At 40.5% G+C, this 144179-nt stretch overlaps 6 protein-coding genes across 14 annotated transcripts in view; 4 read left to right on the forward strand and 2 right to left on the reverse strand.

The window, feature by feature from the left end:
- Window positions 1-11735, reverse strand: part of DBNL (drebrin like) — a 33693-nt gene extending 21958 nt beyond the window's left edge. For both annotated transcript variants that reach the window (XM_087706285.1, XM_087706284.1), the window contains exons 1-5: window positions 11580-11735; window positions 9964-10019; window positions 6492-6604; window positions 3406-3480; window positions 1400-1546 (exon numbers count right to left, since the gene is read on the reverse strand). In XM_087706285.1, coding sequence (XP_087562411.1) covers window positions 1400-1546; window positions 3406-3480; window positions 6492-6604; window positions 9964-10019; window positions 11580-11662 — 474 coding nt within the window. In that variant the 5' untranslated portion in view covers window positions 11663-11735. The remainder of the gene's footprint in view (window positions 1-1399; window positions 1547-3405; window positions 3481-6491; window positions 6605-9963; window positions 10020-11579) is intronic.
- Window positions 11736-33190: 21455 nt separating this feature from the next.
- TCF7L1 (transcription factor 7 like 1) lies at window positions 33191-86289 on the forward strand. Of its 2 annotated transcripts, XM_087706289.1 has the most exons (12): window positions 33193-33777; window positions 33957-34023; window positions 36566-36696; window positions 72948-73031; window positions 76465-76597; window positions 76865-76967; window positions 78830-78913; window positions 80486-80629; window positions 81739-81898; window positions 82949-83056; window positions 84391-84451; window positions 85149-86289. In XM_087706289.1, exons 1-12 carry the CDS (start codon window positions 33496-33498, stop codon window positions 85580-85582), a joined length of 1791 nt encoding a protein of 596 aa, XP_087562415.1. In that variant the 5' UTR covers window positions 33193-33495; the 3' UTR covers window positions 85583-86289. The 2 variants fall into 2 exon arrangements, with proteins under 2 accessions (XP_087562416.1, XP_087562415.1); XM_087706290.1 differs by lacking the exon at window positions 78830-78913 and having other exon boundaries at window positions 33191-33777.
- Window positions 86290-100806: 14517 nt separating this feature from the next.
- On the forward strand, window positions 100807-109368 carry TGOLN2 (trans-golgi network protein 2). Its single transcript, XM_014074123.2, has 4 exons — window positions 100807-100993; window positions 102666-104032; window positions 104801-104884; window positions 106719-109368. Exons 1-4 carry the CDS (start codon window positions 100891-100893, stop codon window positions 106722-106724), a joined length of 1560 nt encoding a protein of 519 aa, XP_013929598.2. The 5' UTR covers window positions 100807-100890; the 3' UTR covers window positions 106725-109368.
- A 659-nt stretch (window positions 109369-110027) lies between these two features.
- LOC106555302 (caspase-3) lies at window positions 110028-117311 on the reverse strand. The gene is made up of 4 exons (XM_014074124.2): window positions 117096-117311; window positions 114597-114769; window positions 113497-113626; window positions 110028-112565 (listed from the first exon to the last, which is right to left on the reverse strand). Exons 1-4 carry the CDS (start codon window positions 117289-117291, stop codon window positions 112324-112326), a joined length of 741 nt encoding a protein of 246 aa, XP_013929599.2. The 5' UTR covers window positions 117292-117311; the 3' UTR covers window positions 110028-112323.
- A 3248-nt stretch (window positions 117312-120559) lies between these two features.
- ELMOD3 (ELMO domain containing 3) lies at window positions 120560-138076 on the forward strand. Of its 4 annotated transcripts, none has more exons than XM_087706298.1 (11): window positions 120560-120668; window positions 122070-122147; window positions 123489-123558; window positions 126221-126286; window positions 127612-127703; window positions 129548-129671; window positions 131900-132022; window positions 132825-132955; window positions 133267-133343; window positions 135089-135216; window positions 136775-138076. In XM_087706298.1, exons 1-11 carry the CDS (start codon window positions 120654-120656, stop codon window positions 136993-136995), a joined length of 1125 nt encoding a protein of 374 aa, XP_087562424.1. In that variant the 5' UTR covers window positions 120560-120653; the 3' UTR covers window positions 136996-138076. The 4 variants fall into 4 exon arrangements, with proteins under 4 accessions (XP_087562424.1, XP_087562425.1, XP_087562426.1 ...); XM_087706299.1 differs by having other exon boundaries at window positions 120565-120965; XM_087706300.1 differs by having other exon boundaries at window positions 120565-120801.
- Window positions 138077-141904: 3828 nt separating this feature from the next.
- Window positions 141905-144179, forward strand: part of FEZ1 (fasciculation and elongation protein zeta 1) — a 48113-nt gene continuing 45838 nt past the window's right edge. Inside the window, exon 1 of one of the 4 annotated variants that reach the window (XM_087706291.1) lies at window positions 141905-143284. In XM_087706291.1, the coding sequence (XP_087562417.1) occupies window positions 143277-143284 (8 nt within the window). In that variant the 5' untranslated portion in view covers window positions 141905-143276. Of the gene's footprint in view, window positions 143313-143434; window positions 143539-143736; window positions 143758-144179 lie in introns of those variants that run through there. The other 3 variants (XM_087706294.1, XM_014074125.2, XM_087706295.1) reach the window with 3 other exon arrangements.

Here is a 144179-nt window from a genome sequence, read left to right on the forward strand (position 1 = left end):
ACCGGCTTGGAGAGCATTAAGCCACTTCCACAACCTTACTTCGCCTTGTGGATTAAGAACCTGAATTGCAATGGAACTTCAATGGAAGTTCGGCAAGCCTATTATTTTCACTACTTATGATGCAGCGGCAGAAAACTACTGGGGTTGATAAAATTCAATCTGTGGCCTCGGAAAACGACTGCCACCGGAGGCGGCCGTGTTGGTGACTATTCCCAAAATATCAGCCATGGGAATTTTTAAAGTATCTTTTTACCAGGAAGCAATGTAATCAAGTATAGTCTTCCCCCATCCTCCCCCCGGTAATCAGGCTGCAATGCCACCCCCATTTTCCTAAAATGCCAATGGGGACTTTGGGCAACTCAGGGGCACCCTGAAAAGAAAGCTAAGGTTAGAGGCTGGTGCAATTCAGCATCCCATTTATTGGTTAAAATAATCTAAAACAACAACTCCAACCAGTGGTTGGAGACCACTTGTATCCACAAAATTACTGTAGATGCAGTGTTTTATGCAGGCATCCAAAGAAAACAAGACATATTTTTTTTTGAATGATCAGAATCCCCAAACTGCAATATTACAGGTGTTCTAGCTCAAAATCCCGCATGATGTCATTTCCCCAAATCCCTCGAGATTTCAGATTGGATAATCTCCTAAAACCTCAACCAGGTTATAACATTGAAGTTGTGGTATTTCACCCTTGTTATGGCCTGTGATCCTCTGGGTCACATGTGCCATGGAGTCTGGAGACTCTGAGGCAGAAGTGGGTTCCTAACAGTTCGCACCTCTTCGGTAGAACCAGTTCATCAAATCTACCGAACCGGTTAGAAGAGGTTCCACCAGTGGACCCGGAAAGCAGGCCACACCTACAGAAGAGGTTCCAACATCTTTTGAAACCCACCACTGGTCCTTGGATACGATTATTCTACACTATCATGCTCATATTTATAAAACTCAGTGCCTCTGTGAAAGGTAAGGATGACTACTGCGTTTGTGGTGCAATCAGAACATTGCGTGTGTTGACGTTGTTTTAACGCAAACCAAAGATGCCTTTTAAAAAACAAGTTTACATCATATTCTTATGCATGCCAGTGCTGTGTGTGAGGTAATTAAGTGTCATCGGCATCTTCATATCCGGTCACATGGGCGGCAAGCCACTCCCATCCGGTCACATGGGTGGCAAGCCACTCCCACAAAGGAGGCCACACCCACAGAGTAGGTTCCAAATTTTTTTGAAACCCACCACTGCCCTGAGGTGCTATTCTATCATACAAAAGCCTTTGATGACCTATCAAGACAAGGCTAGACACGGCTGGTCTACAGAAACGGAAGCTGGATGAGGAAGAAGTCTAATTAATTCCAAAGAAGGTCAAAACGGGGATCATTGGGCCATAGAAGTTCTTACCACAGGAGCTTGTGGTCCGGCATCCTGGAACTTGCTTCCTTCTTTATGGAAGTTATAGTTTGCCCCCGAAGCTTTGGCCACCTTCTCTATAATGGTCTCTGGCTCCACATCTTCATCAGCCCGAGCATTTATTGTCACATGAGCACCCTGGAAGAAAGGAAGTGCATGATTTCCTGCTTCTGATTGCCTGATATAATCATGGGGCACACTAGGCCCAAGCCAGACCCTTTTGTTTCTTCATTAAGCAACAGGCAAACAAACTATGTCTTGATATGATGTGCAAGTATAACTATTCCTGGCTTATGACCACAAGGGGCCTCCAAAAATTGATCATTAAGTAATGTGGTCATTAAGTGAGGCATCATAGGACCGTATTTATATTTTACGATTGCAATTGTCGTAAATAATTAAGAGTTCCCAGCACCTGAATCATAACCACCAGACCTCAGGGACATTGAGACAGTCGTAAATGCAGGAATGAGTTTTAAGTCCCTTTTTCCAGCACCATTGCAACTTCAAGCAGACGCTAAACGAATGGAAGTTAAGTTGAGGACTATCTATATAGTTTCATGGGTAGCTAGTCAACATCCGTCTATCTATCTATGTGATGGAAACAGATCTGTCACCTGGAATCTGTCCTGAGGCAGAAATCTTATTTTGCAGAAATATTGGGGAATATTGGCTGAGAAATGCAGGGGAGACATGATGTACAGGTATAATTTCAAAAGTAGTAATGTTTGGTGGACGAAACTTTTCTTCCAAGGATCTTATTTTAAACAAAAGGATAGCATAGAACTAGGAGTCTACAATTACACAACTTTTTGCCCTCCACCCCAAGGTATCAAAAAAAACCCCAAACTTTTAATTAGTTGTCTTAAAACTTTCTGTCTGTCAGGGTACTACAGATCCTCCTTGACTTAGAACAATTCATTTAGTGACTGTTCAAAGTTACAACAGCATTGAACAAAGCAACATGACTATTTTTCAGTTTTTTTATTTTTTAGTTCAGAATGCGGCCGTGCGAGCGATATTGGGTGTACCGAGGTACACCCACGTTACACCTGTCCTCCGTGAGCTGCACTGGCTACCAATTGGTCTCCGGACACAATTCAAGGTGTTGGTTATCATCTTTAAAGCCCTACATGACTTAGGGCCAGAGTACCTTCGAGACCGCCTGCTGCCACATACCTCCCAGTGGCCAGTAAGATTCCACAGATTGGGCCTCCTTCAGATGCCGTCAGCCAGACAGTGTCGGCTGGCGGGCTCTCGGAGGAGAGCCTTCTCTGTGGCTGCTCCGACTCTCAGGAACCAGCTACCCCCGGAGATCCGGACCATACCCACTCTCATGGCCTTCAGGAAAGCTGTAAAAACTTGGCTGTTCCGGCAGGCCTGGGGCTGTTGACCTCTCTGTTGAGGTCCAGCCCCGATTAGAATGAATATAAGAGGTGTTGCTGTTTTTAAACTGTTTCTTTTTTCGTTATGTGTTTTTTCTCTTTATTTTTGTGAGCCGCCCGGAGTCCTTCGGGATTGGGCGGCATATAAATGTGTTTAATAAATAAATAAATAATTTTTCATATTTATGACTTTTGTAGTATCCCCATGATCATGTGATCAAAATTCAGATGCTTGGCAACTGGTTCATATTTATGACGGTTGCAGGGTCCCGGGGTCATGTGATCACCTTTTGCGACCTTCTGACAAGCAATGGGGAAGCCAGATTCACTTAATAACTGTGTTACTAAGTTATCAACTGCAGTTATTCACTTAACAGCCGTGGCAAAAGCCGTAAAATGAGGCAAAACTCGCTGCACAAATATCTCTCTTAACAACAGAAATTTTGGGCTCAAGTGTGGTCATAAGTCAAGGACTACCTATATTATCGAAGGAGTGTTTGGGCGCATGTACTTTCAATGCCGTTTTTTTACTGACAAAAAACCTGCAGAGCTGTGTATATGGGAGGATACTCCACTGCAAAAGGCTAAGAGAGAATAAAACTCAGATAATACCTTCAAAAAGTTGACCACTGAACTGACGTGGTTGGCGCAGGCTCCTTTTCTTACGTCATTCACGCCTTCACCAAACTGCCAAAAGAAAACAGGGGCAGAATTTAAACCAGGAGACTCATATCATCCTTCATACAAGTGGTGACAGAGAAGGAAAGGCCATTCCTGAAGGATTACCATTCCACAACTCTCGTAGTAAAGAGTTTATTCAGCTAAGCACTTGTAAGACACAGCCAAGTTTTGCTTTCTAAATTTAGGTTAGGGAAAAATGGGAGGAAAACAGTATTCCAGATTCTATAAAAAGATTGCTGCTTTTAAAAACAGAACATGAAAGATCATGAAAACGACACTCCCATGAACAAAATACTCCTTTTCCCCCTCCAGAACACACAATTTTTGCTGCGTACTTTGTACATTTTCAAAATCTACTGTTTGAATCAGAAGATGGTGTGTAATATTACAAATATAGCAATAGCAATAGCAGTTAGACTTATATACCGCTGCATAGGGCTTTCAGCCCTCTCTAAGCGGTTTACAGAGTCAGCATATTGCCCCCACAGTCTGGGTCCTCATTTCACCCACCTCGGAAGGATGGAAGGCTGAGTCAACCTTGAGCCGGTGAGATTTGAACAGCCGAACTGCAGTCAGCTGAAGTAGCCTGCATTGCTGCATTTAACCACTGCGCCACCTAGGCCTAGCCCTGGAAGAAAGTACTCCTTGCTCCATATTGCACAAATTGTGAAACGCACAAATCACCCCTGGAATATTTTTAACGCATGTGTTTCTCAACTGTGACATCTTGAAGATCGGGGGGGCGGGGAGAGACACAAACTCCCAGAATTCCCCAGTCAGCCTGACTGGTGGGAGAATTCTGGGAGCTGAAGTCCCCCACATCTTCAAATTGCCAAGATTGAGAAACATAACTTTCATTAATCCATTCCCACGAGCCATGGGACACAGTGGCTAGAATGCAGCATTTGCAGGCCAATTCTGCCAACTGCCAGGAGTTCGATCCTGACCAGCTCAAGGTTGACTCATCCTTCCATCCTTCCGAAGTGGGTAAAATGAGGACTGAGAGTGTTAGGGGCAATATGCTAACTCTGTAAATCACTTAAGGAGGCCTGTAAAGTAGAGTGAAGCAGTATATAAGCCTACTGCCAATCACCTCCACTCGACCAATTAGATCCCACAGATTAGGCCTCCTCCGAGTTCCATCAGCCAGTCAATGTCGACTGGCAACCACGCCTTCTCCGTGGAGATTCATACCCTCACCACCCTCCAGACCTTCCGCATAGCCCTTAAAACCTGGCTGTCAGGCCTGGGGCTAAAGACCTTAACCCTGCCCGAATAGTATGAATGTTGTGCTTTTAATGATGTATTGTCTTATATGTAACTTGGTTTGTCTTCCCCTCCCCCTGAACTGTGAGCCGCCCTGAGTCCCCCCAGGGAAAAGGGCGGCATACAAATAAAGTATCTTATCTTATCTTATCTAAGTGCAATTGCTATTGCTATTCCAGGAGAAAACTAAAATGCCTTCGAGTTGGACATACTGGTTAATGACTGCAATAAAGGCTGGTTTGGTCTGATTCAACTCATATTGCAGAAACCTTTCCCAACTTTTTGCTCTTTGGAAAGGTTGGTTTACAACTCCTCAAATTTCCAGTCAATGGCTAGGAAGGAAGGACAGTTGTCATTCCATACAACTAAAGTATACTCAATATATTGAGAAGTCTGTTCCAAAAGAGGCCTACTCATTTCAGCCTTCAACTAAACACCCACATTGCTTTAACTTTGTCTTCATGTACTGAATCTCTTGCTGCAAAACCAAATCAATGCTTCTGCCATATTACAGAGATCAACTCATTTATTGCAACATTCGCTTTCTCAGGCTTCACTTTGCACACTGGATAACCTATCCTGTGATGTGTGAAGGTTTGTATGACTATTAATGATTCATGTGCCACAGGCTTACAGATTCTGTCATTTAAGGAGGACAAAAGATATCTTAAGTGTAAGTCACCTTTGCTGCAGATAGTCCTTGACTTACAAGCACAATTGAGTTCAAAACGTCTGTTGCTTAGCGAGACAGTTAAGTGAATTTTGCTCCAGTTTACGGCTTTTCTTGCCACAGTTGTTAAGTGAATCACTGCAGTTGTTTTAATTAGTAGCCCGGTTCTTAAGTGAATCTGGCTTTCCCATTGCTTGTCAGAAGGTTGCAAAAGGTGATCACATGACCCCGGGACACTGTAACCGTCATAAATATGAGTCAGTTGCCAAGCATCTGAATTTTGTTCACCTGGCCGTGGGGTTGCCACAATGATCGTAAGTGTGAAAAACGGTCATAATTCACTTTTTTTAGGTCTGTTGGAAGTTCAAATGGTCACTAAACTGTCTGTTGTAAGTCAAGGACTGCCTTAAGTATTTCATTCTTAATTATTGCCTGCTCCGTTTATTTCCTGGGATTTTGATGCTATCCGTCTCCAAGGCAACTTTGAGGTTAATGATGCTGAACATTTCCCCTGCTGAGACTGATCCAGAGTCTGACAACTTCTGCCCTATATTTTAGTAGCACATTTTCTTTTTGGCCAGTTTATCAAATGTTTATTTTTCCCCAAATAATCCAGTCCCGGATTTAGGGAAGCTTTAGAGCTTTTACTTGGCAGTGTGAAATGCATGTTTATCTTTTAAAAGATATTTAGGAATGTGTGCAATGAGTGCAAACATTAAAATACTTGATTTGATGCAGCTTTGCTGAGAGAATTAAGTTCTGAGGGGGGGGGGGTAAATGGCATAAACATTCCAGGCATTATGTTCAGTGCAGCCTAAAATATAATTTGCTTCATCTTAAGCCCAACATTACACTAAGCCATAATGCGATTTCCATGGTTTTGGCTTACCATGATATGTGAACCAAAGTACTGTTTATTAATCATGGCTTATATGTATTTCCAACCTGTTTTTTTTATCCTGAATGTTCAGACACTGTCAGTTTACTTTGAAATTTGTTTACTTTTTATATAACAAGGCGGCCAACATTTTTAGAAATAATTTCTAACTTTTATGATTGAATGGAATTACATTGTACATACCCAGTTAATGAGCACATATTTCGGCAAACCAGAATTGGGGTCTTTCACTCGGCAGAATGCATACATTACTTTTCCACTATTGAGTTCCTCCACCATCTCCTCCAGACCACCATCTATGTATCATTATTTGGGAAGAGAAATGGGAGCTTGTTAAAGCAAATTCACATTAAGAATGACCTATAAACAAAGTACAGAATATGCTGATCTAGAACCAGCAAACTCCAGAAATTCTAGGTGATACTTAAACACCAGTCAGCCAATATCGGAAGGGACAGAGGTTCAATCTTGCTTACAGATAAAAACACTCTGGCCTGGTTCATATGTTATCCTAAGTGACACTATCCTAAAGGAAATCAACCCTGACTGTTCATTGGAAGGACAGATCCTGCAGCTGAAGCTCAAATAACTTTGGCCACCTAATGAGAAGAGAGGACTTATTGGAAAATACCTTGCTGTTGGGAAACCTTGAAGGCAAAAGGAGAAGGGGGCATCAAAGGATGAGATGGCTAGATAGCATCATCGACGCAATGAACAGGAATTTGGGTAAACTCCGGGAGACAGTGGAGGACAGCCATGTCTGGCGTACTGTGGTCCATGGGGTTGGGAAGAGCTGGACCTTCTGAATTGATCCTATGTTACTTTTTTTCAAGTTACAAGTGCTGTCGTAACTTTAATGGCTGTTAAACCAATGGTGATAAGTCGAGGACTACCTCTGGGCTAGACTGTTATAGAGGACAAATACTGTCTGCCTTGAGTTTCCGCTGGGCTGATAAACTCTGATGCTCAATATCCATCTAAAAATTCTACTTAGTAAGGCATAAGACAACATTTACTGTGCCAAAAATACTTTGGAAACCCATTAAGTAATAGAACTTCGTCATTATAGTTCTGAGATCAATAAATTTGAAGATTCAGAATATATATAAGGATGTTTCTACTGAGCCGCAATCTTAAAACAGCAGGCAGTGAATCACTTCCTCATTTGAAGGCTCACTCCCTGCCCACACAGCCTCTTCATCTTTGATGTTCCTTCCCTTAAACCATCCTATTCTGCCTCCGCGTTACAATTACCATTTCTCTTTTTCTTTATTGCCATCATCATTCAGTCACCTATTTTAGTTCTCTCAAAAAGTAGCCATCCCTAATGTGAAACCAAAAAAAAGGCAACTGTGGAGTTTTTAATTCTTCTTCAGTGTTAAATTTTTCCACTGAAAAACCACCAAATACTGAGCTATGTCAGCTACTTCCCTTTTTTTACAAAAAAAAAATTGCTGAAGGAGTTTCTAGATGAGATCTTATTTGCAGGAGTTCTCCTTTCTTATTGCATTTTTACAAATAAAAATCCCGTAAAAAGGACCTTTATGGTACTATGTAGCTTATAGGGTATAATTTCTGTCCTTGTGGCTTCAGACAGTGTCTTCTTTTTTTTAAAAAAAAGGAGACTAAAAGGGATGTTGCGTAGCTGGCTCAAAGGTAACCATTTTAAAAACTGAATTTGAACTTCCTCCAGATTTGACCTTTGGCGATACAAAATGGTGAGTTCTGCAAATTAGAAGGCAATCAAAAAAAAAAACCTCCTAACTTGTAATCTTTCTACCCTGCATTCCACCTGCCACCATGAAACACCTGGAGGTTTCTTTAGCAAGTCATGCATGTTTTTCCCCCCCAGTTCAGACAATCCATCAAATCACTTTGAAGCCCTGAGAGAGCCAGGCCTCAGTTTACATCTGTAATTGAGCTTGCCCAGCATGTCAGTCACAAAACGGGTCGTCCAGGGTACTGATCCGATTTTATTGCTGTTTTTGCAGCAACTGATAAGTGAATGCAGGGTCATTCAACCAATTTCGTTGTATTTAAGTACAATGACAATAAAGATTATACTTATAAGTGAACCAATTGTTTGTTAGGGGATGGTTTTTGCTAAAAACAGGAAATAAATGCAGTTTTTCAACAAAAAAAATGGTGTAAAGCACGGTCACGTGAAGCGGTGATGTTGCAAATATCCATAAATGCAGGCCAGAGGCCGAGCACCTGAAATGCAGTCATGTGCACTGGGTAGGGGGTGGGCAGCCATCAGAACTTAGGAACTATGTTGTAAGTATCTCCAGGAGATCCGGTGTAAACTTCATATTGTTGCTAAGTGACAGGCCATAAATGTGCAAATTCATGGTTTCTGATTCTAGTTCGGTAGCAAATTCAGACATCATAACTAACCTGTTGCACTTCCTTGTGTGCAATTTATGCCAAAGTGTAAGACTCCACACTTATGCTTATTGGCATATATTGAGGAACATTAAAAAAAAAAAACACAATCAGAAAAACGTAGGCTTTGCACATTTTCAGATTTTCCCATTCCTTGCAATTATGGTGACAAGAGCACAATGACTAATCAAAGGCAAGAATGTATTTTTGTAAAGGGAACAGGCTACAGTCATTCCATCCACTAAAAATGTCTTAACGGCGGCATGCCAAAACAAGTACATTTAATAAGCAGTTCAAGTTGCTAAAACTGCCATTTTATAAGCAGCTCTTTAACGTACAAACTTGACATTTGGGCTGCTAATTAACATTTTCCCTTGCAGTTTTTTTTTTTAATATTTTTTTTAAGTAAATCCCATTTAAAAAATGTTCAGGTCACCTATGAACTTCCACACAGATTTGTAGCATGTTTAAAGTATAACATCCAATAGACCGATTAGATCCCACAGATTAGGCCTCCTCTGAATTCCATCCGCCGTCCAATGCCGAATGGCGACTACTCGGAGGAGGGCCTTCTCTGTGGCTGCTCCGACCCTCTGGAACGAGCTCCCCGTGGAGATTCGAACCCTCATCACCCTCCAGGCCTTCCGCAAAGCCCTTAAAACCTGGCTGTTCCGACAGGCCTGGGGCTAAAGAGCTTTTGCCCCCCTCCTCGAATGGTATGGTTGTTGTGTGTTTTTTAAATTTTGTATTGTTATGTTCGTCTTTTTATCCCCCTGTCTGTACCCCCTTCCCTGAGTCCCCTTCGAGGAAAAGGGCAGCATATAAATGTAATAAATCCAAATCCAATAACATATTGCTTCCTTTCCACTGCAGAAATAAATGAATGTGTCTCGAGAGCTGAAGAAGCTTTTTGGATGAGAAGGAAACATCTTCAAAGAAAAAAAACAACAGACAGTCCAGTTGCCTCTGGATGGGACAACCATGACCTGGATGGCTGAGAATCTCCATAGATAAATGAACGTGTGACACCAAAGAACCAGGCTCTCTAGGGAAATGCTACAGAAGTCATGGCCTGCAAAAACCATGGAATCAGTTGCATTTGGATGAAAAAAGCCGTAATCAAGCAGTCTCTGCTTTAGAACCTAAGGACAGACAAAATCTAGAATACAGACTTCTTGAGAGACATTCAACCAAAACCCAGAAGCAAACTTTTCAGGCCACAAAAAAGTTTGCTTCTATTAAAGAATGCTTGCTTGCAAAATTCACTCACCTCCAGTCCCTGCCACCCTGAGGTCATTGCTGTTACCCTCATATGTAAACAGAGCCCTGGAAGCAAGAAAGCAAAATGATTGTTATTTTTTACTCACTGGAGACTGAGGATAACCTTCCAGATTCAGAACATTATTGACCTGATGCTTCATTGATTGTATTCTTACATCACATGAAACCTAGGTTTGATTGTGGTTTATTCAAACTGCTATGTTTTTTCTCTAATTTTTTAAACTTTCTTTCTTTCTAATGCCGGGCTTCTATCTTTAAAACAATGACAAACAGGGGTGTGTTTACAGTCTTACAGAGATTAACAGTTATTCTTAAAATGATCTAATGGGATTACCTCTCTATACATTTAATTACCAATTTCACTACAGTTGTAAGCTCCATCCAGCCTCTTTCCACTGAATACAACTCCTAAATCTTCACTTTTTTTCCAATCAGATTGCTGGGCCTATCCTTTCTATATATATAACTTTATTAAGCATTTTTAAAAGGAAGATAATAACTAGTGTTAAGGTAAGTGGGGGGGGGGGAGAAATAGCAGAGAAAGCTAAAAGCGGAAGCAAGCAAGGAGGAAGCAAAAGGAAAACAGAAAGGAAATAGATACAAAGAAGTGGCTTCCGATTTTTGCAGCTATTACTGTATGTAAGTGCAATTATAATTTTTTTCTCTACAACACATTTCTCGTCTTTTTTACAATTTAACCTGTCTCATCATCAAAACAGTCAAGTCATAAATTGTTGTTGTTGTTGCTTTTTTTGCAAAAGTCAGTAAGGCGTTTCCCAGCCAGCTATGCCAGTGTTTCCATTATCATAATGGCCTGCTGGCTTGATCTTGGTACCTCCAACCAATCTATGGCACTCCTTAAAAGTGCAAGTAATGCCCCCCCCCCACCTTACATAAGGCGACTGAGTTCACATAATAAACTGAACGCAGATTAACATTGTTATTCCTCCCACAAGGTGCTTTGCCTCTCAAGCAAACCATGTAATGATTGAACCAGGATGGCTGGTTTACCCAACGTGCAAGTCAACCGGCCTGGCTCCCGGCCGACTAAATCTCACACGGCTCAGTTCTATTGAAGCGCAGAGAGCGTTTGGGGGCGGGGGGTTTCTTATTGAGAACAGCTGAAAAAGGGGGCAACGTTGGGGCAAACTCCTGTCCAAGTGAGGGGTGCCAAGCGTCATTTCCCAAACGTCGCCTGCCACCACTCCCCCGAGTTGCCCCATGCCCAACCTTCCTGCCCCACCAACTTCTCCCGCTCTCGTTGCGCCACCACGGCTCGGCCGCTTCCTCATTACTCCAACCCCAGTCCATGCTCAGCTTTCGCGGGGGGGAGCCTGGAGACAGGAGGGCGCATCCGACTCCCCCAGGGCGCGCGGGGGGGGGCTTTTTCCCGGGGAGCCTCCCCACTCCCCGGCCGTCGCCCCGCTCTCCCTCCAGGGGAGCTTAAGACCTCGCGGCATCCCCGCGTCTCCCCCTTCCCCAGCCGCCCCTTTCTCTGCCTCGCACTCTCCCCCGCGCCAAGCCCGCCGCCGGACCTTTCCAAGCGAGCCCTGCATGGCCACCCCAAGTTGCGCTCGGAGCCCGCCAGCCCCGCCAGCCCCTCACCAGTCCGTGCGGCTCCCGGAGGCCACCACCCGGCCATAGGCCTCCTGCAGCGCCGGCCCATTCCGGCTCAGGTTGAGCGCCATGAAGGAGCCACACCGCCGTCGCGCCCTCCTTTGCGCACCGCCGCGCAGTGGGGCAGGCTCGGCCGGCGGCTTCCGGCTCCGCCCGGCCTGGCGCTCCTGCTGCTGCTGCTGCGACTACGCTGCAGCGAGGAGGGCGGGGGGCGCGCCCGAGACGCCGCGGACCCTCGTGGCTGCGCCTTCGCCGGGGAGGGCTCGCGCGCAGCCACCCGGGCCCGGCCACGAGAGCGCGCGTGGCTGCCCGGGGCCGAAGCTTGGGAGGGAAGGGGAGCGCGCCGGTTGCTCTCGCGGGCAGGTAAGGTTGGGTTCATTCATAGACGGCGGCGGAATGCGATCTCGCTAATGCTCGGCTTGCCACGATTCATTTAGCGATCGTCCAAAGTTGCAACTGCGGTGAAAAACAAAACAAAACAGGGTGACATGACCGTTTTTCACCGGCCATTGCAGCAGCGTCCCCATGGCCACGGGATCCAAATTCACCTACTTGGCAACTGGCTCATATTCATGATGTCGGTTGCGGGGTCCCAGGGCCGTGTGATTTACCCTTTGTCCCTTTCTGACCAGCAAAGTCAACTGGGAAGTCAGATTCACTTAACAACCGTGTTACTAATTTAATAATTGCAGTGATTCACTTAACAACCGTGGAAAGGCCATAGAATGAGACAAAAGTCACTTAGCTGTCTCAGAAATGTTGGGCTCCAGGACTACTTTCTCTGATTGCGCTCTTTGCCTGCACATAAACCAAAACATTGCAGTGGGTAAACATGGGTTTATTTCCCATATCTGGGCATCAGATAAACTGAGCACCGAGTGATGGCAGCAAAGGGACAGTAAACATCTTTGCTTTCAATTCGTGGATCCTCCGATTATTTGCAGTACAAAGATTTTATTTTACGCCTGTGAATATTGAGGTTGCTTAATAAATCTTGGTCAAGTGAGTCAAGACTTAAGCCACAGTGCAAGCTGGTAAATAATATTTATCTAATAACCTTGGATGGGCTGATTTAAGTGCAAAACCACATTCATGCCATTTTTTTTTGTGCTTTTCAAATACTTTATTTTTAAAATACTCCTTCAAAAATAATATTTCAAAGCTTGCAAGGCAAGGTAGAACTGGATCCAGCATTTTCTCTCCAGCAGGATAAAGTCTTGAGACATTTTAGGTAAACAATTTGTTAATGCCATAATAGACTGTCAAAACTGCTGCTGGTTTTTGTTCACTGTACTAACTGAATGATTATATGTGCTGCTCAGATAATAAATAAATAAATGGGGAAAAGTCATTTGTGCTTTGTGGAATAATTGTAATGATTTTTTTTTTAAAAGTACATTTTCTTGTTTGCTGCTTTAACTTGAGTCTATGGCTATACAGTAGCTTCCAGGCCTCAAAACTATGTTTAGATGGGAGCAAAGAGATGTTAAGGCACTCAACTTGGGAGTTTCTGGTGCCCAACTATACTAAATCCTCAATTTACAACCTTTCATTTAATGACCACTCTAAGGCACTGAAAAAAGTTACTTACAACTAGTCCTCACATTTACAACTGTTGCAGCACACACACACCCAAGTCACATGATCAAAATTCAGGCACTTGGCAACTGACATGTATTTACAACAGTGGCTACATCCCATGGTCGCTATTTGTGACCCCCATCTGGTTTCCAACAAGCAAAGTCAATTCACTTAACACTGGATTCACTTAACTGCAGTAAGTCACTTGATTGCTATGATAAAGAAGGTTGTAAACACAGAGGCAACTCACTTAACAGCTGTCCTATTTCTCAATGGAAATTCTGGCCCCATTTGTGGTTGCAAGTTGAGGACTATCTGTAGCAACATTTTGTCAAATTACCCTGTATATTGTGGCCTGCATTGTGTTGTGTGGCTAAATCACATATATTATGCCTGAAAATCCCAAATGCCTTTCCTAGGTAAAAAGAGTAAGGGATCCAAATGCATATTGGCCTGGAAATTCTGGGAGTTGAAATCCATGCAAGTTGCTGCAGTGGAGAAACACTCCCCCAATGGGCAAATCTAGCATTAGGGTTATAAGCATTAATTATCGTCACCCAATCAAGCAGGACATGCTTTTGTTTCTATTCCAGTGGCCTATCTCCCATCTTCCTACATAGATGAGAAAACAGCACACGCAAACTCTTAAGAATTAACAGAGCTTTTCTAACTATTTTTGGTTAAACAGAATGTTGTTTCCTTATTTAGGAGACATTATTATTAGTACTAAAATGGCTCTGGTTGTGCCTCTAATATAGTGGCCCTCAACGTTTTGGGCACCAGGGACCCGATAGATTTTTCCACGGTCTGGAGGGGATGCCTGCATTTTGTGGATGGGGCTTCTCTTGTTTGCCTGGCCCAATTGCTGGCATGCTGTGGCCCGGTGCCGGTCCATGGACCGGGATTTGGGGATGCCTGTTGAAGTAGATAACAGGGGAGATGCTCTATGCTCCTCTCTGCATTCCCTAGCAACTTCAGGTGTCTGAGTCTCCACAAGGTGGCACAATTGCTCCTCTTGCTTTTCCCCCACCAAAGTGAAAATAGCACAGATTTAAGAGTAGCAAGACAGTATTTACTTTAGTCATTGTGGTGAAGCCAAGAACCTTGGAGTGACCACTGTCAGAATTGAGGTTACCTACCATGTTTTCTAGTTTAAAAAAAGATTCTTTCAGCCAGCAAATTATAAGTGGGAGGAAAAAGGACAAAGTCCAACTCAGACAGAGAGGGGCCAGCCAAATTGTTTGGACCAGGGTCACAGAAGGCAGAATCCTCTGACTTCGACACGATTTCCATCATAGTGATGGGCTGAGCCAGATGCACTGGCCTCCCATAAGCCACAGCTGCAAAGATGCAACCCTCTTGCAAGAAATCAACACACAAACACACACACACACACACTCCCCCTCCAGAGCCTATTCTAAGTAAAAGGATGGCCTCTTAAGGAAAGAATGGAGCATGGGAAGAATGATTTGGGACCATAGTTTACATTGTGTTAAGCCACTGAGTGGTGCTTAGGTTAAGACACTTGCTGTTTGTAAAGGCTGATTTATGTGTTGGAGCAATGCATGAACCTCACCAACTGGATTTCAAATTTGTGGCTTAACGTGATGTTCTTACCTTTGGTGAGTGCTATGTTAGTGGTGTGAAATATTTTGTTGTGTTGCCTTGCTGATGCATTCGTCCTGTTCTTTCCTTCTCAACTACAGGAAAAATTGCGCTCTTGGTAACATGCTAAGCAGTCACGTGCTTGGCTTGGCTTGGGGTTAGGACTTGTGAACCCAGCCATTGTGGTCTGCAAACCACAATTTGTTCCTCAGTGGATCCCACTGTGGTTTATTTAATAAACTGCTGTTAAGCAAATCATAGTGCAAAGTGTAAAATGGACTGCAGCCTGACCCGCTTTCTACTGCCACTGCAAAATGATAAACAGTAGTAAATTTCTAGTTCCAGAAATTAGCATGATCTGAAAACACAGCTGGTTGAAGAATTAAATTTTGAACTGCACATTACTTTGCTACTTCAGATCCTGACAACAGCACATCCTGGGGTCTCCATTTAAAAGGTTTGCATTTTGAGATGGTATTCTCTGGCACCAGGAACCGAAGGTGGGTATTAGTGCTAAAAACTTTCAAATATCAGCAGGCCAACAATACCTTATCCTTGTAATTTCACCTTTGCATTCAATTTTGAACCAAAACACATGCATTTCCATAGGCTAGAGGGAATAACCTTGACTGTAAACATTCATTTAATCCTCTCATTCTTAACACTACCAGCTTCTGCCTTTCGGAAAATCTGCCTAACTTTTCCTGGATTAACTGCAATGCTATAATTCCCACAACAGTGTTTTAGCTTTACCAATAGTGGGCAAAACAATACTTAATTCATTAAAAAAGGTGTTGCGTTGATACAATTAAAGGCAGATAAAAATAATTCCCATACAAATAATTCTACTGCTTTACACATAAGTTAATGAAACATAAATCTGAGAACGGTCATTCAATGTGGGTGGATGGTATGTTTCCCTCTAAATCTTTAAATTTAAATCTCTCTAAATCATTTCACAATCTCCTTATTATTGATTTGATCAATCGCTTTTCAATAAAAGGGAGATAATAAAATGACTACCTCCTCCTACAGAATCATCCCTGGAGTTCTTCAGTGGGGGAAGAAATATTTGATAAACTTGTAGGTTTCCAGTACTGTGTGAATATGTCTTAAACGGAGAAAACAAGAGAAGATAATGTGGAGTATAGGAGTCAAAATGTGACTGGTCACTTAGTGTCCATTTGAAGTGAAAACAGATCTCCCCGAGGACAGGATGCAGATTCAAAGTTCCAACAACTGACAAACTGCCCCCCCCCCCCCCCGTTTGCAGCATCCTGTGGCCATGTGGCCACATTTTATAATGTTTTTGCTGAAGGCTGGCATTTCCTTCCGGTTTTCGGCAAAACCGGCCCAGAGCCAACCATTAGTTCATTTAACGACCACAGCATTCATTCAACAAGCACTGCAAAAAGTCATATAATCAGGCCAGTCATATGGAGGGTGCGTCTTATGACCATCATGAGTTACGACCACGAGGGGCAGGCTCTATTATGGTAGACACTCGAGGACTACCTTCTCTGTGGCAGCTCCGGCCCTCTGGAACGAACTCCCCGCAGGGATTCGGACCCTCACCTCTCTCCAGGCCTTCCGAAAAGCCGTCAAAACCTGGCTTTGCCGGCAGGCCTGGGGTTGATGAGTTCCCCTCCCCTCTCGACTTGTGTGGTTGTGTGATTCTTGGCTATTTTAACTTCTTGTATTGTGTTCTATGTTTCCCTTTTCCCCTTGAGTTGTTCGCCGCCCTGAGTCCCTCCCGGAGAAGGGCGGCATACAAATAAAATAAATCTAAATCTAAATCTACCTCTATTAGAAATGGGTCTGTGGTACAAATTAAACTGGGCGTTTTCTTACAGACCCTTCAGTACGTAGCTATCTCTAAATGACTCTATTTTGAGTAGTCATGGGCTTTGAAAAAATTCTTGCATATTCAACTGGGGAACATGCATGACAATGTTGTTATTCCTAAGCAACAAATAAAGTTCTCCAGGGCTAGCAGAGGCCTTGCAAGCTTCCTAATAGGTTGTCCAGCTGTGAGAATCCTCTCTGCAGAAAGATAAATTCCCCTTTGAGAAATACCCACTAAGGAAAATAGATCAAGAGTATTTCTAGCCCAAAGCGGTTCCACTTGATTTAGAAATGCAATTAGTTGGTCCCTGGACAGAGTTCACAAAACAGGAGTCAGATCCAAAGCCACCAGTTCACTAGCATAAAAGAGCAAAGAGAGAGAGTAGAAGACAAAAAAAGATTGAGAATGTGAACTGCAGTTTTCATTGTATTGGTATAAATGGTACATGTTTATACTGATTACAAGGGCCAAGTGCTCAGGATTGGAAGGACTAGATAGGAACTTTCAAATGTATGAAATGAGCAAGAAAGCAGGAGATATTTAGCTAGGCTCATATATCACGTTAAAACTATGTTTTGGTTAACTATGATGTAGTGAATAAATCACCATTGGCAGGGTTCATGAACAAACCATATTACATCATACAGTATGTGATATGTGACTTTATTTTATTACGGAAAAATATCCATTAACAATGATTGTCTGGAATCTTTCCAAACCATGCCTGAAGCTGTTAAGCTGAAGATTGAACCTGGATTTTCTGTATGTCAAATATGTACTTTGCTCTAACACTTATCCTTTTCTGTTAATAATGGGAAAGAGAAACCTAAGAGATCTATATCAGAGGTTGGAGAATTGTTGCTGGTAATTGAGGCCAGTATTTGAATGGTACACTGAGGTATGTACTCCTCCAAAATAGGCATGATCAGATTCAAGAAGAAGATGGAATCAGGAAAAAATAAGTAAAATTACTTTAATTTAAATCAAATTAAAATTGTATCAGCTGAACATAGTTACCGTATATTTATTCTCCTGGCATTCCATCTGTTGCATTACATATTACAATACAGAGGCAGGTTTTAGAAGTTTCCTTGGGAATTCCATCCAAGGAATTGGGATTATATTCTGGTTTGTAATGTCCCAGGTTAAAAGAATGGTCTTGGTAGTATTAGGCAGCTTCCTAGGCATGCTGGAAAAGTTGTGGAAATAAGGAACTTTAAAAAAAAAACAATTCTGTTAGTTCTCAATGATTTTTAAAATTACATAATGTGGATCTTTCTCCAACTATAGATGCCAGATCTGAAATAACCCTACAGTTATATTTGTAAGAAGCATTCTGAGAAGACAGGTTGCATTCTACACCCAACATCCTTGATTAGATATTAGAATTTATATGCCCAGAATGCAAAGCCCACCTGCAAAGGGGATGGCAAATTCAAGATTCTGTAATTCCATCAGTTCATTGAACCCACTCTTGGAAAGAATGGAAATATGGATGTAATTTTCAAGAACTCTTAAGATACTTGCTTCTATCCCACCCACCCCCACTTCTTATCTGGGTAATTATAGACCTCCTGACCAACACAATGCCTGCCATACAAGGCATCATTTACACCTTGCTCACTTGAGATGCTAAGATGGTGTGATAGTGAGAGAGCCCATCTGGTCTTAAGTTTGCAAATGGCCAAGGTTTTTTTGGTTGTTGTTTGGGAAAGTCTCCAGCTTCTCATAAATGGCAGACAAATTTGCTCCAAAGGCTGTTAAAACACATTCTTCTAGCTGACAAAAGAGTTTTGAAAAGATTCACATTCCTAATGCTTTGCCTTTTTATAGGACTGGGGAACAATTAAAACTCTCCCATAAGAGTGGTTAGCTGATGCTTTTTGTATCACCAGCTTTTGTAAGAACATTTGCTAATTTATATTACTTACGACGCATTAATCAGGTCTTCAAGGGTACAATTTACATGTGCTAAGCCATGGTTTGCTTAACTGTGGTTTGCCTGTTTACATTAGGTCTTAAAAATAATTTACAAGCCACAATGGCTGGATTCATTCACGTTAAGCCAAAACCACAATAAAATTTATTTTCCCCTTCTCAGTTACCAGTCCATTTTTAGAATTCTCTTGGCTTTCCTGATAAAATCAAAGTACAAACAAGATATAGTTTATTATTCATATTATTCTATAGCCTGTTTTATATTTCAAATCAAGTCAGACTACTATTGTGACTACATGAATAGTTTCTGCTGCTTTATAAACTAAAAAATAAACACAGTTTTGTTCCAGAAAAGAATATGGATATTTTAAGAAATAAAGTAAACATCTGTAACCATGTATATGTCCAGCCCAGGGCATTTTTGCATCTGCTTTCTGCTGCCTCATAATGTGGAATTCCTGAGAAGTTACTTGCAGGAAGGCTGACCAAGGGGGCCCTTGAAATTTACTTTAAGTCAAGTCCTTCGAGCTATACCACATGTGACTATGGTGTGATATGGCTTCAGAAGGTGGACCACTATGTATCTCAGTTGTGTTGTCTGCACAACAAGCCAAGCTATGGTGGCTATGTTTGCACAATAGTCTGAACCACAAAGTAGCCAACCGAACTTTAATTTAACATGCTCACCCTAACCTAAATTGTTATTTAATGGTTCAATCTATGTGCAAGATCAGAAAATTGGATCAACTGAACCAAGTAATAAATATCAGTGGGCTCACAGCTCATCTTCCCCATTATCAAAAACTGTCATCATATTAATATACTTCACTCTATACATTTTCTCTTTGTTTCTTGCTTTGCCTTTAGGCATATACATTAGCTTGTGTAGTTTATTCAAATGTCTTGTTTTGGTATCACATGTCCACCCTATTCTAGAAGGCATTATAGTTTTAGCAACTTTGCAAACAGTTGCATCTATAAAACATCTATGAAAAGATGCCTCAGAGGTTGTGTTATACCAAACAATGATTTGTTAGGTTTTGGCTTTGGCTTTATTAAAAGTGTAGCTTAGTACAATGTCTGAATACAACCTGTATGGTGCTATATATGCTAGAGCTTGGCACCAGGGAAAGGAGAAGAGCAAGGTGTTAAGTCATCTGGGGCGGTCTTTTGATAGAAAGGCAAGATCCAGATGGAAATAACAAAAACAGGAGAGCCTCATCACTACACTATAACCCAGTTAACTTTATTAAGGACTTGTGTCTTTTGATTTGAGATACTTGTTAGCAATTCAATACTTTCTTAATAGGTAGTGCTTCAAGAGCCTCATATGCTATCAGACAGATCATGCCAGCCATATTATTTGGGATGCCTTAAACAGAGATGTCAAATATTGACTTTGATACCTTTGAAAGATATGCAATTTGCTACTGGCTTCCTCATTAGGGCATGGTGGAAAACAGCAGTACATATTGAGTTCATTTTATATCCCTGGAATCTTTAGGATATTACAGGTTCCTGCAACCTGATGCCGTCCAGATATTTTGAGCCAACAATTCCTGGAATTCTGAGAGCTGTAATCCCATCAGGGAATAAGATAGGGAGAAACGGACATAACCAAAGGCTTTTTTGTAATGTGCCTATGTTATATAGTTCATCGGAACTTAGATAATATAATTCTACTTACCATAGTTATATAAAGCAAGGAAAATGTATGGCCCTACAAACCTTAAATGACTATTCTGATGATTCCTCATTAGTGGCCACTGACATGACAGATGAGCTTCAACAAATTCTGATGGTGTGTTGATCTCCTTGACACATCAAGGCATTATGGGACTTACAGTGTTTGTAGCTTTGCATGTGGCATTAACCCAATCTTTATGTGTAAATAAATATTAAATAGTTATTGCTCAGCATGATATGTAAACTACTTGTGATTTATGCTACAACCATGGCCACCCATCATATTCTTAGTGCAGACTCTGAACCCACTTTGTGTTTGTATATATGTAACATTGAAGAGAAGGGTTTAGGAATTCTGTTAAGAATTGTGCCTGAATAACTTTACCAACTATTAAATGTTTGAGCAACTGATATCAGACCATCCCTTTAGAGTTGTCCAGACAATGATATTTGAAATTATGTTGAAATCATACTTGATTTTTTTTTCTTGCTCATTTTCAAGATCACACAATTCTAGATGAATGAACGAAAGTATAAGAAATATAAAGTATAAAAATAGTATTCGCAGACAAACAAATTTTCATCTCTAGTTACCACTGGATTCTGCAGTCCTCTCTTAACAGGAATTGCTCCTTACCTTTCCTGATGACCTCCTGCTAAAGTTCATTAGTAAAATATCTGTGACTCCAAACTGAATCATTACCGCCTGAAAAAGAGAAGAAAAGCACATTCAGTTGATCAATGGAGGAATCAAAAGTATTTTAACAGCATGAGAACAAGGCTCTAATATTCCTATTTTCCAAAACAGGCCCAAGGTCAGATTTAATGAATTCCATTGAGCCCCCAATTTGTCAATCAGGAATAGCTCCTGATATTCACTTCCAACAACTTTTATTGTTTCTTCCTTTCATGGATTCAGCTTTTGGAGATGAAAAAAACGGGGAGATAAAAAGGTGCTAAAATGTTCTTCTCTCCCCACAGTTCTTAAATTAGAAAAACAAAAAGAGTTTGTGGTCTGATATGAAACAGCTTCTTTTTTAGCTAGTCAGATACACTGGGAGTGGGATTCTGAGGCTGTTTTCTCTGAGGAATTCTTCCAGGCCCAAAGGAAACTCCCATGTCTGTCGCAATCGTGGAATTATTAGACCTATAATCCTTGCTCTGTACAGTTAGGATTTAGCATTCTTGTCTGCCTCATTCTCCTGAGTTCAAGGACAGTGCAGGAATCGGCACTTGTTGGAAGAGGAGAACACATAAATCTTAACAACAAGAAAGGAGACTCTTCCCATATGAACTCTATCAAGCAACTGGAAGGGATTCTCTTTTCCACATGAAGTTTATCAAGTAGGAAGGCGACATGTTCTGCTTTACAGGGGACAGTCCTTCTATTTGAAGACATCTGTCAAGGTTCTGACTGACAAACTCAACCAAGCCAGACAGATTAACAGATGAGTTGGAAGGGAACTTGTAAGTCATCTAGTCCAACCCACCACCCAAGCAGGATACCCCACACTCATGTTGGCGAACTGAAGAGCAGCTGGCCGAAGCACATGCGCGCACCAGAAACCAGAAGCTCAGCTTCCCGGTGCGCGCCTGCACGCCAGGGAACTGCTTTGTTTCTGGCGCTCCCGTGCACGCAAAGACCACATTTGCGCCGGAGGAGTAATACATGCCATAGGTCCTTCACCATTTCTAACAGATGGCAGCCCAGTCTCTTCTTGAAAGCTTCCAGTGATGAAGCTCCCACAACTTCTGAAGGCAACTTCTGTTCCATGGGTTGATTGCTCTGTCAGAAAATTTCTCCTTAGTTCTCAATTTCTCTCCATTATTCCTTTTCTGGCCTTCAGGGGCTTTTGGAAAATAGCTTAATCCCCTCCTCTCTGTGTAGCCCCCCAAATATTGGGACACTGCTATCATGTTTCCCCTGGTCCTTCTTTTCACTAGACTAGTGATGCCCAGTTCCTGCAATTGTTCATTGTATGTTTTAGCCTCCAGTCCCCTCATCATCCTGGTTTCTCCTCTCTGCACTTTTTCTATTAGGTTAGATCTCTTTAAGAATAGTTTTATTGAGTACATCATTTTGGCAGTTATGAAAGCAAAACCAACTCTAAATAATTCCTGTGGTTTTCGTATAATTAAAGAATAGATATTCCCCTCCCTCCTTGTCCCAGGTCACACTGTCCAATTAGGGGTTCTGGCATCTCTTGGATAACTCCTTCCAGTCTTTGGCCAGCACCAACTGGGATGACCTTGGTTCCCACGGGATGATCTGTTATTTGTCTGGTGTGACATCCCAAGCCTCTTCCCCAGGGAAATATAAAGATGGCTGCGGCAACAGGGGTCACTTTCAAAGTTGACAGTCGGATCCCCCTGAAAGAGAAAAGCACTTGGAAGACATTAAGCATATTAATGGAACTCGGGTCCCCTAGGGAGAGCCTTTCGGTTTCCTGGGGGTATTTCTCGTGAAATTTCTTTATCAATCTGTTTGCCTTCATATTCTGTGTTTTTACCAGTGGTGGGATTCACTTACCTTTGCTACTGCTTTGCAAATGTGTGTTGAGCATGCACACCGCGTAGAAGGTCGCACATTACATTGGGGCGGATGGGCAGAGCCTCCTGCAGCCGCCGCTAACAGTTCTTCTGAACCGGTAACAATTGCCAGAATACAACCTCTGGCTTTACCCATCTAGCTTCTGACATCAGGTATCCCTTCCACTGGACTAGTGCTGGAGCAGTGGTGGGTTTCAAAATTTTGTCGAACCTACTCTGTGGGTGTGGCCTCCTTTGTGGGAGTGGCTTGCCGGCCATGTGTTCTCTCTCTCTCTCTCCTTCCTTTTGTCTCTCTGTCCCTTTTTCCTTTTTTTCTTTCATCTCTCTCACTTTTTCTTTCCTTTTTTCTTTTTTATTTCTTTCCTTCTTCCTTTCTTTCTCTTTCTCTTTCTCTCTCTCTCTCTCTCTCTCTCTCTCTCTCTCTGTGTGTGTGTGTCAGTGGTGGGTTTCAAAAATTATTGGAACCTCTTCTGTAGGTATGGCCTGCTTTCCGGGTCCACTGGTGGAACCTCTTCTAACCGGTTCGGTAAATTTGACGAACCGGTTCTACCGAACTGGTGCAAACTGGGAGGAACCCACCTCTGTGCTGAAGTTTCCCCTTGTACAGCCTAGAATCCAGAACCCTCTTAACCTTGTAGTGTTTCCCCCTCTTCGTTACAATTGGACTTGTAGCTATCCTTGCTACTGGCCTCAGCTCTGGCCTGGCTTAAGCAGACGACAGTGAAACACCAAATGCACTTTCCCCAGGAGACGTGGCAGTTTTAATTCTACTGTGGCTGGATTTATAATTTTCATTTCTATGGGGAAAGGACCCATAAACTTTGGACCCAGCTTTCAGCTGGGCAGCTTTAATTTCAGATACTTCGTAGACATATACACTTCCTCTCCGATGTGGAGCGGTTTCTGAGGCGCTCGCCTCTTGTCTGCCTGTATTTTCTGAGTCTCTGTCGCTTTAGCCAATGCTCTCTTTACATTCCCCCATATGTTTTGCCAAGAACCCATCCACAACGTTAAAGCTTACTGAGGAGGGAGGCAAATTCATATAATTAAAGAATAGATATGCCCCTCCCACCTTGTCACAGGTCACATTGTCCAATTAGGTTTTCTGGGACCTCCCGGGTAACTCCTCCCAGTCTCTGGCCAGCATCTGTTGGGATGACCTTGGTTCCCACAGGACAATCTGCTGTTATTGTCGGATGTGACATTCCAAGCCTCCACCCACCCCCACACACACTACGTGGCAAGCTGAGAAATATAAAGATGGCTGGGTCTGTTTTGAAGTGGAGATCATCCTGTTTGAAGGATGTTGAGCCTAAATCAGGTTCAAACTTAAATGACCCTTAAGGAGGACAACTAAATTTGGTGTTGGAGACAACGCCTGAGAATTCGATGGCTGGCTTTCCAGGAAAATAAGCAAATGGATCACTAAACAAATGAACTGAAGTTCTCATTCAACATACCAATGACTAGACTCAACCTATCCTATTTTGGGCACATTATGCAATGACCTAGCTCTCTGGAGAAGGATCTAATGCTGGGAAAGTTGGAAGGAAAGAGAAGAAGACAACCGAAATCAAGGTGAATGGATGCAGTAGTGATGGGTACACTGCTGGAAAGCCAGGTTAGGGACAGGTTGTTGTTTTTTTATTAAAAGTTTTTTAAAAGTTTAATCCCCCCCGAACCCACCTCCCCCCCCAACCTCCCAGAGCAAATACAGGGTATAAACATTTAACAAGCATGTTCTAAAATAAACTTTAGCATCATCCCTCACTTGTATTCATTCACTCGTAAGCTAGCTGGAGTTTCTGAGTCCCATATTTATTTTGAATATAATCAATCCATCTTCTCCATTCCAGCTTATATTTCTCATCTGAATGATCCTTGAGATAGGGACAGGTTGTTATGGAGAAAAATATAACTATTGGGGGGAGGGGGGGTGTTCCCAACCATGTACAGGTAGTCCTCAAGTTACGACCACAATTTAGACCAAAAATTTTGTTGCTAATTGAAACATTTGTTAAGTGAATTTTGCCCCATTTTACAACTTTTCTTGCCGCAGTGGTTAAGTGAATCACTGCATTTGTTAACATGGTTATTAAGTGAATAAAGATGATTAGGGGACTGGAGATTAAACCATATGAAGAACAGTTGCAGGAACTGGGTATGTCTAGTTTAATAGAAAGAAGGACCACGGAAGACATGATAGCAGTGTTCCAATAGGGGTTGCCCCAAAGAAGAGGGAGTCAAACTATTCTCCAAGGCACCTGAGGGTAGAACAAGAAGCAATGGGTGGAAACTAATCAAGGAGATATGCAACTTAGAACTGAGGAGAAATTTCCTGAAAGTTAGAACAATTAATCAGTGGAACAGCTTGCCTCCAGAAGTTGTGAATGCCCCAACACTGGAAGTCTTTAAGAAGATGTTGGATAGCCATTTCTCTGGAATGGTATAGGGTTTCCTGCCTAGGCAGGGGTTGGACTAGAAGACCTCCAAGGTCCCTTCCAACTCTGCTATTGTATTGTATTGTATTATATTGTATTGAATCTGACTTCCCCATTGACTTTGCTTGTCAGAAGGTCGCAAAAGGGGATCACATAACTCCAGGACACTGCAACCGTCATATATATGAACCAGTTGCCAACCATCTGAATCTCTGACCATGGGATGTTGTAATGGTCGTAAGTGTGAAAAACAGTCAGGTCACTTTTTTAGTGCCATTGTAACTTTGAACGGTCACTGAATAAACTTGTAAATTGAGGAGTATTTATATGTATGTTATGATATAATGCTTTGGGTTGAAACCTGTTATGTGGAGGACTGTCCAGTTGCCCAGTATTCATCAGGCTGGGCCCAAATCATGCGCACTGTAAATAGAACACAAAAATCATTGTACCGCAGCCTCTGTGCAGCTTCTCCAGAATTTTGTCAAAGGGTGAAAGTGCAGGAGGGAGGGGCATGAGGGGAGAATTAATTCCAAACCAATGTAATCAATGGAACTAAAAATAACCATTATGAAATTAATTGAGTCGTTTAACTGAATTTCCTTTCCCCACCAAATATGCTATCCCATGACCTGGGTAAGCAGTTAAATGTGTTCTGTGACATTGTTTTATGTATGTATGTATGTATGTGTGTGTGTGTGTGTGTGTGTGTGTATGTATGTATGTACCGTATTTTTCGGCGTATAAGACGTACCTTTTCACTTCCAAAATGAGGCTGAAAATCTGGTGCGTCTTATACACTGAATACAGCATTTTTTTGGCTCCCGAACCCCCGCCCCCTTCACCAAAATGGCTGTGGAGAACCTGTAGAAGGCTTATAGAGTACTCTTGGGGGCTGGGGAGGGCAGAAATGAGCAAAAAACAGCTCATTTTATGCTCAATTTTACCCCCCCCAACCCCCAGGAACACTCTATAAACTTCCTAAGGGCTATCCATTCCATTTTTTAAGCGACAAACGGGCCGTTTTTTGCTCATTTTTGGTCCCCCCACCCCCCAGGAGCACTCTGCAAGCTCCCTAAAGGCTATTCATGCCTTTTGGGGGGGGGGAAATGGGTCCGTTTTCCCGGAAAATGGGCCATTTTGGGGAGGTTTGCAGAATGCAAAAACTCCCCCCCCCTTCAAAACCTTGCTGCGTCTTATACTCAGGTGCGTCTTATACTCCGAAAAATACGTTATATATATTTTCTGCAGAGGTGTAATGTTGGTAGAGGTAAATGCAGATCCTATTCATGATTCTGAATTGCATTTAGTTCAAGGTTTTTAAAAAACATATGTGGCTAAAAAAATCTACAGATCAGTTTTACATTTTTCAAACATGTGAGGCCATTGACCACACTGGGTACAAGTGTTGGAAGGTTACTCTAGGGTGTTCAATATTCATTTCTCCTTTGATTTCCTATTTTCAAGCTTTAAAAAAACAACAACCCCAGGCCATATATACGGTATGTAATTGCAGCACAGCTTAATTAAATGTGGCCCATGTTTTCTGTAACTGCTATGTATCAAATAAAAAGGGTCATAGTTCCAAAACTATTATCTAAACCTCATTCAAGTCAGTAAGTTGTTGAGAACTAATTTATGTCACTGTAATTTGTCTAGAATCCTAATACAAGTATATTTGGATCTGAACCCTCCTTTTTGTATTGCACTTTGTTACATGCAGTGCACTTCACCTTGCTACGGCCCTTTCTCTTGGATATCCTCTTCCGCTCTGGCAATTATACTCCCAGAATTCCCTGGAGTTAGGAATGCCAATCCATTTGGAAAGTGCCAAGTTGGAAACGGTGCTCTAGCCTGAGGTGCAGCAAGGATAACTGGGAGGGGGGAAAAATGGAATGAATATTGAGCTCTTCTCTCCATGTCCAAAGAACTGGTATCACAGCTTGCCCACCACATCTCTTTCCATAAATAAACGGGGCACAAAAATCTAAATCACCAGATGGCAGCAAAGAGATACAGAAAACTCTTTAACCCTTTTCCACCATCCAATGGTGGTTCCTATTTTGTAGCCCAGATCTAGTAGCCTAACTAGTTTAAGGAGATGTAGAAACCCATCAAAAGTGATTGATTGAATAAACTATGTTTAAGCAAAGAGTGAGTTGGAATGATACAACTCACTTCTTTAAATATGGGTAGCGTATACCCATTCCGAAACAGTTGAATAAGTAGGAACGAGCTCAATACAGGAGTGATAGATTAAGAAATTATGCCTTTGCAATTTGCCCAATATGCAAATGAAGCTCATGGAAAAGATCACAGAGAAATTCATGCATGCTGATAATGTTCATAAACAGAACCGAGATAGCTGCAAGGCCAGTAAAGAAAAGAGAGTAATTACATCAAGTTCCTCTAATGAAGGTCTGCACAATCACAGCACCATTTGTTTGCAAGAAGCAAGTGTCAGGGGGAAGTTAATCCCACACCAATATTCCAGATGTGGTTAACTCTTTTGCTCCTAGCCTGATCCAGGGATAGCTGCTTACAGCTAGAGTAAATATTTGCCTTACTATCCATGCTGAGCTCTTAGCAACTGAATGACTAGGTAGTCATTGTAGGCATGGATGGACAGACAGACAGACAGACATGGCAAGCTTACTCAATCAAGTCCCCTCTCTATACCTTGGACTTCAACTTCCAGAGTCTGCTGCCTACAAATTCTTCAAATTCCCATCCAGCTCTTCTAGAGTGCCTCAGAAGGATGACATTCCATTTACAAGGCTTTGCTTGATTGATGGCATAGAAAGACAAGAATTTAGCCAGGCTGGCTGGGAATTGTGCAGTAGCATTCACATATCCCACCCAGGTTTTGTTCCGTTTGAATTTTAGGGCACAAACCCAGTCAATATGCTTTATAACTCTCATAGTCTGCAATTCCTTTACAGTTAAGCAAAATATGGCTTTGTGGGTTGTATGAACATCTGTAAGCTAAAAGGGCATCACGCAAGAGCAGAATCTTTCCATTAGGGTGTTGTGGTGATTGAATGAACATAGGTGTAGCCTATGTGGCTCAAATGAGATGGGGGGGGGGGGGAGAAGCAGGTCTTTTGAAATACTCTTATTATTACTGATGGAAAATTACACTCCTATTTATTCAATAATGATGTTAAAATCTATAAAGCACTAAAATTGCCTGGGTTAGAATAGCGTTTCCAATGTCATATAAAAAACAGTAAAAATATTCATGAAAAACCATCTCATCTTCATACACTGCTAAACCAAACATACATAATTCCATATATAATTATTTAGAAGTAACATTCACTGATCTCTCAGTTATCGAATTGTAGCAAAGCCTGAGTTTACGTATTATGTTACATCACCGAAGAGCTCATTCAGGATTGGCTAACTAATCCTGAACTGAACCCTGTTCATAGTTTGCAAACAATGATGTATGGCTTAGTGTGCCCTTGAACCTAGATATCTGTGGTTTATTCAATGAGATTGAGTTAAGATCAATCTGAGCTTAACTCAGTGTGAATGAAGCTAACCATTGCAGCACAAATTCTAAAATGAGAATAAAAATTCTTCTCATTTGCCCTGCCTTAATTTTTCTCAATTTTCTTCCCTATTGTCTCTCATAGGCTGAACAGTACAAAATAAGTACTGATATTTAACTTATATCTTACAAAGTATAAACCATAGTAATGGCAATTAATTTTTCTTCATATTTCTCAACTGCCCCTCTCTCTTTGATTGTATCAGTAGCTATCTTCCTCTTAATTCTTACAAGAGTGAGTTGCTGATTTTTTACTATTGTTAATCCTATTCCTTAATAATGTTATGTTAGCTCCTGCTTTTATTCTTTCATTATGTTGACTTTTTTGACCCACCTGTGTTAATAATAAGAATCCATAACACGAAGGCTTTCCACTAGGTGAGCAAAAATACAGGGTAGATGTTTGCGCACTCTGACTCCTACCAAAAGATAAAACAAAGATAAAACATGTCACATCGTGTACATACAAGCCACAATATATCACACTTGGTAGTAATTTTTTCCAGCTCAATTAAGAGTATTTTAAGAGATTAATTAAGGCATCATGTAAGAACAAGTCAGCTTGATTTTGCAGGCACCAGAGCTTTTATTTTGCAGCATGAAATATAAGTAATCCTCTACTCTCATTTAGAAACTGTTTTAAGTTACAATGGTACTGAAAAAACTGACTTAAGACCAGCCCTGCTGCAGAGCCCCAGGGTCGTGTGATTGCCATGTGCGACTTTCCAGGCCCATTTCCAAAAAGAAAAGTCAATGGTGGAAGCTGGATTCACCTAACAACTGTGGCAAAAAAAAGGTCATAAAATTGGAGGCGGCTCAGTTAAAAACTGCTTGCTTAGCAACCGAAATGCTGTTCCTTATTGTGGTCATAAGTCGAGGACTACCTGTAGTTGGGAATATCATGCAACTTCTTATTTGTTTCAGTTAGAAGGCTGTTTCACAGTTTTCCTTGGGACACTGTGCTGGAAATTTATTCTTGGCAAACATGCCAATAAATCTTATTGGTGTACTGTACCTCAGTCTATTCTGACTGTGAAAAGTTTAAAAACAAAAAGAAGGTAAATATGTAACATCCTGTTGACACACCAAGGTAAACCTGTGACAAAGTATTAAAATATTGCTAAGGCAATCTGGGTGAACTAAGTATATACACATTTCATTTAACACAACACTGATCATAAAAGAGGCTCCTTTTTCTATGAAGTGGCTCAGGGAATTCCTGTGAAATGAGCAGTGAGTGCAAAGGCTTTCCCTGTGTCTGTTATTTGCTTGATGTATTTGGGCTGAAATTTCCATTAACCACAGCCCATGTACACAAACGTTTAGTGAAACTGGGGGGGGCGATTGGTACAGAGAATAAAGGACCAGACTCTAAAATTATACAACTTCAAGTTATAACTAATTTTAAGGTCCCTTTGCATTTTATCTGAGAGACTGCCTCCTGCCACTTACCTCCCAACGACCAACTAGATCGCACAGGTTGGGCCTCTTCCAGGTGCCGTCAACCGGACAATGCCTGCTGGCGACTCCCCGGGGAAGGGCCTTCTCTGTTGCTGCGCCGGCCCTGTGGAACGACCCACCTGCAGAGATCCGGACCCTTACCACTCTCCCGGCCTTCCGTAAACCCGTCAAGATCTGACTGTTCCGGCAGGCCTGGGGCTGTTGAGTGATATCCAGCCCCGCTTAGATGGAATGGGTGATGTGAATTTTAATACTGTATTTTTATTTTTTATTTCTATTTTTTAAATTTTAAATGTTTCTTGTCTGTTGTGAGTCCCTATGGGAGAGGGCGGCATACAAATCCTAATAAACTTGAAACTTTATGCTGTCTGACATACCAGGACTTTTGAAAATGTTAAAGCAAGCAGTTCACAACCTCCACCCAACTCAATTTGGAATTGCCCTGCACTATTGGATCCAACCCACTAATATTTAATTTAAAATACCAATATTTTAAATTAAATCAATTTTTCATTTCTGTTTCAGCTTTCTTTATGCTGGCCATCCTCACTTTGAAATGTCACTCAAAAACAAAAGTAAAATACTGAGAGTACACATATTGTAGAGCCATTTTTGGTACCCTGCATATCACATTTTTTTCAAGATTTCAGACTTATCCCATTGTGCAAACTTAGGGCAAACTTAAGAGTGGATGCCATTCATCCAGGTGTTAGTGACAGGTGCTACTGAATTGGTTTGAATTCACCAAATTACTCCTGTATTGACATTTTGCCCAGGCTGTACACTAATAATGTGCGAATAGGCAGCAATATAAATCTCCTAAATAAAATAAAAATAAATAACAACTCACATCATTCCCAAAGTACTCTAGTAATCTTTTTGATCTTGTTCTTCCACCTTATCAGTATTCTTCCCCCTTTTCTACTTCTCTCAATCTTGCCAAACATAATCTTTTTTTTCTTATGTATATTCCACTTGCTCAAAATCTGTTTACTGAACCGCACTTCAAGGAAGAACAGTCAGTTTTTCTTTGCTTTAGGACTAATTGCATCCCAATCTATATCCTAAAAGAATCTTACTTTTTTTCCCCTTTTATTTTTTCCAAAAATAGAGTGCATCAACACTAGAAAGACCATTGCTTTTCAGAATTTCTCCCTTATCATTATAATGCCCTTATCTTTCATGATCTTGTCTACATTTGTCATAGCTTTTCTGCTTAAAATTAATCTCCTTTTCATTTCTATAGTACAATAACCATCTTTATCTTATCACCTTATCAAAGGTGATAATAAAAATTAGTCATCTGATAATAGTTATCTTCTGATAAGGAACAGTTGCTGGGTTATAGAGAGGTTTGTAGGTAGGTAATTTCATTGCATGTGGTGTTTAAGTGTCTTCCCCTCAACACTTTATGATAATATAACCAGAGGAAGCAAATGTCAGGCTGAAATAACTGGAACCAGAGGCTAACATACCATAGTAATAGCCAGGCCTTGAAAGATGCCAAATTTATTTATTTTATATGGCTTCATTCCATCATATACCAAAGCCTCATCCAATTTAGTGCCATCCATATACACAGGTCTTCAGCTCTTGTAATCCGCAGAATATGGGATATATGTCCGATTTGGATAATAAATGCCATAAATGAAAAATAGCTGGCACCAAAGTGTTTGAGATGGAAAGCAACAAACCACAAGCCTCAAATGCAATTCTTTATTAGCATCACTCCTATTCTCATACCAGCGTCCCTTGGCCAAACTCTGGCCTCCTTTGCCTTTCAAGACATTGTTCGGGGCATTGTTTTAAAAATCTGTTGAGGGCATTAAAATTAAATTTGTAAGAGAAACATGCATGTAAATACCACGTATAAGTGAGAGGGTGAGTGCGTGTGTGTGCGTTTCACTCGTTGCTCTTGTGTTGCCTCATTAGCAACTTGTTGAACAAAGTGTTTGGGAGTTTTAGCTGCTTTGCAAAAGAAAAGAAAAGAAAAAGCGGGGTAATGGCTGCAATTCCCAGGGCTTGGCAAATTATGCTCCCGCTGAATTGAACTGGATTTTGCTTTGAACGCTGCTATCATCATGGCTGTCAAGCAGTTTATTCCATACGCGGCGCTGAGTATCTGGAGAAGACCTTTCAGACCAGGCACGCCATGCAAACTTCAGCGCGCTCACTCGCCAAAGCAAATCCTTTCCAAATTCCTCGGGACTTAACTCTCCAGATCGGAAGGAAACACGCTTAGGTTGCAACCTCCGCCGCCCCCCCACGCCGCCCCGCCCCACTTGACTTCTCAAAGTTACCTTGCAACAGGATCGGGCTGCAAAGATTCCCTCTTTATTCCATCTATTGAAATGCAAACCCGCCCGCCAAGATTTAGCAATCAGGGATCCGGGTGGGGGGGGGGGAAGCCGAGAGGCGGCTCCTTCGGGATTCCTTGCTTTTTATTTGGCCAGGAGAGCCTTCGCAACGAGGTCCGCCTCTCTTCCTCCCCCCCCCCCCCCCACACGCTCCCACCCTTGTTTGCTTCCAGCGATCCCTTGTTTCTGCACCTCTCCTTTCCAGGAGGGAGGGGGGGGAAGAAAAAGGGAAGGCAGAGCCCGGGAGTGAGACCCGCTCCAGAACGGCCTCCCACCCCGCCCCGCCCCCGCTTTTAAATCACAATAAAAAGTGGGAAGAGAGAAGGAAAAGTGCGCGCATCGGGGGGGGGGAGCGGGAGGGGACGCCCTGCGCGGGGAGGGGGCGCGGCGCTGGGGGGTCCCGGGAGAAAAAGGTGGGGGCGGAGGGGGATGAGGAGCGGAAGGGGGGGGTCTGGCGGGGGGGGGCGTTCCTCCTCCTCCCCTCCTCCTGCTCGCCCGGGGTGTCAATTTGCAGCGGGAGCTCCTCCTCCGCCTCCTCCTCCTTCCCGGCCCCTCGCTCGCATTCTCGACCCTCCCCGGGTGGGCTGAGCAAGGGACCCCTCCGGCCGCCGGAGCGAGCGACTTCCACCCGGGCTCCCTCCGCCGCCGCCGCCCAGCCTTTCCCCCGGTCCGGCGCCGCCTGGCCTTTTCCCGCCTCTCCGCGCTCCCTCGACGCCGCAGGAGGGGAAGCTCCGCGGCGCCTCCGCCTCCCTTCCCGCGAGTGTCAAAACTTTGTCGGGGCGGCGGCAGCGGCGGCGGCGGGACGGGGCTGAGGCGGGAGGCCGGGCTGAGGCAGGCGGGGTGCGCGGAGCGGCCGCCCGCCGCACCGGGACCCCGCCGCACCATGCCTCAGCTACAGCCCGCCGCCGCCGCCGCCGCCGGTGGAGGAGGAGGAGCGGGCGGCGGTGGCGGCAGTAGCAGCAGCGGAGCCGGCGGAGGCAGCAGCAGCGACGACCTGGGCGCCCCGGACGAGCTCATCGCCTTCCAGGACGAGGGCGACGAGCAGGACAAGGGCGCCGGGGGGCGCGGCTCGGCTCATGGCGACCTGGACGAGCTCAAGTCCTCGCTCGTCCACGAGTCCGAGAACCGCGGCGGCGGCGGCAGCGCCTCCGGGTCCGACTCTGAGGTAAAAAGCGCGAGGGCGGCGGCGGCGGCGAGAGGCCCGCGCGGGGCGGCCGGGGAGGGGGCGGAAATGGGGGGGGGGCGAGATTCGCCGGGGGCGCTTTTGGCCGCGTCGTCTCAACCCCCTTTCTTTGTGTCTCCCCCCCCCCTCACCCTACTCTTTCTCCCCCACCCCACTCCCAGTCGGAGAGGCCGCCTCAGCCGCCGCGGGAAAGTTTCCAGAAGCCGCGGGACTCTGCAGCAGCCGAAGGTAGTAGCGAGCCATGGAGCCGTCCTGCGAAGTGCGGTGGGGGGGACGGGGGACGGGCGGTGGAAGTGGGGCGGGCGGCCTGGCGACGACGACTTGCGCTTCTCTCCTCCGTGCTCTTCCCGTCGTTTTCTGGGACGAGGAGGAGCTTACTTCCCCTCCGGATTGCCTTCCCCGAATTTGGGCCCTGATCCCGAGCCGGTCGGAGTTCTGGAAATTTTCCTTTTCCGAAAAGGGTTTTCCTCTGCCCTCCCCGTGCGGGTTTCCTCGGCCGTCGGTCCCAGCGCGGAATCCTAATCTGGATTTGGAATCCCCGCGCAGTGAAAGGGGGGGGGGAGGCTGGTTCCCCAGTGAAGTTGGCCGCCTTTGCAAAAGGCGCTGCTTTGGCTGGAGCGCGGGGGGCTCTCCTGCCCTTTGGCTTGCTTGCTTTCGCTCTCCCCCCAGTAATCCCAGCCGGCTAAAAGACTGGCTGATAATGGTTTTTTTTGCTGCGGAACCGACCCTTTTTGGAATGGAAATTGCCCCTGGGTATGTGGGTTTAAGTGGCAGCCGAGTGGCAGTGAAACGCGCAGATTGACGGGCTCTTGACTGCGCGCGATTCTGCTCCTTAGTCAGATGCCTTTGGAGATGGAGGTGCAGCTATGCTGCGAAGTGGCTCTCTTTGAGCTTGCTTGTTTTCTTGCACCCCTTTCATTTTCCAAACTAGGTGACATCATGAGTTCTAGTGACCATCATCAGTGCCAGTAACTCAAACTAGGCAACATCAGTAACACTGATGGTGTTAGCTAGTTTGGGTAATGAAACGTCTCAAAAAAACAAACAACAAAAAAAAAACCAGGCAAGGTCAGAGAGCACCAAGGAGTTCCCATTTCAAAGTACAAATATGCTCTTATATTAGCAGCAATTGTGCTTAGACTTTAGTGTTAAAATTGTAGGGCTGAGGATACCCCCCATGGCTCGTTGAAGTTACAAGATTTACTTTTTACTTTGAGTAAACAAAGCATATGGTGACCTATGGCTCTTTTAAGAAGTAATACTTTTTGAATGTAAATTTATCAGTGTTCTCGAACAAGAGGCACCATTTTACTTCTGAATGAAGACGTTTAGGATCACTGAGAAGGAATAGTTTAATGCTGTGCATGTTTATGCAGAATTGTTCCCTTAAGTTCATATGAATGTATAGAATTGCTGCTTGACAAGGGAATTTAGCCGGAATTTTTAAAAAAATGCACTACAGAATTTTGAATGGAGAAGTCAGAATTCACCCACTTGTGAGTTTTTAAATAACTTAAAAAGTAAAGTATACAAATTCCTTAATGATCCATTCCAAAGGATCAATTTTATGAATACATTTATTTAAAACATTCAAATTAATACAGTTTATTTCTAAATATAGGAATTGCTGTGTGAAGTTTAAAACATGTAAAGTGTTTACTCAGAAATAAGCCTTGCTTGCTTCAGGGAGAATTGCTTGGTGGGGCTAAGTGTAAAATTAACCTAATATTAGGTGGATTCCTCCCTAAGTTTCTTTTTTGCACATTTGGGGGAGGGGGTAACAACTCTTATTCTTCCTCATCTTAACAGTACAGTAGGTGAAGTAAAAGTTATAATTATTGTTGTTATTCGTGTAGAATTTTGGACTGCAGTTAATCTTGATAAATGATCCAGTGGTACTTTGGTGGGGGTGCAGACATTAAAACATGATTGCATAAATCTCTAGCTCACTGAATGAAAGGTGACAGACCTGCATATGTTTCCTCAACTTTTGTCCCAAAGACAGACTTTGGGAAGTTTGCAACTCTGCAGTTTGTATTAATGAATGGCTCATAGGGAGGGACCTTTTTATAAAGGTCATTACTTTGCAATACATATTTATCATAGCAAGCCTGCATTTATCTAACATAGGTGCTTAACATTATGATCTAAAAGAATGAAGATCTGTCATTTTCTAAGTGTTATTTGCATAACTCTGAAGATTGACCAAGATATCCTGGACATTAAGTATTACATTGCTGAAAGGTCCACATCATGAGCCATTTTTTAAATTTTTGTGAATCTTTTCATGTGATTTATTGAGTAAATTATATCTGAGCAAATTATAGTTTGATGTTTTGCATGGGAGGAAAAAGGACAACAGGTGTCACATTTTGACTTAAAGCATTTGAATGAAACTTGTGGTGTTATAGATATTTTCTTGTGGATAAATATAACTGAATTATTAGATAAAAATGAATTTTTTATTGGTTGATTGCTTTAATTAGAAGTACAATAATTTATGTTGTTTCAAATTTGTTTCAAGGCATGAGTACTAGATAACAAAATGGAATAAATACAATTTCATCTTGTTTAGTACTTTTTGCTTCAATGCTAATTTTTCTCTGCTTTGTGATCCTAGCTAGTTTTTCTTGAGTCTGATCTTGTATAATTTGTGGAGTTAGAATTCTAACTTTTGTAATTCATACAAACTTAAGTTGGTTGTTTTGCCATTCGTCAGGGGGTTTTTACTCTCTGAATGTTTATAGCTAATATCTTCCTTCTTCCGTAGTAATTAGAAGACAGCAAGATGGAGGTTTTTTTAAAGGGACTCCTTATCCAAGTTATCCTTTCTTGATGATCCCAGAGCTGGGAAACCCTTACCTTCCTAGTGGAGCCTTGTCTCCAAGTGGTGCTCGAACAGTAAGTACTTTGTTTTGCAATATGTATAATTAATTTTTTCTTCTTCTATGAAGGGGAATTCGAGTTAGATGGAATGGTTTTATATGCCCTTTAGCCCCACTGGAAGGGTGTTGCTTTACATTTGGTATCTGAGTATAATAAGCTGTCAATCTTTTAAAGCTGGAAATGTTAGAAATAGAACCGTTTCAGATAAGGAGTCTGAAATTAGGCAATCTCTTTTACACTTCTCTGCCAGATTTACAACGTAATAATTTATAACACTGAAAATATTTCACCACATTGGATATATTGAAGATAAATGTTTTCATAGGATTTTGTCTCCTTTTGGCCCGCCTATACCCCAGGGTTCAGAACAAAAAGTTGTCCAGATCTACTGAAAATTGTTCAGTAAATTTAAGGTTTATATCATGTTTATTTGCATTTTCAGTGAACTGTTTATTTTGGAAAAGATGCTCCAGGTTTTTCTATAATGCAAAGTGGAATAAAATATATTTAATGAACAAAAATATTCTGAATAGAATTCTGGCTTGGGGGAAAGTCTGTTATGTCCTGGCATCTGCCCTATGGAATACAATCCCTCTAGAGATCAGATTGCTCCTGTCCCTGTTGGCCTTCCATAAGGCTCTGAGGGGAGGCTCTGTGCTTGAGTCTGGGATTCCCAAGAGTGCGGAGGAGCCTGTTTCTTAATTACGTTGAATGTTGGATTGTGGCTTTGCAATTTTTTTTCCCCTGACTGCTATGGGTTTTATATTTTTGTAGATAGTTTTAGTATTGTGAGCAATCCAGAGCCATGCACGTGAGATAGGCCCTCATGTAAATGCACCAAATAAATAATTCTTGTTTTCCTTGGAACCTTAGTTAGAACTATCAGGATTGCAAAAAAAACTAGATATCCATTAGGTAGTGGCACAGAGGATTCTTTACTAGGTTTGGGTAGCTTAGCTCTGAAGTCCTGCCTGCTCAATTTACCCTCAAGGACAGCCTACTGAATACTTTTGCTTATTCACACTGTCCTTTAACATAAGACTTTGGTTGAGTGTATTTGGAGATGTAGTTTCACCTCCTAAATGTTTGCTAGCCTTATAAAACTTGTATACTACTTACAACAAACCTCTGAAATATCTGCAGTATATGAAGTCCAGTCTATTGACTCTGCTGGCTGTGCTTGATGGAACTGTAATATAACGTAATAATACTTGGAAGCCAGGATTGAGAAAGTCTGCTTAAGAGCAGTTTATGGCAAGTGATTGGCTAGGATAGTGATCCTAAATTGTTGATAGCTTGATGAAATTAACAGTCATGCAGAAAAAAATGTATTAGCAGTTACAATTCATGATAGTTGTATTTTATTTCTAGTATCAGAGCCAGCACGTCCTTGACTACTAGCTGCTGGGCCTATACTAGTTAGTTGTAATAATATTTTGCTTACAGGTTTCCAGAAGTATTGTTTTGTATTAGGTATATTGTGAAAGTTGTCCAGCAGAACTTACATAAGACTTTAATGCTTAGTAAATATGTAGATTCCTAAGAATCTGGGAAAGTCTGTCTGGGTAATCGATGTAATCATAATAAATATCAATATAGTATTATCTGACATTTTTATTACCTGGCAATTAATTAAGATGGGAAAGACTGCATTATCATCCTATTTTGGTGGCAATAAGATCAGTAATGATATTAGCATCCCCAAAAATGTTAAATATAAATGTTTATTGATAACCCTTGTTATACATTTTGAAGCATTCCCAGATCATTCTAAGATATTACCCCCCTGATTTACTGATCATTTACTAAGCCATGGCAAATGTGGGAAAACTATAAAAAGACGCCAACTTTGCTGGCTTTAAAGTAAACTACTAGATCTGGGCCATAAAAATGGCTAGATGACTGAAATGTTTTTTTGTTGCCATTTCTTGGTTCAGAGTTTTGTAGCCCTGTGCTAAAGCCAAAGCAAACAAATCCCATTATGACTTAGTGTTACATATGGACACAGTATGTTTACAAGACACTCAAATAACTTGGGGTAGTTACATACATTGTCCTGTCCTACTCTTTTAATCATAGTTTGACTTGCCATGGTCTGGATGTTTTCCTAAGGTCAAGTGTATCCTTCAAAACCTTGATTTTTGTTAAGCATACCAAGGTTTATCCGGACACTATAGGCAAGATAGTGACCTCGAAACTTTCTACCAGGCTCTTTCAAAAGAGCTTCCATGTGTCCTTGGGGACTAATAAACAATATGACTATGCTGTACTTTGCAGGCATTCCTATACCATCCTAATTTTCTCCAGAATTAATGGCTATATTATCATGCAGTTGCTGTTAATAGAGATTTAGATATGTTGACTTTAACTAAGATAAGCTATTATACTACAGTTCTAGTATAAAATATGCTCCTTAAGCACAATAAGTCCTATGTGGAATGGTTAAAAGAACTAGATATGTTTAAGTTGCAAAAATAAAGTTGAGTAGGGACATGATCTCTGTCTTCAAATATCCAGTGGTTGAGACTAGAAGGAATAGGATGAAATTTCAAGGATATAGATATAGATTATACTTTAGGGAAGATTTTTGATGGCAAGAGCTGCTAATCACAGAATGAGCTACCAAATGTGGAGGGGTTTCCCCTTTCCTGGAGATTTTCAAAAAAAGGGCAGTCATTGATCAGGGATGGTACAGTGAATCCCTTGACACTGAAAGTGGTAAAAGAGGAAGTAAAGAAGAAGGTACAGTGAATCCTGAAATGTTCAGAGAATTGGACTTGGTGGCCTTTTACTTACCTTCCAGTCTAGGATTATATGAAGCTGTGCAACATGGGCTTTCCTCTTTCTTTTTAATAGCTGTGGTCATAGAATATAATTCCAGTGCTTCTCAACTTCAGCACATGTTAGTCTTGAGATTGAGAAACACTGTTGTTTTATCTGAGTTAATGCAGCTAACATTGATTTTTAATCAAAATATGAACTCTACTCTTTAAGCAGATTTATAATGTCTGATTAAAACTAGCTTCTAATAAAGCTATAGTAGTGTAGATTTAATCCTATGCCATTAATTTCGCTCAGAATAGAAGGAAAAATTCATGGTGGAAAGGGAAAATACAAATTATATGAGCTTTTAGCCCATCTGAACTGTGGTTAAAGATTTTACATAGGGGTTAAAGTGAACAACTGATAAATTAAAAAAAACATATACTTGGTCTCAATATTTTTAATTTAAAAATGAATATAATATCCAGATGTCTAAGTTGCTGCCTGAAGCACAAGTTTGTTATAGAGAATAGCAGTTTCCTTAGAAGCTTTTAACTGGTAACTAAATTGATTAACAATTTCAAAGAAATTTCCTTTACATAGAAGTTAAAGGTTGTTCAGTTTTTTCCCCTTTAAGTGCATGTAAGAGTTCAGACTTTTTCTTTATATTTGCCTACATTTTGGTTGTATAACATTTCTGAATACCATTTGGTTTATTTGTTTTGATTTACATAAGGAAATGTTAAAAATAGAAAAATAATAGTTTACTGATCTTACAGGTTATAGCATTTTTTGTTAATACAAATGACAAAATAAAGCCAAAGATATCCTCAGTAAACATCTGGAAAATGTAATATTAATAGTTCAAAGAGAAATTAATCATTGTATTTTTGTTTTTCCTTTTTCTTTGGGAGAGAGTAATTGAGAGCACAGTTTAGCAGTGACTTAATGCATCACTCTAAATTTTGACTGGCAAAATAAACACATAAAAGAATTATGACATAGACAGATCCTGCAACCATCTCTTGTTTGTTCTGCTTTTCTCATTTAAGAGGAGACTTAAGCCATTTAAAAGCTGTTAATGGGCTGACATTGTGTGTCCCCACAGACATTTTAAAAAGTGATTAAGCAAATTGACCAAGCGTTAGACAGTAAATTGAATTCTCTAGAGGCCAGCCCCCCCAGTGTTCCAACTCCAATTCCAAATTCTACAGATGCCATAACCCTCAGGAGTTCATTGTGTTTTGTGGCCATTAGGGATTCCCTGCCTGCTTCCTTATCATGTGAATCTATTATTCTCCTTTGAGTTGTCCATGAACATCTTATCAATTTCCTCAGCAAGTATCACCAGTCTTTTGGCTTTACTGCCTTTGGATTAATCCATAAATTTGAAAGATAGATGTAATGGCATAAAGTTTTATTATACTTTCAGAAGAAGTAAACGTGCATTTTCCTTGTGCTATTTAAAGGAAAATACTTTTTCCTCAAATTTAGATTGATGGTGATCCTGGGCCTTTTAGATTTGTAGGACTTCATAGCCCATGCCAGATTACGAATGATAGGAAATGTTTTCTTGGAAAGCCCTAAGTCCCCTACTTGGAAATTTAATTATACACAGACATTTCATAGCAGGTATAATCTTAAAACAAACATTACCTGAGTGTTTGTATAAGAAGATTAACCATATTCTAAAAATTTGCCTAGTTAAATTAAGAACCCTTTTGCTTATGAAAACAATTTAAACTGATTGAACTTTGTAGCGTTAGTGATGAATGGATTCTTGAAGACCATCTGCGGGGTTGTTACAATAAATTGATAGCAGTTGTGCTATTTTTACATGGAGATCATTAGAAGTCATTTTATTCAAATTGTCTTACACCTGGATTATTGTTAATTATGTGGGAGCAGGCTTGTTTTGTCTGAATCTGTCTTTATCATTTCTTTTGATTGAAGATGTCCCTTTTAGAGATAAAATGGATAGCCAGAGCACCACAAGTCCTAATGTGCCACAATGCATATGGACTGTTTTCTAAATTCTTGAATTTGGTGTAAATGCAATATATTATCTAATTGTTCTAAAATTGTGTTCCACAGAATTTCTTGCTGTAGGCTTGGGTGCATAAGAACATTTTCCTTTCTTGTTCTTCTTTAAAAGTGAAATTCCAAGTAATTCTTATAGTGTTTCCTATAATATGGTTTATCATTGTAAATCTTAACTGATAAGGTATTAAGATGAAGATGCACTGTTCCCCCCTGGTTATTAAAAATGATGTAGCCAAAATTGTGCCATGTTACATTGAATCATGCTGGAGTGGGTGAAAATTAATGTTTTTATATTGTAAATGTTTTAAAATCCGTGTAGAGTATGTGTTCGTAAAATGAATGTTTGCTCTTAAAATGTTAAGAATGAATTCAGAGACTTTTTTGTAGGTAAGTGTTTATGACGGATTTTAACTCCAAGCTCCTGAAGTTGAATTTGTGATGCTATAGGATATATATAGCCTGGGTTAGTGTTCATGTTAAACCAGTTGATCATTTTGTTTTTAACTTAACATTGTAAGTCAAACTTTATGATTTAGTGCATAAATGACACAGTCTGTTCCTCAGCTGAAGAATTTGTACTTTCAAAACATTCTAATATTTTAATGAAATTTCTTTTAGGTCCTACCTCCCCTGAAGCAGCAGAAAATAAACTTTATTGAAAGCCACATACATTTCTTACACTGGAAAATGTTCATTCATTTTTATTGCTAGGAAACAAAATATTTCTGGCAGTTTTCTAATACTGAAAATATAGTTACTTCAAAGAATTGAATTGATGGAATCCTCTTGTATTTACAAGAAAACGATGGTGTTCTCAAGAGAATGTGTGGCATGCAAAATAAATTCAGTTGGCAAAATTGTGGTAAGATATTGTTGGAGAAAATCTGCAGTTTTCCAGGTTTCTTTTTCCTTAGGCTGTATTTGTGCTCATCGTTAAACTGTTCAGTTTAGTCTTCAGTGGGGTTTAAATAGCATTGTTGAACAATAACTGCTTTGGTTATGATTTTGCTGCTTCCATAATGCCAGAAGAATGGTTCCTATTCTTTAGGATTTCTCTCTAATCTCAGCATTTTAGAATTGTCACCCCTCTTGTGCTGCAATCTGTTAGTAATTCTGAGTCAGGTAAATTTCACTTTAGGGAACATTCTCCAGTTTTTATACTACACTTCCCCCAACCCACTTCAGTACAATAATTAACATTTAATCTTCTATATAAAAGATCAGTTAATACCAGTGTATATTGCTACTCAAAAGTTACCCTAACCAAGCCACATCAGCCATTTTCCCCCCTTACGATAATTTAACAGTATATATCATATAAAAACAAGTTACATATTTTAAGTTACTTAAGGAGCTGCTATCTTTCTGCTTTGTTTTAATACATTCAGATCTTTTTAGTTAACTTGTGGGAACAATTTTAAAAGGTTAGATAGAAAGCCTGACTGCTTTGTCTCTGGGGACACTTTCCCCCCCCCTCTTGATGAAAAGTCTGTTTCTTATTTAGAGTTATTGTTTTGTTACATTCTTAACCTTGCTGTAACTGCTTCAGGCATGAGATAAACCCCAAGTTCTATGTTGCATGGGGAGAAAAAAACTCCTGAGATGAGTTGCAGCTGCTTTCTCACCTAATAAATGCAGAATGATAGTGCCCAGGCCTTCCTTCCTTCCTTCCTTCCTTCCTTCCTTCCTTCCTTCCTTCCTTCCTTCCTTCCTTCCTTCCTTCCTTCCTTCCTTCCTTCTGGATCTCACTATATGTAGACAACAAGGTAACTTCTATTAATAGAATAACTTAACTTCTATGATATCTATCACTGTCACAGTTCCAATACTTGAAATAAATGCTATAGGTAAACAGGATTGCAGTATTTTATTTTTCCTTCTGTGTTTTGCAGACTATGTGCTTTACTTTCTGCTACTAGAGAGAAAGACGTGATAATCTTTCTGAGATCAAAGATTTTACTAATAGGTAGGGGAGGAGGTAAATAAATAACAGGGAAAAAGAGGCTTGGTCCAAGAGCAGCCACTATGCAAGGAAGCAGAGAATGGGTTATGTTCAGTAGGAAGTTGATAGAATAGCTGGAAGTCAGTGCAATTAAATCATTTGGCACAGTCTTTACCGGAGAGATAATAGAAATGGATGACGGGAAAAGATGTGACCTTAGCAGTATCTGAATGGGAAAAATTGCAGATCTGGGAAGTGAGTGAAGTTCCTAATATTTCTGGCAAAAAGGATAACTTTATGGGATTAAAAGAAGGTAACCTCTGCCCACAGTAATCTAACTAACTGCCCCATTTAAACTTCTATTGCTACAATGCATTGTAAAAGTGTGCATATGTCTACATATACATATATGCATACATACACGCACGCACGCACGCACATTTGTCTTTATGTAAAAGGAGATAATTTACCTCCAGGATTATTGAAAAATGTTACTTGAGCCCAACAACAGGTATTTTTAGTTGCAATTAACAGTCTTTTCATTTGCATGTCCTCTGCTGTTCTATTATCGCCACTGTTATCTTTTGTTCATTATGGTGGAGGGTATTTTTGATTTGGTTGGTTCGGATTTTGATCATTTGATGTTCCTGATAATTGGTTAGTGAACAGAGTCAACTTGATTCATATTCTTTTCATATGTTACACATATTTTTTTTTTATTGTAAAAGGGAATAATGCTGACTTGGTCTTTTTTTTGAATTGCTAATTAGGGATGTACAAATACCTTAAAGAGCTCCCTGCTGTCTTTGCATGTATGTGCATGCACAGCCACTTCCTTTTGTTTTTTTATTTCCCCATCACAAAAGTGGCTGTGCATGCACATTCATGCATAGACAGCTGTGAGCAGCTTCCAAGATGGCCATGTGATCCTAGAAAAAGATGTAACTCTGATAACAGTTGCAGAAGAAGTGTTTCATACATGCTGCAGCATGTTCCAAACCACTTCTTCCAAAGAATTTACATAGTCCTGTTGCTTGTCTTCTAGACAGAGGGGTTGAGCTAGCTGGAGTATCATGGGAATTACAACCCATCAGACTGAAGAACATCAGACCAAGAAAGGTTCATCTATATGAAATCACTGGACGAGAATGGCAGGGAAACATAGCTTACTGTAAACTACTATGCCAGTGAACAATAATTGAATGAAGGGGGATACCTTTAAAATCAGCCTAGATTGTTGAAAAAATAGGAGGCTTACTAGAAAAGTCTGTTTGGATTGGCTTGTGCTCCCCAGTCATTACTTGTGGGACCTACTGGACTCAAGTTTACTTCTGGGGTCCTAAATGATAGCATTCTACTGTTCTTCCATTATACTGGTGATTTCTATATTAGTCTGTTACTTGCATATTCTACATAGGGATGCATTTGAAAACGACTTGGAAACTAGCCAAGACAAAATTAGGGTATCTACTTATTAATATCTATTTTCCTGCTAATTTATCTTTGAGTCATAAATTGTTCTTATTTTTACAGGACCTAATCATTTAATGTCCAACTATATCAGAAAGCCTTTTTATGTGAACCCTTTTCAGTGCTCAGGATGGCTGGTGAAATGTTGCTTCATGAAAACGTAGTCAGACATAGCCTTTTCTATAGCATGTTTGAAACTGGGGATTTTTTTGTGTGTGTGTTGTTGTTTTTGTTTTAGTATATTCCTGCAGTTCCCAAACTTGGGTCTGGGAATTGCAGTGTATTTCAAAGGGTATTGTGGCATCTCAATCTACTAGCTAAAATTAATTCACAGTTTTGGCCTAGGGATTTTACTGCTTTTAACAATAAAACTTTGCAAAAAAGAATTCTACAAATATTTAAAATATATGTGAAAAAGTTCTAGGATTATTTGTCATTATTTTAAATCTGCTCTCGGCAATATTCAAAATCCTTGCATCTTCACTGGCCTATAGGCCTAAGAAATTAGAATTGAATCTGATTTGGGTAGGGAGCAAAATTGCCATCTATTTCTTATTTTTATAAGTGTTGATCTACTATCAAAATGTTTACTTTTGATAAATATGAATTTTCACATTTTTAATAATTATTATGATTGTAACAGTAAATTCTGGAAGAAGTTAATATAGACCACAATTACAGACAGGTACAGTTTTAAGGCAATGGAAGGACTCTTGAATTGATTGTACAGTATTTGTCCAGTAAAAAAACCGATGGGTAATTGAAAGTAGAAGAAAGGCTAGGAAAAATAGCTTACTAATGGACTTTTATTATTTCTGGGAAGGATTTGGAGGGACGTAAGGCACTTTATTGAGACTCAATGAAGAGATAATTTTAGTTGAACAAGTTTTCCTAGTCCTTTCCTAAAAGCAAAAAAAAAAAAACTTTTATCCATCATTTGACAAGGGATCATTTACAAACCTGGCAGATATATGACTTCGTGACTTTTGAAAAGAAATCCAGAAATTCAGTGATATGATCACTGTCAGGTAAAAGTGCCTTTGTTGGCTGAAGAGCTTAACAGAAAAATCCTCCTTTAGGGTCTGTTTCTGAGGGGGGGGGGAACAGCAGTAGTTTCTGATGAAGGGCTAGTATATGGTGTTTAGGAGCCCAGGTGTTTGGCAGTATGGAAATATTGTGTTACTCACACACCTCTAGGTTACATTCTCTCCAAATCCCTTTCCATTGTTTGGGTATTTTCCCTTGTTCTCCCATAACTAAAGCAACTAAAGCCTGCTTATCTTGCAGCAGTAAAGTTAACAGAACAATCTCTCTTTGAGTATGAACATGGCTTTGCCAAGTGATGAATAACATGGGCATCACCTATTATTATCTTAAGTTGGGAACAATATAGATCTGGCTCTTAAGGGAACAGGTTGAAACTAGATTGAGTAGCTGTTAGGGTAACTAATCCACAATATGCATTCCTAGAGGTGCACACCTTTTTCTTCTGGCTGACCTTTTTCACGTTTAATTAAATGCAGCATTGCCAGCCTTCTAGGGAAACTATTGATATTTGAACATTTATTTTGTAGATGTTAAGCTGCATTTGTTGCAGGCAGCTGGAGTAGGCTGAAAATATGATGCAACTCCATCAAGGCGCAGACAGTTTTAAATTTTAGTAGAATGCTTGATGATGGAGCTTAGAAATTCAATAATAATTGAATTTGTGGCATCTTAAAGACTAACACATTTATTATAAAGAAGCTTTCATGGACTGAAGCTTATGCTATAATAAATATGTTAGTATTTAAGGTGCCACAAGACCATGCTGTTTCTGTTGTAACAGACTATAATGTTAGTAAGCCTCTAGGAATTCAGTATTCTACATTAATTACAATTCCATTAATCTAGGCATGTGGTGTAGAGGGTTGGATGCATTAAATCTGCTGTCACTATTGGTTTTTTAAAAAGCAAGTTTCTAAAACTCGTGATTTTAAAAATTGTTATGTTGTAAAAAGTATGTACCATCCAGTGGTGGGTTACAACGAATACGCCCCGGTACAGGTGTACCGGTGCATTCCGGGAGCACCGGGTACGGTTCCACTATGGTGCTCCGGAGGCCCCACCTGCCCACCCACGCTCCTTACCTGTATTTGAGCTCTTCGGCGCTTCCGCACATGTGCATGTCATTAACAATGCCTGGGCGATGCTCCACCAAGCAGCTGGAGCGTTGCGGAGCATCACAGGAGGTAAGGACGCATGCACGCGTGCTGCGCATATTCATGTGGTGGACACTGGGCCCTGTTGCCCCATACTGGTTGTACTGGGATCCGGAACCCACCACTGTTACCATCACAATAATATGGACAAATATCTTGCAATAATTGAATCAAAATGCCATTCTAGAATGCACTAGTTATCAGCTCTGTTAACTACTAATTTAGATTTGCATTTTTAAAGAAAGACTTCTGATAAAATATTGGGCATGAATTTCTAGAGTTTGGTTAGTAGTTTATGTTTCAATATTAGATTATTTCAGTTCGATATCTTGACTGGATATCAAGCCTGGCCAAGCCAGCTTGTTGAAATTCTGCACCATACACCAAATTAATATTTGGAAAAGGTGATGCAAGTAATCCAATAAATTATAACAAAGAGATTGTTAATTTAAAAGGATTCAAAGGAGTATTCAAAATCCACATTTTGTTGCATTATTTACTCAGCGTTATATTTCTTATAAAGACGTACTTGCATAAAGATTTTATTGCATAGTTTCTATTTATTATACATATGTTGAACAATTCTTCCTTCTCTTACGGTTTTTTTTTTTTTTTTTGCAAACAAGGTGAGAATTTCAGGTAATTGTGAGGAATGATGAAGTTTGCAGAAGATTTTAAAAGATGTTTCCTATTATTCAACATCCTGAGTTTTTGTTTGCTGTACCATCATGGTTGTTGGCTAATCATTTACCTTCAGTTTTTGACTAAACAATATTTACAAGATGTTTCTTTCCAGTTCCATTCCAACTCAGAGCAACAATATTGCTCCAGGCTACCCTTCATTGTATTTCATTTTAAGAGGCCTTATTTGAGGGGTGATGCATGCATGCTATTCTCTGCAGCTGGTTTTAGTTATTTCGCTAAACTATTGTTTCCCTCCTGGATTGACTTTGCTAAGCAGTGAAAGAACTGGAACATATAATAGTTCATCCTGGGATTCAGACAGCTCTATTATTATTAGTTTGAAATATTTTGAAGCAAGCATATATGAAAATTAATCATTTCAGAGGAGTGGAATACAGTATGCCAGTCTTCTCTTCCACAGAGATAAATGTAAGATCTGTAAAAGACAAATCATTGACTGTGCTGCTCAACAATATTCTGATCACAAGGAAAGGAATGAATATGCAACAGTTCCTGTGCCTTTCAGATCAGTTAATGTAAAGATGGGAGGGGGGGGACTTCTGTTGTGAGACCCTGATAGTTTGGGAAGCATTAAGTCAGTCAATCCTCTTATAAGATAGGATTGTTTAGCAAGAGCTTTACTTGAAAGAAACAACTGTTGATAGCTTTCTCAGGAACTGCTTTAATTTTGCATCATTATGTAGTTAATATTTGTCTTCTTGCATAGTTGTCTTCCTTCCACTAATGGTAGCCTGGTTATGGTTAATGATGTTTTATTGGGCTACTTTATAACAGGATCCAAAATTCATGATTCTCAAGTCACTGTCTGGTCTAAAATCATACTTCATAGCTGTTGAGGAAGCTGCACAGGGAGGCCATGGTACTGAGTGCGACATAGAAAAGCAAGCTGGACCCCAGAAAAACTCCAGAAAGACAAAACAGCCTGTCTCAGATGCACAGTTGATTCCTGTGGCCTCTTGTGCCAGTCAGCGGTGCTCTTGAGAATCCCCCCCACCCAACAATGTCTTTAGTGTGGAGGAAACTCCTTCTGAGACTGGGCAAAACTGCTGTGCAGAAGTAGTAGAGAATTAGGACTTGGTCAGAAAAGATGGCCAGGAAGAGAAGGAAGAAGTGCTGCTGCAGCAAAGGTACTTCTGCAGCCAAAAAGAGAGGAAAGAAAGTAGAAAAATCTGCTCAGCAAGAAAAAAGGAGAAAAAGCAAGGATTTAGGCAGCTCACTCATTAATAAGATGACTTTCCCAGTTTACATGGTCCTAGTTACGTTCTTGGAAAAAGTTACAGTTATCAAATTTTGGTGTTTGGAGTAATGAAAAATGCATCGTTAAATGACCATAGTGGAATAATTCTTGTTTCTCAGGTAGTTCTGACTCACAGGTTTTTATTTAATAAAGTTATGTTTAATAGCATACCACAAGTTTATTCTCCATTTGTGACTTTACCATATTTTTCGGACTATAAGACGCATTGGAGTATAAGATGCACCAAGATTTTGAAGAGGTGAATTTTTAAAAAAAGTTTTTGCCCTCCCCAGGAGCACTCTGCAGGCCTCCCAAACCCTCTGCACACCCCATTTTTTGTGAAAAAGGGGCATGCGGAGAGTTTGAGAGGCCTGTAGAGTGCTCCTGGGGGCTGGGGAGGGCAAAAACGAGCAAAAAATGGGGCGTGCAGAGAGTTTGGAAGGCCTGCAGAGTGCTCCTGGGGGCTTGGGAGGGCAAAAACAGGCCTGTTGTTCCCTTGATTTTGCCCTCCCCAGCCCCCAGGAGCACTTTGCACGCCTCCCAAACCCTCTGTGCGTCCATTTTTGTGAAAAATGGGATGCGCAGGTGGGGTTTCAGGAGACCAAAAATGCTGTATTCAGTGTATAAGACACACACAGATTTTCACCCTCTTTTTTTGGGGGGGGAGTCTTATACTCTGAAAAATACAGTACTAGAAATTTTCATACAATTTCAAAACATGGATAAAAAGGAAGAGGAATAAAGTTGTTATTTAAGATCTCCCAATGAATCCTTCGCTTAAACACAAAAGGTATTCCTTTTTCAGGTTCTGCTTCCAAAACTATCCCATAGACTATATTGACATGACTGTTGCTCCAATGAGTAGAATTGGAAAAGGAAATCACATTGAGCATAACTCTGCTATCTTAAAGCCTGTGGAATGCCCATGGACTGGTTTGAGAGAATTATTGATCTAGGATATTTTGTCTTTACGTTGATTTTACCATTTTGTGTTAAAAAAGACTTTTAGAAGCCAAGTTTCATTTTTATGATTTACATTCAATTTTACCTAAGAATTTTGGTATGTAAGTAATTATGTAGCAGCCCAGGAAAATGAGAATATTTAACCACAGTTTGTTATTTCATTGTAATGGAAAAATAGTTGCAGCCCTCAGAAACAGTCTCATAGGTGGCTGACTGAATTGCTAGGTGAGAATTTTTAAAGTTCCAAGAACAACTTCTTATACTTCCACATGTTCTTTCCTTGTCATTTCCTTTTGGATTTTCTTAACAGAGATGGAGGAATAGGCAAAGATTTTTGAAGAAAATCTCAGCAGTGGGATTTCTGCTCCCTGGGCAAATGCTTTTCCAACCGATTGTCATTACCCAAGCCAACTAGATACAGTGTCTGAATAGGAATGAATAGAGCCATTCAGATTGATGGACAAGAGCTGAAAGTTGTTCACAAAAACCACTGGGCAGTCAGTAGAGCTACAGACTTCAGCATTTGCTCTTAAGGCTGATAAACAACAAAGAACAGTTGACAAATTTACTGGAGCTTTGAGTTGGTACAGTTTTTCCACCACCTGGAAAAGGCACTGGACAAAGCAGGTAGTTCTCTATAGAGTTAAATGCTGAAATGGGTTGTGTGTAATATGCAGACTGGGGCTGGGGGTGGAATAGGAAACTTTGTCATCCATGAAATGGCTATTGATGCATGAAAAAACAACCAGTAGCATTTAGTGCGAATGTGGATCAATATTTTGCTAGATCTATTATGAAAAATGGGATTTGTCTTGTTTTCATAAATCTTAACATATAAGATGCAAACGTGTCAGAATGTACAAGTAATTATCTTGTACAATCTATTAAGAACTCACAGTTTAATTATGAAGAGATCATTGAAGCTCATTTTTATACCATTGTTATCTATTTCAGTCTTAAATCTGGTACCATTCAGATGTATTGAATTATATTCCACATTATTCTCAGCTGTAGTTTGTAAAAATGGATCTGTTTCATAATCTCCCTGTAGAATTATGTTTTTTTTCCTAATGAAAGCTTTCACTGAGGTTTTAGAATATATTTATTGCTATACTGTTATTTATTATTTATTATCTTCATTTGTGCCTGGGAAGGCTGTTGGTGATAATTATGAATTATTGAATTTTTAGATTTTTTTATGCCATGTTGGTGGAAATAATTAAAAGGAATTGTTATTCTAAATGGTGGTATTAGGTTAATATTCTTTGCCTCCAAAAGTTTGCCTCTAGTTTAAAAATAACTTTGTACAGCAAAGTTGACTATAAACTGCATGTTTCAAATCCAGTATGTATGATCACATTATGACATGGGAAGTTATTAATTTAGTCTTTCTTTTCTCCAATTTTAATCTACAAGATTGTTGATGTGGTGGAAGAATCTGTTTTGCTAAAGTAATGTATAATTGTCAAGGAAGCATTTGCTTTAATTTGCTCTATTAATTTACTTTTCTAAAGTAACTATTTGGATTCTAGACATAGACCATAAGGGTATGGGCAGCTGAGATGTCATATTTTATGACATATTACTAGGGGAAGAATTTATTGGTAGATGGTAACTGTTGAGGGGTTGCTAAACCGGAGCAAGAAAACCTGTTTTACTGCTCAACTTAATGCAATAATGAAAGAAACGTGAAATGGAAGGCGAGACTACATGCTTTGGAAAATGTAGGGTTTTTGTATATGGAGAGATTATTTTTTTGTATACTGCATATGTTAAGATGTGTTTAAATGGTGATCTTGGGTTTCTCTTAAAGAAAAAAAAATAACTCTGTTTCTCATCATTTCTTAATTGCCATGACCCTATTTATACAAAGAAAACATAGTCATTCACAATTTTCTCCACCTCTCATTCTTTGTTAGAAGAGCCTCCCACTAAACTGAGGAATATATTGTCTCTTGGCTATTCTCTTTTAATTAGGCTGGGCAAAGTTTTTCTGTAATAAGTGATATATCCCTTTTTTTCTTCTATCTTCCACTATTCTTTCTAACAGACACTTTCTGCATTTGAATCTATTCCTGTTTGCTTGAAAAACTATTGATGTTTTTCCTTAAACTAAATTTCCTATTGTCTGTGGATATTCTCAGTCATCCAGACCATGGTTGTCTCAAAGGTGCTTTTACAAAAAGCAGCTGGATTTTCTTTGTTTTTCCTTGGACATTTTGCTTCTCCATCCAAGTTGCCTATTGAAACAGCACCTTTGAGATACATTTCCTATTGATCCCTTTCCATGTTATGTTGTTCCTCTACTTCTCTTTCTATCTTTTAACCACTGGTAGTTTTAATATACTCCTATGCTATTCTTTTAATACACTCTTCATCATCTTTTATTAAAGAAATACACCGGCCTAAGCCACTTCATTCAGTTGATCCTGCCTGAATAATATGTAGACTGAATGTGGTCCACCAAGCAGCCTTCAATGATCTACCAGTGTTTCTTCAAAAAATAGTACAGGTAGTCCTCAACTTGCAACAGTTCACTTAGTGACTGTTCAAAGTTACAGTGGCACTGAAAAAATATGACTTATGACTGTTTTTCACATTTACGAACTTTGCAGCATCCCCATGATCATGTGATGAAAATTTAGATACTTGGAACTGGCTCATATTTATGATCATTGCTGTGTCCCAAAGTTATGTGATCCCCTTTTGTGACCTTCCGTCAAGTGAAGTCAATGGGGAAACCAGATTCACTTAACAACTGGGTTACTAACTTAATCAGCTGCAATGATTCTCTTAACAACTGTGGAAAGAAAGGTTGTAAAATGGGGCAAAACCCGCTTAATAAATGTCTCATTTAACAGAAATTTTGGGCTCAATTGTGGTCATAAGTCGAGGACTACTTGTAATTTTACTTCCACTGTTCTGCTTGTTACAGAACAGCTGATCGGTGCAACAGCTATTCCTTTGCATCCTATGAGAATTTTTAATTCATTCATAGAATCTGCAGTTGAGTGTTTATATCAAGATTTGGAAAGCTCCCTTAACTGAGGTGACATGCTCCTAATTCTGAACAGCCTTTTGACGGCCAAGCCCCAATACTTTTCACTTGCCTACATACTTGCTTTGTTTTGTGAGCTATTTAAATTCCAGTGGGTGTTCAGCAGGTCTGAAAGAAAAGTTTTAAATAATGTGTAGATGTAAGAGCTGATGTTGAATGGTGCCACATTTCTCATACCCGATCTCTCTTTGGTATGTTGTAGGCTTTCTATATATAGAAGAGGATTTTTGCTTGATGGAAGTCATACAATACATTTAATCTCTTCACCTTAAACGTTCTTACTCTTTTTGTTACCTGTGCTTGGTATATGCTCAGTCTAAGCTGCACATCCATACATTTCCCATTCTTTTCCTATAGATACATTTGCTGAGCACAATTAACCTTGGGGATATTCCAGTTTTGAATTCCAGGATTTGAGGCAGCAAAACTGTGGATCTGAACCTGGAAATCCTTGCTTCGGCAAAAGTAGATTTGAATTCAAACCCTATTACTTGTCTTATACTGTCTATGTTCAGTAAAAACAGAAGCTACCATGTCACATGCTAGAATAAGCAGCATAATCAGTAAATAGGAATAAATAGCATAAAATATGTAATGGGTCAGTTCTAGAAATATATATCAATATTTTACCATCACCATTGAAGTTTTGTACTCTTAGAGTGTATCACATTTTCTTTTATTTAAGCAACAGATTTTACTATTTAGAATTTTTAGTTATGTTCTATAGTGAAAGGGGGCACGCAGAGCCATACTTGCTGGCATGCCAGCCTTCAGCTCCAGTGGACATCATTTTTCATCCCTGCCTCAAAAAGGCAAACAAATAGGGGATAGAAAAGCTACTGTGTTTCCCTGAAAATAAGACCCAACCAGAAAATAAGCACTAGCATGATTTTTAGGGTGCTCCTAATATAAGCCCTACAGGGCTGCGGTGGCTAAGGCGCTGAGCTTCAGTGATTCGAATCCCTAGCGCCGCATAACGGAGTAAGCTCCCGTTACTTATCCCAGCTTCTGCCAACCTAGCAGTTCAAAAGCACATATAAAATGCAAGTAGAAAAACAGGGACCACCTTTGGTGGGAAAGTAACAGCGTTCCGTGTGCCTTTTGCGTTTAGTCATGCCGGCCACATGACCATGGAGATGTCTTCAGCGGCTTTGAAATGGAGATGAGCACTGCCCCTTAGAGTCAGGAATGACTAGCTCATATGTGCAAGGGGAACATTTACCTTAATATACGTATCTCCAAAATAAGCCCCAGTTAAGATTGTCAACCTGGAGGGCAAGGTGGGCATGGCCAGCACAAAACGCGGAGAGCATGGTGCGGCCCAGATGCACTGCACAGCCGCCTGCCCTGTCACGGCTGTGGGCAAGCAAAGATGGAGTGCGTGTGTGCCTTCTGCTTGAAGGGCCAGCAGTCGCAGTGCTCGGACTCGCTTGCGCTTCCCCAAACCCAGAAAGCGCAGAGCATCCTCTCGGCCAAGGAAGCATCACTCCTGGTGCCCTGAAGGATGTGGCACAGCTCACTGGACTTTGGCCCGCGGTTTGCATGATGGCGAAGGGGCTCGGAGGCAAGTGGGTGTGCCAGGATAGAGGGGGCTTCACAAGGAGGGCTCTGTGCACCGGAAGGGAGCTTCAAATTTAAATGTTCGAATCCAAAAAAGAACTGGAAGGGACCTTGGACGTCTTCTAAACCACCACTACCTCGCTCAAATGTTTTCTTGAAAACCTCCAGCAATGGTGCACCCACAACTCCGGGAAGCAAGTTGATCAGGGCAGTTTCTTTGTAGGCTTCTATGCAGACCCTGTGGAGCGCCTGGAGGCTACTGGGTGTCGCTGCAGATTTCAAAGCAATACCACTCTGGAGAAGGTAGGAGCTATGCCACTCCATGGGCTGGCTGGATGTTCCGGAGAAGGCTACCCCTGTGGCAGGGGTAGGGTGGGGTGCGCACCCATGGAAAGCTGCCTTGCCCACATGCTACGCCTGCAGTGCCACGGCCTGCGTCCACCCTCAAAAGGGGAACCTGCTGGTGACGTACAAAGAGGCCCACCTACCTCACTACATCACCCACTGTAAGGGGTGCCTCCCTGACCCCGGTGGCCAGATATGGGCCCAGCACAGACCGGATTGCATGCCCCTCCTGTTCCTCTGCCTGCTGTTTGGAGGACCAGCCCCGTGGTCACAGCGCTTGGACTATGCTTTGCAGGCTGCGCAGCCCCAGAGTGATCCGGTCACTCTGGGCGGGTTGGCTGGTGGGTTGCGCCTGCTGCCGGACATTGTCGGCTCCCGGATCCTTGCCACCTCTTGTGTCTGCACCAGGAGGTGGGGCGCCTGGCCCGGCTGATCTCTCTGATACCACGTTTTTCCCAAAATAAGGGCCAATGTGCCTTTGGACCCCAAAAAACACCAGAACGGGTCTTATTTTCAGGAAAACAGGGTAATATAGAAGACATGAAAGTTACATGCTAAAAATGTGGGAAGATAAGCAAACATTTGCATGCTTTGTACCCACTGAATTGTGCCTGATTTTACAAGTTGTATTTTTTTTTACTGTGGTTATGTGAATCAAGCAGTTATTAAATAAATCTGGCATCAGCCACTAACTTTGCTTGTCAAGTGCCCAAATTTTCATCACATGATCCATGGGGGATACCACATCAGTCATATGGGTGAGGACCACTTTTTTCAATGTCCTTGTAAATTTAAACAGTCACTAAAGGAATGTCAGTAAGTCAAGGTCTTATATGTAGGGTAAGTGGCAATAATGGTGACATGGAGAAGGAATGCAGACCTTCCCCCTCCCCTCTCCCCCCTCCCCCCAATGCTAAAGGAAATCCCTAAACTTGCTTAGCCAAGAAATTCCCATGGTATTGATAGGGGATTTCTCTGAAATTAGTGCATTAGTGTATATGTTCCTGTGCATCTTACAATTGCAGCAGGAAAGAATTACATTACATCTTGGTGCCTATATTATCCCTGTCAATTTGCATTTTGAGAAAGCTTCCTGCAGGTCAAACTAAAAATGCATTTAAAGTTACAATTTGCTTGATTTTTGTGGCTACAAAAAGATAGCATACAGTAATTGTCAGTATCAATGATTGCTCGAGAGTTAACTTTTGCTTTTACATATGCATTAAATACCATTTTTTAAACCTAAGTATACAGTATAATGGAATATATTTCTAGGCATTGTTTGGTGTGATTTATTTTTAATTATACCTTTGGGGTTGATGCCTTGCCATATATAGTGCTTCAGCAGGTGGCAGCACCTGGCTGATTTTGGCTGATGCAAATACTACAGTGTTGGGCCAGATTATTTCAAAGGGGGAGGGGGACCTGAGAATTTCATGTCTCTAAGCTAAATAGCAATGCCAAAAAACTTCTCAAAAATCATTGGCAAACTGCTTCCACATAGACTCCAGGAAATGTATAGCCCAGGGCCTCTTTTCCTTTTTTAAAGTGGTCAAGGGAAAGGCATTTATATTTTAGGATTGTGTCTATGTCCTATTAATATGACAGAATAACTAATTTGGCTGTTCATTGTTACCTTGTTAATTGGCATCATGTTTCTCAAGTTTTGGTTACATTTTGAAAACTTAAGTTTGTAAAACTTGTTTTACATTTTTATAGTGTTTTTATTTACACTATCTCCAAGGAAGAAGAACAGAATTGTACTGGTACACTTGGATCCCCCCCCCCTCCTTTTCACTCTTGATTTTGGCTCTTCACTCAGGTGTAGAAGTCCCTCATACAGTTTTGTCAAAAGACATTGGAAAAAAGGCTTGGCCTAGGTTCTTAAAGGAATTCATTGTTTGCTGTGGATTGTGGGGAAGGAAGATTCTAGTGGCTAAAGAAATAGTTTTGAGTTCAGGTTCAGATTATGCCTGTTTTTAAAGTAGGCAACATTTACAGCCAAGAGCAATCATTCTCATTTGGTATTTTTTTCTTTTTCTTATGTAGACTTGTTCATTTTCTAAACCCATTTCCTGTTCCATCTTCATTGGAAAATGGTTGTTCTGACCATCATTATCATCTTTTAGATTCTATTTATAAATACTGTACATGGAGGACGGAGGTATCTGAATGAGCCAAAAAATGAAGGTAATCTACAGCTGGTTACTCTTGGCTCTCTCTAACAGGAAAAAACTGAATTAATCCTTCCTGTGATTTCTACTGCTTGTAAGATTGGTTATGTATCAATAGGATGCCATGATCTCCTTGTCTCTATTCCCTGTTCATCCCATAATCTTCAATTACTCAGCATTTTGTGTCACATTAAGCCTTAGTTTAGTGGTGGCTTGATGAGTAAGCCATAATTGTAGTGTTTCCATAACAGCATTTTATAGAGCCATCAGAACCCCCTGTTTCTCTGCCTGCCTTGGGAGTAGGTAAGGAATGTTTATTGAGTCTTCCGTTTTATACTGATACTGCTTAATGTCTGAAGATTGGGGCAGGTCACAGAAACTGAAATAAGTGATAGCAGTGTGACTTCCTGTGAAGGCTAATACTGGCATTTTAGCTGCCTTTTTGTGCAGCTGGCTGGCCACTGTAAAAACAGACTGCTAAGACTAGATGGGTTTGATAGAGGCAACTGCTTATTTTTTTACAAATAAAACTCAAAGTCTGGTTTTATGCATAAAGGCAAATCCTAATGGATTATAATATGAATTAGTACAGGTAGTCCTTGACTTACAACCACAATTGAGCCAGAAATTTCCATTGCTAAGCAAGGCAAGTATTAAGTGAATTTCCCCCCATTTTGCAACCATTTTCGTCATAGTTGTTAAGCGAATCACTGCAGTTAAGTGAATCATTAAGCAATTAATGGGAGAAGCCATTAATCTGTATAACACCAATAACTATGAGAAGCTTCCAAATCCGTTCCCTGTGTGTGAGTTCTATTACACCTTAAGCTCAGGGTGGTGGTAGCCATGGAGCCCCCTCCCTTTTCTTTTACCACCCAGTAACATGGTTCAGTAGAGACAGTGACTGGTCCAGAGTCATGTGTGTGAGAATGGACTATATACTGTCCAATCCCAAGATTCTAGGTAGGCTACAATAATAAAGATGCAGCAAAACCATAAAAACGTCAATCATCCATAAAAATTTGAATATATAAAAACAGTTCCCTCTCAAAACCCACCCATCAAAACAATCTCCAAAAACACAGCCCAAAACCATAATTCGTATACAGAAGTCAGACGAGATAAGATTGTTTGAACGGCTTTGCAGAGGCAGTAACATTTCAAATGTGGGGCAGGATGTTCATGGTCCTCCAAAGGACTTGGAGACCTGACCATATGAATTCCTAACATAAATGATTTAAGATAAGGAGTTGGAAGAAGGAATGGCTTTTGAAGAGACTGCATCTGCTACTTGAAAACAGGAAACACAACCAAGTTCCTTTTCTGTCCTTGATAAGGATTCAATCACCACCACATGTTGTAGTTGATGACTTCAGGTTTAGAAAGTCTTGTCTCAGTATATGAAGCTCCAGCACTTTAGTCCTTGACATTTTACAGAGAAAATCAGTCTTGCTGATTAACAATATACCACACATTTAGACAGCTGTAACTAAACATCTGGATGAGATTATTTGGTTTGAGAAGGAATAGGGGGTTGGGGCAATGATTTATAGAATGTTTCTTTGGCTGTAAATCCCAGTTGTAATTGGGACTTTTCGGTCCTTAATTGTTTGCAGCAAGGAGTGGAACTCAGTGGTTCCCAATTCATGGCAGGGTCCAGAAACCCAGTTGGTGGGGAGCAGGCTGAGGCTTGTTGCTAGGATACTGTTGCCTTTGTTTTGGTCCCAGCTCAATCCTGTATTTAAGACAGTGTATACATTTCTCTGCATTGTTAATGTAATTTGTTCAGGCAGTAAACCACCAAGTGCAATTGAAGGAATCTGATATTCAGAAACACCAGAGGCCAACCTTTTGTGGGCAGGTTATGGTTTGAGGCCTAAAAAGGGATGAAAGATTTGATGTGAGTGACTAATTATATGCTGTACATGCAAGCCATTGGGCCCTCCATATTGTTGTGATGGGCTCTTGTTAATTGGCAAAAAAAAAGCAATGGCCTGCTTTAGAATCGGTGGGTCAAGTTTTTTTTTAATACTGTAGATGATTAATTCTTTCCATGTAAACATAGGTGCAATATCTGAGAAAGTACTGTTGTGCAGTACTTGAACATTCTGTTCTGCAATAGCTGCTTGTCCTAATATTTTTTTAAAAAAATGCATCATTCAGGCTCAGTCTGTTTCAAAGATTTTAAAAATAGGTAGCTTATGACAAGTTGACTTCTTTCAGACTGTTTAGAATGTATAGTGTTTAACAATAAAAATGAAAATAGATGCCCTTTGGTAAAATGATAAACGTGTACCAGCTTGGAATAGAAATTTTTTTCATATGCTGTTTTTGCTTCTTAAGAGAAAGATAGGCTCATGAGAGTAAAATAAAAACTATCCCTCTTCTTCTCAACCCATTAGCCAGATTGAAGTACTACCCTTTGGCACTAAATACAAGTTGTAAAGAGTTTGGACAAGTTACCTTTTCATCCCACCATCTAGTTAATGTTTTAAATCTGTTTACTTCCATCTTGTATGGTTTTTTTTGTTTCCAATGTGTATGCATGAAATCCTCCAATGTTATTATTAGAAGTATTTCTATTGTATATCTGTTTTAGATGTCATCTTCAAACATCTTTCTCTGTTACTCCCTGTATTGGTTCCTATTGACCTTTATAGCAAACATGGGCAATTTTCTGGTTGGATATTATAAAAAGGGTGGCATTTGAAACTGTAGGGTCCCGTTCACTTTTTTCTTGCTATTTTTATACTGTCTTCCTCTCCACCTTTCTGCTCTATAGTGGTGTCCCTACTGCAGATCACTTGTTTCTGGCTCAGTGAAAAAGCCAATATTCTTGAACATAAAGCTGGGAGTTGGATTTTGGGGAGTGGGAGAATTCTATTTCCCTCCCAGAAAACCTGCCTGTTTCCCCTAGCAAGAAATTAATAAGCAACAAACTATTTCAGCGGACTTGATCTGGGTAGTAAGTGAAAGTGGTCTGTCTGTATGAGAGTATACATATATATTTTATTGTAGTGTATAAAATGTAGGTATGTGCACTTCTCTGGGTTTCTCAGGCAGTTTGTACAATCATCGGAGTGAAAAGGCTTGCCAACCCACGATTTAAAAGCTTTGTCAGTTATTACTGAGTACAGGGAGTTTCTTGGCCAAACCATCATACAGGATGCCAAATTAAAAGATTATTGAAAGACTGTTAAATGTTCATTACTGAAAGAATGAAATGAAGACAGTAACTATATACTTTATGCATATATTGGATGTCTCATCTTTTGATAAAAAATAACTTAAGGGCATTTACTATAGTCTGTAAGAATATCTGCTCTCAGAATTAATACATGCACACTTAATGAAGTCTGCATTCCCAGAGTGACTCATATTTCTGATGGGGGAAATATCAACAAAAATTCAAATGGGAGAAATAAATTTCCCACAGCAGTTCCTTCAAAGTCCATTCATCTTCCTATTCTATCTTCCTCTTCCTAGGATACTTTTGGCAATTAGTAGCTGTAACTTGTAATGGCCAATAGCAGAAACCAAGCTATGTTTCCTCTCAGTTGTGCAGTCCCAAGGCAGTAAATAAGAATGTGGAATTTAGGTTACCAGGTCAGACAACCAGTGGGACTGATAGTGTGGGAGTATTCTGACAACCTCTTGACTGATGCTTGTGTTGTAAGACAGTGGGATACTATTGACTATGTTAATTAGTTGACTTCATTGGCTCTGCTGTGTGAAGGTGATCTACGGCAGTTGTTCCTTATGTAAAGCATTATTGCTGAGATTTTGTAATTTTGGAAATATAGAGGGTGGTGGGAGTTTATTCAGTCTTTTGGATTGTTGTTTATTTTCAAGCTGTGTAATAATTTTATCTTAGCACATCTTGGATGTTTCATTTATTTTTTAAAAAAAACTACACCAATTCCAGTAAATGATACATAATCATTACAAATCACTCTGTATATTGCTTACAAGGCCTCCTGCCACTCTATAGGGTCAGTGGTGTGACCTGGCTCCAAAAATACTTACTGTAACAGAATGTTGTATGTATGAGAAAGAACATTGTTGACATTAGACACTATTTTTTTTGTTTTTTTAGTGCAGGACAGTTTTTTAAAGCAACAATCAAGATAATAGGTCCAGGTGATACAGTGGCTGCAATATAAATAGTATGTTAGGAACATGATGTCAGGAGCTTTCAATTCAGGAAACTGCTATACCAAATATATATATAATGAGTAAATTCCTCAATGGATTAAGGAGCCGTGTGGGTTTTGCTTATTTGCCTAATGTTGTCCCCAAATGTTGACCATCTTTCCCATGAATGAAGCAAGGTCCCCTTCTTGTAGCTGTGAAATTGCATAACTATGTTAACTTGAGAGAGAACTTCTTTAAACATCCCTCAAAAACAGATACACATGAATGCAGAGAGGGAGAAATATTTAATTGCTTCAATTTATAGAATTCATACAGTCAAGTTTTACCCAAAAGTAATTGGTCCATTTGAAAAACTAGATGTTTTGAAGAGCCGGAGTTATTCCTGGTTCTGTTTTTTCTTGTTGTGTGTGGGACTATTAGAAGCTGTTAGCATTCCAGTTCAACTTATCAGAGAGTGTAAATTTCACTCTCTTCCTTACACGCTCAATAAAAAGCAGAGCTCAAGGTTAGAGGGAACAGAATGCTGCTTCCACCATGCCCAGAAAAAAACTTGTTATTAATTCCTGAGCTAATTCTTTGTTTTCTTTATATTTTATTATTTCCTTAGTCATCTTCAGTAGACATAATTTATCATTGATTTCACCAAAACTAGGTGCATTTTTAAAATTCTTCATTCCTAGTGCCTACAAATTATAATTTACTCTTGGCAATCCACACAGTTCTCTTGACAAGACCTTCAGAAGTTTCTGGACATTGCCTCTTTCTTAGGGTCAAAAGAAAGTTGTTGACCCAACGTCACCCTGAATGCCCATGGCAGAATTAGCTTCCCGGTTTCTAGCCTGATGCTATAACCGCTATACCTTCTCAGAATATTTCTAGATTTCATCATATTAGCTAAGTTTAAAATAACATTGTGTCTAGCTTTGAATCTGTTTCAATTTGACTTCTTGCTCTGGCTTGAAAGAGAGACTTGCCCGGTTCTGGTGCTGGCAGTTTGATTGCCAATGAGTATCACCAAGCCCCCTGATAACTCCCTTGTTATCAGCTAAAATTCATGGTCCCCACTAATCAGGGTCATTTATGTCCAGCAGATTTCTCAAGGAGAGAGGACTATGCTGCTTGCCAGCCAATCAAAAATTGGAAAGTGGACTGGAGGAATAATATTGGTTAGATTTGAAAGATTAAGGAGATTACTGGAGAGCAGAAAGGGGCAATTGAAAGGATGGGAGAACCTCTGTTATTCTGGCATTACAACTTGATGCTGTGATTAGGCAGTTTTGACAATATCTGTAAAGTTCTCCAGGACCTGTTCTGCTGCTTGTCGGTTTTAAATGACTCCATTAAACTTTTCCCATCTAATGTGTCTCTCCTTCCAAGGTCGGCCCTGCAGAGGTTTGAGTAGTCATTCAGTTGTGTGTAAAGTGGCTGTGAAGAGCCCTCTGTGCACTGTATGAATAGGCTACATATCCATGGAAACCAGATCAGGCTGGCTGGGTGATCTTTGACCCACTTGTTGCCACCATGCTGTTCAACCTCATATGCCAGGATTTGCAGTTTCAGTGTTTTGCCTCTTCCTCTTTCCCATGGGGCTGAGAGGCCCCGTTGCCTTTTCAGAGGAAGTACAATCATAACACTAGCTTGTTCAGCCCTTTCCAGCTTTAACATCTTTTTGAATCTCTGTCCTAAGCTCTTGGTATTTCTCTAAACCTGTCAATGTTCAAAACACAGAACAGATTTTTCAGAAACGTCCAAAATCGCATTAAATATGTAAAAAAAAATATGTTTCACTTTGAATTAGCATGAGAATACTTGAAAAGTTTTTGAAACTCTAGCTGGGCTCATATATTGTAACAAAAACAATAAAGAATCAAAACCAACAAGTAAGATTTCAAGGATTACATACGAATTATGCCATAAAAATAAGATTGTCTTAAATGTCGTAAGACTAAATATGAAAGATTCAGATATTCAAGGATTTCATCTGTTTTTGCCATTGAAGGAATGTAAGTGATTCTGGTTGTTGACTTGGAATCTTGCAATATCATAGACATAACCCAATTTGGAAACATTTTTCTTTTGTTGCTCTGCTTTTGGAATTTACAGATCCAAAACATTTAATTCCTAGGGTTAAACAATTCCTAAACAGAGGGCCTTGCTAGAATTCCTACAGCTATTAAGATGCAGAGCTGTGATTTCTCTTGTTATATCAACAAACAAATGGCGACTAAACACATTCTGCTGAATTTGATTTGGAGGCAGTTTTGTCTTTACATGCCTTCCAAATATTTATTTAATCATTGAATTTCATTAGGGATGAAAAGCTGGTGGTCCAGGAATTAATAGGTAAATTCTGTTTGAATCTGAGAGGTAATGAAATAACATTTGGGGCAGCATGTTTTAGACTAATTGTTCAATCCCCAAAGCTATTCTGCTTACTTGATAACACAAATTCAAAGAAAATTATATTTGTTTTGGAAAATAATACAATTTTTATTATAAAATGGTGTTTTTCTTTTGAGAGATTCATACTTCCTACTTAAGCCATAATGTGTGAATCCAGCTATAATGGTTTTTACAGATCTGATTCAGAATATTAATAGCTTGTTTAACAAATTATAGTAGAACATGCTATTGAAAGTATCCATTTTATTTAGCCTGGTAATTTTTTGGTTTGCTTTTAGACTCTAACTTATATTTTTTCACACACAAAACTTGCAAGAGTGCATACTGTCTGAAATTTAACTTTATGGAAAATTCCTACATGAATGGTGTGGATTAGGTAGGTAGGTAGGTAGGTAGGTAGGTAGGTAGGTAGGTAGACAGACAGACAGACAGACAGACAGACAGACAGACAGACAGACAGACAGACAGACAGACAGACAGATACCTTCCTTCCCAGAGAATAAGCCCAATCTGGCTTTTGAGTGCATGCGCTAAAATAAGTTGTCCCCCGAAAATATTGCAATACAGCAGCAGCCATCAGGTGATCTTGCTCGCCATTGCCTGCACTTCAAAAATAATAAGACCTCCCCGAAAATAATACCAAGTGTTTATTTCGGGGGTCACAGTAGATACGGTAGGTCATATATCTCATCTTTACCCACTGCTATCCCTGCTGAGTGAGTTTACTTTTTTCTGTTTATAATAATTACATATTCTCAGGTAAAGTCACCACACATCTGAAATCTTTCTAATTTTAATTACTTGATCTTCAAGAATGGACTGTAAGGTCACACCTCAAGAACATGCCTTCAGCATTTCTATTACATATAAATCATTTGAAAGGTATTAAGTATTATTTATATTTTTATCAAGATTATTTCAAGTGCCTCTAGGTTATAGGTCACACCTCAAGATCATGCCTTCAGCATTTCTATTGCATATAAATCATTTGAAAGGTATTAAGTATTATTTATATTTTTATCAAATTTATTTCAAGTGCCTCTAGGTTATAGTTTTCAAGTACATTTTAACTGAAGCATATTTAATTCTTGTATATTTAATATCTAGATTGTAAAAGTGATATGATTTTGCTTTTTCTTCATAGTTTCTATAAAACCACACAAACTGTTTTTCCTCTGTTCTTCATTACACGTTTCTATCAAATGGCTGTGCTTCTCAGGATCCTTTTATTTTCAACTTGTGTGTTATAATTAATGGTATCCAAAAGTGAGAATCCAGATTTTAAGTTGTTTTCATGATTTTTTTCAGATTTTAAATATTTTATCGCGCAGATTTGCTGTAAATTATATCTAGTTTTCAAAAAATATAGTTTTTAGGTTTATTTGGTATACAAGTTTTTAAAATATACTTTTTAAATTTTTTTATCCAAAGTGAAAAAGGATTTTTAAGCTATTTACTAATTGGTAGTTTATATATAGTGTTCTAATGCATCAGTGGACAGACAGCATAATGGTTTGTGTTGGAATCTTGCTACTTTGAACTATGTTTTGTTATTAACGTATGAAGTCTTGCTATATTTGGATAAATAACACCAAAAATAATGGTCATAATCTCGTTTTAAAAATCAATATGCATATCCAAAGATATTAAATTGTGACTTTCTCAATGCTTATTGATCCTTCCTTACTAAGAGTTTATTATGGTTTTAGGAAGACAATTATGTTTTAGAGGAGGAATAATCCATATTACATTTTCAGTTCAAGAACGCTTACATGTAATTGAATATATATTTGTAACCATTTGTTCTTTCTTCCTGTGGATTTAAAACTAATCCACGTGGCTGTATTTAAATTAACTGTCCAAATCTTTTAGACAAATGTGACAGTTTTTAAAAAGTGTCTATTTCTTAATATATTTTCAGCAAAAAAAGTAAATTTACATCTTGCCATTATGTCTTTTGTCCCCAAAGAATTCCAATATTGAATATTATATTATATTAACATATAATTGAAATAATATTTGCATATATCGTAGTTAAAAATATTCTCCACGGCAAATTGACATTGAATTGTATAAATAATCTTATTTCCTGCAGCAAAATGCTCCTCAAAATCAACAAATAGGATTACTTTTTCTGAGCTAGCTACAGAGACTTCTAATCAGTATAATGGATTATTTTGAAATAGTATTACAGTAGATTATGAAGAGTGAATTAATTCCAAATTCTTTGGAACAGTCTCTTAATCCATTTGGTTTTAACTACTTCTATCTGCAGATTAAATCCTGGATCTTGTGATGTGGGGGTTTCAAGTTCATATATTGCTTGTAATATCCTCCTTCAGTTTCTCCCTCCACATGTTTCAACTTCAGTCCAAATTCAGTTGTTTAAAATTAGGCAGGTTATGGCCATGAGACTCCATAATTTGAATATTTCTTTAATACGTGCTTTAATGTGCGATGAGGTCTGGTGAAGCCGATCACTCCTTATTTGCAACTGGTAGCAGTTTTAAAGTTTTAATACGCTGTGGTATGTGAGCTGAAGATTTTTATGAGCATTTAACCCCACACAGTGTATTAAATACTTGTAAAGCAAAGTGAACCTTGCCGTTCGTTGTTGAAATGCAGGAAATCTGGCCTTTAAAAACATTCCTAATTGGCTATAGCAACTCTCTTTTTCTTTTCCTTCCTCCTCTTAGTTTACTACAGGCTTCTCCCAGAGTAAAGACCTGTTCCTGAAATGACTATAGCAGATGTGGGCAAGTCAGGGCCTGTTGTCTATACCCCATTGTTCAGGTTTAGGTTTGCAGACCCAGTGAATTGTATGAATTGGTGAATCTTAATCCCCAGCTGAGGAGAAGCTGTTTGGCAAATGGCAGGTTAATTTGCAGACAGCAGGATGCATTGTACTGTGTGTGTGGCACAACAGCATGTGGGAGAGAAATAGTTAAAATCCTTTTCATTCTCCCAGTTGCTGAGAGGAGGAAGAAAAGGAAGGTAACAAGCAACTGGGGCTTGTTCTAATCTCTCTGGAATGTAACCATTTTGAAACTTTTATAGCTTCAATATGCCATTCACGCACTTGCCAGCTCTTTTTTCCTCTTCTTCTTCTTCTTTTTATTTTGCACATGGATTCCAGCACAAGAGGTGCTCTCTTCAATTCAGAGGTGTTGTTCAACTTCCCACATCAACCCTTTTATACTTTTCCCATTCCTTGTATGTTTTCAGAATGTGTCTCCAGCCTTGCATATTGTTCTCTGAACTTAGTAAAAAATAAATAATAATGTTTTTTTATAGCTCTTAAAAAAAAAAAACACCAGCCCAGTTTGCAGCGGTTTCTCTGCTTATAAAATGGATTAGAAAGTTCATTTTGTGACCAAGCGTGCCAAGTAGAAAAGAAGGGTGGAGTGTAAAGATATACAGCTGGAAAATGACGGCATGTAGGAACTTTTCATTAGTAGGTTTTTCTGTGTGTATTTAGGTATTTTAGGTGTCTTGCCTTCTTTGTCATTCTCCATTCAGAGGTTCCAAGAAAGCTGAGTCATCGAATGGAGTAGCGCTTGCTGCCCTCGTAACCCAGGCTTGTTATAGGTGCCTTTTAAAATTACTTTGCAGTAAACGGCAAATGAACTCACACCACCACTCAATGTTTGGAAACAGATTGGAGCTGTACAGCAGCCAGATCCAGGGAGTTCCCCAATCTAAGCAGCCGCTTTGATCTCAGGTCTTGGAGAGTAGATCAAAGGCAGTCATTTAGGAAACTACTACTACTGTACTCACAGTCCAGAGTGTACTGTAGGTCATTGAGCTAGCTTGTTGGGAGTCATGGGGCCAGCTGCATACCAAACATACTCCTTGTACAGATGACAGCCCTGGCTCCCTGCCTTTTCCTCAATTGGCTGTTGCAGGAACCTTGGAGACTAAGATCTGATTACAGGTCCTGTGCCCAGCTCTGCACAAAGGGCAAAGTTTCAGCACTAGCTTTTCTAAAATCTCAGTGGCGACTCAATGTTGTTTTCTGCTCTGTGTTATTTTCCGCTCTAGTGTCACATTCTTTCTCCCTCGTATCACATTATTTTCTGAAAAGTAATAATCTAAAATATTGGCTCTAGGGTGTGGTCATAATAGTTATTGCCTATGACTAACCATAGTAGACAGCAACAAAATCAAGTAAAATCCAGAATTAGAAAATACAATTTTGAAAGTGTAACGTTGTTGCTGGAAAAGGGAATTTAGATATCACAGTGTCCACCGTGCTACGGTGAAGTGTTAGCAGCTGCAGATGCCAAACACATGAAATTCAGACTATCAGAAACTTGATGTAAGAAATTTGTTATATCACCAGACTCCACAGTTGCTGTTGCAGCGTGCAAAGAAAAGTTAAAAAGTTGAATAGTTTCTGAGCAGAAGCAGTGACTGTGTTGGGCTTTCTCAGTTTCATGCTACATATATGCCCTTGCCATGATATTTTATCATCTTCAACTAGAAATATACTACTAATCAGTAATCATACCTGTTGAGATTAATGGAAGCTGCACGTATAGAAGACGCAAGGTTAGAGAAAACTAATACAGCAGTTTTAGAGCCCAAGTTGAAATCATGCAGGGAAAAAATAATATTATCCTATCTACCACAGTGTTTGCATCATATTCATATTGTAGTTGGTTTTGACATATTCTCTGTGCTAGGAAGTATTCCAGAGAATGGCTTAAAAAAGAGTGTTACTTATAATCTTGATCTATACTTCAAATTACTTCTGTTGCCTTTGCTTGTTATTCAATCTCAGGAATTAAGCATTGGATTGATCTGAATGGCATTTTTGCTGTACATCCCTTTTTTATTCTGTGGTCTGTCTTTTTTGTCCTCTAAAAACTAAAGGATTGAGAGATGGACTAGCTTAGTACAGTGACCTGCCATTGTAAATCCTCAGAGTTGAATTGTAGAGTCCTTGTTGCTCTCTGAGCTTATTTGCTTGCGTTACCCAACTAGGCAATAGCAATAGCAGTTAGACTTATATACCACTTCATAGGGCTTTCAGCCCTCTCTAAGCGGTTTACAGAGTCAGCATATTGCCCCCAACAACAATCTGGGTCCTCATTTTACCCACCTCGGAAGAATGGAAGGCTGAGTCAACCCTGAGCCGGTGAGATTTGAACAGCCAAACTGCAGAACTACAGTCAGCTGAAATAGCCTGCAGTGCTGCATTTAACCACTGCGCCACCTCGGCATCTGATGCAAACATACAGTATCATGTCTGCAAGGAAACAAATAGGAGATTGGTGGACTTTATGGACACAATCTGTAATTATTGCAGTAACAAGGTATATATCTTTACTTAGGGACAACACCGTCATTTCAGCATATCACGGGATCTTGCCTACAGAAAAATATTAGGCTACCAAGCTTAAGCTTGTAGAAACTAACCGCTTGAACTTTAATTTGTGAGTCCTTGCAAATGACGCTTTATTGTAACAACTGCCAGTATCCTTTTTGTAATGGTTCATCAAGTTTATAAGAATTGCTCTTTAGTTGCTGCCTAAAGGAGTTATTTTGAAGGAAATAATCCTTTTGGCTCATGGTTGGTGTTGGGAGGCCAGTTGTCTTTTCCTTCGCTTAGGAGGAAGGATGTTTGCTTGTGCATTTTCATTCATTTTTATCCTGGTATTGTTAGTTTTGGCTGTATTCAGTTTGAAGTTTTGAGGCTGAATTTTACAGCTAAAATGTAAAAGGTTGAAGAAAAACAGTTCTCCATTGTGGACAAAGCAGTCTGTTACAGTAGACTATTTGTGTGTTTTATGGGAATGAGATAAGCTCTCTTCCTGTTTCATGTCAAGTATTCACAAATCCCGCTTCCTTTGTCCAAAGGTGCTTTCTTCATTGGTCACCTTCCAATTTTTGCTTCTCATCTCCAAAGGGAAAAATCCTGAATACTTTCATATTTTTTTAAAAAAATAACAAAATTGGCAGTAGCTCTAAAATTCAAAATGTTTGCTCTGCTCCCGAGGAGGAATGTGAAATCTGGCCTTAATCTTGTGCTGGATGCTAACAAATAAAGCTGCTTTCTATAGAAGCTCAATACTGCTGTGAAAATATTAACTATATCTTTACTGGGCCTCAGAGAGCATAGGGTTTGGTCTATCCACTAGGAACTGTATACAAATCCCCAAATCCACCAGATTTTAAGAAGGAACTTTGAATAGGTGCAGAAAAGAACAGTCAAGATGATGCATTTAAAGTTTTTAGGATATGCTTGGGTCTAACCTTGAGAAAAGGCCACTGATATATGATAGCACAGTTCAAATACGTGAACGGATGTCGTGTAAGAGGAGGGCAAGACCTGTTCTCGGATTTAAGTTACAGAAAGGCAGACTCCAATTAAATACTAGATCAAAACTTCCTGAGAGTAAGAGTTCAACATTGGAACCTCTTATCTGAGAGATAGTGGGTGGAGTTTTTCACTAGATGTGTTCAAGTAGAAATTAGATTGTCATCAGTCTGGGGTGTTTTAATTTGCATTCCTTCATTGAGTAGGGAGCTGGACTGTAAGGTCTAAGTGACCTTTTCCAAACTCTCAACTCTCTTCTTGGAAGGATAAAAATAAATAAATCTCAAACTGCTGGTACAATTTGTTTTAGTTTGTTCTTGCAGGACATTCAACACTTAAATTTTCTCACTATAATTCAACTGAATTAATTGCTCATCTAAAGCTGAAATGTGAATCCCAGTGCATTTCTTACTTCAAGTCCTAACTTGCAAGTGCAGTTAGTGTGAATGTGAACCATGTTTGTTTATTTTTATCAAATTTATTTTAAAATGTAGAATTGCCCAATAGCTGCCTTCTAGGTGGTCTGCAATAAAATACATTAAAATATACAATCTGAATAAAAACATGAGACAATAAAATCAAAATGAAAAACCATACAAGCTAGGCAATGGTAAGAAATGAAAACTGAGGAAATTAATGCTTTCACTAGGCACTCAAATTATGCTAATGTGAGTACCAGTTGAGCCTCATCAAGAAAGGGAATTAAAAATAAATTTTATAATTTCAGAAATTCACTAGAAAAACCTGCCTTTTAAAGCTACCTTTGATGGGAGGGACCTGGTGGAGAACTTCATTACATCCACTTAAAATATCCAATTGATACAAACTAGTGAAGATGTTCCTTAGATAACAGATCCTAACCCAGGTCTTAAATGGGAATTTCGCAACATAAGGATATTTTTTTGTGAAAAAAACTATTTCTGGTTGTTACACTTAAGGGGACATTATTGAGATAGTGGAGATAAGAAAAGAGACCTTTCAAAACAAAAGTTATTTCAAAACAAAAGTTCATTTAAAGAAATTGATTCTTGTGAGTTTAATATACTTTGGTCTACAAACCAAGGTTATTGATTTGAATGCCCTAAAGGGCACTGCCTTCTCAATTTGTCTGCAAGGAATTGTAGCAGTATTGTAATTTAGAGAGAATAAGGCATAAGAGTATTAAAATATTCTGAAGATGTGACTGGAGGCAAAACCTTTTGGAATGTTTTTGTTTCTTACCCTAAACTGTTTTGTCCAACATAGAGAATCCATTAAGATTGGGGTATATTATAAATATTGTAAAGCAAATATCTATATGAATGTGGATTTAGTGGTTAATTGTTGTAATGAAATGAGCAGCCAGATTGTATTTCAGTTGTCTTTGAACAAATCTATTCAAAGGTTGTCTTCTAGGCCTTCTACTTTCAAGGTAATTTTCAAGGCAATCTGTCCAGGCATGTGGAATATTTTATATGCTGTCAGCCAAAAGTATTCTTTATTCAATTGCTGTATTTCTTCTGCCATACATAAACATGTTGAAAATTGTAAAAAATGCTAATGTGACTATTATATGTGTGAATTTTGTAACTCTTTGCTCTTAACTTATCCTTTCCAAAATACTGAAAAGGTTTTTAACAATATTTCATTGTGTGAAAATCTTGCAATCACTCAATAGAAAGGATGATATCAGTTTATCCTCTATTAGCTGAAAAAAGTTCTAAAGCATTTATATGCTTTAAATACGTTCTAAAAGTTTGTAATATATAAAAAAAGATATGAAAACAGAAATAGATCAAGATAACTTGCATGCATTCCACTACCAAAGTATTGTCAATATTAATTATGCTTGCATGATTTGAATTAGATAGGTGGCAAAGGAAATACAATTTATCTGATTTAAAAAAAATGCTTTTACCTTTCTTATTTTGGTCTAAGAATAGTTGTCTAAGTTTTTAAGAGACTGTTGTTTTCTCGGCTTTTATGCACCATTTCCCACCTGAAATAAATAGTTAGAGGAAATCTGAAAGTTTGTTTTAAGTTGAAGGGTTAATCTTCCATTTAAATTATTGGTTGTTCAGCCTCCAAACAAAGCATGCTGGGATTTCCTTCCAGCTGTTTTACATCATGAAGATTTGTGTGTTAGGGAAATTCCATTGCACAGCTGCAACTCATCCAGTCCACATTCTCAAACCTCCAACATTTCACAGGACCCATGTATTCAGCTATAATGGCATGAGATACTTATCTTTCTCTGCTAGAAATGCAATGCAAAATAGCTTTATTATGTCCAGCAACGAAGACAAATGTATGTTATTGATGCTAGAAAATTATATAAAAATGCATTTTCATATTTATATTTGAATGTGAAACCAGCCTAAAATTAATGAGCATGCTTTAAGCTTTGAAGGCTACTTTGGTGGATTTGATTTAAATAGTTCATATTGAACAGTAATGATTTGGCTTATTTAAAAGCATTCTCAGTTTGACCATTGAAATATAGAATAAATCAATAGTTATTGAATACTAATAAACTGAAGATACGTTAATCAGTGCAATTAGATTTTCTTATGGTTGGCTTGTATAACATTTGGTATATAGTGTTAGTACCTAACTTTTGCTGAATCAGTTGTTCCTTATCCCGTTTCATGTAAGAAATATACTCTAGTATTTACATAGAAATAAGATTATATAATTTATTATTTTTAGGTTACCTAAGCAGCTTGAAAACCAGTGCCGAGGAACCAAATCCTCAGGAATTACAATACTATCTTGGTGTTAGGCTAAAAATACACCACAACCATTGAAGAGATTTCTGATATTAAAAAATAACCCACCAAAAAACCACCTTTGTATTAAACTAAACTTGGACAATTAAGCTTTGGAAAAAATATTATTTTTTCACTGTGATTGTTTATCTGATTTCTTTAATCTGATTTCTTTCAGTATCTTCAGGTGAAATGGCCACTTCTAGATGTACCATCTGGAGCTACACTAAAGGATGCAAGATCTCCCTCTCCTGCCCATTTAGTAAGTGCTAGTGGTTTATTTATAGGTCTTGTTAAATGAAAGTTTATTTATGAATATATACACCTATATCCATATTCCTTCAGCACAGTTAGTTTAGAATGACTGAGGCTATTATGTTCAAGATGTGGGGCATAAAAATTGAATTTCTAATTAAAATAAAGGGAAAGATGATTCCTTGTAAATTATTGTGTGATAGTTATCTATCTCACATGATACTAGTTTGTTATGAAGAGCATTTTCATCACTACCACAAGTGTTCTAAAGAAGCATTCTTTAGTTCAGCAAAAAGAAACTCAAGAAAAAAAAAAAACCATTGAAAAATGAGACAATTAATTTTCAAGGCATAATATCTTGCAGCTGTGTCTAAAATATCTCTGCCTCAGGCTTTGAATTTCGACTTAGGTTTTCATGAGTCCACCATAAAAACATGTGACTAGAAGAATCTTTTGTTTCAATGGCAAAATAAGACAGTGATACTCTTAATTAACTGAAAAGGGGATCTTTCAACTCCTCCCCACACCCGCATTACTACAGATTGAACTGCATTGTATCACGCAGCCCAGACCTTCCAGTGTATTCATGCTGAAAGAAATTTTTTAGATTTTTCAGAGCATTCATGATGACAGAAATTACACTGCTGGAATTGATTTGAAATAATCTTATGATTTAGAAAGGAAAATGAAATATTTTTGAGAGAGAGTTTCATACAGCAAATAGCAAATTACATAGCAGAGCAAAGAGAATAACACTAAAAGTTGTAGCTGAAATTAAAATCTTAAAAATTCTTAGAGGGATTGACTTGCTAAAGACAACTTTCCTGAATATTTAATGTTGAGCTTTAATACCTGTAAAGCAACGTGTTCATTTATTCATTGACTGCTCATTTCAGCACCTCCGCTATGACATGATCACAATCCGGACACTTGGATGCTCAGCCATGATGACAACACGGTCATGTGATTGCTATTTGCAACCTTTCCTGTGGCTTCACCATATTTCAGTCTGCTAAATAGTGCATAGCATGAGTTCATGAGGCTGCCGTTCTTGAGATGGCTGCACCAGGCTAGTCTTCTACGCTTGAAACCTAAGAAACATCAAGCCTAGTTAGTAGTTGCTTATATGGGATATCTTTAGAATATATCAAGGATGGAGTAGATTGGGAAATTGAAAAATTATCTACAATGGTAGCAGGGGCTAACTACTTCGTCCTAGAAAACTATACGTATCTGTCCATGAAATTGCCAGAAATCAGGTTTACTTAAACAATACTTCTATTACTATTTCGTTAAATTTCTTGGGAAATATGTGTTCATTTTAAAAGTAGTTTTGAATATTTTTTTATAGTCAAAACTGAATTACTTTTATTTAAATTACTTTAGTTAAAGAACTTCCTGAGACATGTCCTTTAAAAGGACACTAATTTATGCAGGGTATCACTAAAATGTGTATTGAGGGAGTGGGGGGAATGCACCAGGCAGATCTCCCTAAAATGGGCTTGAAAGTTTAGGGTGTTATCATCAAAAATGGTTGCCACCTCCCTTGCCTTCAAAGTTATGGTGGCCCAGAGAAAGGGCTCCAATATTGATCTTGATACTAAGGATGATGATACAAGGTTTAAATCCCTAATTAGCTTATGTCTTAGCTATCTGAATTTGGCTAAAAAGAAAAATGGACCTTTTGCCAGTACGGTTGTTTTAGGACATGATGGGATGTGTGCTAATTAATTATTTTGCAACATGTACTAGCAGCAGAAGACAAAACAAAACAAGCTTCAGCCTTTCCCAGAAATGATCTGATGATCCTAAAATGAATAGATTAGACCACAACTAGCTTGTGCTAAGAATGGTGAACATTATATGATTCTGAAAAATATTATCATATCAAGAGTATACAGGCAAAATGGTTAAAAAATTACAAGGGCTGTTTACTACCATTTATAAGAAATCTTATTTATACTTCTTGATAGGATTCCTCACAACCTTCTTATGAAGTGGTTTCAAGTTTTCATTTTGGATCCAGTTCTTAGATTGTGCCGAAATGAGAGGATCTTCTCTAGAGCAGGCTTGGACAGCTTAAGAAAGGTGTGAAGAAGTCCAAGAGAATGTGGGTGTTGTTTATGAGCATAGTCAAGAGATAGGAAAAAGCAAGAAAGATTCTTTTAAAAATGGAAATATTGCCAAAATGAAAATAGATAGCAGTATAGAAGATGGCAAAACAAATTTGCTGATAAGACAAATGGAAAATGTTTTAAGGAGCATACTGCTGGAATGTTGAAAGTAAAAGGAATTATCAGGAGGGGGAACCCAGCAGAGATGAGTAAATAATAAAGGAACAAAAGGCACACTAACAGAGAGATAGCTAATAAACTAAATAGACTTTGTGTCTTTTTTGCACCTCAGAATTTCTTTAACTTAAAGATCTGAATGGCCTTTACAGGCGGCAAGAGATGAACTGGTAATTAAAAAATTAAAAATTAACAAGGTCAAACAGAACACTACTGATTATTCTTACAGAAGTCAAATCTGAGTTTTCAAAAATGCTGAGCTCTGTGATAAAATAGCCACCCCTACCCTAAAATCTGAGCCCTGAAAATCAGCCAATGTTATACCCCCCCTTTTTAAAGGAGTAGGTAAGTTACCCTACTATTTGTTCCAGATCAAATTGTTGAAAACAATACTGAAGATAGAATTATCAATCACTTAGAAGAACAGATGTTGCTGGGGGAGCATCAGCATAGTTTTTTTTGCAAACACCTTTATCAAAGTGTTAGTTATGTAAATATATTTGGGTATCAGATTTTTTTTTGTCATTAAAAATGCCTTTGTCAATGGTTGTTATCAAAGGACACTGAGCACACTTAAAAGTTATAAAAAATAATGGTTTAATAACAGTTAATTGGAGGGAAATAGCTTGTTCAGTGAAGGGACATTGGCAGTTTTGTCAATTTCTCATGTGATTGGTGTCTTTAATTTATAGTAAAGATAAATTAGAGTTAAGAAAACTTAAGCACACTGCCAGCCAAATAGCTCTTTCCATACTGAAAATTTTATTTCATGTATTAGATCTATTTTAAATCTATGCTATATGTATGAGTAAACTGTTTCCCTGAAAATAAGACCTCCCCGGATAATAAGCCCAATCGGGCTTTTGAGTGCATGCGTTAAAATAAGCCCTCCCCAAAAATATTGCAACACAGCAGCAGCCATGAGGTGACCATGCTCACCTCCTCCTGCACCTCAAAAATAATAAGATCTCCCCGAAAATAAGGCCAAGCACTTATTTTGCAGGTCAAAATTATTTTCATTGAAATGCGGTATGTGTATAAAATAAATTATGTTTTTTCTCTTCCTTGTTTTTTAAGGGAATAAACTATTTAAAAATAGAAGTAAATACTGCATTTAATTACAGATATATTTTTGCTTTTCTCTTGCAGTCAAACAAGGTTCCTGTAGTTCAACATCCACATCACATGCACCCACTGACACCACTCATCACCTATAGCAATGATCACTTTTCACCAAGTTCACCACCTTCCCACCTCTCCCCAGAGATTGACCCAAAGACAGGTGAGTGTTTGAAAATCATGGTCTTATCCAAAGCCTATCAAAGTGTTTGGGTGCCTTGCCAAGAGAAAAGCACAATAAATAAACTGAGGGGGAAAGAGTCAAAACAAAAATGTAAGTTTATCAGCAGATATTTGTGTAATTCTGGAAATAAAAAGTTATCTACATGTTTCTAACTAGAGGGGAGGTAGGGATTCTAGTTTAGAATTGAAAAGAATTCTAATGAGAGACTGAATCTCTTAATGTATATTATTGTTTCTTCACTATCAGGAATTCCACGACCACCCCACCCTTCAGAACTCTCTCCTTATTATCCGTTGTCTTCTGGTGCCATTGGACAAATTCCTCATCCTTTGGGATGGCTCGTACCACAGTAGGAATTTCCACTATAAATATCCTTTCTTGCTTTGTTCTTCTCTTTACAGTGCAAGTTTGTCTTCATTCAGTACAAAGTTTTTGACCCCAACATGTGTTGCTTCTGAAATAAATCAATTTCATGAAGCCACAGGTGCTGTAATTTTTTGAGTTAGCTAAAAGTTTCACCTGCTCAAGAGACTTTTTCTGCATAGTTTGTCAGGATAAGATTTAACACACAGAGGTGCACATTACAGTCACATTGATATACCATCCATGTGACATCCTTTATTTATAAAGCTCAGATTCTTCTTTTATCTTCAAAACAATTCCAAGGTCATTCATATGCTGGATGGCTAAGGCCTACAAACACAGAGGAGTAAAAAAAAGTACAATTGAGTTTATTGTAATGCTCAGAGTGATAAATATGATCATATATATAGTTGGGATTTCTACAATTAAATTGTGATACAGTCAGTATTTCTGTTGATGTCCTCAATAGAACATTACTGTACTATAATGTACAGATTTCATTAGTATCAATAATGCAGTACCTGCATTGTATTCATAATATCATAAGGAAGCTTGAGAAGAATTTGAAAAGATTCAGTCAGTTCATATATAACTGGAAGTTTAACTCATTGTTAAATTCGTTAGGGTCAACTAAAAGTTGACAACTAAAAGTTGTGAAACAGACATAGTCTTGATAGAGAAAACTACTATGTAAGTTTTGCTGCCTATAAGGGTGCCTTGATCCAGGCATCTGTTGTATTCATTGTTTTTTTCTTACACATTTATAGTAATAATAGTAGCAATAATTCATTAAAGTAGTGTGTCATCCAATTGTAACAATGAAACCAAAATTATAACAAAATCAATAAAATGTAAAAGAGAAAAAATGGTGAGTGTGATGATACTGGATTGAGGGGGGCAGGGGCTGTCACCTTCCCTTGCCGAAGCACTGGGTGAAAAACTAGGTTTTCATATTGTACCAGTAAATTTTGGTGGTGGGGACCTCATTCCTGAGGGCAAGCACTGTTACAGTGAAGGTATTCTTTTGCATACCTATAATACCAATAGATGACATTGTTTAATTGAAAAAATCCTGCAGGATCAAATAGACCAGGCAGATGTTATGAGAGACAGGTGCCTCCTGAAGTAATCAGGTCCTTTGAATATAGGGCTTTATAGGTAACAACCAGCACCTTTAATTCCACCCAGAAACAAACAGCAACCATTGCAGCTCACAAAGCTGAGGCAGAAGTTACATGGGCATACTGAGACTTGAACATCGCTGTTCATAGTGCTACATTCTGGCCCAGTTGAAGTTTGTGGAGGGTCTTCAAAAGGGATCTATGATGCACTGAATGGAGAGACTAAACTTATATGCACTGGATATCTTGTGTGTAGAAAGCCTTTACATTGAAAGATGGTTTTAAAACTGCCCTACTGAATTATGCTTGATTTCTGTAGATCATCTCTTGTGGGTTTTGTTTCTACGATAATGTTTAAGTCATCTGGGATTTTACCAAGAGAAGATAGTTATGGGGGAAATTGATCAAGGAATGGGAATCTGGGTTTGGTGATGAAGAGGGTCAAGGTCTGCAGCACCAACTAATGGCAACAGATACTTGCAAATACTGTTTTTTTTTTGTTTTTTGTTTGTTTTAAATGTGATTCTCAGGAGGTAAATATACTTTATAATATATTCCATGTATGTTCAGTGAAGTCATAGAGAAATAAAGACTATATAGCACTGAATGTTTTATAATTTCTAGGAACCTACAATATTAGCAGTCAAGTGATTTAGTTTTGTAATTTGGGATAAGAAATATATTTGTTGGCAATTGTAATGAGGAGAACTTGTCTTGTCCATTTTAGGCAAGGGCAGCCAGTGTATTCCATTCCTCCAGGTGGGTTTAGACATCCATATCCTGCCTTGGCCATGAATGCCTCAATGTCCAGGTGCGTTCAAATGGGAATCTGGGTCTAATTCTCTCTGAACTAGCAAAACTCTATCTGTACATCCTATGTCAAACTAGGGTCAAGAACTCATACACCCATCTGTTATCTCATAAAAGAAATTCTACATGATTTATGTCTTACATCTTACATATGTGGAGATATTCATTTTCAGGAAGGAAGTAGGCATTTGTGTAAAGGCAGCATACAATCTGACCTGATTTGGCCGAGGTAGCAAGTTAACTATCACTGTATCTAAAGGGGATACCAAATGAACAGCTCATTGATACTTAAATTGCTATAGTTTACTCATTAGAAGCAAATTTAGGGGGAAGAGGTTTACTTAATCAAATTAGCAATTGGTACTCTCTAAAACAGGGGTTTTGAAAACTTTAAACCTATTACTTTTTTAAACCTGTATTTTTTTAAGAACATATCCTTGAACCCCCTGATCAAGAGTGAAAGTTCTGTTAGTAGAAAAGTGGCTGTGTTCAAGTGAACATTTTGGCTGGGGTTTTACTTTTTCATGGAACCTCCATCAAAGAACTATTAAGGATTCCATGCAACACATGTGGAAGGGCATTTATGCCATCTTCTACATTAATGGTTTATATCAGGGTGTCAAACTTGATTTCATCGAGGGCCAGATCAGGGTTGTGTTTGACCTGGGGAGGGGGCGTGGCCAGGGGGGCATGGTCATTTCGATGTCACTTATGTCATGGGTGCCTGTGGTGGCCCGAGCGGTCGGCCAATGAATACGGGGTCCCGAGCTCCGTTTTTGGCTGTGACAGCCTCCTGCAACCATCCGCCAGCGAAAACATTTTCGCTAGCCGAGGCACCTCAGGCCGGTCCTTCACTGTTTCCAGGATGGCCCTGTGGACCAGATCTAAGCAGCCTGTGGGCAGGATCTGGCCTACGGGTCTTGAGTTTGACACCCTGGTTTATATAATCATTCAACTATAATGCTGTTGCTATTTGTCACCTTCATGATTCTTGATTTCTCTACAGTTGAGAGTCAGCACAGTTAAGATGCTAGATTTGATTCATATTCCCATTTGCTTACATAACTAATTTGGTGACCCGGGTGTGCCAGTGTTAGCCCAATCCATATCACAATGTTGTTATTGCAGGGATAAAATAAGGAAATGAAACCCTCCTGTATGACTTGATTCGGGGAAATGCAGTGAATCAATAATTTGCCATTTTGAGAAATTGACTTCCAATCGACAGAAGTCCAAAAAGCAGAATGAGTAGAAATTTCTCATAAGAAATAAAAATAGGCATCTCTTCTCTTTATTTTATCTTTAATATGTGGATTATACAGAAGAGAACCAGAATCTGTCCAAATAGTTCTCTCTGCCTTAGCAGTTAATGCAATAAATTGGTTATTCATAAGTTGGCCTTCTGTTATTGCCATTGACCTTAGGTTTTTACTGTTCCTTTGGGGGCTCTGGCAAGATGCCAAAGAAATAGAAAAAGTGGAAGGGGTATGAAGAAATAATAAATAGATGATCCATAATGATGAAAATAGTTGTGAGAAGCATTTGTTTTCAGCATGCAACCTTTGTGCTTCAGCTTGATGTCTAGCAGGTTTTCCCCTCATATGGTTCCTCCTCCGGCACATGGAATCCATCCCTCAGGAATCCCACACCCCACCATCGTGTCGCCTATTGTTAAACAAGAGCCGACACCATCCAGCCTGAGTCCTGAAGGAAGCTCGTAAGTAATAGGTTAGCTGCCTGCTGCCTGAATGCCTTCGTTGGTGGAATGTCTAATAGGGAAACAGTTGCTATCCATTTATTATTTCTTAACATGTTTTACAATGTACTTGGATGCATGTACGTCCTCACAAATTCATGATAATGCAACTTTACTGTGCACTATAAAATTCCTCCATGAATATTTTTGGAATGCATTATTTTTCTTTTTATACTTTCAGCCTAGTAAAAAAATGGAAAGAAATAATGCAAAAGGATTAGGGCTCTGGCATTAGCACAATGAACACAACAGAGCCAGATTTGGTGTGAGGGGAGGGAAGCTTGAAAAACAATGATCAATTTCAAAAAGGGCCAGATGAGCCACCAGCTGTGTGGAGAAAAACATTTCCCCACAACATCCCTGCAGAAAAGGCAGTCGGGCAATGGCTGGGATAGTTGCTCATGCCTCTGATAAGCTGCAAGCCCCTTCCTTTCCACACCTTCCCTCTGTTACATGACTCTGAAAATGGAGCTATTATTAAGGACTTTGAAAGAAATCCAGAAGCTTTGCCCTGCATGCTTTTCCTAATTTGTTTAAACAAATGGAAACAACAATCTTCTGTTTCTTGAACTAGACACCAATTTGGAATTCTCTTAAGTTAGGTAAAATATCAAGAGGCTTTTGTTAACGTGTAACATGGCTGGGATAAATTGGATAGGGCAGATAACTCTCTTCATTGCAAGTTCTACACACGTGCACATCACCCCTACACTACTCTTAGCTTATGAACTGTTGAGAACAGCCATCATACACTTTATCTTAGTCCTCTTCCATCAGCTGTTAAAGGTACAGAATATTGCACACTATACAAATTACTATGTGCCGCAGCTTTGAAAGTAAAAACTTTTTTCATAGTCATAGCAATTTCTCCAATATTCTTCGGTACCTTTGCCTCAATAGACATGGCGTGAAATGAAACTTCATTAAGCAGCTAACCACTTCTAAGAGTGACAGAGTTTGTTAGAAATAATAATCCTTCACTGCTCCTCATGTTTTCTGTTCCTTGTTGGTGGAAAGAGTGCGTAGATACGTGGATTATGGGACTGTAATGAAAAATGTGGCTCTTCCAGAAAAACACCTGTTATTGTCAAAAAGGAAGAGGAGAAGAAGCCCCATATAAAAAAGCCTCTGAATGCGTTCATGTTGTACATGAAGGAAATGCGCGCCAAGGTTGTGGCAGAGTGTACGTTGAAGGAGAGTGCCGCTATCAACCAGATCCTAGGAAGACGGGTATTAAAACATTTTTTTAAATTCTCTGCTCCATTTGTGTCATGTGCTATTGACACATTCAAAATTCGTTTGTTGTTTCGCAATGCCATTCTAAGAAAGTTTAAAGTCCATCTTCTCACCAGATAGAACAGGTTGTCAATTGTCTGGGATTATAAACTTGGGATTTAAGAGTATCTTGTTTGTTGAATAGACTGAGGATGGAGGATAAACCAAGAATCAGTGAATGTTAAGAAATCCAATTATAAAATGACTCAGAAAAGGATGTAGATCAGGGGTCCCCAATCCCTGGGCCAGTATCGAGTGCCGAGGTGGCGCAGTGGTTAAATGCAGCACTGCAGGCTACTTCAGCTGACTGCAGTTCTGCAGTTCGGCTGTTCAAATCTCACTGGCTGAGAAAGAGGACCCGAAGCATTTAGAGGAATAGGAAAAATGAAAGAAAATGGCAGAAACTATGGCACATGTCTATTCTGAAGTAACATCCGGAGCCAGAATACTGTGGATGGGTTAAGAATGCATACGAGCAAGAGTCAAGGTTGCAAAGTGGGATAGAAGACAGCTGGATCATGAAAAAGAAAATGGATAAAAGAGAGTGTGTACCATAGGATTGAACAACTTTTTTCCATTGCATATAGAACCAGAAAAGTTTTTATTTTGTTAAGAAAGATGGGCTGGGCTAGCAAGTTTTGGCAGGTTGCATACAGGTGATGCTTGCATACATCTGGGCTGCGTAATTCTGCCTTAATGTTGCCTGTTGCTGCAGTGTTGTGATTTTACAATCCTCATCGATTGGGATGGGTTGATGAGGAAAGAGAAAAAAAAATTTAAACTTTCTTAACATTGACTTGAATTAAGCCATTAAAAGCTTTGTTTGTAGTTTTAAGTTGCTACAAATATGTATGTGCCTTCAGTTATTTTCTCAGTACGATGTTTGAAGTGGAATGATAAGATCAATCAACATTTGAGTTTTTGTATAAAGAGTACCATAATTTTAAACCATCATTTAAAGCTTTATTCCATGTTCAGATTACAATATATTTTTCTATGCTTCAGTGGCATTCATTGTCCCGTGAAGAGCAAGCCAAATACTATGAGTTAGCACGGAAGGAACGGCAGCTTCATTCTCAACTCTACCCCACTTGGTCTGCCCGAGATAACTATGTAAGTCATAATTGCAGATATGTACGCTTTAATAATGGTACTTCTAATAGTCATCATTATCATTCAGATTTTGGGATCTGAACTCTGCATTTATAGATTCACAACCCACTGTACTATAGATAATTGAATATTTTTTTCCATTTATACTTCATTTTTCAGAATTGTCTCCAAGGTTGAGTTGTAAACTGTCAAGCACTGGGGAAATTGGGAGATTCAGGCAGTTCAAATGAGTATAAAGATTTATTGCAAGCTTAAGCTCTCTACCAAAATCTGAGCTACTAACAGTCAAGGGAAATGAGTAGGAATTAAGAAAACATTCAATGTGAACTGGACATAGATCTCTTGTGGGTGGGCAGAGACCCATGACCTATGTTGTGTTTGACCCACTCCCTCGGGCTCAGCTTGGTCATCTTCTACATAAACAACCAGAAATATGTGAAGAAAACACAAAGAAATAATAATGTTAAAAAAGCTGGGAATAGGTAACCAATCCCAGCAGGGAATAGTGAGAGACTCAATTAGCTGCAGTTGACTTCTGAATATTCAGTGAATATTTGCCCATGCATTTCTAAAATGATTTAAGGGGGATTGAAGAAGAATCCAGTAGGAATTGATTAAAATTAATCATAAGGTTATAGTGTGTGAAACTCAGTTTTTCAAAACAAATCCTAGTAATCCCTTATTTGGGCAAACTAAGATACTTAAAACAACGATGAAGAATCAGTTAATCTCTTTTGGGAAAATATTTTTGTTCTCTCAATATTTGCCTTTATTTGTTGCTTACTAGAAATTTTTCATAGTCGCCATTTCTGCAGTAAAGTCAATAAAGAATAAAATTCTCATAATAGAATGGCCAAATAATACATAGCAGAGCATCTCATTATGAAGCCCCCAATTTTCTGTGCTTTTGATTTCTTTTCCCTAAATAAAATTTGCAGCCAGTTGCCATTTTTTTTGTTTCTTGACACTTCATACACATGTCTTTTGAGACTGTTTTTAATCTTCAGAATTTGATTTACAAAGAATGTATTTCTGTTCAGTGAATAATTATAAACAGCTATATAGTTGGTTCTAAAATGAGTTTATGAAAGCAAATGTTTCTGTTTTTAAATAGCCTTTCTGCAATATGTATTTAATTGGATGAACATCTTTTTATTATGGCGGTCTTCTTTACCATAAATTATTAATGACAAAAAAAAGGACATGCAGTTGTCCAGTACAGTGATTTATTCAAATAAAATTGTTTTGCATGGCATTTATCTCCCTTAAGTATCATAAGTTTTTAAATAGGTCTACAATGTGATTCTCACTTTTGGTACATTTGTCCTTTTCAGGGTAAGAAAAAGAAAAGAAAAAGAGAGAAACAAACGCAGCAACACATCCAAGAAACAGGAAGTACGTATCATTGCCACTTGGTCAATATGGTCCTAATCCATCAGTCTGGTCCTGAACGAGTATAACAAGACTATCCCACCCACCGATCCTCCAAGTGAGAGGAAGTGGGCGAGATCAAAATTGCTATTGTTTGCCTTGTCTTACAGTGTCTCCTAATTGGGGGATGTGTAAATGTATCAAGAAACCTACCTTCCTAATCTGGGTAGGAATTTCAAAATGGCATCAAGGATTAAAAAGAGAACAGATGTTGAAGGGATAGATTGAAGTGGGAGGGGGGGGAGAGAGAATATATTTCCCAAGTTGTTGGTTCCTAAAAACAAAATCCAAAGAGAATGTAAGCTGGCCTCTGGACAGTTGCCATTATGAGAATAATATTTCTGGTGCTGTGGCTTTGGTACAGCCCTAACGACAATGCTGACTGGGAATGGCTGCTTTCAGAATAAATACATTTTTTCAACCAAGGAAACAAATCTGCTTTTAATCATTTCAGCCCTTTCCCTATTTGGCTGAAAAAGTGTCACCTGCCGTTTACATTAGGATGGTAGATTTGGAACTGCCCCATCTTTAACCACTCTCTTTTTAGCCTAACCGGCTTTTACGAAATCAGAATAGATTAGGATAGTTTCACGTGTGGTGAAAAGTAGGAAGGAGACAACGAAGGAAGTCAATACACCTCTGCCCTCTTTGTTATTAACAGATCCAATGGCTTCGAAGAGCAAGAAGCCCTGCATGCCATACCTGTCAGCTGACAAGTCCTGTGACAGCCCTGCGTCCTCTCATGGCAGCATGTTAGATTCTCCAGCCACCCCCTCCACTGCCTTGGCATCGCCCGCAGCGCCCGCTGCCACCCACTCTGAGCAAGCACAGCCCCTCTCCTTGACCACCAAACCTGAAGCCAGGGCTCAGCTATCTCTGCACTCGGCGTCTTTCCTGCCCAGCAAGGCTGCTTCCTCTTCCTCAAGCCTCACCAGCCAGTCTCCTCTCCTCTCCAGGGCTCTGCCCTTCTCCTCAATGCCCCCCACGGCTCTTCTGACTACGCCGCCGACTTTTGCAGCCATTTCGTCTTCTCAGGCCGCCCTGGCTATGTTACAGGCCCAGCCGCTCTCCTTGGTAACCAAACCAGCCGAATGAGGAAGCTTCCCCAACTACCCGTCTCCCTGTTAAAAGCCCCCCAGTTGAGATTACGAAGCAGACAAAGCCATTTATTGGTCAATATTTGACCCTTTCTGAACTCTTCCGTAAGGTGACTCTTGAGGAAGAAAGTGCTCTACTCTCAGAGTTGTTTTCAGTAGTCTGTCTGAAGACCATTTTTTTTATTATTATTTTTTAAAAACCACCACCACCACCACGAGAAAAAAAAAATACTACTTTTTAACAAAACCCTGAAAAGAATGAAAAACAAAGAACACAAGCCAAGCCCTGTGCTTCTATCAGTGCCTCAGGCATGTAGACTTGTACAGATGGATCATCTCTCAATGGTGTTTGCATGTTTTTGATATCTTGCTAACTTTTGCTATCTCCCCATTCCCTTGGCGAGACAATGTTTTATATGACCTCTCCCCTCATCCCGCTGCTCCATTCTTTTTCTAAGAGACTTGCAATATGTACCAGAAGACACAGCACCACAAAAAATATAGTACCTCACTGTCATATTCAGAACTGCCGAGCCTCGGGGAGGCCAAATAACATTTCTTGTAATCTGGAGTGACTGTCCGGGAAAATGGTAGGACAATCCATCCTATTTCCTTACAGAATTATTTTCTGTAGCAGGCAGTAGGGGAATAGGCTTTGGGAAATTCCATGTTATTTTTAAAAAGGAAAATAAATCTGCATCTTAACTTGCCGTGTGAGAGTATTCAATGGAGAATTTACATTTAATACATCTTGCACTCTACCCGTCCTTTTCCCTTCATGAGTCTGCACGGAGAGGAAAAGTGTTTGCAACTGATGCCTTTATGTTAAGATTGTGTAGCCTGTTGGTTCTGTCTACCTTAATTTGGGCCCCTTTGACTCCCAGAACTGGACCATAAATGATGCCTTCTGTAATAAACATTATGAAGTGTATATAAAGAAATAATGTGTACATGTTGCTTGGATGAGCCCATCTGAAGATTCTTTCTTTAGATCCTGAGAAATGGGATAACTGAAAGAGAGAAGGGTACAGAAAAGTGTATTATGCTCTAGGGCAGGGATCTCGAATTCCTGGGGCGTGACCTACTCCTGCGCTGTGACCCATTCAAGGAGCTGCACATGTGTGCATGCTTGCCAGCCACTCACATAGAACCATCCCCTCCCCATCAGCAAAGCCGGAAAAGTTAGGGAATTGAAAAAGACCCCATTCATATTCTAGATCAGGGGTCTCCAATCTGTGGGCCACAGCCCACTACTGAGCTGTTTAGTGTGAGTGGCTGGCTAGAGCGTCTGCACACGCCGCTTAACTTACATTGGTCTACCACTCATGCAAGCCAGGTTTTGCACGCATCAGCCCACTACTTGTGCAGTCCAGTCGTCTCTCCCGCCCTCCCCCCGAAGCCAAGCCACAAAGGCTGAGTACTGCTCTTCTAGATAACACTTCTACAAGCAATCTGACTGCCCACCCTTAAAAACAAGACAATTAGTGTAAGAGAAAGAGGTGATTAAGATGGCAGGAAGTCAGTAATTGACTAGCACATCAATTGGTTAGGCCAAATGGGGTGAGCAGAATGAGAAACATGGTTTGGAACTAGAGTTGTTTTTATATCTTACATAATCTTCAGCAAGATCAAAGTGCCTTATAGAAGTCTTCCAGTTATCTTTGTAAAGGTTTTGTAGTCCTCATTGACGGGAAGCTAATGGTTTGCTTTTCCTCCTCAGCTATCCAGTGTAGGGTATTAGGGATACGGTTGATGAGGAAAAAACGTAGTTACCAAGAGCATCAAATGTTGGCATCTTCTCCATTAAAGCTTCTGGCTCTTTTAATTGGAGCATGAAATCTAAATTACTGCCCAAATTTTATGACTGTTTGCCAGGATGTCCCATTACCTGCCTGTTCATTGTAATGCTGCTTTCATTTCCAGTATTAATTTAACCTATTCCTAAAAGTAACCTAATTTTAGATAGGTTACACTATCGATTTTCCCTGTAAGCACATGCAAATGTAGATTGTGCTGGTATCCTGCATACATAAGAATTCTGGTGATTGTGTGAGGTGATGCACAAAAACATTCTTTGTTGTTATTGTAACTGGAAACGTCTTCCTCGGGTTCTTCCCCAAGTTCAGTTCAAGTTGCAACGATGCATCCAGCTTATAATTTTATTGGCTGCAAAAGAGATAGCCATTGCTTTCTTGCATTTTTTTTTAACTTCCCTGTCTAATTTATACTACTGATATTCCCTGGAGATTTTCCTTCTAAGCATTAATCATGGCCAACTCTACTGACGCCAAACAAGATCGGTCAGTAATTTCCACCTGTTCATGTATGAACTATGTAGATTGGGGGGAGGGGAGATGGGGGGAGCACCAGAAGAGAAATAGTAATCTCAAGTTGTGACATAGAACATTCTATAAATAAAAGCCAAGCTCTTTCCCAAAATTTAACAAAGCACCAACCATTACACAGTAGACACTTCACCTTGCTCTGGGTAGTAAAGGTTAGAGCAAGGTTTTTTTCCAGATTGTTTTGTGGAACTGCAGGTTTTGTCAGAAACTAATAGCAAAACAGCCACAATCACAAAATGTTTACTCTGGTGCAGTCAATTTTTTTTTATAATAGAAGAGTTGTATCTCTTCATTGGGAAAGCTGGGATTTTTCTCGAAACGGGTTTCAAAGTCTGTAAAAAAGTTTGAAAGCCATCGTAGCAATTTCATGCTATATAATTAAGCTTCATTTTCCAATTCATTTGCAATTACTGTATATATTGAATAACATATTGGAGGTGGGGTGGGAAGGTGCCTGTTCTTGCCACAATCTATCTGAAATATTCAGATATTCATCCAAAAGGAAGATGACATTGAATTAAAGTGATTTCTCTCTAGCCTCTACACACATGATTTTGTGTGCTGTCTGCATCCTATGAATGGGGTTTCGCTTGTTTACATGGACCAGTTTCTGGCATGTTGCGTGCCAGTGCACAGATGGCCTGGAACACTACATAAAGTGAATTGGCCATACCACTTTTACACTAAGAGGATAGCTTAATGCTTTGGATCAGGGGTATCCAATCTTGGCAACTTTAAAACCTGTGGACTTCAACTGGCTGGCTGGAGTATTCTATGAGTTGAAGTCCACAGGTTTTAAAGTTGCCAAGATTGGACCCCCTTTGTTTGGAAGAACCCTATGTTGGAAATGTTGAATACTCTTCTTTCATGCATGCAACTTAGTGACTTGGATTAAAACCTTGATATGCAAGGTTAATGGGGCTGTGAGGTGTAATTCTTTGTATCCCTGGGATTTCTTCATGCTTTTAAAACCAAATCTGATGGAAATCAGGCGCGGATTCAAAATGTTAAGAAAGAGTAGCATTTACTGATGGTTCAGTTGAAGTCTGGAAAAGGAAGCACACTTGCATGCTTGGCTTGTAATTTATTATATCAGACACATATTTACAGGAAAAACAAAACAAAAAGAACTGACTCTCCAGTAGATCAGTAATTTTAATATCCAGTGAAAGAGTCAGTATCAGCAAGGCAAGTCTGGAATAAAATGACACAAAACCAAATTTTTCTCTGTGTCCTGGGGAGAAACAAAATACCAAAATCTTGATGGAAATAGTATCTGCCATGCCCATTGAAATCTCCTTTAAAAAAACATTGGCTGCATCATTTTTTAAAATATATTTCCACTCAAAACAGGATGCTAGGTTTCTTCATGTTTAGCAGTTCAACAATGGCTCCTTTTTTCTAAAAAGCAAAAATTGATTTCAAGAAACATCTCCAAAAACATTGCATATTTGGCAAAAAAGAGCACCTGGGCCATGTGCAACCTTGCTCAGAGAATCCCAAGAGCTGCCTGCAGACAAGCAGCCTCTTGAATCGGATTTCATGGAAAATTAAGGGCATGAAGCAACCTGTCAGAATAATTAAGGTCTGACCCTGGGCCAGACAGCTTCAAACAGATGTTGAGCTTTAGCAGGAGAATATTTCTTTGTTTTATGCTGCATTTTCCCATACAGGAAAGAACATCTGTTAGGGTGCTGCTTCAGGAGGGGGAAAAAAATGGCAAAGTCACTTTACTGCAACGGGTTGGGGTGGGGGAGGCAGTCAAAAATACAACTGGCATCTTAGTTTGAGGCTTGTGTCTAGGGCCATGTTTGCTTCCAATGAACTACAGGTAGTCCTCGAGGTAGAACAGTTCATTTAGTGACTGTTAAAAGGATGTCACTGAAAAAAGTGATTTATGACCATTTTTCATACTTACCCTGCATGGTATTGGATCTGGGTACTTGAGAGACCGCCTACTGCCAATTACCTCCACTCGACCAATTAGATCCCATAGATTAGGCCTCCTCCGAGTTCCATCAGCCGGTCAATGTCGACTGGCAACCACGCGGAGGAGAGCCTTCTCGGTGGCAGCTCCGACCCTATGGAAGGAACTCCCCGTGGAGATTCGTACCCTAACCACCCTCCAGACCCTTCCGCATATCCCTTAAAACCTGGCTGTCCCGACAGGCCTGGGGCTAAAGACCTTAACCCCACCCGAATTGTATGAATGTTGTGCTTTTAACAATGTATTGTCTTATGTGTTTAAATTGGTTTGTCCTCCCTCCCTTTGAACTGTGAGCCGCCCTGAGTCCCCCCAGGGAAAAGGGCGGCATACAAATAAAATACCTATACCTATACCTATACAACTGTTGCAGTATCCCCATGGACAAATGATCAAAATTCGATGATTGGCAACTGATTTGACAAAATCAGTGGGGAACCCAGATTCACTGAACTGCGTGACTAGATTTACAATGGCAATGAATCACTTAATTGTGGGAAGACAACAAATGTCTCACTTATCAACATAACCTTTGGGCTCCATAGTGATGATAGGTCAAGGACTACCTGTAGCAGATAGCATGGCATCAAGCCACTTGGTTCAGGATATCTTGATTTTCTCATGTAAAAAGCTACCTGGCCAACACAATCCTTGTATTTCACTCCCCTCTCCTCTTTCTAACAAGAAGATGCTTCTTGATGACAAGATACTCACTAGCCAAGTTAGCGCCTCATCTGGCATCGCCCAGCCATTCTAGAGGCTGTGTAAAGCATGATCTTCTTGCAATCCTCAATGATAGTTGAACGGCTTTGGTAGTTGCCATGAAGTCAATAGTAGAGTTGCTGCTTGTTTGGCATGTTTTCATAGGATGGGAATATGGAAAATAACTGCCCCATCAATACTACTGCAAATATGGGCATCTTATATCCTTGGCACCACTAAAAGTAAAGCTAAATTAGTTATTGCTGCAAATGTAAGTGGTCTATAATGAGTTCTAATCGGGTGTAGTTTCACCCAGTCTTGAAATCTTATCCCTCCATTGTTTTCCCAATGGTATAATAAACAAAAGGAATCGGATAAACACAAGGATTGCGTTTATCATGCCCCACTCTTAAGTGATCTGCTACAGAGAGCCTGTAGCCACATTTTTCATAGCTGCCCACTTGCATCCCATGGGCATTACCCTCCCACTTCTGCCACACAGGTCTTGAGTGCATTACTGCAATCTAATTCTGATTGCATCAAAGTTTGCCCACAAATTTCTACATTTAGGATTAGTCCAATAAGCGTATTTTGTGATCATGGAATATGACTTTTTTTTTCTTTTTATGAAGGAAAAATTATTGTAGAGAACTTAAGCTTTAGTTCTAAATATGGAGCCTACTGGCTGTTGAGTGATACCTTGACTTGGTACCTGCAAAAAGACAAGGGTAGGACTAAGAAACTACATTTTACTTTCAAAGTAAAAAAAAGTTCAGTCTGCAGTGTTAATGGCAAGACCAGCTTCTGGTTGATAAGACCTTTTAGTGAAGTTGGAGACAGTAGAAAACAGCTTCCTTTTATTTCCTTTTCAGGACTATATGTAAGTACTCTACATAATTTAGTATTTCATTCTTTCCATACCCATATAAAAATTTAGCCGTTCATTGGGCCTAGAGCACTGTTGTCAACAAACAGGACAACTTCCCTATTGCTGAACAGGAAAAAAGTGTGTGCACGCACACACATGCGGCTTGACAAAGCTTGAATTGAATTGAAAACTCTCATGGACTTGAATTCAGTTTCCAGATTAACAAAATCTACCCAGCATCATTTCTCTATCATTTCTAAGATTCAGAAGTACAGCTAAACCTTAAATTTTCATTAATGACATTGCCACTTCATTCGCAGCCCTTTGTTTCTTCTACTCTGCTTGTTTCTTAGCTGGGTATTTCAGGTGAGATTGAGCAAAATACAACAATTATTTGTGTGTGTGGTGTTGGGACTTGGTGTAGAGTTATCTTGTCACTCTTCAGGAAGTGTACAGGGCGGGGCATAACCTTTTCCTAGGGGTCACAGCAACACTTGTAATAACAACACAAATAATTCATACACCATTCGAAAGCCCATCAAAAACTGAGTTTATTGACACGATTTAATAGTCAGTATGACCACCATTAGCCCTTCGAACAGCATTCAAACGAGGTGGATAAGAACACAACAAATCTTCAAACAGTTCCGTTCGATTTTCAGGGCGGGGCATAACCTTTTCCTAGGGGGTCACAGCAAGATCGACAGCAGTTTACAACTTCCGCGACACCTCATTTTAAAGCCCATAAAAAACTGAATTGAATGAGCTATTAAATGTTAAATTTGTTTCGGTTGAAACTTTGAGAATGAATTTGGAAACTGTTGAAAAATCTGGAAAATCGAACGGAACTGTTTGAAGATTTGTTGTGTTCTTATCCACCTCGTTTGAATGCTGTTCGAAGGGCTAATGGTGGTCATACTGACTATTAAATCGTGTCAATAAACTCAGTTTTTGATGGGCTTTCGAATGGTGTATGAATTATTTGTGTTGTTATTACAAGTGTTGCTGTGACCCCCTAGGAAAAGGTTATGCCCCGCCCTGTAGTTCTAACCAGACTAGACACGATGAGCTTGCCCTGTCTTTTAAGAGCAGCACTGGAGAAAGAATTTACAAGTCCTTCCCCTCCCACCCCACAAAAACCCCTAGGAGTTGCATACACAATTTTTTCTTGGAATATTTAAATTTTCCATGTGTACATTCAGGGCTAGCCTATGGTTGGGCATTGGGCTATCATTAATATACAGTATGCATTTAGTTATTTAATTTGGTTCATTGTTTTATTTTTACTACGTGTATGGGAGAAAGTTCTGATGGGGGCTGACTTTGTCTGCTATACCCTTTGCTTTCTGTCCATACAACCTGCTGTTAGTCCTGATACATTGGCGAGGCACACACTGTAAGCTCTAGGAGATAAACAGGTAAGGTGTCCTGTGTTCCTCTGCTTCAGGTAGCATTAAATGTCTACATTTTATTGATATTGAGGTTGGACCTCTGCATTTCTCTGGTACTGGCTCATGCTGTGTTCAGCCTTTTGGAAATTAATGTTCTGGAATATGGTCTCTTGGCTGGCTTTAGCTTTTAGCTAGGTTTTCCTGGATGTATGGTTAGCATTTCAGAGCTGCATTTTCGGCAGAAAATCTTGGATTTCAGGTCTTAATCATAACTGTCCTCTCCCATGGAGTGTTTGTAGGTCTGGAAATCCAGAACTTTGTCCTAGCAATGGATAAAACAGCAAACTGAACTCAGTGGCTTTGTAAGTCTTCGTTGAGGTGGTGTCTTTCAGAAGTGTAGAATATGACATCCATCATTCCCAGTTAGCTATACAATTCTATTTTGATAAAGTAGGAAATTACCAGTATGCCTTGTAATTAATCTGTGAAATATTGATGGATATGAATATTACTCTGTGCCCTTCGCACCATCCTTACTCCTAGTAAATATTCTTCCCAATGGTGTTTACATCCATGGGCATGTCCTTGTGAGTTGAATTTTGGATTACGGTAACTTCTGAACCCAGTCAGTTGGGTCTTTGTTAATAAATAATGGCTAAACTAAATTCATGTCTAGTTTTTGTGTTTTTCCTTCATCAGTATCTCTCTCAGTAGCATTCATGCCAGCAAGAAGAGGCAATAAAGGATGAGCATTGGCTCTAAGACAGCCTTGCGAGAGAATGGTCTTAAAAAATAACAATAAACTGAGAGAGACAGTCTCTTCTTTCTCTTCAGCAGCTGCACAGGCATAACAGAAATGAACGGAGGGTCTCAAGTTACCTCCCCTCACTCCATTTGCATTCCCCAGGAATCAACTGCTCGAACTTGGCCAGCAAGATACACAGGCCTGCGTGGTTCTTTCTTGTTTCACTCTTTGTGTATTACTGTTCTGTTCTGCTCTTTCTTTCTGTCTGTAACAATTAATGTAGGTAGCCAGGTTCTAAATGTATGATTGCTTTTCTTTGGGGATCCACTGGCCATCTCATTAAAAGGCTGAGTTGGATAGATCTTCCTTTCTTTTTCTTCTTTACAGAGAGCTTGTTATAAAACCTCCCGAGTACAGGTAGCATCTGGGTCCCTGCTCATAGCTTTATGTCTCTTTTGAAACCGAGAGTTGCCTCTGCCATCTTTGCTTGCATAACTAATCTTGGTCAGTGCAGGAGAAGCGTTCTCCCATGCCTTCCTCTCTTGTGTGTCTCTTCAAATCAGATTTCTTTTCCCCCTCTTACTAACTGAAATGCCTAATGAAGACCCAAGGGATCTTGCTGAGCAAGAAATAATTAGGGACTCAGACAGAAGCCCATTGCAAAGTTTGGGAAAGGAGGCTTTCTTGATCCCACCTTTTGTGACAAGACCATCGGGGAAGAACGCCAGATGTCCTCTTTCCCAACTCCACATGTTTGGAGTACAGGAAAAAATTCCCCCAGCCTTTGGCTTGCCTGCCCAAGCAGCTGGTGCAGGGGCAGAAGCTATGCTTAATACATTTTAATTACCATCATTAAACTCCTCAATTTGCTAATTGTTTTCCTTTTGATCTTCTATTCTGACCAAATTAATCCTCTGGGGAGCAAAACGGTTGATACGTTTGTGCTTAGATGCTTCTAATCAGGTGAAGACTTAATTGTCATTCCCTGAATGGGACTGCTTGGCAGGCTGACTTCATGGGCAAGTGCCAAGTTGGCGTGGTGGACATGTGATTCTGGGTTAACTCTGGGGTCTCTTAATGTCTTGAGTTCTGAAACTTAAAGTTCCTTCCACTTGGAAAGGGAAACATAGCTCAGCAAAGTGCCTTGAGACACCCTATTGATTTACCTGCCAGACAATTTTACTTTCAGTCACTTAAGTCTTCTTAGTTGGAAACCAGGTTTAGTTCACATCAAAAGAAAGGCAGGGTTTTTTTTTGTTCCTCCTGAGGCTTCAAGGTGTGCATTTTTCTTAAGCATCTTGCCTAATTGATGCTATCCAGAGTTGGGTTGTGACCAGAATTCTCTATACATACACTTCTGTCCCAATGCATCTGGGAGGTGCTAAATCAAAGCATGGGCTTAGAATGGCCACAGCAAAATTGGGGATCAATGGAACTGGGGGTCCCATGTAATTTCCCTGTAACTTGTTGAATGAGATTTGCACATTCTTGATTTCCAACTGATGTAGTGTGACAGCACAAATACCCTAGATCAAGGTTTCGGGGGCTCCTGAGGTCCTTTCAGGGGGCCTGCAAAGTCAAATAATTTAAAATTTCTCAGTTTTAATTTCTACTGCAGTAAATATTGATAGGTATAACCCACATATAAACCAAAGCTCTTGGGTCTTCTAAGAATGTAAAGGGGTGCTGAAAACAAAGCATTATGAGACCATTGCCCTAGATCAGGGCTGTCAAACTCCCAGCCCGCGACCCAAATGTGTCACATGCTGGCCATGCCCACACATGGTTTAGTGAAGGGGGGGGGAAGTCCCAATGCATCACATGACACCACCATGACGTACATTTGACACCCCTGCCCTAGATGAACTGATTCCGTGAATACTACAATTATCTAGACTAGTCAGTAGGTGGCACTTGATTTAAGATGCATTTGGATAGTGTTTCTCCCGGCTGTTTTAAGAAACAATAGAAGCCATTGTCTTTTCTCCTGACAAGTCTATCCTTTAATTCTTTTGCAATGCACCCATTCTGTTTATCCATTTGCTAACCCTGTGCAATTTGCCAGTGATAAAGGAGGTTACTCTCTTCTCTGCAGGATATTTGGCTAAGTTATGTGATTCATCATCTTTTAACTCAGCCAGCCGATTCCATTTACAGCGTGTTGGGGCCTGGATTGAATTAAAGGGATCAGTGAGTTGATGGAGGAACTGGTAGATAGACAGGCCTCAGCACAAGGAAATAGCTTGGAGCAGCGTTTCTCTATGCTGGCCACTTGAAGATGCGTAGATTTCAACTTACAGAATTCTCCAGCGAGCATGGCTGACTGGGGAATTCTGCGAGTTGACATCCACACATCTTCAAGTGCCCAAGGTTGAGAAACATCAACCTGGAGAGTTTTATCAATGCCGAATAACACTTTGGTTGTTTGGTAATACTATAGCCATCTCTAATGACAGTTCAAGAATTCTACATCTTATCCTAACTGGCAAAATTGGATATTTTACAAAGAGCACACATACACAACACACTTCCTCCCTTTCATTTTGAAGAAATTGAAATATAAAACTATATGCTTCATCTATCTCCCTTCCAGTTTTTAAAGTTATGGAAACTTCTACCTAGATTTCCTATATTATATTGCCTCCCAGAATACTTGGGAACTGAAAAAACTTGTATTGAATGGATTTAGCAGGAGGTAATCAATTCTGCTCCTTTGGACACAATTGTGCAGCTTTAGGAGCATAAGGATAGGGAGGAGGAAGGACTCCCCAAGCAGGGGCTGGTTAGTCTTTCTAGCATTCAAGGAACGCTATTCCTTGATGAAGTATGGAGTTAAGCCAGAAGACACCAAGATAAACACTTCCATAAGAAAAACCTGCCACTCATGCTTTCCTTTTGTTGCATAAATTAAATATAGGAATATGATCAGCAGCTCTTATTTTGATACTGAAAAATCACACTGCATTCAACCTGGAGCTTTCCAATAAACATTCATTATGTGTCCATGGCACAGGGCTCTGTTACTCAACAGATTAAAACTGTGTCTAACTAGATGGTGACATGAAAACCACATTGCAGCATTTGTTTTTATTTTATGTCCCAGAGCCTCATTTTGTATCATTTAGACGTGGGATTATTTTCAAGCCCAGTATTGTTTACTAGGCAGGCAGCTTTGGTGTGCTGATGTGACTATTCCAGTGCGGTGTGTTTATATAAGAATCTTGAGCACTGGAAAAAAAAATAAACAGCAAGTCAGTGCACCAAGATTTGTGTTTCTCATTTGAAAGCCAAGTTGCAAACAGTTAAGGTTTTTAAAAATCCTGATCCCGTTTACTAACTGACCAGAGTTCCTGTAGTGTAAATGTTAAAACATATTTTTATATTACTAACATTTCTAGATAGATATATTTGGCACTCTTATTTCTTTTCATTTTGGAACTACCAAGAAATTTTCAGCCAATAAAATAGCACTGGAACATTGTGTTTCATTGTTAATGTAATGATGTTTTATTCCATTTATTTAATTTCCTTCATTTGCATGATACATTGAATCATACGTTAATTACAAATCCCGGGTTCATATCATACGCTCAGCTAAAACATTTGGCTGATTTGTGGCTCCACCTGGTACAAAAGTGGCCTTGAGTGATACTTCTTGACAGTTACTTTTTTTTTGAAGTTTAGATGTTGACCTTAAATGTGTAACATGCTAATCTGTGTTTAAATAAATTGGTTAAAAATTCTGAAATGGACTATAGCCAACTTCACAAGACAAGCTTGTTGTGTGAAGAGCGAATCACCCTTACATACCATACTTTTTAAAATGCTATCTTCTAATCCAGAAGTGTCCAGCCTGGGCAACTTGATTTGAAGACTTGTGGACTCCAACTCCACTTCAACATGGCTGGCTGGGGAATTCTGGGAGCTGAAGTCCACAAGTGCTATGGTTGCCAAGGTCGGACCCCTTCTGCCCCCCTTCCAGTCTTTTTGCGGGACCAGATCCTAAAGATGTCTTCTCTCAAAAGAGAGGACAGGAAAAAAGTTTTTTTAAGCCTTACTGGAGCATGCTTTCCTGTTTGGCAATTCAAAATAGTGACATGTCAAGGTATGTATGTATGTATGTATGTATGCATGCATGCATGCATGCATTTATTTATTAGACTTATATACCGTTTCATAGGGCTTTCAGCCCTCTCTAAGCGGTTTACAGATTTTTTTTAGCAAATTGAGTCAGCAACTTGCCCCCACAGTCTGGGTCCTCATTTCACCCACCTCGGAAGGATGGAAGGCTGAGTCGACCTTGAGCCGGTGAGATTTGAACCGCTGAACTGCAGATCACAGTCAGCTGAAGTGGCTTGTTCAGTGGAACTTATTCTCAGGTAAGGAATTCATACGTTTGCAGCAAGTCTATGGCTGACCCATAGATTGCACTAAACCAGTATGTGGGTTGTTTGCTTTTAATTTAGCAGGTTAGTCACAATGTTTCATAAATCATGCTTTATGGCTTAGCAACCTGAAGTACCTGTAGTTAAGTCCAGCCCTTGTGTTAAGCCAGTGTTTCCCAACCGTAGGAACTTAAGAAGTGTGAACTTCCACTTCCAGAATTCCCCAGCCAACCCTTCTAAGAGTTGAAGTCCACATTCATTAATGTTCCCGAGGTTGGAAAACACTGTACTGTGTTAAGCCAATATTTTAAACGGTTTTTAAATAAGACACAATGGCTTGCTGCCCTAAATCACATCCTAATATTAATTATTAATAATAATCCATTCAATTTTTAAGGCTGCCTTATCATAAATGATTCCAGTGGCCCCATCATGCACAGAAGCAGAACACATTTAAGCTCAACGTCGCATCTGTAAATCACAGAAGTCTCTGGGGAATTCAGTGGGTTATAAAAACCATAAATAATAAACAAATCTGACCAGTCAATTCCTTTTCTACAGTAATGATTCACCTCTACTATCCCAATACTCCTGTTTATGAAGCTTATTCAGCAGTTAATGCAAGGAGGAGATATTTGAACCCATGTTTTTTTCTGTACATATATATTCAGCTACATTAAATAAATGAAAACTCCCTCTCTTTCCTTTTGAATTCCATATGAAAAACAGCTTCCCTCTATATAGTCGTAAGAAATCTCCTGATCCTAAAAAAATGCATTGTCTTCAGAAACAGCATTTTGACAACACTTCTGGAAAAACTTAAAAAGTATACCAACTCAAAGATAAGGCCAGCTGACTCTGCTGTTGGAATATTCCCATTCAGGCTACTGTCCTGTGCAGAAAAGGAAGAAGGAAACAATTAGAAAAATTTCTAATTATCCAAATTGCAGCTTTCCTGAAACTGGCCTAACAGTTCCTGGAATTTCAGAGCGTTTGCAGAGTGGCTGTACAAATTCATAAAACCACAGCTTCCTGCCTTGGAGTCATGAATGAAATATCTGCACTTTCCTGAGCTTTAAAAGCAGATACAATGATAATCTTTCCCTCCTTTCTTTTAAATCCGCGAGAGAGTTCCTAAATATGAGAAAAGCTTCCAGTGGTTTTCAAAAATCTAAAAATACTAAAGAGTTAAACCAATGTTACAATGACAGCCTTAAAATGATTCACTGAGAAAAATGTTTGCTTTGTGTTGAATTGCAGAATTTTCTGCATCCGTCCACCTAAAATGACTTATCATCTTCAGTAGCAAAAACTCCACCTATAATCAGCAAAAGGACCTCATTGTTTTAAGAATTTATAATTCCTTAAGCAAATAAACTTCAAATGCTGGAAGATTAAAACAATGCAACTCATTACATCATGGAAGGCTGGGAAAACTATATTGTATTTGGTTTTATCTTTCAAGGATGCTACCAATTCTTTATGACACTCCATTGTGAAATCCATTGTGAGACGAAAGTGTAGTGAAAAAAAAAAAGAAACAGTCCCCCTTCTGAGGACTGTGCTGAGAATATGATAGCTTGACTTTTATCTTTTGAGTACTGCACCAGTTGGAGAACCCTATTAATAAATAGGAACTTGCAATGTGCTGTCAAGTAGCAAATAAATAAATACCAGTATCCCCTTTGCAACTGTATTTCATAATAGCTGAGAACAAAAGATACAGACCACAAGATGGTGCTGCATCACCATTCTTTTAACACAGGGAGTTTTGCACGGCAATTTTGTGTGGCATCTTCAAGTTAGTGTTGGCTTCTGGTGATTCCTTGGACAAAAAAGCCCTCTTTAGTTCTTCTGGCAAAATTTTGGAAGTAGGTTTGCTATTGCCTTCTCCCTAGGACTGAGAAAGTTATTGGCCCAAGGCTTTGTTGACACATCTAATGCCAAATCTGAGTTCACACATTGGATTCAACCGTGCTTTGTTTCATGAGACCCAAGTTCTCACAACCTAAATTAAAACAGAACAAACTCCATTTGTTAACCAATTGTGCGAACCCAGGCGGTTATTTGTCCTGCTTCAGCACTTTGCTGGCATAATCTATGTTTTCCCTAGTTTACTTTCAATCTCTTATTTCTTAAAGGTATTTGCTCCTCTCTCACCACAGAGCTACTCTAGGCGGCTTATAAGAATAAAAAGGAAGAAATGAAAAGAGTGTGAAAGGAAGATAACAGAGCAATGAAATAAACAATGAAAAAGAACACAGCCAGAAATGCAATTGCGTGAATACCGAAAAGGAAAGGTGGCCGGGCAGAGAACGAGGGTGGGCGGTGGAATCAGCCATCAATCCAGCAAGCAGATCTTTCGCTCTGCAATGCAGGCAAGAGGCTACTTACTACCTTCAAGCTTTCCAGGGTTTCCCGGTTTACAATTCAGACATGGAGTTGGGAGGGTTTAATCTACACCAGTGTTTCTCAAAGTGGGGAGTTTTCAGATGTGTGGATAGGGAATTCTGGGATTTCGGATCCACACGTCTGGAAAATGCCAAGTTGGAGTGGTCCACATCAACTCTCAATTAGAAGAAGAAAAAGAATTGCGGAGCTGCCTAAAGCCGGCGGTGTATATTCACCCAAATGAGGTTCAAGCAGGAGCTTCCCTTCCAGCGGCAAGCTCCAGCCCCTCCTCCCTGGGATCTTAAGCCACGCCCTCCAGAAGATTTCCGCCCCTCCTCTCGCCTTCCCGAGAAGTTCAGCTCTCGCGAGAACAGCATCGCGGGGAGGGGAGAGAGAAGGAGCCCCAGCCGGAAATGGGCGCTGCGAGAGCCGTGGAAAGCGGATTTCCTTTTCCGCTGGCAACTGGGCGGAAGTAGAAAGCGATCCTGAGGCGGCATGGCGGCGTGTTGGTCCTGGTGTCTCCTCCTGTGTTGGCTGGCTGCCTGGGGCAGCGCGGCGCCGTTAGACGCGGGAAAGAGCAAGGAGACGAATGTTCAAGGTCAGTAGAGGCTCTTGAGGGGGAGAAGGAGGAGGCCTTTGCTTTACACCCTCACTCCCCGTCCTGCCCGCAGACCTTGGGCTCATCGCTTCGCTATGGCGGCTAGGAGGATGGAGGGCTAACGGAAGGGAAATCATCGCATGCTCGTTCCAAAGTGATTGAAGCTATCAGGATGGTCTGTACGGTCCGCCTTCTTTGAAGGACTATACCAGAGGTCTTCAAACTTGGCAACTTTAAGACTTGTGGACTTCAACTCCCAGAATCCTCCAGCCAGCTATCCCACCATGTGCCGAAATTGCCAGGGTTCACTCACAGCGTTGTCAAAATACAACATATATAATAGCTTAATTTCAATATGTGATTGCCTTTCTTGCCTTATTAAGTCAAGCATGCAAATGTATAATAAAACATAGAGATTGGAAATGGCCACACAGCCACTCGAAATAATGCGATCTTGCTGTGATGTCAGCCCAACTCACCTCACAGGATTATTGTAGGAAAAATAGGAGGAAGGAATATGAAATATGTTCTCTACCTTGAGTTGCTTAAAAAAAATTATAAAGGCGGGATGTGAATTAAATGTGGCATGAATGTGTACAACTCACATTGCACTATTAATGAAAGTTCAGTATGAAAATGTTTTGGGCAGTTGTGAGAAAGTTGCTCTCTCACTTTAGAAACCAAAGCATTGGAGATAGGTGCAATTTTATAGGAAAGCACTAACACTGATGACTGGATTCCCTACCAGCAGATAGCAGGGAGGGGAGAGCCCCCAGCAAAATGTTCCCTCCAATTATATACATTTGGCCAATTACATTTGAAGTAGAAAGGTAAAGGTAATCCTAGACGCATGACTACAATTGAATCCCAAATTTATGTTAAGTAAGACATTTGTTAGTGAGTTTTGCTGCCTTTTTATAACTTTTCTTGCCACAGTTGTTAAGCAAATCACTGCAATTATTATATTTGTAACATGGTTCTTAAATGAATCTGGTTTCCCCATTGACTTTGCTTGTCAGAAGGTCTCAAAAGGTTGGATATTGCAACTGTCCTAAATATGAATCAGTTGCCAGCTGTGAATTTTGATCATGTAACCACGGGGATGGCTGTAATTGTGAAAATTATAAGTCACTTTTTTCATTGACATAACTTTGACTAAGTGAACTGTTGTAAGTTGACAACTACCTGTAAAAGGAATGATAGAATTACACTGTAATTCTTCCTCTGGACCACCATGATACCCATTGAAATGACCTCCTTATTATATTTCACCCTTGCAGTGTGAGATTGTCAACATGTCCAATATACTACAGGATTTATATTGCAATCTCCTATTACACCATTCTATTCTTACTTTCTTGAACAGGGGCCTCCAACCTTGGCAACTTTAAGCCCAGCGGAGTTCTGGGACTTGAAGTCCGCCAGGCTTAAAGTTACCAAGGTTGGAGACCCCTGTTCTAGACAGACCGCTGTCTGGTTTATGTTAGCTGTCTCTGGCCCAAGGCCACAGTACTAGGTTATACAAATACTACCTCTAAGCTACCTAAAAGGTTGTACTTAAAAAGGGTGAATATATTCAGCATTATTTTGTAGTTTGCATTACTGTACACCACCACACAGTATTATTATAGCATACAGAATACTTTTTAACTTTAGGTTTTCCACATTGTAGAGTTGTCCAGTGATCACCTACCCTTAACGGAGTTGAGTCAAGGTGCTTCAGAGCCAGACAAAGGTTCTGTAGAAACTGAACCACATCAAGTTATACAAAGTAATGTAAAAAATAGCCAGCAAGAGCCACCCCAGCAAGATTCTGATAAAGCGATGGAAACAGCGAAATCATCCATTGATCACAAAGATTCCCAGCCAGGTGCTATTGGATCCAACCAACCTCAGGAAGACATAGGTAAATCTCAAGGAGATCAGACAGGCACTTCTGGTACATCTTCTCTTCTAAAGTCAAATATTAAGGCATCAGAACAGAGAGAAGACCCATCAATTAAGAACCATAACGCTGGGGTTTCTGCTCAAGACGCTTCTCCAAAATCAGGTCTTGTTCAGCCTAAAAAGATTGAGAAAGGGACAGTTCATTCAGAAGACATTAATGCACTTGTTAAGGAACCAAAACAATCACAGGACCCATCAGTAAAAGACCAGAATCCCCAGTCTGCTCAACAGCCTGGTCCTGCAAAGGTAGATGCTGTTAAAGACACCAAAGGTATGGCAGACATAGATAAACCTAAAGAAGCTAAGACAGAAACATCTGGTGCATCTCTTCCAGAGTTAACTAAGGCGTCAAAGCAGGGAGAGGACCCATCAGTTAAAGGCCCGAACACTCAGCCTGGTGATTCTGCTCAAGAGCCTTCAAAATTAAATCCTGTTCAAACCGGAAACACTCAGAAAGAGAAAGATCACACACAAGAATCTAAGACAGGTGTTTCTCAGCCAGGTGTAAATGTTAAGGAATCAGAACAATCTCCAGGCTTACCAAAAAAAGACCAGAATCCCCAGTCAGTTTCATCTCTTCAAGAACCTGCTTCTGGGAAGATAAATTCTCCTGAAGCCACCAACGTTCAGAAAGACGTAGCTGATAAAGCTATTCCAGAGTCAAAACCGAAGGAACCAAATCAGGGAGAGGAGCCATTAATTAAAGACCCGAATGCTCAAGGCTCTTCGAAATCAAAACCTGCTGATGCCAAAGATGCAGAATCTAAGACAGAGATTTCTGATCAAGATGTTTCTGAACAAGAGACAAATGATGAGGAGTCAAAACAAGCGGAAGACCAGGATCTTCCATTGGATCAACATCCTCAAAAGTTAAATCCTGTGGAATCCCAAAAAAACGAGGAAGAGGTAGTTGACCCTGGAGATGAACAAGAAAAAGGGTTGGGTGATGAACAGAAAAAGAGTGCAAAGCATGAGGAAGAGTCAGAGGGGACACCCAGGAATGGATCTGAAAATAGCCACTTCTTTGCCTACTTGGTGACCACAGCTATTATTGTTGCTGCCCTATACATTGCCTATCATAATAAACGGAAAGTAAGTATTCTGACTAGTTAGTATTGATAATTTTCTATCTGTGTGTCTGTCTGTCCATCCATTTATTTATTTATATCTGTCCATTCTTTGTCTGTCTGCCTGTTCAGCTAGACTGATGATAAAAATGAAAGCTGTTTCCTCAAGGCATCTTTAGCAAAAAGAAATCGTGTAATGTCCTGTAGATAATCTGATTTTAATGAGGCTATTTTAGCCAGGACTTGACTTATTTGTTTTTTTACTGGGTTTTCAAAAATAAAACTCTACCCTCAAAATATATTGGGGTATTGGTTTTGTGGGTGGGGATCATGCTGAGTAAACCATGCTAATGCTATGTAAAGCTTCTAAAAAGCTAGGTATTTTAAAATATGTTCCTTGGCTTTGACTGATACATGCTGCAAACCGTTGTTCATTTTTCTTACCTTGGAAAAGATGTAATTGGTCTATTGGCTGTAGAGAAGCTGTTTCAAGCAACACTCCAATTATGAATTTTTTTCTATATTCTCTGGCGTACTTGATGGGTTATGACTTTGAATCATGTCTTACTTTCTAAGTGAGACTCGATTTCCCCCCCCTTTGGTGTGACATAACTGTTGCTATTTTATAGGTTTTAATATACTATCCGTGCCATCTCTTTTTTTAAGCCTCTGCTGAAATAATGTGCTTTTTTCTAGTTTAATAATTATGACAAGCTGATTTGCTCATTTTAGTGTGATGGTTCAAATTCTTACTGTGGCACACTTATTGATTCTCTTTTCTTCCCTTGCAAAGATTATTGCTTTTGCTCTAGAAGGGAAAAAATCGAAGATAACCCGAAGGCCCAAATCTAGCGACTATCAGCGACTGGATCAAAAGGTAAGTTTTTTCCGCCATGAGCATCAAAACAGCTAAATTTATGGTTTGATTTTTTAAAAAACTTTCTTTAAAGCCACAATCGCTTCTCACAGCTGCTTACAATGATAATATGTGCATCATTATACTTCCATTTTGACCAGCGGTGTCCAACCTTGGTATGTTCCAGCCCTGTGGACTTCAACTCTTGACTGGTTGAGGAATTCTGGAAGTTGAAGTCCACGAGTTTTAAGGCTACCCTGCCTAGGTTGGACACCCAGGAATTAGACATGTTACAGCATGCATGGACTTTTCTAATCCAGTGTTTCTCAACCTTGGCAACTTGAAAATGTCTGGACTTTAACTCCCAGAATTCCCCAGCCAGCGTTCGCTGGCTGGGGAGTTCTGGGAGTTGAAGTCCAGACATCTTCAAGTTGCCAAGGTTGAGAAACACTGTTCTAATCCATATTTCTGATGATATTGCCTTGGGTTTTGCTTTCATTCTTTGGTACTTTATTCCTGGTTAGAATCTACAAGCCTAGATCCATAGTCAGAAGAAATAAGCATTAGGTATGTGCGTTGGAACTTAGCTCATTGGTTCATTCGGAAGAGTTGGGTTTAAAGCTTCAAAAAGACACCTAAAGTGTTGCCTGTTTTTTTTAAAAAAAAAACTCAATCCTCTCTTCTCTGTAATAAAATAATTCTTCGTCCCTTTCTAGTTTGTTATAATTAATAGAGATCTTTCAAACTCATCCAAAATCTGCTTTCACTAGTGGGAACACAAGATCTGTCATGCTCCTGTGTCATCATTAATGTAGCACAGGTAGTCCTCGACCTACAACCAAAATGGAGCCCGGAATTTTGGTCTTAAGTCATTGGGGTTATAAGTCAAGGCACCATGTGACTGGATTCGATTTTAGGACAGTTGTAAACATGGTTGTTAAGCAAAACATTGGTTGTCAAACAAGTCCAGCTTATCCAATGGGCATTTTTGACCTTTTTTCCGCTGGAATACTTCAAAAACCGTAAGACATGACTTTGGGACACCGCAAATGGTCATAAATGTGGACCGGTAGCCAGGTGCATGAAATGTGACCACGGGAGGGTTGTGGCAGAGGACAGGTCAGAAGTAGCCTTTTTGAATCTATTGTAACTTTTGGTCGTCAATTGAGGACTACTTGTAGGAAAAACCAATGAAAATGGTCCTTGTTAACCTACACTATATTGCCAAAAGTATTCGCTCACAACTGAGTCTGATTATGTGGATGGGTGAGCGAATACTTTTGGCCGTGGCATGACAAAACTGCGGTCCACTAAAGCACGCCCGATTAAAGCGCGTACCTGACGTCATCAGCAGCGCGACAAATACGACCGCGGAGAAAAAAGGGCGCTTTAAAAAGTGCTTTTAAAGCAAGACGATTCACGTTAAGGTAAGGGTTAGGGTTAGGTTAAGGGTTAGGGTTAGGGTTAGGTTTAGGGTTAGCGTTAGGTTAAGGGTTAGGATAAGGGTTAGGTTAAGGGTTAGGTTTAGGGTTAGGTTAAAGGTTAGGTTTAGGGTTAGGTTTCGGGGGGTTAGGTTTTGGGGGGTTAGGTTTAGGTTTACGCATTAATTTTAGCTTTACCGCTCACAGCGTGCTTTTTTCATCGCGCTGTGATGACGTCAGGTACGCGGTTTCGTCGAACGCGCTTTAGTCGACGGCGGTTTTGTGGTGGAACCACTTTTGGCAATATAGTGTATATGTAGTTGGGAAGGACCATTTTCTTCCCATTGGTTTTTCAATACCAAGGAATACAATTGAACACCGGGTCTGAACTTGGCAAGCGTTTTGACGTCTCCCTTTGTTTTTCTTCTCCGCAGATCTAAACCCAAACCTTTCTACACGCTCTTGTGTTGCATGAGGACTCGTTTTGAAAACGGCACATAGAAAAAAGGACCATGTCCAGCCTTTTGTCAGGACAGCCTCAGAGCCTGTTGGCTGTGTTATTGTGCCCGGGTGGGGTGGGGTGTTGGGGGGGTAGGCGCAAAATTGCTTTTAATTGTGCACATGCACTTTCTCCATTGCCATGCCTCGTTCCCTCTTTCAAAGCCCTGGACTGTTAATTCCCTTTTCAGTGACTTTCCTGCATTTTTCCTGTTTTTCTCCTGCGCTGTGAAGAAGAACCAATCACTAGAGAGTGGCTCTGTGATTTTCCTCTGAATGATGCGGTACTTACTATCTGTGAAATTGATCGTAAGGAATGTTAAAACGGGGAGGCTGACTTTGTCCCCTCGATTCTGGATGTTAGAATCATAGTCAGTTTCGTGAGCTTGGAGCAGAGTTTATGAAGATTGATTCTTGTCCCTAAAGTGTCTCTTCCACTGAGGCATGCATTGCCTGATGCACTGGTTGAACATTTCCTGTCTTAGACGGCAATATTGAGAAGTGAATATCCTGTACTTCCTATCTTAAGTGTCAATGATCTGTGAAATACCAGAGTTTTAATGCTTGACTTAATACGGCCCAAGTCTTGGTTGATCACTTAGTCAGTCGTTCCTTTTCTGATGCTAGACTGCAGGTAAATGTTTGAAGAAACGTTGACAATCTGAGGACCCAGATTGTTGTTGGGGGCAATATGCTGACTCTGTAAACCGCTTAGAGAGGGCTGAAAGCCCTATGAAGCGGTATATAAGTCTAACTGCTATTGCTATTGTGACCCCACCATGCTCTGAATGCTTAATTCAAGCATTCTCCATGAATTAAGATCTTTCCGATCCTTACCGCCACATTCCCATGATCAATCTCAGAAGGACAACAATCAGTCTGGGGCCGTTGTAACCCATTGCAAATTGCACAAACTACCCAATGGCAAATAGGATCTATTCAGAATCAAAGTCTACCGTTCTGGCAGACACTCATTTTTCAATCCAAGAAAGGAACTGCTTGTGTAAATCTTCCACTGGCCCTTTCCACCCATAGCCAGAGTATTGCATTCTATGTGAAGGGCACAAAAAATAGGAATAGACCCAAGGGTACCATTTATAGAGAGGTTGCAGAAGATGGCAGTTAAAGAGTAGGTGGGGTGCGTATATTCCCCCGTCCCCCATCTGAACTCGGCACTGGTGTTTCTATAATTGCATAGGCAGTCCTGTAATGTGAAGCAGCTTTTTCACATTGTTGCTAGCTTGAATTTGTCCTGTGGCCTTCATAGTCTTTAAGCTGATGTTTTGTATGGCACTAGAAAGCTAAACCTAAGGTCCCTTTTGAGGATTACTTTGATTTTAGTTTCCACTTTCATTTTGGTATGCTTAATAATATCACCCTCAGTGAGAAGCCAAGTTGCCTTTAGTCTTCATCAAATGATAGGACATTCAACCTGGAAGAATCTTTCTGCACTTCTTTTCCGTAACTTCTGCAGGTGGTCACGGAATGGGACAGTCAGTTAGGCTTTATCTGGCAGGCCAAAGCATTCCTGTATAAAATACTTCCTGCCGAGCCGAGGTGGCACAGTGGTTAAATGCAGCACTGCAGGCCACTTCAGCTGACTGTTATCTGCAGTTCGGCGGTTCAAATCTCACCGGCTCAAGGTTGACTCAGCCATCCATCCTTCCGAGGTGGGTAAAATGAGGACCCGGATTGTTGTTGGGGGCAATATGCTGACTCTGTAAACCGCTTAGGGCTGAAAGCCCTATGAAGCGGTATATAAGTCTAACTGCTATTGCTATTGCTGATAGAAATGTCTCCACACCACCCTCAAATTTTTTGGGGCTGTTACTTATCAGCTGTTTGGATCTCAACGTTCAAGTAGTTAGAATTACAGAGAAGCAGTCAAACTGACCTTCCATCATCCAGAAGCTTAGCGTGCAACCTCATTCTAGCTCTTAATTGATTAAATCAGGAAAACGACCTTAGTGCTGGGTGCCCTTTAAATGATATAAATAGGGGAAGTACATTGGTATCTTTGGAAACCCAGCTGCCAGTTTTTGTATGTGGTTAATATGTAACTTGACACGGCAAAGTCAGAAGATCAAGAGTGGGGCGTTTCCAGGCCATAAAATGGCCTTTCTTACCTTGTAACTAGCACATGACTGTCAATCCTAAAATAAAATGTAATTTTCTGAAGTGCAATAGAAACTTTGGATCGAAGTTGTATCACGGGTAGATGGTTTCTGTTGTTGTGCATGACGTGAAAAGTTTTTGTCACTTTCTTAGTTATGAAGGAATTGTTGGAACCTAATAAATTTCGTGGCGTTTTGATTTTAGGCATGAGGTTCAAGTTTAAACAGGTAAAAGCTTCGTTATATTCTTTTGTGTTCAGGTTGTAATTTTTTTTTAATCAGTCCAGTTGAGTTTCATTGCTGGATTTTTCTCTTCCAAATGTCAAAATCAGCTCTCTTCCCTGTTTGAAAGCAGAAGTATGTGTGTGTGTTTTGGAATTGGCCAGCTTAAAAAAAAAATACCTTAAATGTTCAGATTTATTTTTTAATCTTTGTAATCTTAGTGAACAAATAATAAATGGCTACACCACCATTCCTTTTGTGGTCAAAAGACAGTGTCATCATTTCTGCTGGGTCTGCTTGTAAGAGGCTCCACACTGTCTCTTGTTGCTATTGATTCAATGTAGCGCTTCCTACTCAGAGGGCACTCAAGGTGAGTGGTGCTGTATTCATTGAGCCACCCATGCTAAAATCCAGGGTGTAAGAGTACAATGTAGACGCCAGTAGAAGTAAGCAATGTATATATTACAGTAACCCTATCCTAGCAAGACACTCAGGGTGGCATTCAACAACTTCCTTTCTCCCTTTTCAATCTTGTAGGTAAAAAAGATTACCTCTCTCTTCCTGTTCAACCTTATATATTCAGAACAGGGTTCTTTGAAAGAAAGACAGCTCAAACTCTTATAAGAGGCTACCTGGCTATTCAGAGACTTGAATCTTGGACTATTCCAGGACTGTTAACTGTTACCTTTTCTCCGAAGCATAATCTTCCCATTGAATTCCATGTTTTGTCTGTGTGATCATCTTCTTCCTTTGTCAGTGGAAAACTCCTCCTATCAGGCTGAAATGGAGAAGAGGGCAATGCCTAGCCTACCCATCTTCTGGTCATGGAAGTCATGGGACGCGAAGGCATAGGGAAGTGTTCTGACCCCCCCCCCCTTCTCCGTCCAGGAATGAAAGCCAAAAGCCACGTAACTAAAAAGGTTTCTTTTAATCAGTCCAAGCTCTTGTTGGCTGCAAGCCCAAATAAACAAAGATAATTAGCTCTGGCAGAAAGTCCTATAACTCACACCAAAATGCAAACCCGACTTCTCTTATCTCAACCCACTTATCCAAGTTGGCTTCTCTCAGTTTGTGAACGCGAACAAAAACAATCACTAGAACGGGAACGGAACGTTGACTTCTGCCACCAGGGCGTCTCACCAGCAGTCTCTTTATACTCAGGAGAGGATCCCAATGAGCAACAGCTGCTCGCAATCATTTCCTGTAAGTACTCAGTTGTGCCTTCCATCGAGTAACCCTTCGACGGGGTGCATCCTGCAACAACTCCCAAGTGTTTCCCTGAACACTCCCTCTGATCCAATGCTCTGCCGCCACCTGGTGGCCAACGGCTCCTGCCGAGCCACAACAGGGAAGGTACCCCAATTTGATAAATGTAATGCTTCTAGTGAAGAATCCACACCCTCAGTCCTACTTTTGGCACCTGTCCGTCAAAAGGGATCTTAACTTTTTGGGGCATTCCCTTTTAATAGGAAAGTCATGCAGGCCTGGCTTATGGAAGAAGAGAAACAGGTTCCACATGATGAAGATGAACAGAGGTGAAACTAGACATGGATTTAAATGCAGTGAAGGAAAAGGATTTAGCGTAGGTTTTGTTATTGTAAACCTATTTTCTTTTGTTGCCTGACTTACTAAGCAGAGCAAATAACAAAATAAAGGGAAAATATTATTTCCTGATGCCATTCATGCCATATGACTATATTAGCATTTAACTTTGTTTTTCTTATACCCCTGATTCTTTAGGATTGTGTTTAACATTTTTATACAACGACAATGCCAATCTTTTTTTTAAAGAAAACAAAACATTCCAACCATTCATTTGGTTTCTAAGGCTTCCCAGTTGCAAAGCAATTCTAAGACGGCATCCATAGAAGGTACATTAAGCAGCTGTACAACCCCATCTCTCCATCTTCCAAATGTACATTATGGCCCGAAAAGGAACCTTGAATTTCAAGGCCTAGGAAGCAATCCACCCATGCAGGTAGTCCTCAACTCAGGACCACAGTGAAGCCTAGAATTTTGCTTGTCAGTCATTGTCATGAGTCAAGACTGGATTCAAATTCATGTTCATTTTTACAATGGTTATAAAATGAGTCACCACAGTCATAAAGTGAATTGTGTTCCATTCTCCTAAATAGCAGGGTTTTTTTTTTGCTGAAACCCATAAAAATGTTATAAATCACACTCATAACTGGAACGCCACAACTCGTCAGAAATGTGATCATGTGACCACGGAGGGGCATCAGTCATAACTTAGAGGACGGGTCATAAGTAGCTTTCTTAAAGTTCGTTGTAACTTCTTGAGTAGTTAGTTATTAAATGTAACCTGACACTACCTGTACCTTCAGAGAGAGACCCGTTGACATGTTATGCAGCTCCCTTCTCGATCTTCACAATTTACTGTTTTACTTAATTTATTTCAAGAATTTGCATGTCACTCTTCAGTCAAACAGTGGGCAACATGGACACATTCTGTTCCATTTCCTGCAAACAAATGTTGCTCAAAGCATTGGATCCAAAGGGAGGGTGGAATGCATGGGAGAACACAAAGCATCTGTTGACAACTTCAACCAACACACCTTTTCTTAGCATTGTCACAGAGACTGGCAAAAAAAGCCATAGTCTTTAAGCAGTTGCTTACACACAAACACCACCACCACCACTCCTTCAAAGGCAAAGGGTTGTATAATATCCATGCCACTATTATGACTCATATTTTTATTTCCTGTAAGGGTGAGCATTCCTTAAACCATTTCTTTTTTTAAGTAGCAATAGCAATAGCAGTTAGACTTATATACCGCTTCATAGGGCTTTCAGCCCTCTCTAAGCGGTTTACAGAGTCAGCATATTGCCCCCAACAACAATCCGGGTCCTCATTTTACCCACCTCGGAAGGATGGAAGGCTGAGTCAACCCTGAGCCGGTGAGATTTGAACAGTCGAACTGCAGAACTGCAGTCAGCTGAAGTAGCCTGCAGTGCTGCATTTAACCACTGCGCCACCTTGGCTCTGGGGTGGGGAAGTATCCCCATCCTGTTTCTCTCCTAGCGTGGTATGCATGGACACGTTCAGACAACAATACATTAAGGGGTTCTGTAACTGACTACTTGAATGAATTATAATTGGCTGGATCAAAATGCAGCAAGTAAAAAATCAAACTGCCTTATGAACCAACGGCTGAGTTGTATTTTTAGGTTTGGAGTGATCTGGTTAATCCGAGTATTCCCTGTCTTCTTTAAAAGGGTAAACCTCCTCCACCATGTTTGTGACAAAGCAGGGCATCTCTTTTTTGCCCTTATATTTCCTTCCTTTTGCTTCACAATGAAAAGCAACCTTCCAGTTAATCCAAGTCATGAGTGTGGTGGCTTTCAGTTTTCTTTTCTCTCCTTCTAGCACTTCCAGTAATGCTTTGAGAAACATCGATTCCAACTGATTGCTGAAGGAAACATAGCCTGAGCAATTGAGAAAGAGAAAGAAAGATAAGGAGATGTCAAAAGTCCAACGGGACTTTTCTACACTAAGCAAACATGTTAGAGAAGTCTAGTAAAATCTGGACACGCATCTCTTGCCAGTATGTGCCATATCTCAAGAGCCAGGAAATGATAAAGTGCACATTACATGGGAAATTAGTTGTTGTGCAAATAGGGACTTTCTCTTTGGCCAGAGTTAGAGTCCTATTGCGTTTAAATCATGCTGAAAGAGCCATCCAAAATCGTTAAGCCAAAGTAATAAAGTCACGGACAAGCTTTGCATCCCTTTAACAGTGGCTGGGTGAAATCATAAAACGGCTCTAGATCCTAAGTGTTGTTCTATTTGCAATGGAAGGATTGCAACGATTGTCCAGAAGCCTGAAAAATCAAAGAAGAGATTGGCAGCTTCCAAAGATACAACTCTTCTCTGCAAAGAACAATTGAATTGTTCTTAGCGTATCATCCTAATTGATTCGTCCTTTGTCCTTTCATCGTGACAACAAGATCAGCCCTACACAGGGAATGATGGGAAAAATCTGGAAAGGAACTGGTTGCTACTGAAATTCCAGATTTTTACTGTTCACCTCTTCATAAGTATCTGTTCAAGCTATTGCATGCATTTTTGCTGATTCCTGCCCTCCCTGATTATCATTGAATGATAAGACCCCATGGTTACATTAGATTATAAGTTGTGATGGACTAGCAACCATCTGTAATTACGTTTCTCTTGGCCGAGTGCCCTTACTAAGACTCACAAACCAGCTGTTCTCTGGCTGATTGTTTTTTTTTTTTTTTTTTTTTCAAACTCCCAAATGGGTAATTCTCCCCAATCCTGTGCATTTATTTTGAGGTATCTGATTACCTTTGCTGCAAACCTGACCTAGCCTAGGTTTAGGTGGTTAGATTGACATACCTGGGCAGCAAGAAAACATGACAGCAGTATTTTCGGGAATAGACAGGTAATGTGAGAAATAGTCTTCCTCTGGTGCACTGCTATCTGTTTCTACTTGGATGCCATCATCAAATCTCTCTCCGCGGCATGCCTGAAAAACACATGGAAGGCAACAGCTGCTAAATAGCCTTTGTGCACAGCCCTTTGTTTGCTGGATCCACACACCCTGGAGAGTCACTTCAAATTTTCTTATGACTTATTCTATCTAGACCATGAGTGAGAGGTGACACCTTTGCCATTTTCATCTGAATGGGCTAAACTGAAGGAATGAGGATAACAGTTTGCATGAAACTTGCATGCTTTTTAAATAAACAAAGAAATAAATAAATAAACGAAATAGCATTAACTGGAGGACTGGGGCATTAGGGACTTGCCCAGGCAACAAAAATGGATTTCACCCTGTCTTCTCTTGCATAGATTCCCACAACTTGTATTTGCCTTTGGAAAAAATAAACAGTATAACTGAATCGAAGTTTGAACTTTACGCCTGCTGTAAAGGTATCCAGGAAATTACATTAAAGCTAACGTAGACATTAGTTTTTGTGTTGCTGTGTAAGGAGAATTAGAAATACCTTCGCTTTATCTTTTGACATCAGAGTCATTCACGTATGCTAGACATGGCATCAAAAACATTATTTCCGGAATGAGTCATTCGTTTTTTCAAGGGGGTTTCTACAGTTACTGTACATATTGCGGAGGGCAAACCCTGTTCGCAAACTCAGAACTCATGTGCATGTAGAGACAGTTGCCAGCTTTTGGTTGCATAACTTCGAAAGTACTACCTTTGGATCTGAAAATGACTGGAGTCTGGAGTCACGAAATCAAAGTTTTCCAATCTCTATTAATCTCATTGAGGTTATTTCCCTATTAATCTCAAATACATGCAATCAAGAGAGATGTGTAAAGGAAGACTACGTTCTAAGATTTTGTAGTGGTCTTGAAATTATTGCAAGGCTGTGTTTTGCCAAGACCCCTGTCCTATAGGATAAAAAAAAAAAAGAATGAATGGATTTCCCATTCTTCACTGTTTCTGTTTGGATCCAGAACCCCACAGCTCCTACCTGTATGAAGAAGATTTTAGGCGTTGCTGCCAAATGTGGACACCTTTCAGGAGATAAGATCTTATAAATGCGAGTTAGCTTTAATGCTTGTCCTCGGCTATCCATTATGCTGCCTTCTTCTCCGTGGCTTGAGAGGATGCTCACAAAATATTTCCCATGTAGTGCCTGGCTTTCTGCAAAGACACAATTTAAGAAAAGGGTAGCAGAGCTTGCCTCTCAATGAAATATACAAAAAGACACCTAGAAGCACACTCCTAGTGAGCACCAAAAGTACATTGGGGGGGAGCATTGTCTAAGGCAGGTGCCTTCAATAAGTGTGGCAGATTCCCAGAATTCCCCAGCCAGCTTTGCTAAGTTGCCAAGGTAGGAGACCCCTGATGTAAGGTTAAGGTTTACACTTCCAGCAGGTTGGCTTCATGTTTGGGTCTTTATTGTCACTTTAAATGTATATGAATCAGCATACATTAAAATGAAATGTTGTTGCATTCAGCTCTCCAAGGTCTCTTCCAACCCTATTATTCCATGCTCTGCATCGTCATCTCTTATTTTAGTGATGGAAAGGGACCTCCAGGGATCTGTAGTGAAACTGCAGCTATATGGTATCCCTAACCCCTCAGCAACAATGGGTATCTTCCACATCCCTCTTCTAACTATGTCTCACTGATAAGAATACTTTCTTCATGTTTGGCTAAATGTTACAGCTTCTAGATGCCCATCCAGGTCTTAGGCTCACTCTCTAGAGTCAGGGGCATCTATAAAGTGGATCAAAGCAATCCAAAGAGTGGGCAAAACTATAAAATCCAGTCCTCCAACTTTCTGAATGTCCCTGCACATCAGACATTTCTCTCTCTTTTTTTTCCTTATAATGTTGTCAAGGATTATATTAAGGGGGAAGATGAGGTGTATAAGGAGGAGTGGTAAGGGGAGAGAGGAGAAGGAAAAAGGAAGAGGAAGTAGAGTAGAAAATGATGGAGGGAAGACAGGATGCAGAAGAGTCGGAAGTAGAGGAGAGAAGAAGATAAGGAGAGAGGGTGAAGGGGGAAGATGAGGTGTATAAGGAGGAGTGGTAAGGGGAGAGAGTAGAAGGAGAAAGGAAGGGGAAGTAGAGTAGTATGGAAGCGGAAATACACCAATGAGAGGAAGAGTGGGAAGCAGAAGGGAGAAGAAAGGTGGGAAGAGAGGGATAGGAGAGAGGGTAAGGGGGAAGATGAGGATAAGGAGAAGTGGAATATAGAGAGAGGAGAAGGAGAAAGGAAGTAGAGTAGGAAAGGAAGATGGAGGGAAGATAGGAAGTAAGAGAGAGGTAGAAGAAAGAGGTGTATGGAGAGTAGAAGATTTAATAATGGGTGTTAATCTTTTTGGGGCATTGAGAACAAGAGGAACTGATGTAATCATTATTTAATACTATATGATACTGGCTATGTATAGTATACATGTGATTGTATGTTATGAAAATGGAAATAAAAATATGTTTATAAAAAAAATGTTGTCAAGGATTATATTAAACAGATCAAGTCCCAAAAGTACTTTTTCAAGAGGCAACCGGACTTTCTTAGTTTTTCCTTGAAGATGTTTCACTTCTCATCCAAGAATTTTCTTCCGTTCTGACTGAAAGTTCTTGGATGAGAAGCAAAACGTCTTCAAGGAAAAAATAAATAAATCGGATTGCCTCTTGAAAAAGCACTTTTGGGACAACCATGACCTGGATGACTGAGAATCCCCATAAATATTTAAACAGATAAAGGTAATACAAAAAACCATTGTATACATAAGTACATACAGTACATAAAGGTACATATGAAAAAGTGGGGGAAAATATCACTCCTCAAAGAAAAAGAAACTTTCCCCTTCATCCCGTTAGCAACTTATCACTGTCTCTTAAAATACAACCATACCAGGTTGTGTCTTTAAATACAAATGATTTCAGATAAAAGCACGTTTAAATAATTGTAATTAAATGAGAATTGTGGTACATTGAAAGTAAAATACATAAAGATTTTTGATTTAAAATGTACAATTCAATATGAATGAAGTATAAGTAATGATTGTGGAAGAAACGCACGAAATATATTTGTAACCAATCAACACGCTTTCTACAAGATGTAATGAAGGATGATTCTTTTTTGTGTGTTTTTGTTTAATTAAAACAAAAAAACTTAAAAAAAATACAACTTCCTTCCATACTTCAGCCCTTTTTCTATAAACTTACCCCTCGATCATCATCATCATTCATCAGCAAAGACCCAGGAAAGATGACAAAAAATCATATATTTTTATATCTTTATCATAATCAGCCGAATTATGTACAACCTAACTATATAATCCCGCTGTCCATTTAGTCTTAAATCCTCCCCATCCTTCTCTTCCCTGCAGCTCAGACCTTTCTGATGAACAGTAGAACAAACTTTTGGAGGCTCCCCCAGGCTTTGCAACACTTCCATGGAGGGATTTTCAGGTGTACCTTTTTGAGCGTCTCAGTTGCCTTCAACCCAAACGTACCTTGCTCATACACGGCTTCTATTTCTTCGGCTGTCAAATCCCAAAACAATTTCACATCATAATTGCACTTGGAAAGGGCTTTAAAAAGCTTGTCTGCTTCCTTTTTGGCCCCCTCTCTTCGGTTAAGTTCTTCTTCGGCTTGAAAGAACTGATAATTGACAATGATCACAGCTCTGTTCCTTTTGGGGCGAGCCATGCTGCGGAAGCTCCTGAGGTTGGACTGTTTAAAAGATCACCTGTGTGCATAGATATAGGTTTATGTGTGCCCTTCTGACCTCTTATGATTCAGCATTCAGGGTGTGGAGCTGTGAATTGAAAATCCATATCCTGTTTGATTAGACAGATAATATTACGAACATTGGTCTTTCTCAGGTGTACAGTTCATATATGAAATACGTCACAAAGCAGCTTTTATGTTTGTTTCGCTTACTTAGTAATACTGTAATATAGTGAAACCGGTGTTTCAATTTGGAAAATCTACTGCAGTTAATGAAACAAACGTGTGTATGTATGTATGTATGTATGTGTGTATGTATGTATGTATGTGTGTGTATATATATATATATATATAATGTTTGTGTATATATATATATATATAATGTTTGTGTGTGTATGTATGTATGTATGTATATATATGTTTGTGTATATATATATATATATATATATATATATATATATATATATATATATATATATATATATATATATATATATATATATATATATATATATATATATATATATATATATATATATATATATATATATATATATATATATATATGTTTATATTTAAAGTCACAACCCCTGGTATGCCCAAATATGGGAGGAAGATCACACTTCCATTCTCTGTCCTTCGGCTCGTCACAAGAGACCATCTAGACAGAAACCCAATATTTTTTTTTACTGTTGCCTTTTTGTTACATTTGTAACAAAATATAACAAATATATATGTTTGTATATATATATATATATATATATATATATATATATATATATATATATATATGTATATGTATATGTATATGTATATGTATATGTATATGTATATGTATATGTATATGTATATGTATATGTATATGTATGTGTATGTGTATGTGTATGTGTATGTGTATGTGTATGTGTATGTGTATGTATATGTATATGTATATGTATATGCATATATATATATGCATATATATATGCATATATATATGCATATATATATATGCATATATATATATATATATATATATATATATATATAATATACATATATACATGTACATGTACATATATACATATATACATGTACATGTACATGTACATATATACATATATACATATATGTTATATTTATGCTGATAAATAAATAAAGGGAGACTAGTATAGATCTATTTCAAGCTATTTAGCTCTCATCAGCTAGCCATACCCAAGTTTGGCTAGCTGATGAGAGCTAAATAGCTTGAAATAGATCTATACTAGTCTCCCTTTATTTATTTATCAGCATAAATATAACAAATGTAACAAAAAAGGCAACAGTAAAAAATATTGGGTTTCTGTCTGGATGGTCTCTTGTGACGAGCCTAATGACAGAGAGTGGAAGTGTGACCTTCCTCCCATACTTGGGCATACCAGGGGTTGTGACTTTAAGTATATATACATATATACATATACATATACATATACATATACATATACATATACATATACATATACATATACATACATCATACATACATACATACATACATACATACATACATATATATATATAATGGCTAAGATGTTTGCCTAATATGCAATACAGCACAGGCTCGATTCCCAGTAAGGGTATGGCTAGCTGATGAGAGCTAAATAGCTTGAAATAGATTTATACTAGTCTCCCTTTATTTATTTATCAGCACAAATAAAACACACACACACACACACATATATGTTTTAAACCATTGTTTTAAAGGCTTTATTTAAAATAAATACAGTGATTAAGATTAAGGAAGCAGACACACTTTTTAAAGCCCTTTCCAAGTGCAATTATGATGTGAAATTGTTTCTCTCTTCTCTGAGGGGCCTTGGTGCTCTCTGAAGTTTGTTTTCTTGCAGACGTTTAATTATCCAACTAGGTAACAGCATCAGTGAGCTCTCATTTTAATCAAAAATCCAGCTGTGATTTGGCCTTGCAGGATACTTGATCTCAGTTACTGGATTGTCAGCAGAGGTGCCTCTGCAAAATTCAATCTGCAAGCCAAATTGTGGGCATTTCTTTATGTTCCTCACTGGTACAAAACATCCCGCATGTCTCTTAGCAGCCCAGTTCTAAGCAGGTTGCCCTCACTCTCTGACCCCCACCCCCCTCAATGTGGATTTAAAACCAAGCCTTGCCTTGTTTCTGACAAACGTTGATGGATTGGGCTCAGGTGCAGCATAAAGCTTAGCAGGGCGAGACCTAATCAGAGAAACATCAGAATGAAGCAAAACAGAATCCTCCGCTGTTTCCTGGCGGAAGACCTCCTGATCGAAAATCTTCCAAATGAATTGGTGGATATCTGGCTGCAGGCGGATCCAAAGGATCAAAACCATCAGCGATTCCCAAAGTTAGTTAGTTCATTCCTTCCTCCCCTTCTTCCTTGTTCAATTAGATAGATAGAAGTTTATTTATATGCCGCCCTTTTCCCTGGGGGGACTCAGGGCGGCCCACAATCCAAGGGGGAGGGGGAGACAAACTTTTTAACATATAAGACAATAGATAATTAAAAAACACAACATTCATACCATTCAGACGGGTTACAGTCTTAGCCCCAGGCCTGACGGGATAGCCAGATTCTGAGGGCTTTGCGGAAGGTCTGGAGGGTAGTGAGGGTACGAATCTCCACAGGGAGATCGTTCCATAGGGTCGGAGCTACCACCGAGAAGGCTCTCCTCCGTGTAGTTGCCAGTCGGCATTGACCGGCAGATGGAACTCAGAGGAGGCCTAATTGAAGAAGCTTCTTGGATGAAAGCCCTTTTGGGACAAACATGACTTGGATGACTGAAAATCGCCATAGACATTAGAGCAGGGGGTCTCCAACCGTGGCAACTTTAAGCCTGGAGGACTTCAACTCCCAGAATTCCCCACCCCCAGCTGGGGGTGGGGAATTCTGGGAGTTGAAGTCCTCTAGGCTTAAAGTTGCCAAGGTTGGAGACCCCTGCATTAGAGATTCCCTTTTCAACGCAATGCAGCGTAGCCCCGAAACTAAAACTCTCCTGCGGCTCATTAAAAGACGAGGTTTGGCCTCAGGAAATGGGAATCGCTTCGATGCAAACCCGCTTAAACCTCTTGCATGATCCCCATGCCACAGCCCCTTGCGTTATTTCATTTATCCTCTTTCCGAGTGGTGCCTTTGCCACCAAGCAGAGCACGGAGCGAGCCTCCCAGTTCCCAAATAAGCTCGGACTACGCTTCCCAGCATGCCAAGCGGCGCGCCTGCGCTTTTTTGCTCCTGTGGGCGTTACGAGCGGGGGAGGGAATGTTAGCAACAGAACCCAGATTGGAGGAAAAACGGCGGACTTAAAACCCGGGTTCGGTCCAGCTGTTCAGGAATGACACCTCCGTGGGTGCGTGACGAGGGCAGCAGGGGGCTCTGGGCAGAACCGTGGGAAGAGCAACGGGGCCGGGGAACGTGGGAACCTGTTGACACGTGTCTGCAGATGCGTGCACGGGGAGGAAGAGAGCCTGGGCAGTTGGCAGGTGCGGCGAAAAGATTTAGGGGCAAGAGTTAGTGAGTTGGGGGTTGTTGAGAGAGGGCAGAAAGAAAGCCCCTCTAGGACAGGAGGTCGTGGGAATGGTGTTTTTATTTGGGGGGGGGTGGACTCTGTCGTGATCAGATGGCTTTGTAGAAGGAACTATAAAAGGTGAGTCTTTTTCCAAAACATAATTGTGGGCCTAGAGAAGGAAGTGGGAGGGGGTTTGCAGGGAGGGTTCAAATCCCAGGTTGCCTTTTCTTCACCTGGAAAGCTGCTTCCACCAGTGACCAAGCTGGGCTACCAACATCCATTCATCCCTGGCACCTTTGCTTCCCCTCTTAATCCCTTCTGGCCTTTTGTTAGTATAGCAGCAAACAGCTGTTTGCCTCCAGGCTGTAAATTTAGATGCCTCACAACTCAAGGGACATCCTGGCCACCTGGACAGGTTCCCCAAGCCAGTTGTGGAGTTCCCTCTTAGGACCTTCCAACCAGAGCAATTGGAAGTGGCAGTGAATGTGGGCGTGGAAAGCTGCAGCTGCTCCATTTTTGCAAATCCCACCCCCCCACCCCCCCAAGAATCTTCAAATGAGATAATGCATTTCCAAATTAGAACTTGGGGTCCTGCCTCACCCAGACAGTCGTTGTTTCAAAGGTTCTTTTTTCTTCAAAAGACAAGTGGACTGTATTTTCCTTGATGAAGAAGAAGAGGAGGAGGAAGAAAACATTTCGCTTCTTACCCAAGAAGCTTCATCAGTTCTGGGAGATGGAAGGATAGGTTCTGATAGGATAATGGTGGGGATGGATGGAAGGATTGCATATCTTTGCAGTCATCTGGTCATTAACATGCTCTGAGAGCTGTTTGAGGCCACTGCCGGGGAGGGGGTGGGTGGGGTGGGTGGGGGTGTTCTCTGTGCCCTCCGGGCACCTGAATCAGGATGCAGTTGAGGTCGTGGTGTTTTTGTCCCTTTGTCCCGTACCACTATGAAAAGGGCATGAGAGGTTGGTGCAAACCCTTGTTGGAAGGAATATGGAATATTCCATAAAAATTGGAAAGAGATATGGAATGCATATGCAGTTTTATATAGCAGTAATTCTGGAATCATACCTTCCGTAATTATGGGGAAAAATGGATTGCTCAGTTGCAATTGAGGCAGGCAATTCTGTGTACCATGTAGCTGAATTTCTTATTCCTTTGCAGAAGGAAAAGCACCTTTGGGATTTGAGACATGATCGTGCTTTCCCTGGTGACTCTGATTTCATTGTTTCCATTAGGGGATGAAACAGTGCAGCACAAACAACTGCCAGCGTGAAACACAAACAATTACTTATCCAGTTTACAAAGCTGTGCATGTGAGTATACTGGTCACTAAGTTCTAACTGTCTTTCCTAATACAGTACTCCTGCTGGCTACGATCTTTGGGGGTGTAGCTGACTGCAGGTGGAGGACATAAGTTTAGGAAACATTATGGGGAAATGCTCCCCCCAACCAATGTTTGAGCAGACTTTACACTCTATTACGAGAATCAACTTGCATTCAAGTTTCTCAGAATTTAACCACAGTTCACAGACACGTATGCAGTCTTTTCTTAAATCCAAATATTATGCAAATGTGACCCAATTTCTCTTGCATGAATGACAGTAAGAAATAGAGTTGAGAAGTGTCCCATAATCTTATTTGACTCATATCAATCTCTAAAACACGGGGGGGGGGGGGAAACGGATTAGGAATCAGTTACCAAATCTGAAACTGACTCTTTTGTTCAATGTAACATTGTGGAAAGAAAGGAAATCAGCTTTTTTTTTGTCTGCGTGTTTCTTTAAAAGAGGAAACTGTTCCACTTCCTTTCTCCAGGGTACAGATATTAGCTGCTAGGGACTTGAGCCAAACAGCTCCTATTTCTTAACCCATATCTCCAGTTTTTAATCCTCCCTGACGGAAACATAATTTCATCAGGTTTATATTTTTGTTTATTATAAATGACCTTTTAATATGACAGTATGTATCTTTACCCATAGTTTGGGCTTCCCCATATACACCCCCCTGCTGAAATTTTGACGCTGCATGTTTGATTTCATGCCAGCTGAGGAATTCTGGGAGTTGAAGTCCACCCATCTTAAAATACCAAGGCTGAGAAACACTTGTTTAGTTTGGTGGGTGAAATCAGAAAATCGGGTTAATTGAGTAAACTGTAGTTAACCTTGTATTAAGCACACTGGGTGATTATAGTAACAAACAGGTTAATCTGAGGAACAGATTATGTGTTCTTTGTGACTTTTTAGTTCTTACTAAAAATGTGCATTGACAGAAAAAGTTGCGGTGTTACAAGGTCTGAAGCAGTGACACAAAATCACTTTGTGAGATATTGGCCTCGGAAAGGCCTTGCAGATAAGTTATGAAAAGGTTGCCCATGGGTTCTTCACATTTAGAAGATAAGGAGAGGCAGAGCCTGGGGATGTAATCAAGAGAGGAATCAGCCTGGAGTCCTTACATTCCTGCAAGCAATTTAAGTCCAATCCTTCTTGAATTCTGTTAACTCTATTAGCACCAATTTCATGCTGAATTTGGCTAGATTCTGGAATATAAGCATGAACAATAAATCAGCTTACTGGAATTTAATGTGTAGTCCTGATTCTTCGCGCCCGACAACTTCCTGCTTTGTGCCTTAGAATCCTCATCTCTCTCTGTTTCAGATTTCTGCATTGAAACAGAATGGACTGCTGCAGTCTCTATCAGCAACACCCAGTGATTTTAAGGAACCAGGTAAAGACCCAATTAATTTGGTTTAATTTATTCAGTTTAGGCACTGTCCAACTCCAAACTAATTCTGTATTATGTATAAATAAAAGCAAAACAAAGTGGAAAATTAATAACGGGTATAAAAAGAAAAGGAATAAAGAAGAAGAAGAAGAGATGGTGAGTTTTGCTAAGAATATCCGCATGACCAAACATATCCAACAAGAACCCCCAACTATCCTAATACAAGGCCCAGGTTAAAGAGCCAGATCTCAGTGGGAGACTATTGACATTCAGCTCCATGAATTTCAGGAGGAATTTTAGTTATTGCTCCTTGGATTCTGTTGCATTTTGGATGATGTGAAATACGGAAGAGCAGGGACTTGCAAAAGATTTCACTTTCAAAAGGACTCGTTCCATCCTTACCGGAAATAAGGTTGTGAATTCTGCATGTAAATCGTGCTTCAAACATCTTTTCAAGCTTGAAGCTGTTTTGTACTCTACTTCTAAAGGAACTGTGGCAGGATCATACGCCTTTGAAGTCCGTGAGATGACGGTATTAGATCTCCCAGAAATTTAAGTAGCTTCATCTGCTTCTCATTTATAACTGTGTCTAGGGGCAGATGTTCCTTTAAATTCTGCCTGAAAGTCAGTAACGGTTGAATTGCGATTGGCTGACAGGAAGAGTTATGGTTCTTATGGTGTTCTTAAAAATGACATTAATTATAAAGCGGTGGATTCTAACTGTTTAAGGCATACAAATCTGTATACTGTTAAAACTCTCATTGTCATGACCTTTAGCTAGGCAAAACGGCGCATCGTAGGGTCACAATCGTTGAACCAAAGTATCTCAAATGGGCTAAGTTGCAGAATGTGCCCTAAATCTGGGACCCATGACTCCTGAGGGAATGAAATTTGGGGAAAACCATGGCTGCTTCATTGCTACTGCTTGTTGTTATCGTCGACGTTCTCTGACAGTTTCCAAGCCACTCTTACAATCCCTCACTCCACCTGCCCAGCAGTAGCTATTTATCTTCCTGCAGGGAAAGTTTAGGGTTTTCATAGTTAGCATTATTTCTACCTGTCAGTTTCAGATGCTTTCTGTTTTAGAGTCCACCTCTACAGTTTCCCATTTGGAAGATTAAAATGGAGCTGCTGTATAGTGCCTGGATCTGAATTGAATCGAATACTTTATTTGGCCAATTTAATTAAACATACAAGGAACTTGTCTCTGGTACAAAAGCAGATTAATAATAACAACAACAATAATAATATTTCAGCCACATTACATGGGGTAACAGATATTAAGCAGCACTGAGCAAATTGAATGTTCAGCAGAGTGATGGCATGGGGGAGGGGGGAACTGCCTTTGTGTCTAATTGTTTTGGCATGCAAGGCCCTATATCGCCATCCCAAGGGGAGGAGTGGAAACAGTTTATCTATAGACCCCTCCAGGATGTGAGGCGTCTGTAGCAGAGGTGGGTTCCTACCAGTTCGCACCTATTCGGTAGAACCGGTTTGTCAAATCTACCGAACCGGTTAGAAGAGGTTCCACCAGTGGACCCGGAAAGCAGGCCACACCTACAGAAGAGGTTCCAAAATTTTTGAAACCCACCACTGGTCCTTGGATATGATTATTCTACACTATCATGCTCATATTTATAAAACTCAGTGCCTCTGTGAAAGGTAAGGATGACTACTGCGTTTGTGGTGCAATCAGAACATTGCGTGTGTTGAAGTTGTTTTAACGCAAACCAAAGATGCCTTTTAAAAAACAAGTTTACATCATATTCTTATGCAGGCCAGTGCTGTGTGTGAGGTAATTTAAGGTGGTTCTGACAAGTGTCGTCGGCATCTTCATATCCGGTCACATGGGTGACAAGCCACTCCCATCCGGTCACGTGGGCGGCAAGCCACTCCCACAAAGGAGGCCACACCCACAGAGTAGGTTTGAATAATTTTTGAAACCCACCACTGGTCTGTAGATATTTTCTCAGCCCTCCTTCTGACCCACACAACATACAGGTCTTCTATGGAAGACAGGCTGGATGAAGTTGTTCATTCTCCAACTTAACTTTCCATTGATGTCCATACCTGTCTGTTTGGTTGCTGTACCAAACCAGACAATTATAGAAGTACATGCATTCCTTTGTATAGTCACACCTCGACTATTTCTTTAAAAGAAATGGAATTATCTTTCATGCCTCTTAAATGAGCTTCTTTGGAAGAGATTCTGGAGCATGTGGTTCTAGGTTTAAGTTTAGGTTTCATTTTATTTATATGCCGCCCTATTCCCTGCAGGGACTCAGGGCGGCACACAAACCCAAGGAGGGGAAGGGAAAAACACAAAAACTACAAATACAAGGCATTTAAAAACAACCAACAGCCACACGAATCGAGAGGGGAAGGGAACTCATCAACCCCAGGTCTGCCGACACAGCCAGGTTTTAAAGGCTTTTCAGAAGGCCTGGAGAGAGGTGAGGGTCTGGAACTCTGCGGGGAGTTCGTTCCAAAGGGCCGGAGCTGCCACAGAGAAGGCCCTCCCCCGGGTAGTAGCCAGATGACATTGGCTGGTAGACGGAACCCGGAGGAGGCCTGCCCTGTGTGATCTAACGGGTCTTTGGGAGGTAATTGGCAGCAGGCGGTCTCTCAAGTTCTAGTCTGTCATCTTATTTTTTCCTTGCTACAGATATTTCGGAGGAGGTGTTACGAGCCCGTGAAGAATGGGACAACATAACAAGCATCCATCCAGGAGGTATGGAAAATTATCATTTTATTCCATATTGGGATATGCTCTGAGTTGAATTTTAATTGTGATACCCGCCATAATGCTACCATTATGGATGACCTCACATAATACAAAGCCTACCAGTTTGTCTTACAGACTTATTTTATTTTGATATTGCTCAGTCTGGAAAGGGGTGCAGGGTGGAGTAGAAAAAGGATCCTCAACAAGAAAACCATCCCTAAACAAGGCAATAAGCATAATAAGGATTTTTAAAAAATGTAAACAAAGTTATGTTTTAAAAATGATGGTATAAAAAGAACGTTTAGGTGTGTTTAGGTGTATAGAGACAATTAAGGTTTCCCACTCAACACTTTATGTGTGTTTTGAATTATGCAGGTAGTCCTCAACTTAGAAATCTTTTGTTTAGCCACCTTTCAAAATTACAGTGGCACTGAAAAAATTGACTTACGGCGGATCCTCACAACCATTGAAGCCTCCCTAGGGTCACGTGATCAAAATTTCAAGCATTTGGCAACAAGCATGAGTTTACAATGGTTGCAGCCTTATGGGGTCACACGATCCCCATTTGTGACCTTTCCTGCCAGCTTCTGACACGCCGTGTCAAAGGGCATTGCATGCCGGAAACCAGATTTGCTTAACGACCTTGTGATTCACTTAATAACTGCAGTGATTTGCTTAACAACCTTGGCAAAAAAAGGTCATAAAATTGGGCATCACTCACTGCTCAGCAGTGGAAATTCTTTTTTTTTTTAATTAAAAGTTTTAAAGAGTTTTACAATTATATACCTTCCCTCCCCCCCCCGAGCCCATAACCCCTCCCGCCTCTCCCACAACCTCCCAGAGCAAATACAGGGTATAAACATTTAGCAACCATATACTAAAATAAACTAACTAACTAAAGTATAAGCGAGCATTATCCCTCGCTTATACTTTAACTCCCCTTTTGTAAAGCTAACTTTAGGTAAATTGTGACATTCCTTGCTCGTTCATTCATAAGCTATCTGGAGTTTCTTAGTCCCATATTTATTTTGAATGTAATCAATCCATCTTCTCCATTCCAGCTTATATTTCTCATCTGAATGATCCTTGAGATACGCTGATATTTTAGCCATCAGCAGTGGAAATTCTGATCCCAATTGCGTTCATGAGCCAAGAATTACTTGTCTGTATCATGAACTCTTCCAATTTTGAGAGACCCTTTTGGAAAATTCAAATACTGTAGTTTTAACTTAGTGGCTAATCTTTTCTCCCATCAATACCTTAAGATGCTTTGTTCTTCTACTGGAAGGAACAGATCCTCTTCCTTTCTTTTTTTTTCTCTTTGCTTGCAGGCCTTGTGGAGAAACCTCTTGGCCCGATACCTTTGATCTCTTTCAATGAGGCACTGCAGTATTTCCAAACAGCAGACCTCTCTGACTGTAGGGTAGGTACGCACCATCTAGGATGGGTGTAGCAGTCCTCCTCCTTAAAATATTTTAGGGACCAAAGATGGTTCCTATGTGGTCCTCAGGGCAGCAGTGAATATGTTCATACGACTTGAAATAGTTTTGTAATGTGTGGATGGAGGTGTCTACCTCAGCCAGGACCAGTGGTGGGATTCAAATAATTTACCAACCAGTTCTCTGCCCTAATGTCCAGCTGGGCAGGCGGGGCTCGGTGGTCATGTGATCATGTGGGCATGGCCAAGCCAATGTCACTCAAGTCGATGGGCACTTCACCTTAGTTGTTACAATGGTAATAAGGGTTAACTGGAGAGGCAGTTTCTGTAAGCAGGGCAATAAAGATTAGGCTAGAAACAACACCAGAATGTTTCCTTCCTGCCTTCCTTAACAGCCCTGTAAAGTGGGAAAAAACAAAAGATTTCTTCCAACAACCGGTTCTCCGAACTGCTTAGAAAGTTACCAACCGGTTCTCCCGAATAGGTGTGAACCGGCTGAATCCCACCACTGGCCAGGACCCAAAGTGACATAGCCTGTAGAAGGAGCTGCAAGTGTGAGACTACTAGGCCAAAGCCACCCTGCTTAAAAGTGCCGAAGGCGTTTAAGCAGGGTGGAGAAAGCCAGGAAAAGTTCCCTCAGGGAAAGGACCCTTTAGGGGAACCAAAGGACAGAAGTTGGGCCTGAGAACATGGCAAGCCCCTCCCCAAGTCTCACCAACAAAGGAGTTGGCCTGCATGGGGAAACCCCTCCCCACCAATTCTGGGGGAGAAAGAGAGGTCTTGAAGCCTGCCCAGCCTTTGGGGTCGTTTTTGGATCCCAGATTTGGCACCACCTCCAGCTGGTGCCTGGGAGCCTAGTAGCGGGCGCTGGGTGTCAACGTGTGTGTGTGTGTGTGTAAGAGCCAAAATATATCTGTAAAAGTTTGCTATTATTTTAAATGCTCTGGGTCTCTGTGCATTTTAAAGAACCGCTTGTGCCTCAGTGTTCAGTTGATTTGGGATTGAATGCGGTCATTTTCCAGACCTGTGAGAATGTGAGGGAGTGACCCAGCGGTGGGTTTCAAAAATTGTTCAAACCTACTCTGTGGGTGTGGCCTCCTTTGTGGGAGTGGCTTGCTGCCCATGTGACCGGATGGGAGTCGCTTGCCGCCCATGTGACCGGATATGAAGATGCCGACGACACTTGTCAGAACCACCTTAAATTACCTCATACACAGCACTGGCATGCATAAGAATATGATGTAAACTTCTTTTTTAAAAGGCATCTTTGGTTTGCGTTAAAACAACTTCAACACACACAATGTTCTCATTGCACCACAAACGCAGTAGTCATCCTTACCTTTCACAGAGGCACTGAGTTTTATAAATATGAGCATGATAGTGTAGAATAATCATATCCAAGGACCAGTGGTGGGTTTCAAAAATTTTTGGAACCTCTTCTGTAGGTGTGGCCTGCTTTCCGGGTCCACTGGTGGAACCTCTTCTAACCGGTTCGGTAGATTTGACGAACCGGTTCTACCGAATAGGTGCGAACTGGTAGGAACCCACCTCTGGAGTGACCATAAGCTGAACCTGAGAGTGCATTTGTGCAACATAAGCCCCTTTCGGAGCCTGTCTATCTCTGATAATAACACCTCTCAAAAGAAGCCCTACTTGTTCAGGGACAATAGCAGTTCTTCTTTACGGTCTGTTCATTTATTAAACTTTATGCCGACCGTCTCCCTTACCAGAGTCTCTGCCACTTGAGAGGGATGCCGTGGGATTGCTGCTCTCCCTGCAGGAATAGGTTTCTCAGCACCTGCCTTTCTTCTAACTTTTCCTTCTTCCAGAAAAAGATTCGGCCAACCATCCAAAGAAGAGGCCTGTCTGCCATGGCCCATTTCCTTTTTGGGCCTCCTCGTCTTCATCAGCAGCTGCAGAGCGAGAGAGACTTGGCTCTGGCCATTGCCCAGTGTGAGTATTGCCTCTGAAAATGAATGCAAGCATCTCCCCAGCGGCTCTGCTTAATAATTAATAATTGATAATCAATAATCAATAATGAATAATTGATAATTGGTAATCGGTAATCAGTAATTAGTAATTAGTAATTAATAATTAGCCAGCAACAGTTTCACAGCAACTTCCTTACTGTCTCTAGTCGAGGAGTTTAAGTTCAGGGGCCACTAGGAAAGTTTGCCAAGGCCTTGCTGTCTGCTCTGGCTAATGCAATGGTAGGGCCCTTGGGACCCTTAAGTCTTCTCATCCCAATTTCTTTCACTTTTCAGCACAGGTAGTCCTTGACTTACAACCACAACTGAGCCCAAAATTTCTGTTGTTAAGTGCGACATTTGTTAAGTGAGTTTAGCCCGATTTTATGACTTTTCTTGCAACAGTTGTTAAGTGAATCACTAAAGTTGATAAATTAGTAACCCAGTTGTTAAAATGAATCGGGCTTCCTCATTGACTTGGCTTGCCAGCAGGTCGCAAAAGGGGATCACGTGACCTTTGAACCACTTGCCAAGCCTCTGAATTTTGATCACGTGATCATGGGGATGCTGCAAAGGTCATAACTCAAAAGCTACCTTTTTCAGTGCTGTTGTAGTTGTGAATGGTCACTGTTCTGACCCCCTCCTCCGTCCAGTAACGAATGCCGAGACAAGCTTAACTGGAATGTACTTTATTAGCAAGAAACCAAAACCTCGGTGGCTGAAAGTCAAGCATAACAAACAGATAAGGACCTTGGCAGAACTCACACAAGCCTTGGCAGCAATCCAGCCTGCCAAGCTAGTTACAAAAGTTCTCCAACTTTTAGTCAATGCGTTGACTTTTGCAAGAGGGGCGTATGCACAAGCAGTCTTTTTATAGTCTGGAGAGGAGCCTAATGACCACCAGCTGAGTGCAATTACCTCCTGTACTTGCACAACTGTTCTTGACGCCTATTAGCTCTTCTGTGCCGGGCATCCAGGAACAACTCACTACTGGCGTCCAGATCACTCTCCCTTATCTCCTCCCCACTGGTCCAAGGCTCAGGCGCCTCCTAGTGGCCAACCTGCCTCTCTGCGCTCTGCTCGGAATTGGAACCTTGTCCAGGGTCCTCCACATCCTCCATAGCCGACTCACAGGGCCCCTCGCTGTCGGAGTTTGGTGGCAGCTCCAACAATGCCTGCTGAGCCACAACAGGTCACTAAATTAAGTGTTGTAAGTTGAGGCCTTTATAGTATAGTTTTATGGATTTGATTCATTCCAGTCTCATTCTGGATTACTTTTAATGAAAAATAGGAGACATTTTTTAAATGAATAAAATTAATGGTTGCTTTGCCTTATTTCTGCACAGACCGAGAAAGTGGTATTGATCTAATTTTATTACAGTAAACTCAGCATGGCCTGCTTTAACTGTTGTCATAGAGTTTAGGCAGACTCTCTCTGGGATCTCTAAGATCTTTAAGCTGAGAGGCTGGATGCCTTATTTGGGCCTTAGGAAGCACAAAGTGAATGGAGCCAATATTGAATGGAGCTCAGGGTTGAATGGAGCTTGGTGCTCTCTTAGCTTGGTGGTTTTATTGCAGAGGTTTCTTTACCCACTAGGTAACGTCACCAGTGGTCTGAAGATGTTACCTAGTTCAGTAATGAAATGCTATAGGTGTCAGGCCTGCAGTTATATTCCTTTTAAGATCTTTGGCCTGCCACTCACTCACTCTCTCTTTCTTTACTATGCTGTTCATTAGTGGGGAATTGGGAGGGGGGAATAGTAAGGAGTAGAATGTGTTTGTTTTCAAAATAAAAAAATTCCTTTCTAAAAATCAAGGTCATTCTTTGTCTCTGCACCTCTGCATCTGATCGGAACTAGATGGGTAGAAATGCCAGCGTGGCAGAGGAAGATTGGACCATGTGATGGACTTGTGGGTGTGGGGACAAGATCATGAACATTCAACTGGGTGGAAACCTAGGAAGCTTTCAGATTTGGGTTTCCACAGATGTACCAACATGTCTGTCTTATTCAATTGGAACTTTGTTGAAAGTTATGTCTTGAACTCTGATTTAATTCTGGATGATATTTGGAACACTGACAATAGGACAGGACAGAATTCTTTATTGGCCAAATGTGATTGGACACACAAGGACTTTGTCTCTGGTGCATAAACTCTCAGTGTACATAGAAAGTGACTGTCTTGTTCTCACTTAATGGGCCTTTCCCTGTACAGGTGGCTTGGATAATAATGAGAAAGTGCACATGAGGATCTTGCAAAGTGTTTACAAGAAACTAACTGGCTCCCGGTTTGATTGTGCCCGTTATGGAGCCCACTGGGAAGATCTTGGATTTCAAGGTATGCCGAGTGTAGAACAAGAGTCTTCGCATGAGCACATATGTACAGGGGGAGCCTTGTTTCACTCGTTCATGGGCATTGGAGCAAAGAATGGCCCTGTTGGCCCTTTGAAGTGATCTGTGCTTTTTTCTTGTGCACCAACATCACAACATTGATTTCTTCCCCTTCAGCACGTAGATTTGAAGAAAGTCAGTGCAGTCAACAGAGCATTTGTAGGAGCGTGGGGGGGATGCAGATTTGCTCATTTCCTCTCTTACTCCCCCCCAAATGGCACTGTTTGAATTTCCCCGCTGGGGAGGTAGGCAGGTTTTGCAACTTCCTGAATTCCTACCTACCTACCTACCTGAACAAAACCCTGTAAGCTAAACACAACCCCCAAATCACCCCATACATACATGCAAGCTGTTTTTCTTATAGCACACTAACTCTTGATCTCTGATAGCTTTAGAACAGGGCTGTCAAACTCCCAGCCCATAGGCTGGATGTGTCAGGTGCTGGCCATACCCACACCCAGTTTAGCGAAGGGGGAAAAAGTCCCGATATGTCACATGACGTCGCCGTGACAACATGAGTTTGACACCCCTGCTTTAGAATAATTAATAGGCAATTTCTGCTGCTGGGTCTAGTTTTTGCAGCTGTATTTCATTACCAGGCTCATGAGGAAGAGCATGCAGTTTTCATCCTATGACTTTAATTCCAGCATTGCCTCAAGTGTCCGAGCAGTTTACTGTCCGGAAGTTTACTTAATATATGCAAGACCATTCCTTGGTGTGACAGCCTCTATGTATCTTCTCCCCTTAAGGAATGGATCCCGGCACAGATCTACGTGGAGCAGGGCTGCTGGGATTGATGCAAACCCTTTATTTTGTGATGGATTCCCGGATATTACCTGTAGCTCGAGAAATTTTTAAGCTGTCTCACCATGAGGTTCAGGTGTGTTTCCTCATTTTGCTCTGTGTTCAGATTTTCCTTTTAAAAAGAGGTGGTTCCGTACATATTGAAAACAAAACCTTTCAGGCTGATCGTTTAAAGCAATGTTTTTTTTTCAAACTTGGCAAGTTGAATCTGGATGGAATTCTGGGAGTTGAAATCCACCCAGCTTAAACTTGCCAAGTTTGATAAACACTGATTTGAAACATGCTCGCTGGTTTTTTTTTAATCTTTAGTAAAGCCAAAGGAATTGAGTTTTTGAGTCTGTTATAGGCAGGGCACTTTTAAAAATGTAGCTTTTGTTTCTTTTCCAGAATTTTCCTTTCTGTGTGATGTCTATCAATATTACCCGTATCGTCATTCAAGTTTTGAGGGAAGAACGCCTTTCCAGGTGAGCTCAGCCTGGGTCTTGGGTGTCTGCAGTGGAGTTGAAGGGACAAATTATATGTTGATGTCATCATGCCCATGCTGTGACTTGACATACCTGTGCCATGGTACATGTATGTAATCAGAGTTTTTAATAGAATGACATCAGACATTATATCAGCCTATCAGGCACTGTCATGGATCTTTTCGTGAGCTTTCAGTGCATGGGTCCATCCACTAAGTTGTTAAAATGCAGGTAGTCCTCAAATTATGACCACAAATGAACCCAAAATTTATGTTGCTAAATTAAACATTTGTTAAATGACTTTGCCCCAATTTTACAACCTTTCTTGCCACAGTTGTTAAGTGAATCATTGCATTTGTTAAGTTAGTGACATGGTTGTTAAGTGAAACTGGCTTCCCCGTTGATTTTGCTTGTCAGAAGGTCGCAAAAGGGGATCACAGTGATCCCTGGGACACTGCAGTGGTCATCAATAGGAACCGGTTGTCAAACATCTGAATTTTGATCATGTGAATATAGGGATGCTGCAACAGTCGTAAGTGTGAAAAACAGTCATAAGTCACTTTTTTCAGCACTGTTGCAACCTTAAACAGTCATTAAACAAACTGTTGTAAGTCAAGGAGTTACCGATATGCAGAATCTTCACTGGTGTAATTTCAAATTAGGAGCAGGCTATTTGTTTTGAAAGCTGTTTCCTTTTTCACATGTTGCTGTAAAGGTATAATGTTTAATGTGGATTTTTCCTTTGGCAATGGATTTGTTTTAAGTTTCCCTGTGCCATCTTCGAATGAGTCTCTTTGCTAAGAGGTGGAGATTTATTTGAACTTATTTAGTGTATTATCAGTAAGAAGAGTCTTAAACCAGCGCACAGGCCGAAGGAAAGCAGGATGATCTCTTATCATTTGTTTAAAGTACAAGTACATCCTTTAAATCTCCCTGCACTTAAAAATAAATATGTGCCTATGTGTTTTCCACTCACAATACTCTAAAACAGTGTTTTTCAACCACTGTGCCGCGGCACACTAGTGTGCCGTGACATAGTGTAAGGTGTGCCATGGGAAAAACACTTTATATATAGTCAATATAGGCACAGAGTTAAATTTTTTTAACATTTTCTAATGGTGGTGTGCCTCGTAATTTTTTTCATGAAAAAAGTGTGCCTTTGCACAAAAAGGTTGAAAAACACTGCTCTAAAAAACAGTGAAACAAATGTGAATGCTTACGTAGCCGAACAGCGCCATCTATGAGCAGTAGGCCTGAAGGGACGTTCTAAAGCAGTGATGGCTAACCTTTTTGGCGCTGAGTACCGAAAGTGCATGCGCACATACACACCCATAATGCAATGCGCCCTCCCACACATGCACCCCCACGCTGTGTGTGCGACTCCCCCCCTCGTGACCTTGTGTGCAACCCCTGTATGTGCCCACCCCCCACCTGCACTTCCCTCATGTGCCCCGCTCCCCACGCATGCGCGGCAAAGACCCCCCACCCCCCCAAAAAACCAGCTGGCTGGTGGGATGCGCGCGCATATGTGTGGCAGAACTGAGCTGGGCTGACGGCTCACCTGCTCACCAAGAGGGCTCTGCGTGCCACAGGTTTGCCATCACGATTCTAAAGGTTTATTATAGTATATTTCAGAAAAAGAGGGAAGAACCCAGACAGCTGAAGGAAGATTAAGCCTTTGGAGTGTGTCCTACTGATAGGGAGGCGGTGGTGGATGTAAATATTTTGTAATGTGTCTTTTCCAGAGAATGCAATCGAAGGCAGCAGGTCATTGCAGTGCTCAACGATTTGTACCTGGCTATATTTTTGCGGCTTTTCAACATCTGGAAAACACAGCAAAAGACCATTTCTGATTCTGGCTTTGTTCTCAAAGGTGGGTTGCTCTGGTTTTGTTCTGAACATCGACAGAATTAACATGGTGTGCTCCTTATATTAATCCCTTCCTCCATGGAAAGCTTCAGCAATAATGGTTTCCACTCCCAATGGGCACAGGCTTTTCTTGCAATAGGCAGACAATCATAGATATGAAAATGACCCTCAAAGAGTCCTAACACAAGGGATGCAGTAAACAGTAGGTTTCTTTGCTAACCGCAGCGTTTCACTTAACAGCCGCTTCAAAAAAATTGTTGGTCACATGAATGACCCACTTTAAGATTGTCATGACTTACGACCTCAATGGACAGGCTCCATTATGGTCGTAGCTTGAGAACTACCTATAACTACTTCCCATCAAGCAACTCCAGATTCCACATCTGGAGTTCATTAGGCAAATCAAGCCAATGTTTGAGCATTGGTCTCATTTGCATAACTTATGTTGGTTTATGGTTTGAATAGACACATATTAGGGCTGATACATGACTTAGGAATGCCTAGGTGGTTAATTAAGTAAGATGTAATTAATTTTCTAACCAGTCTGCCTGTATTTAGTGATTAAAAGGGTACACAGAGTTCATTTATTTATTTTCCCTTCTTTGGGACCGAAGATATAATTGTTGGGTTGATCGTTCCATAGTTTGCTGCTTTCTGTGACTGCTGAATGTTTCCCCAGCCACAGTTGCTTCTGATTGGAAAATTTGGGAAGGATAAAGGGAAGGAATTTTCATCTAATTCCTAGATTTCTACTCCAGACACTCCATTGGACAATACTGTCAAAACTAAGATTGACAGGAGGCACCACAGCACCTTCCAACCCAGAAATGGAAAACAAAAGACGTGCCTTATCTTATATACTTTTCTCCACTTTTTTTTTCTGAACTAAGCACAATTGTTGTAATTAAAACCCTTTCTCGGTTGTTATCATAGAATCATAGAGTCGAAGACTTCGTAAGTCTTCTACATAAACCCCCACACCTAGGATAGCAATCTTCAAACCATCCCAGACCAGTGGCTGTCCAACCTTTGCTTGAAAGCAATAATCCCAGACTCAGAAATTCATAGCGCTTGGCCTTGTGGCTAGGATTAATTGGACTGCAGTCTCATATATCAGAAGGATGCTAAATTGGAAAGACCCGTACAGCAGTAGCTTTTCTTGCAAACCAGAAGTCTGTACACATAGTCCTCGACTTAACAACCATTTGCTTAGTGACCGAAGTTACAACAGTGCTGAAAAAAGTGACTTATGACTGGTTTTCATACTTACGACTGTTGCAGCATTCTGGAGTTACGGGGTCACCATTTGTAACCTTCCCAGCTGGTGTCTGACAACAAACTCACCGGGGGGGGGGGAACTGTATGGTTCACTTAACAACTGCAATGATTTGCTTAACAGCTGGCAAAAAAATGGAGTGCAACTCTCTTAACAACTGGAATGGAAATTTGGGGGTCAATTGTGCTCATAAGTCAAGGACCACCTGTACTCATTCTATGCTGGATGTTGGCTCATATTGGATATAATTTTCCTGGTTTTTCTTCCCCCCCTCTGCTCTATCTAGAATTGGAAGCCTTTGCCAAAAGAAACCCAAAGCAGCTGCTAAGACACATGGAGACATTCATGAACGGAAGCTCTGCAGCAGGAGGGGATGATAGTTTTCAGGCTCCTGCTTTCAGCTTGGATCTTCTCAGTCCCAACTTCAGCTCTGGTACCGTTGACAGTGAGGAGTTGAATTTTGCTAGCATTGACGACCTGGCGGCCGAGAGAGCACAAGACAGCTGATCTGGATCCAAAACGGTGTGAGGATCCTTGTATGGGATCCGTCAGCAAAGGTGGTTGCTTTACAGCCTCTAGGAAGGCTCACGAGGAGGGTGGACGCTCTTGAAACGCTACTAAAGTAGAGATACAGGACTTCGGTTGTAGGGCAGAGCAGCTGTCACAAGGGACAATCAGAGCTCTTGGGGTGGAGCCTGGGAGAAAGCAGACAGCTTCATTCAAAAGTGAAGCCAGCCAACCAAGATCTGATTCTCCCAGTTAGTAGCATTAAAACTAATTTGTAGCGGGGAGTGTAAATCTGATATATGAAAGAGCATTACACTCCTCTCCACCCCACCATGTTCTTCCAGTGTTCCAGCTAAGAAATATTAATGCGTTACGGATTGTGAAATCTGAGCTCATGTCATTTTTTTAAAAAAAATTGAGTTGCAGTACCTCCAGGCTTAGATTTCCCCCCCCCCCACCCCTTCGGTTACCCTTTTACCTTGACATATAAGAACCGAGTCTTCTATCCTATCATCTGGGAAGTATTTATTTCCAGATGGCTTATTCCTGACACTTTATCCATCCACAGGGTGTGCGTTTTGCTTGAAACAAGATAAACAAACGCACACTACTAGGTGTACTGCAATGGAGACACCCTCATTGAAAGCTGTTGAAAATGATAAAGAGATCACCAGCCAGGACACCGTAGCTGTTTTCCTTTTATGAATGATTATCTAGCACTTTACATCAATGAGGCAAATCAGGTTTGTTTGTTTTTTAGCCTCTGGCTGCGTGATAAAACCAAGGTTATTTTATTCCCATTCTCCTCCTCCTCTGGGTTTTGGAGTGGCCTCTGGGTTTGATAATCGTCAAAAAGAATAGATTTGCTGCATGTGAAATTTTCAAACGTGTCTCGTAAAGCAGCAAAAGTTACTGCCCAATAAGCCTTTAAATACTCATTTCTCTGCTTCCCGGAGATTCATTTCAGCTATGCAGAATTCACACGGATGTCTTGTTCAGTGTAGCAACCGTGATGTGCAATTCAAGCCTTAGGGACAGTGTTTCCCCGCTTCCCCCCCATTAAACTTATTATTGTCTTCAATCCCAGGCTGCGTGTCTGTTCTGTTAATCTCAAATTAGCTGCAAAAATTAATACTTTTGAATTGAAGTACCTCCAGGCTACAGAAAAAAAATATCGAGACTCTGGAAACAGTGCAGAGAAGAGCAAAGACTATGATAAGAGTTCCTGGAGACTAAACTGTATGAGGAACAGTTAAAGGAACAAGGTATGTCTATCTTAACAGAGAGAAGGATTAAGGGTGACATGATAACTGTCTTCTGCTCCTCGAGGGGCTGTCACAGAGACGAGGGGGTTGATTTATTCTCCAAAGCACTGGAGGGCAGGACAAGAAGCAACTGGTAAGAACCTTGTTAAAGAGAGATCCTACTTGAAACAAAGGAGAAATTTCCTGACAGAACAATTGATCACTGGAACAGCTTGGAGTTGTGGGAGCTCCATTGCTGGAGGTTTTAAAGAAAAGATTGGACATTGAGCCGAGGTGGCGCAGTGGTTAAATGCAGCACTGCAGGCTACTTCAGCTGACTGCAGTTCTGCAGTTCGGCTGTTCAAATTTCACCGGCTCAGGGTTGACTCAGCCTTCCATACTTCCGAGGTGGGTAAAATGAGGACCCGGATTGTTGTTGGGGGGCAATATGCTGACTCTGTAAACCGCTTAGAGAGGGCTGGAAGCCCTATGAAGCGGTATATAAATCTAACTGCTATTGCTATTGCTATTCGTTTGTCTGGAACAGCAATAGCACTTAGACTTATATACCGCTTTACAGTGCTTTACAGCCCTCTCTAAGCGGTCGACCGAGTCAGCACGTTGACCCCAGCAACCTGGCTCCTCATTTTATGCACCTCGAAAGGATGGAAGGCTGAGTCAACCTTAGGGGATGATATAAGAACTCCTGCTTTGGGTAGAGTGTTGGGCTAGAAGACCTCCAAGGTACCTTCCTCTATGTCTCTCTGTCTAGCATCTTATTTATTTTACTATTATATTTGCCCCTAATCTGTAACACAAGGTGACTATGATTCTAATTTCTTTTTAACCTGAAGGTAAGGTGCATTAGACAGTAGGCAAACCACAATGCAAATATTACAGAATATGACTGAATTGTCACCCAACGCTTTGATTAAAGAACATGGAAGTTATAAGTAAAATATTAAGATTGAGCTGCTATCCCCAGTGGAGCCCCATTGAATTCAAGGGTGCCTCCTTTTGACCAATTATACTTATGAATGCAGGTAGTCCTCAACTTACAAACAGTTCACTTAGTGATTGGAGTTACAACAGCCCTGAAGAAAAGTGACTTAGGACCGTTTTTCACACTTATGACCATTGCAGCATCCCCATGCTCATGTGACTTTTATTCAGATGCTTGGCAACTGACTCACATTTATGACAGTTGAAGTGCCCCAGAGTTTGAACCAGATCCACTTAACCACCATGTTATTTAATTTAACAACTGCAGTGATTCACTTAACGAATGTGGCCAAAAAAAGGTCGCATAGTGGGTCAAAACTCAATTTCTCACTTAACAACATAAATTTTGGGCTCAATTGTCCCAAGTTGAGGACTCCCTATGTTTACTTGAGAGAAGCAACTTAGAACTGAGGAGAAAATTTCTGACAGTGAGAACAATTAAATCAGTGGAACAGAAGTTGCCTCCAGAAGTTGTGAATGCCCCAACACTGGAAGTCTTTAAGAAGATGTTGGATAGCCATTTGTATGAAATGGTATAGGGTTTCCTGCAGTGGTGACATTCAAATAATTTAACAACTGGTTCTCTGCCCTAATGACCATCTGGGTAGGTGGGGCTCGGTGATCATGTGATCGTGTGGGCGTGGCCAACTCAAGGTCACTCAGGTCGATGGGCGCTTCGCCTTAGCTGTTACAATGTAATAAGGGTTAACCGGAGAGGCAGTTTCTGTAAGCAGGTCAATAAAAATTAGGCTAGAAACAACACTAGAATGTTTCCTTCCTGCTTTCCTTACAGGATTAGCCCTGTAAAGTAGAAAAAAACAAAAGGAGATTTCTTCCAACAACCGGTTCTCTGAACTACTTAGAAAGTTACCAACTGAATAGGTGCGAACTGGCTGAATCCCACCACTGGTTTCCTGCCTAGGCAGGGGGTTGGACTAGAAGACCTCCAAGGTCCCTTCCAACTCTGCTATTGTATTGTAAGTACAGCAAAAACCATCCAGGTATAATATGGACAAGATTGTGATAGAAATGTCAGTACAGTACTGCCTGCCATTCTGGTTTACTTTTGAGTAAATGATTTAGCATTCCCAGGGCCCTGACGTAGCCTTGAGGCAATAAATGGAGGCTTTCTTTTTTTTAATTTTTGATAGTTGTGTTCACAGGAAGACTCTGTAACCATTTGGGCTCACTGCCCATGATGAAAGTGGGATTGATATGTGGTGACAGTAACATGTCCTTCAAATAACGCTCGTCTGATGGACTGTTGTACCTGTCGGGCCAGGTGAAATGCTCTGAAATATCAGAACGGCTCATCGTGGTTCCTGATGGAGGCTAATCCATTTTTCAAAGAAAGCGCCAATAGGACCCCCTGCCTATTTGCGCACAAACCTCTAGTGCGTCTCTGAAATTATAGCTGCTTCTGCATCTTTGACTCTTTCCCTCCCCCCAATGCCTTCAAGTCCATCCCTTCATTACTGCTGCTGAAACAGGCATGTATGTGCAGGTAATCCTTGACTTATAACCATGCATTTAGTGACCGAAGTTACAATGGCACTGAAAACTTAGAACTGGGCCTGACACTTAGGTTCAATATGCCTTTGAATCTGAGTGCTTGTATTGAGGATGGTTGCAGGATTATGAGGTCACGTGATCATCGTTTGCGACCTCGTTCGACCTCTGGCAAGCAAAGTCCATGGGGCAAGCCGGATTTGCTTAATGACAGCATGATTCATTTAACGAGTGCAGTGATTTCCTTAACTGGCAAAAAAGTTGGAAAATTGGTCATGATTTACTTAACAACCATCATGCTGGACAACAGAAATTCTAGTCCCAATTGTCATAAGTTGAGGATTACCTGTATACTGCACATACTATATACAGCTTGGGGGGCGGAGGCGGAATGATCAATGAGAGGACTCAGATGTTCTCTTCAGATATCTGTCTGTTCATGCTGTTCTTTCAAAAGGTTTCATTTATGTTTACAATCGTTCTCAGCGCAGGCTTATGCTTGATAGAAGAAACCAAACTTAACCCACAATGCCACTTTGCAGTTGTGAAAATATTCAGGCTTCTGATGAACTATTTCATATTGCCTTTGTTCTCCACCCTGAATAGTTCTCTGGAGGTCACCAACCTTTCGGACCTCAGAAACCACTAAATTCATAATTTTAAATCCCACAGACTGTTAATTTGATTTTTTTAAAAAAAGATAAAATAGTATTTAGTGCAGTATAAAAATGCAAATAATTTTTCTGCGGGCCACCAAAATTTTCTGGCGGACTACCAGTGGTCCATGGACCACTGGTTGGTGACCACTGCTCTGGAGTGAGCATTGTTTTTCAAATTCAGATTTCACTGTAGCTATCCATTGCAGGTGTTTTAATCTGTCTCTGCTGCCGTTTATTTACCTTTATAAATATTGCCTTTCAACCAAATGAAGGTCAAGCACGGTGAGCCCAAAGTACCATCAAATCCAATAAGATGACTACTACAATAAAAAAAAAATACAGCTGCACGATGGGGAAAGGTAATAGAATTGGGCAGATGGTCCACAGGAGAATATTTCACAAATGGGATGCTACAGGAAAAAAGTGGTCCGTCTGTTTTTTTCTTGGATGATGGAAACCCATGGAAGAGAGATTGAAAGACATCCATATTTAGGCAGACTTAAATAGGAGTGTATGTATTTGGTTCATAAACTATGCATTTCTGCTTTGGCTTGAATTTCAAGGTAAGTCCTTTGAAGTCCTCCATGACGTCATCAAAGGATATTGAGACTGGAGCACTCATCCTAAATACTGTTAGGTTGTTGACTGTGGGGCCTGAATAAGATTACAAAAATACCACCAGTCAAACTTGTTTTCAAACTGGTAAACCAGTGAAACCTCTCTTTCGAGAGTCAGCACACTTAATCCCCATTTTGAGCCTGCGAAAAACATCAATGAACGAAGAGGGAGAAATGTGAGGTTGCTTGGACAAGCTTGATTTAGCAGAAAAACAAGCGGTGACATAACACAAAGGGTGTTTTAGGAGAAACAAGCAGAGGGGTTGAGTGGAGATGCTATTTTGAGAACTGCTGCATCTTATTTGTTTGATTTTTTTATTGTTATCTTGGGCCTCTAGAAAACATCATGCAAACCAGTGAAACATTAGAAATCAACCCTGGGCAGGGTGGAAGGGAAGACGGGCCACTAGTTTGTGGCAGCCCCAAAATATGAATTTGGAAGCACCTTTTTTAAATGCCCAATTTTGTCCAACGGCAGCAACGTTTGCGAAGATCAGAGTAATCCGCCATTAAGAGTTCAAGTTTGAAATTCTAACCCCGTCTCTTGACTTCAGCCGTTTTTTGCCTTGGGAAGAGGATACCTAGAATCACACTGGTCGCTCCTGGTGATCTGCCCCACAATTTTCTTATTTACGTTCCTTTTGCAGGAAAAATAGAAACAAAAACACAGCTGCATGACACAATTTTCCCCCTCTGCAGCGTAATACTGTAGCTCATTCCTCTACTTCTGTAAAAGCCTCGTCAGACAGCAGATATAGACCCTTTAGCTCGGGCCCTGCTTCAAATAGTTCTTTCTATCTGCGTGACTCCATCCGTGGGAGGGGTGGGGGCCCCCAAATGATGCAGCTCTTTTCTGAAGAGGCACGGCTGGAGTCGTCTTTGCCACTTCGCTTTGCATGCTGTGCATAAAGGAGGGCGAAGATTTCTGCCTTCCTCAAACCTCCCAGATTTCCTACCTCGTCTCCACGTCTCTGGATTCTCGTTAGGCTGTCCCTCTTCTTGGAGGGGCCTGGCATCCAGCTCGGAAGCGAGAGAGGGTCGTTGCTACCCATCCGCGTCTGAGAGTTAATGCATATTGATGAGGGAGGCTGAGCCCACGGCTTGTTCAGGCTCTCTGCAAAGAGGAGAGGCAGTCCAGTGACTAGGGAACAGCGCGCGGTGTTCCTCCCGCACAGGCAGCTGCTGGCCGGTTCCTCTAGCCGAATTGGTTTTCCTTCCTTCCCTCCATCACTTGGGGCCTACCGGATGGGATGCTGAGGTGAGCGGAGTATTGCCAGCACGCTCAGGTGCGTATTTGTGGAGGCTGGGATGGGCTAGGAGAACCAAGGGGGGGAGAACCTACTGGACAAGGGCTTCAAAGGTGCTTTCCTCTATTGTCTGCTGTGAAAGGCCCAGCAGATCCTACCTTTTCAGCTCCCCAGGTTATCACCCTTCCACAGCAGCCTGTCATCGGGGTGGGGTAATGTTGTGCCTCTGAGAAAAGAAGGATGAGATGCTGAGAGTTCCTGACAGGTGCGTGCATGTTTAGGCAACCGGGGAGATGCTGGGATGAGGACAGCGCTGTCTTTGTGCATGGGAACAAGATTGGTCTGTTTGGAGGAAGGCATCTATAGGGGAACGGCCTCTTTGCCTATAGATTAAGCCTGCATTCCATGGCTCGGAGAAGAGAGGGCTCGCCTTTTGTTCGAGTGACAGCTGGGCTGTGGGATACCAGGCCGTGTGTTTGTACAGGTGGGAAATGTCTCCGTACATCGAATGGCTGGACCGAAAAGGAAGGAGAGATGTGACCAGGGTTATTTGCGGAGACAAAGAGGTGGGAGGGGGGGGGGGCTCTGCGATGAGGCCTGCGATATTTGAGCAGCCAGGGTTTTTATTTAGGGGGCTGTATGGAGCAGGGGTACGGCTCTCCTGTGAGGAGGATGCTTGGGGCATTGAGATGGGTTTTGGAGGTAACCTCATTAGAGGCTCATGATTTCTGGCATTAGACATGGGTGGGAAATCGGTCCCTGATTTCAGGACTGGGAAGAGGCTGGGATGCCTGCTTGTGAAGTGTGTGTGTGTGTGTGTGTGTGTGTGTGTGTTGTGTGTTGAACCTGTGTGGGAAGCTCTGAGAAGGAGGATCAGGTATATAATATGATCTGCAGGAGCCAGGT

Source organism: Thamnophis sirtalis, unplaced genomic scaffold (genome assembly GCF_051295495.1).
Source record: "Thamnophis sirtalis isolate CommonGarterSnake01/CBP01778 unplaced genomic scaffold, rThaSir2_p1.2 scaffold_2, whole genome shotgun sequence".
Taxonomy (NCBI): domain Eukaryota; kingdom Metazoa; phylum Chordata; class Lepidosauria; order Squamata; family Natricidae; genus Thamnophis; species Thamnophis sirtalis.

Coding starts and splice junctions, on each gene's coding strand:
- TGOLN2 (XM_014074123.2), top strand. CDS start 100,891: ATGGCGGCGTGTTGGTCCTGGTGTCTCCTCCTGTGTTGGCTGGCTGCC. Junction 100,994..102,665: donor CAAGGAGACGAATGTTCAAG/GTCAGTAGAGGC, acceptor TCCACATTGTAG/AGTTGTCCAGTGATCACCTA. Junction 104,033..104,800: donor CCTATCATAATAAACGGAAA/GTAAGTATTCTG, acceptor TCCCTTGCAAAG/ATTATTGCTTTTGCTCTAGA.
- LOC106555302 (XM_014074124.2), bottom strand. CDS start 117,291: ATGGCTCGCCCCAAAAGGAACAGAGCTGTGATCATTGTCAATTATCAG. Junction 114,770..117,095: donor AGAAGCCGTGTATGAGCAAG/GTACGTTTGGGT, acceptor GTGTCTTTGCAG/AAAGCCAGGCACTACATGGG. Junction 112,566..113,496: donor CATGTTTTCTTGCTGCCCAG/GTATGTCAATCT, acceptor TCAATTGCTCAG/GCTATGTTTCCTTCAGCAAT.
- TCF7L1 (XM_087706289.1), top strand. CDS start 33,496: ATGCCTCAGCTACAGCCCGCCGCCGCCGCCGCCGCCGGTGGAGGAGGA. Junction 36,697..72,947: donor CTCCAAGTGGTGCTCGAACA/GTAAGTACTTTG, acceptor GATTTCTTTCAG/TATCTTCAGGTGAAATGGCC. Junction 81,899..82,948: donor ACCAGATCCTAGGAAGACGG/GTATTAAAACAT, acceptor TCTATGCTTCAG/TGGCATTCATTGTCCCGTGA.
- ELMOD3 (XM_087706298.1), top strand. Junction 126,287..127,611: donor AACAAGCATCCATCCAGGAG/GTATGGAAAATT, acceptor CTTTGCTTGCAG/GCCTTGTGGAGAAACCTCTT. Junction 127,704..129,547: donor CAGACCTCTCTGACTGTAGG/GTAGGTACGCAC, acceptor TCCTTCTTCCAG/AAAAAGATTCGGCCAACCAT.